At 38.8% G+C, this 144,179-nt stretch overlaps 6 protein-coding genes across 15 annotated transcripts in view; 3 read left to right on the top strand and 3 right to left on the bottom strand.

The window, feature by feature from the left end:
- The first annotated feature begins 2,226 nt into the window (after positions 1-2,226).
- LOC100489791 (capping protein, Arp2/3 and myosin-I linker protein 2) lies at positions 2,227-29,550 on the top strand. 3 transcript variants are annotated; one of them, XM_031900709.1, is made up of 9 exons: positions 2,227-2,460; positions 7,281-7,390; positions 8,379-8,772; positions 14,505-14,624; positions 19,873-19,909; positions 20,895-20,966; positions 22,131-22,427; positions 24,666-24,773; positions 26,270-29,550. In XM_031900709.1, exons 1-9 carry the CDS (start codon positions 2,365-2,367, stop codon positions 26,422-26,424), a joined length of 1,389 nt encoding a protein of 462 aa, XP_031756569.1. In that variant the 5' UTR covers positions 2,227-2,364; the 3' UTR covers positions 26,425-29,550. The 3 variants fall into 3 exon arrangements, with proteins under 3 accessions (XP_031756569.1, XP_002935403.2, XP_004913561.2); XM_002935357.3 differs by having other exon boundaries at positions 2,228-2,460; positions 22,131-22,436; XM_004913504.3 differs by having other exon boundaries at positions 2,228-2,460; positions 22,134-22,436.
- A 5,118-nt stretch (positions 29,551-34,668) lies between these two features.
- Positions 34,669-51,311, top strand: enkd1 (enkurin domain containing 1). Of its 3 annotated transcripts, none has more exons than XM_031900710.1 (8): positions 34,669-34,791; positions 36,605-36,710; positions 37,784-38,008; positions 42,151-42,320; positions 44,119-44,271; positions 46,295-46,458; positions 47,769-47,905; positions 50,506-51,311. In XM_031900710.1, exons 2-8 carry the CDS (start codon positions 36,626-36,628, stop codon positions 50,664-50,666), a joined length of 1,095 nt encoding a protein of 364 aa, XP_031756570.1. In that variant the 5' UTR covers positions 34,669-34,791; positions 36,605-36,625; the 3' UTR covers positions 50,667-51,311. The 3 variants fall into 3 exon arrangements, with proteins under 3 accessions (XP_031756570.1, XP_031756571.1, XP_004913560.2); XM_031900711.1 differs by lacking the exon at positions 34,669-34,791 and adding an exon at positions 34,802-34,874; XM_004913503.4 differs by lacking the exon at positions 34,669-34,791 and adding an exon at positions 34,883-35,083.
- Positions 51,312-53,001: 1,690 nt separating this feature from the next.
- On the bottom strand, positions 53,002-57,223 carry gfod2 (glucose-fructose oxidoreductase domain containing 2). Of its 4 annotated transcripts, none has more exons than XM_012961216.3 (3): positions 56,978-57,127; positions 55,358-55,665; positions 53,002-54,655 (listed from the first exon to the last, which is right to left on the bottom strand). In XM_012961216.3, the coding sequence occupies exons 2-3, from the start codon at positions 55,614-55,616 to the stop codon at positions 53,760-53,762; spliced, it is 1,155 nt and encodes a 384-aa protein (XP_012816670.2). In that variant the 5' UTR covers positions 55,617-55,665; positions 56,978-57,127; the 3' UTR covers positions 53,002-53,759.
- Positions 57,224-61,345: 4,122 nt separating this feature from the next.
- On the bottom strand, positions 61,346-78,326 carry nutf2 (nuclear transport factor 2). The gene is made up of 5 exons (NM_001011126.1): positions 78,301-78,326; positions 70,756-70,879; positions 69,656-69,727; positions 65,627-65,725; positions 61,346-61,913 (listed from the first exon to the last, which is right to left on the bottom strand). The coding sequence occupies exons 2-5, from the start codon at positions 70,852-70,854 to the stop codon at positions 61,800-61,802; spliced, it is 384 nt and encodes a 127-aa protein (NP_001011126.1). The 5' UTR covers positions 70,855-70,879; positions 78,301-78,326; the 3' UTR covers positions 61,346-61,799.
- Positions 78,327-95,589: 17,263 nt separating this feature from the next.
- Positions 95,590-97,418, bottom strand: thap11 (THAP domain containing 11). Its single transcript, XM_002935370.5, has one exon. It carries the CDS (start codon positions 97,291-97,293, stop codon positions 96,403-96,405), a length of 891 nt encoding a protein of 296 aa, XP_002935416.2. The 5' UTR covers positions 97,294-97,418; the 3' UTR covers positions 95,590-96,402.
- Positions 97,419-102,450: 5,032 nt separating this feature from the next.
- The window catches only part of edc4 (enhancer of mRNA decapping 4), a 64,685-nt gene continuing 22,956 nt past the window's right edge, over positions 102,451-144,179 (top strand). The window contains exons 1-15 of one of the 3 annotated variants that reach the window (XM_004913502.3): positions 102,451-102,556; positions 106,169-106,322; positions 109,809-109,920; positions 111,534-111,633; positions 113,856-114,042; positions 116,777-116,927; positions 120,281-120,385; positions 121,643-121,752; positions 123,449-123,532; positions 124,483-124,578; positions 126,817-126,916; positions 132,236-132,416; positions 133,460-133,532; positions 141,515-141,606; positions 143,271-143,452. In XM_004913502.3, the coding sequence (XP_004913559.1) occupies positions 102,493-102,556; positions 106,169-106,322; positions 109,809-109,920; positions 111,534-111,633; positions 113,856-114,042; positions 116,777-116,927; positions 120,281-120,385; positions 121,643-121,752; positions 123,449-123,532; positions 124,483-124,578; positions 126,817-126,916; positions 132,236-132,416; positions 133,460-133,532; positions 141,515-141,606; positions 143,271-143,452 (1,791 nt within the window). In that variant the 5' untranslated portion in view covers positions 102,451-102,492. The other 2 variants (XM_002935371.5, XM_004913501.4) reach the window with 2 other exon arrangements.

Consider the following 144,179-nt stretch of genomic DNA (forward strand, 5'->3'; position numbering starts at 1 on the left):
GCACATACTTCAGATACGTGCCTACCCAATAGTTCCAGGTGGTTGAGGGAGAAACGATCACAGGGGTGGGAACGCTGCTCCCCCACTTCTTACCCATATAACCTCACTGTGGGGAAGGAGCAATCAAGTGCTTGGAATCATCTCACATTTAGCCTGGCTCTATATATATTTGCTTAGTCATCATGAAATTCCACTCTTTGAAGTAAAGAAATATACACTTTCATTCATACATTCCATTGCTTACATTATTTTTCATGCAACCATGTATTACTACAGTGTAGATTGTAAGTTCTATTGATCAAAGCTCTTTGATGCACTCATTAATGATTGTATTTTTGCATGTAACCTCCATGTTCAATGTATACTCCTTTCTGCTGTATATTGCAGCAGAATATAATGTGTTAATATCTTTAATCTTTTAGACAAACTGAGATCACTGTATGTGACTGAATGGTTTCTAACCTGTATACCAAAGCACCACATATTAACATTACACACTGAAATTACATTTTATTTCAAACTGAATAAAATGTTATACACAAGTGAGCGAATATGCTCAATGACAATGTTTTTTCTTCTTCAGTTCAAAAACAAACTTGTAATCACTAATAATAAAGACGGCTTACCTAAAAAGAGAAAAACTTACAACAATTTATTTTTTAAATATATGAACAGTAAAAAAAATATAAGATTAGGGCCCTTGAACCACCTCTTGTCTGTTTCCATCAATGATGAATCCATCGGTTGAAAATGTATTTAAAAAGATCAATTTCAGAAATAGGCAACTGAAGAAACCTCTTAAAAGAAGCTAGATCATTTGAAAATAATCAATGTGCAAGGGTACTAAAGAGTTTAGCACTATACTTTTTAGACCACTTTGATTAATCTTCTGTGATTTGTTGATGTCAGAAATGGTACAAGACTATTAAATTACGCTTTGCATCATCCCAAAATCTTGTTTATTTGCCAGGGGACCTGATGCTCATGCCCAGGCACAGTGCAAAATGGAAAGTGAATGTAACTGTTAAATCTGAAATATATCTTTTGTTATGTCTGAGTGACAGGTCCCCTTTAGCAAAGTAACTGGGCAGAGCTTTCTACAGTATTATTGCCCTCCAGATTTAAGAACTATTTACATTGCTTCAGATGAAATGTCTGCCACCTGGACTTTGGCTTACCAACTTATCCTCTATGAATATTATGTTCCATCACCCCTCATCCATCCACAGCAGTTTATGGAGTTAATTTACAAACATTAGCACTAACCTGCACCAGTATAGTTATTCATAGAAACCAACTGATTAATCTATGGCTAACCTAACCAGTACAGTTTAGTGCCTATATTAATAAATCAGTCTTTATATCCAGAACTGGAACTATGGGTGGGCAGGAGAGGCGCAACAGGAGAAGGGTGCTTGGCACATACTTCAGATACCTGCCTACCCAATAGTTCCAGGTGGTTGAGGGAGAAACGATCACAGGGGTGGGAACACTGCTCCCCCACTTCTTACCATATAACCTCACTGTGGGGAAGGAGCGATCAAGTGCTTGGAATCATCTCACATTTAGCCTGGCTCTATATATATTTGCTTAGTCATCATGAAATTCCACTCTTTGAAGTAAAGAAATATACACTTTCATTCATACTTTCCAATGCTTACATTATTTTCCATGCAACCATGTATTACTACAGTGTAGATTGTAAGTTCTATTGATCAAAGCTCTTTGATGCACTCATTAATGATTGTATTTTTGCATGTAACCTCTATGTTCAATGTATACTCCTTTCTACTGTATATTGCAGCAGAATATAATGTGTTAATATCTTTAATCTTTTAGACAAACTGAGATCACTGTATGTAACTGAATGATTTCTAAACTGTATACCAAAGCACCACATATTAACATCACACACTGAAATTACATTTTATTTCAAACTGAATAAAATGTTATACACAAGTATACATTACAGCAAAAATGCTAATTTAGAGAAAACCAGATAGCCGTGAGAAGGTCTAAATAAGATATTAGTAACCATAGAGCTGCACATAATATTAAATCGGTCGGTAAGAGGTGAGTAGCCGCAAAATGATCGTGTAGTAGTGCAAAGTGCAGGCCCTTGTAAGAAAAAAACGGGTTTGTGAGATGAACAAATCCTCCTCCAACCACCCTCCCTATCTATGGAGATTTTCCCCTAGGAACACGGGAGTCGGATACAGAAGCTGTAGCAGAGGCTAGACATTCGCAAGCCTGATGCTTCTGCCATTCAGGGGCTCTTCCCTGACGCCACTCCCTTTTTCCATAAAGGATGCTGAGGTTTGAGGCTTCCTGCTTCCTTCCATAGTGTCATGCACAGAGCACCTTATGGACCTACCAACTGAGGGTGAGAAACTGCAGCACTATACCCGTCAGAGACCCAGGCCCAAGCGGTCCAGCTGTCACCCTTACAGAAAACCTCATGTAAGCCTTCGCTATTTTCTGCAGTACATGTATGCCATATTGTTAAATCGCAGCCTGCACGATCATTAGATTCCTTAGAATGCAGTATTGCATTATTGTGCGCAATCGCTATGATACATCGTTCAGCCCGCAAATGGCACCTGCACTGTCCTGTTTTTCTGTGGAACGCTGCTGTTATATAGAAGCTGCATTGCCACACTTTCTTACAGCAGGATTAAAATGTATTTTTGGTATGTTTTATTTTTGCTACCTATTATTTTTGATAGAGACTAATCACTAATCACTACCCTAAATGCTAAATACTGCATCCGTAATAAGGTTTGTTTTGAAGTCTGATTAAACCTAAAGCACTGTTAGATAGGAATAATGATTATGATGTGCTATCCATTTATGAGTGTGTAAATAACAGCAATCACAATGTTTTTCATGTCTAGTTATCAATTTACAGATTGCAGAAATTTTAATTTTGTGTTTTGTATTATGTGTGAGTGTGTATATATATATGTGTGTGTGTGTGTGCATACATTTATATATATATATATATATATATATATATATATATATACACACATACACACAGTAATACACACATATATATATATTTACAATCGATGGATATATATTAAAACAATGGTTTAAACTGTTAAATGGATATTGAAACATTCCAGCTTGTTACTGTGCGTATGTGAAGGTGCTCAGCACTAATCCCACACCCCCTGCCTCTCCCCTAGCCCTTTGCTGTTTAGCTGTGTCCAGACCCCAACACAGCTTCAAGAACAGGGAAATTGTAACTGACGTTGGACATAAAGGGGCGGGGAAAAGTACTGATAGGCTAAGGCACTGTTTACATTCATCTGTTTTGGTCTTGAAAAAGGGCCTATACGCATATAAGCGAGACCAAATATTTGTTGAGTAGACAAAAATAAGTAGAGTTTGGACAAAAAGAGAAGCCCTAGGCATTTAACTATTTGTGCATGAGTGTAAGAGTTGTGTGGGTAACACACAGTCTCTCATACACTCTGTGTCATTTGGGTTTTACCCCGGGTCATTTGTGACACATTTTAGCTGTGTCTCCACAGCTCCTGTTTTCATTCTTTTTTCACTTTTCTGCCTTGTATTTGGATATATGAGGTGAAGGATAGGGATAATGGCGGTGTCAGCATATGTAGGACAAGTCACATTGGCAGATCAAGTTGTAGGATGAAGACGTTTGTCTGAATATGGCATAAATATATTGCATAGTTGGCCAATCGAAAAGCTCATTGGTGCCCAACAAGACTGGTCTTACACGGGCTTCCATCCTGGTAAGGAGTTCTGTATCATACGGTACTTTTACAATGTGGTAACTCCAAATAATAAGATGAATGAAATTATATAATCCACCAATTGTGCCCTGAAGGACAAATACTTAAAACAGACCATAATCCCCAGTGAGGACCCTTACACATACTAACCAGAATAACATATATCAGTCTGGTGGAGTTTGTGTGATGCTCCTTGGTCAATCGGGAAATTTTATGCCCTCAGTGCTCACTTTTCCCATCCACACACTTGGTTCTGTGTTACTGTTGCAATAGTTTTTTCTGACATTTATCTTGGTTCCCTTATACCTCTGTAGTATGGAATGATAAATTTATCTGCATTTCTACTTGGCAACAATAGGTCATGTGTGCCACACTAGTTTGTCTCCATGTACGTATATGCGATTAGGGTAAATCATTAGTCACAAAATATAAACACAGGCTCACGATTTTAGGCTTATGGACAAATCTGGGAAATGTAGTATGGGCTTAGTACACAGGTTGCCTTGGCAACAGGATGTTACTAAAGAAGGAATTGTGTGTTTATTTTCTTGCTTTATTGTTTGTTAGTATGTCTGACATTTAATGATTGCACATTCCTTTACTATTCTTCATTATGTTCCCATTTTTGTTTTTCATTTTAGTCTTTTTCTTTTTCTGTAACTTTATTTAACAGATTGTGACTGTGACAAGCTTTTTGACACCTTTTTTGGGCATATTAGTGTGGGGGTGGTGTTTTTCACAGTTTGTTTGTGGAAACAGAGGTCCTTGAGAAAGGTCACACTGTAGTGACCGAAACGTTGGACTGCGCTTATGATTGAATAAATATTTTTGATTTATTTACTCAAGAAAAAAAAATATATATATATATATACTATGTAACATAGTATAGTAACATAGTAAGTTAGGTTAAAAAAGACACAGGTCCATCAAGTTCAACCTTATATGCCTATATATACCCTGCCTAACTGCTAGTTGATCCAAAGTAAGGCAACAAAAACCTCTCTAATCTGCCACAGAGGGGAAAAAGTTCTTCCTGACTCCAAGATGGCAATCGGACCAGTCCCTGGATCAACTTGTACTAAAAGCTATCTTTCATAACCCTGGCAAAAAAGCCATCCAACCCCTTCTTGAAGCTATTTAATGTATCAGCCAGTACAAACTGATCCAGGGAGAGAATTCCACAACTTCTCAGATTTCACTGTAGAAAACCCTTTCCAAATAATCGGAGTGGGTACCTTGTGTCTGCTGGAAGGACTTACTGGTAAATAAAGCATTAGAAAGATAACATAGTTAGCATATAACCCCTTAAGCACCTCTCCTCCAGTGTAAACAATCCCAACTTGGCCAGGCTTTCTTCATAACTGAAACTTTCCATACCCAGCTGGACTCTCTCTAACTCAATAATGTCCCGTTTGAGAACTGGAGACTAAAACTGAATGGCATATTCTAGATGGGGCCTTACCAGCGCTCTGTAAAGGGGAAGAATAACCCCCTCCTCCCGTGAATCTATACCCCTTTTTATACAGCTCAAACCCTTGTTTGCCCTTGCAGCTGATGCCTGACATTGCTTGCTACAGCCAAATTCATTATCTACAAGGACTCCAAGGTCCTTCTCCATTATGGATTTGCCTAGTGCAGTCCCATTAAGTGGCTTGCATATTTTTACATCCCAGGTGCATGACCTTACATTTATCGACATTAAATTTCATCTGCCACTTAGCCGCCCAGATTGCCAGTTTGTCAAGATCCTACTGCAAGGATGCCACATCCTGGATGGAATTAATTGGGATGAATGGGGTTATTCTTCCACATATGGGCTGAGTGTTATGTCATCTGCAAACACTGATCAATTAATTACAATACCTTCCCCTAAGTCATTAATGAACAAGATAAATAAAAGTAGATCCAAAAGAGAACCCTGAGGGACCCCACTGAGAACCTTACTGCAAGCAGAGAATGTACCATTAACAACCGCCCTCTGTACCCAATCCTGTAGCCAGGATTCTTTTGCTGCTGAACCCGAAAAATTCTACCTGCACATATGCAAATGTATTAAACAATGTCACCAAAGGCTTACTGCTGGGGGACGGAAAAACAGGGGGAGAGCCACCAAATTCGGATACCTCCTGAAGAAATAGGGGGAGTTTACAACTCTGAGGTCTCCCAGCATTTAAAATAATTCTTCATGTCTTCCGTTGAATGCTTACTACGCAAGCACAGTAAGGATTCAGTGACATCACTCCACATAGTGCACATGCATGGTAATGTTATAGGGGGACCCCACGCCCAGAAAATTTTGGCGTACTGCACATGCTACATTATATCCCAGCCCCTACTTGTTAAAGGTTGACAGCTCTGATGTTTGGAGTTCCATTTTCCAGTGGTCTTACTGGCATGTCTGGAGTTTACGGAGTGTTCATTGGTCGTTTTTAAGTGATCTTACTTGCTTGTCTGGTATTAATGGAATGCTTAGCCATTTATAGGGGCACAGCTGGCCCATTATCCATTTTACTTAATGATTATATTGGCATGTGTGGGTTTAATATGCTCATCCATTTTCTGTAGTAATTATACTGCCATGTCTGGATTACGTTTTGGTAAAATATGTGGCAAAAAAAGTGGGCATGAATAAAAAAAAATTGCCATTAGGTTGGCAGCCCCGGTGGGCCCCAGGTACCCCTTTCCAACCCTAAATGAGGGACTTCCCTCCTACTGTATTTCTTAACATTCACAATTAGTCTCTGTATATGATATTATCTGTAAATGATTTATAATCATTTATTTATGTATTTTTATTATAATGCTTGTGTTCTTTTGAATCCATATAAGCCAGTAATCTCTATAAATTCTGTGCTCTTTGGAGATTCCAAATCAGTTGTATTTTTTATCATAAAATAAAATATAATTCAGATATATATATATTTTTTTTTGAAGTGCAGTTATCTCATGTATCAGTTACTGGTTGTATGTAAATCTGAATGTTTGGTGTATACACACTGCAGAATATGTTGAAACTTTATAAATACATGTTAATAATAATAAATCATTAATTTATTTTTCCTTTTTTTGTGCAGTAACACAATATTTCAGGCTGATTTTGAAAGCTGTCTGTAAAAAAAAGCCCTGTTTATTCACAAGGGAGCACCCCTTAGTGCTCACTTACCGAGCATGCGTGCCCCAGGGAATGCTGCTCTCTCTCTGCACCAGTGCAGAAAGCAGCGCCAGGGAGTGCAGCAGAGTGCTGCATAACACAGACAGTACTCTTCCCAAGTGGTAAGATGTAGGTCTCTGCTCTCTGAAACAGAGTGCAGTGGCCAACTTACCACAGCGCAAGTACCATTTTGAAAAATGGCCAATTACATCCTTTTTATGCACTTTGCACAGTGTGAAAAAGTGAAAGATAACAAAATATTCAAAATTTGTTAGGGAAAAGCATAATCATCTCTAGTTAAAAACTGTAATTGTCTTTATTCCAAACATCTCACATAACACATATTCTCTGTTATCTAATATAAGGTTCAGACTCCAGAAAAGGAAAAAACAGAAGTCAATGAAAAAGAAGTGTTTGCTAAATTGGACGAGGGGTTAGATGATTTTTTCACCAAGAAGCTTATCCAAGACTATCAGTAAGTAACACAAATCTTTATTTTACTGTGGACATTTGTGTGGGTGCTACATGGCTGAATATGTGAAGTAAAAAATCCAAATAATTCATAGACAGATTGAAAGACAGATACCAATGCTATAGCCATCTTGGCACTGTTACTTCATTTATATATACTTTATCAAAACGATACAGTGAGAAGTTTAGTTATAGCTGACCTTTTGTAGACTTGCAGTTTTATATATATAGAAATACAATCTGCTTACCCATGATCAGAACCCAAAAAAACAATAAACTAGACTAGACAGGCAGTTGAAAAACATAGCTATAAGGTAAGTCTAAATAGATTTTAGAAACAGAAATCTTTAAAAAAAAATGAAGGCCACAGACCATGATGAAGTCTTAAAACAGTCATTCTAACCCCTTTTTCCAGTCCACCACTTGGGGCCCTTTCAGATGGGTGTTTGTTCTTGCATCCCCCTACTATTGATCCTTCATGCATTCCTTCTTAGAGAAACACAGGAAGAAACACATCCCATGCTTACTGGTCAGCTGTATTCATTCACAGGTCATTCATTCATTCACAGGTGGAACACAGCTTGATGCAGCAAAGCTACAGAAGTTACAGAAGTAATCATCTTATAGGAGAAGGAATGGTACAAATGTTAAGCCCCCCAGTGATTGTAATTACTCAACTGATACCCTGCCGGTGCTCCTGTTAGCAGGAAACTGCACCAGCCCCTGCTACATGCGAGTGAGTTATCCTCTTCTCTCTTCTTCTTTCTTCAAAATCTTGGGCTGACACAAGTGCAGTAAAGTTAATAGTTAAATCTGGCTTTTCACTCTACTGCACATGCACCCAATGTGATAAAAGAAGAAATAAGAGGAGCACTCTCTCACATGTAATAGGTGCACCGGCCTGAGGTATTAGGTAAGTGATTACAGTCACTGGGGGGTACCTAACAGTATGTGTTAGTGTATAATAGGAATTCTCTATTTTTTCCAAACAGCGAATATCCACTGCAAGTTTCTTCAGAACCCTCTTCCCTTTCATCATCTGGGTCTAGGACCTTTAAAAAGAAAATAGGAGATTTTTTTGCATTAAGAAAACCAAGAAATTCCAAGGGGTCTAAGCCTGAAAAGGAGCAAGATGGGACTCCAGTAACTGAAAAAGGCAGAAAACCTACTTTATCAGATATATTAAGACCACTAAACAAAAGTGTTGATTCTAATAAAGAAAAAACAGAAGATGCCACATCAGCAGAGGTGGGATCTGTGGTGGATCCTGCATGGACACCTGATGCTGCAAGAAAGATTAAACCAAGATGCTCAAGAGAAGGAAAATCCCAGTCACTGATACTTCTTTCAGAAGATGAGGAGCCATTTAGAATAAAACAAGAAAAGGTAAGCCAATTTTAAGGACACCTATAACCCTAAAATTGCTTCCCCCACTAGAGGTGCGGGCTAATAGGGCCCACACTCCGGTTCTAGACAACAATAAAAAATAGCCTACTGTGCTAGACTGCCTGCACCGGCAGGGAGCCATGTTGTTCATTATGCACATGTGTGTGACGTAGGAAGGTAAGTCTCATCCACCTCTCCTGTGTCACAGGCATGTGCATAATGAGCAAGCAGGGAGCCTCTCGCAATATGTGCTAAATAACATGACCGCCCACACCAGGAGGGAGCGGGCAAACTTGCGCCAGTAGGGCTATTTTTTTCCCCCCAACCGGAGTGGGTCTATTAGCCATTACCTCTGGTGGAGGAAGCAATTTTAACGTAATAGGTGCCTTTTAAATTTAAAAGGAAACTAATACCTCAAACATAATTAGGCTAGCAATGTCGGGGAGACGTGTTGCCCGTGACAAATCTCCCTTGTCGTGGGTGACTAGTCTCCCCGAAATACCATCCCACCGGCGAGTATGTAAATCGCCGGTGGGATGGCATACGCAGCGAAAATCGCAGAAGTTGCCTTGAGAGGAAATAACTTTTATTATGTCACTGATTATAATTACAGAACCTATTTTGAATATGGGAGGTGTAACCTTGACTGCTTCAGACTCTCCCACTGTGCAGCGGCATTTCAGGGGCATCTGAGTGATATAGTTAGCCAGGTGATATTAATGATTTAATATATCTTACTGTTTTCTATTGTAGTCCAATCTTCAGGTTCATAGTCCTTTTTCTTACAGGAACTTTCCTAATTAGATTATATTATCTAGAGTCCAGTTCTGAAAACAAACAATGGGTCAGAATTGTTTCCTAGCTATGCATTTTGCTCCAATTAAAGGAGCTTCATCAGGCAACATAAAACCTTATTTTATCTTACTACAGTGAAATATTTAAAATATTTAAATCACCACCTTTTTTTCACCTTTCAAGACCCCCCGGGGCTGTAAAAATATCTCTTGACCAACAAAGAAGTAGACACAGGTATCAGTTGGAAATGGCAATCAAAAATTAATTGAGTAAATTAAAAATGTTATCAAGAAAATTTCCCAAGTAAGAGCAGAATTAAATGGCTTGCAGTAGACTGCATTATATAGCAGAGGCAGATGGATGCCAAGATAAGCAAAATTACTGTAGGGGCAAGAAAAGAGATGAGTCAGTTCCTTGAAACTGCCTTGTTTAAATGCTATTTCCTTGCAATTGTGAAATATTAGCTCTTATTATCAGCTAATGTCTTATCATTATAAGGGTAAGGGCACACAGTGCATATATCTGCTTCTCCTAGCCCAGTTACTTAATTTTATTTAATGGAAAATCTATTTTAATCCTCGCAACGCACCCGTAGGTGGCTGTAGTAGTTGACAGTTGGTGTGGTAATGGTTATGCAAGTTATGAACTAAGGGCGAGGGCACACGGTACATATATCCGCTTCTTTCAGCCCTGGTTTTCTTTGGCCAGACTGAGAGAAGCGGATCCACTTACTTACACTCCTCTGTGTGCCTGCATTAAAAACTATGGCAACTGCCCGAGTGTGGGCACACAGAGCGGAACAGATTGGAGGTTGACTTGGAAAATCTCTGCTTTCACATTTTTCAGGCCAACCTCCGATCCGCTCGGCCTATGGGTGCACTGCAAGGATAAAAATGTATTTTCCATTACATAAAATTAATAGATTGTATTAACTACAAACATGATTACTTAATCCATTTGATAATTGTAGTAATCCAGAAAGTGTCCAGAAAGCAGCTAAATAATACTCATGAAAGCCTCTAGGAGCCATACTTTATTTTCTATTGACCAATTAATTTTGAGTTCCCAAAAAGGGTTTTATTGCTATGATTCACCTATTGTGAAGAACAAAATAAGCTTTATTCATCTCCCTTAATTGCTGTGTACTTCAGTTTCTTTAATTAGATTTAGTACTAAAAATACTTTTAAAAATTGAAATTTTACATAATACAAAATGCCATAATAATAATAATAGAAATGCCACTAAACTGTCCCAAAATGAAAATAGTGAATATTTTACTTACTGACTGTAAAATAAAAACAATGACTGCATTTTACATGTGGTAAAAGCACACAAATGAAGGGCGCAATCAGCCTTTTTTTGCACTTTGCCCAATGCATAGGGCATTGTCAACTAGTGCAGGCTGCAGACTGCTGTTTGAATCTAGTGTGGTCTGCAATAGGCCATGCTTGCCTCAAAATAGGGGTCCTCCTATCCAGCCCTTACCTGCTGCTAACTTGCACGTCCTTTACATGCGCAAGTAAGGCAGATGGTAAGGACAGGGCTGGGCTGCCTCTTGTGAAGCTGCTCTATGCACAGGGTGCCGGATTTCCAGTCTCTCTCTTTGCAGAGAGTGACAACCTTGGGGGATGCAGGTCCTGTTAAATGAGCACAAATGGGAATGCTCTTGGTTGTAGGAGGGTGCCATTTTGTTTACACTGTTATTAAGACAAGCATTGTTTCACCCAGAAATCTTATGCATTTGCCATCTAGGTGGTATCTGGGAAGTGCTGAATGTAAAGTTCAAATAATTGTAATTAAAAATCTGAGCTGTTAATCATATATTGCCTGCCCCGCCTCTATGCTGCATACATTTAGAACAGGTGTGGATGATTTAACTAAAAAAAGAATTTGGGTTTCATGATTCATTCTTAAAATACTTTTATTATACAGCTTTTTATGTTTGGGTGACAGGTCCCCTTAAAGGACACACAAAAATTTAATCAGTGAACAGCCTCTTTGAAATCTTTCAATACCTGCCACACTGGCTGTCCAGAGGTTAATAGTAAGGCTGCAACATCCCCTTAATCACTTAGATTTGCTTTTCCTCCTGTAACCCACTCAGCCCCCTCCCTCAGGAAGTTGCTTTGGCTGTTGGCTTGTGGGCATGCTCAGTTGTTCTAAGCTCAGATTACTAAACACGCCCTCCAGTCTAACAGCCAGTGAAGAGATGGCATTACTGGTTCCCATAGAAACTCAGCTCTAGCTGTCTGCTTCAATTTTTTTCTCCTGAGCTCTACAGATTTACCATTACAGTGCTCAAACACAGTTCTGCCTGTGTGAGCCTGTATTCTTGATGAAATGTATGCTGAATAAGGGCCTGTGTGTGTATGTTGTTTGCAGAATTAAATGTGTCTGATTATGTATCAGAGGAAAAATGGCCACCGAGTAAAAGCTGCTATTTGGTTTAGGAAAATGTGACGGTGCTAGAAAACAGAGGGGATAAAAGCAGGATAAATGATGCCATTTGGGTGGGGAAGATGTGCCCAACTGATATACATTGTAGGTAAATGTAGGCTTTATATGTCCTTTAAAGGAGTAAATGTAGAAGTGTTAAGAACCACACTATGTGGCTTCATTCTGAAGTAAAAAAAGGGAAAACTATTAAGAACTACAAGTCAGAGGGAACAAAATCTGCATTTAATGAATATGAACACTATAACAAACATTGTAAAACAGCAATTGGAAAGGGAAAAATAGCCTCTGCCGCAATGCGCGCCTCATTTTCTAAGACTAACCGCAAAAGTTTTTTTTATACAAGTATATAATATATAAGTATAGAATATAGTAAAAACATGTGGGTTGAGAGTGTGGCTCCATTGAATTATGGTAACAGTATGGTTAGAACGAAAAGAGAAAAGGCAAATGAGCTAAAGTAGTTCTTTTCTTCAGTGTATTCAGAAGACACAAAACTACAACCCAATTAATTTCATCTTGTAGCAGGATCTTGACAAACTGGCAATATGGGCAATTATGTGGCAGATGAGATTCAATGTAGTCATAAACCTGGGATGTAAAAATATGCAAACCATTCATACCCTTAATGGGACTGCACTAGGCAAATCCATAATGGAGAAGGACCTTGGGATCCTTGTAGATATGAAACTGCTGTACTAAGCAATGCCAGGCAGCAGCTGCAAGGGCAAACAAGAGATTCTCAAGGAGAGGGGTATGGTTATTCTTCCCCTCTACAGAGCGCTGGTAAGAACCCATCTAGAATATGCCATGCAGTTTTGGTCTCCAGTGTAGAAACGGGATATTATTATATTATAGAGGGTCCAAATAAGGGCAACTAAGCTGGTAAAGGGTATGGAGAGTCTCAGTTACAAAGAAAGACTGGCCAAGTTGGGTCTGTTTATGCTGGAGAAGAGATGCTTAAGCAGGGATATGATAACTATGTATAAATATATAAGGGGATCATATAATATTTTTTCTCTTATGCTTTATTTACCAGTTGGTCTTTCCAGCAGACACAAGGGCTCCCATTCTGATTAGAAGAAAAGAGGTTCCATCTTAATATATGGAAAGGGTTTTTTACTGGGAGAGCTGTGAAGTTTTGGAATTCTCTCACTGAATTAGATGTACTGGAAGATACATTAGATAGCTTCAAGAAGGTGTTGGATGGCTTTTTATCAAGTGAGAAAACACAGGGATATGGAAGATAGCCATAGGTGGAAGGTGACTTTTTTGTTTAGGGAGGCTAAAGATGGGCCATACATAGACTGACCTAAAGCTAATGTGAGACTGCTGCTTGTGCAGTTACCTCTTGCGGTTCCCACTGACTTCCAGGGATACTGTCCAAAAGTGCAGGTGGGAGTGCTTTTTTTACTCCAAAATGCTTAGGATGTAAAAGTATTTATACATGCACTTCTGATGGGGGTTCTCCATCCATTTGTGTGTGATCAGTTAGCTTAAATGTGTTTTAGTTAGTTTTATAGAGAGAAAGGCAGTGGGTACTGACATCCCAGGCACATTATATGCAGTTTGTATTTACAAAACAAGCACATTATATGCAGTGAGATGCAGTGGGTACTGATGGCAGATATTTAGGCCCTGGCACTATAACACTGGTACTGAAACACAACATTGGTTTGTGTTCCAGCTATGCACTCATAAGGGTGCCACTGTAACAAGAAATAAATAAAACAATGACAAAAGTGAGAAAAACCACTTGGTTTTAGGTTATCTAGTCAGGTAGACAGGTTAGTCTATGTGAAGGGTAGGTATGTCACTTTGCTGATAAGGCATACTGTGCAGGATCAGTCCAGTCGTGCCTCAATCCACGGGGTCCAAATCTGGTCAAATTTAGTTTGTGTTCCTCTCGCTTCTGAGGTAAGTTTGATCAGTGGGGTTGCCTGGTTTACCAAGTGCTTCCATGTTTTGATGGATAGTGGGCGAGCTCCCATCCAGTGCATAGCAATATTTTTCCTGGCATAAAAAAGGAGAGTTCAGTATCAGTTTCTGGAGTAGCTGCTTGGTATGGTGACCTCTAAGATTCCCAAAAGCAGTTGGTATTTATTAATGAAAAAAATTTATTTTTTATTTTCCCAGTTTGTTAAAAGTTTTTTAGCCTCATTGAAAACAAGTGGAATAATGCGATTATCACCAGTGAGACAAAACACACGGGAATATTCTATTGCGTGTTTTTCTTAAATAAGCTAGCATTCGAGAAGAAATGTTGCATGAGTTTTAAATTCATGGGTTTTTTCACAAACTCAAATTTTTATAAATCTGCCCCATCATATACCAAGTTGCACTTAGAGACAGTATATAGCCATTGAAACTTGTCATATAAAAATGACAGAAGCTATTTGCAATTTCTTGTAATTGTTCATAAATGCTGTAATTATATGAACATTTTTTTTTACATTCTTTTTATATTTATGTTCTGCAATAGAAAAGGCATTGTGAGAAGCTGGATGGGGAAGCCTGCCACACATTTGAACACAGAGTTCACAACATGTTACATCGTATTGGTGTGACACGGGTCTTATCATCAGAAATCAAGAAAAAGCAGGTGAGCATAAACCGGTGGCTGGACTATTTGGGTTCAAGTGCCACTTTTTGTCCATGTTCTCATATTTCATATGAAATATGAAAACATTGTTGTAATACTTTTGCAGTTCCAGTAATATGTAGGACAGTGTTGGACAGTAAGTAATAAGTCACTACCAAAAAAAGTGGCATATCTACAATTTTTTCAGCTCAAATATGGATGTATTTAATTCAGAATAGGGATGCACCAAATTCACTATTTTGGGATCTGGCCAAACTCTAAACCCTTTGTGAAAGATTTGCCCGAGTACCAAACTGAATCCAAATTGCAAATTAGGCCACAGAGGGGGTTAAAGAGAACCCGTGTCGGTGCATCCCTACTTCAGATATGGTTAAAGTTAAACCAGGTTTCCAAATTCCTTGCTTCACTCTTAACATTCCAGAACTTCTTTGTAAGTTCTTTCATATCTGAAATCACTATGGGTGGTGCTAGGCATGTACCTCTTCTGTTGCCTACCCCTAATCTGGGCTCTTGTTCCCCTATCGCCTGCACCATGTTTTCCTCTCCCTGTCAATATGCTTGCGTTTGCATGGAGGAGGATGAGATGGTGGGTCAGGTTGCCTTATGCAGCTGTCAATCTTGGACCATTGCAGCAGCAGCAATATGACAGCAGCTGCAAAGTATAACATGCTAATATATTTATTTTCTGTTTTTATTGTATTAACATTTTTGGCTGTGGTAAAGGGGTAGTGGTCAAAAGTAGGCATGACCTAAATATATATATATAATATATATATGTGTGGCATACTTTATGCCTCAAACTTCTATTGGTATACCCAGATTTTATTATAGATATTCTGGTAACTGTATTCATTCCTAGAGTACAGAAAGTAAGTAGCTCCTGGACACCCAAAAATATAAATTGTAGATATAAATATTTCTAGATATTTTGCCCACGGGAGAACTATCATCAATACTATATTACTAAAATGTCATATATATTTGGAAATACATATAAAGAGTTAAGCTAAAGATTGAGTGCTATGTGTTAGGAGATACTGGAGGAAGGAGGATTGTGTAGTGTTTACAGTCTAAGAAAATAAATAGTTATTCCTTAAAATGGTCTAGTTTTGGTTTTTACTGAATGGTATAAAGTATCAACTCATTTGAATTGTCCCATCCCTGCTATTTTCCAATATCCTTTACTAAACTAGTATTGGTACAGCTTTGCATATTTTTGACCCAATTTTGACTAATCTAAAGCTAATTGCAGGTGCCATTAACTGGTGTCTAATTTTGCAACAGATACATGATGCACAAGATTTTTATTGATTAATAAACTATGTTCTTTTTGGTGCAAAAGTTGCACTTTTAGTGGCATGAATGTATGCCATAAATGTTTCTCTACACATCCCTTAAATTTTTTAAGAGTCTACTGGCACAAAATATACCATAAAGTGACCTCTATACTTAGAATACAAGGTACAGCCCCAACCCTGTGCTTAAGCACACTGCTCTTTCTGCTTCATACACATTAGAAGCAATAACCAGCAAGCTGATGTACAGATAGATGAACACAGTTTTATGTCTTAACTATGCTGCTGTTTTATACACACATTTTTTAGTACTGATAGTCACTTTAGCAACCTTCATTACTCACAGTGACCTCTCCATCCAGAATATTTTTTTAGCTTCAATTTGCTGAAGACTAAAAAATGTGCTCTATTTTAGAAAGGTTTGAATGTACAGGTATGGGATCTATTATTCAGAATGCTTGAGACCTGGGGTTTTCCATTGGTTCACCATTCCATGTTTGACATTTAAACCCATAAGCCCAATAAGATTGTTTCGCCATCAATATGGATTTAAACTAGCAGGTAGAAGGTACTTTTTTTTACTATTAGTCTGCTATCGTTGCTTGAACATTAAGACAAGGCCTCATTTAGTGGGACCAGGCTATGTAGCTGAAGCAGGAGGCTGCGCCACAATATGCACCACCTTCTTGGAGTAGGCACAGGCAGATGCCTGGCTGTCACAAATGTCTCCTGAAAATCTAGCAAGAAAAGTACAGGGTCTGACGTAAGCAACAAGGACCTGTAGTAATATAGATTATTGGCCCAGAAACAAGCCTTGCAACAGGAGCATTATTATTTGAAACACCTGGTCACTGGATATGTCCTGAAACAGTAGTTGAACTTCATCCTAGAATTTTCGAACATTTCAATTCTCAGATGACCTTCAACAAAGGTGGTAAAGCAGAAATGTCCAGGAACCCCTTGACTGTCTTCCAACCCTAATGATTAGGAAAAAGGAGCTTAGAACATGAAAAGACCATGGTTCAAAGCCCAGCAGTGCTTCTAAGAGAAAATTCCACAACTTAACAGTTCCTACTGTTAAAAACCTTTTTTTTGAATTTCCATAACATTTTCTTTTAATTTCTAGTTTTGGCCTTGCGTTATTTAGAAAGACCCATTGGTGAATAAGGCACCAGTTATTTTTTTCTCCTCTTATATCTGTCCATACCGATTATTAGTTATAAACCTTCACAGAAGCATTTCTGTTTGTGCTCCTGTGCCTGCTTCCATTTATTTATTTTTCTTTAATAACCTTTTACCAAGTGTAAGCAATCCCAGCTTTAAAACTAATTGTCTATATAGCCTTAATTAGCTTCTTACCATTTTCTCTCTCTATCTCAATTATATCCTTTTTGTTTTCTGGATAATTAAACTTGTACTGCATACTCTGCCTATTACATTCCCTTTAATGAATGTATACCTCTTTTTATAGACAACATAATGGTCCGTCACCTGTGTTTGAAGGTTCTTTATGGACCACTAACATCAAAATACAAAATTTTCTCCTGTATGCATATAGGGGAAAATAGTCTGTGAAAAATTATGCATCGTATCTAGAAGGCACAATATTTTTCTTTAAAAATATTTTGATTTCTTTTTGTAGGGCTTTCTGACCCAAGTCATGAATATGTATTATATGAACTATCATTCAACGCAATATACTGAGTGAGGCTTTGTTAAGGCAACAGATAAAAGATGACTGCAGACCCCAGAACCTATAGCATACACACTGCAATAAAAAAAAACAGGATTTGTGCTTCTGCTCCAAAGAAAAAAAAGCATGTACAGGATAGATATAAATGGTATGTTAATTCCAATAAATATTTTGTGTGTGTGTGTTACATGCTTTGTGGTGCAAACTTACTCTGACCTGAAATGGCTCCGTGGTAATGTTCCTATCAACTTGGGTACCAGTGTCAGAGGTCTGCACTTGTCAGTATTAGGCTACCTGTAACCAACAACACCTTTTACTATTTATTCTTACCAGTAACTACAGGCATAGGATCCGTTATCCGGAAACCCGTTATCCAGAAAGTTTTGAAATATGTAAAGGCCATCCCCGTATCCATTATAAGCGAATAATTCCAATTTTTAAAAATTATTTCCTTTTTCACTGAAGTAATACAACAGTACCTTGTACTTGATCCCAACTAAGATATCATTAATCTTTGTTGGAGGCAAAACATTGGGTTAATTTAATCTTTAAATTACTTTTTAGTAGATTTAAGGTATGGAGATCCCAATTATAGAAAGATCCCTTATCCAGAAAACCCCAGGTCCTAAGCATTCTGGATAACAGGTCCCATACTAGTGTAGTGTACTAGTGTTCTAGAGTTTTTCTAGTTACACTCTTTTCTTAGCCTGTGTGAATAGCCCTGGTGATCCCAGCTATAGTCAGGTGATCCCAGTGAAGCCAATAAAAGGGCAAACATATGGGCGTTTTAACCTTTAAAGCAAGTAAGTTGCAGGTAAAACTTAGTGCCTTTGCTAAATGTATATTGAAGCAGTAGAATTCTTAATGAATCGCATAAGTCAGTGTAGGACTGTCCAGAAGGGATGACTTTGACATAGTTGGTCAGCTTCAAGTATATGCAATATATGCACAAACAATGCCTGTTTTGCTTATAGGGGAGGGCATTTCTTGGTAGCTTAATGCACAGAATGTCTCTTATATATATTGATAATGAGTGTAAGTGCAGAGGATCTCTTGTTGTTGTCTATATGTATTTTGTGGTTACAGCCTCATTGCACCCCCGCCTAATGGTTTAAAATTTAGTGGTTGAGCACAACTTTCCCTTTTTTGAATAGCCCTGGTGAAGTGTACCCCAGTCTGGAGACAATGTCTATATTTTTATTCCAATTAACAGAAAAACTTTAAACTTTACTGAAAAGTTCCATGGTTATAAAAGTAAAATTAATATAACAAAGAAATAGTGAAAAGGGGAGGAACCATTGTAACACGTCTGTTATGAAGGAATTCTAAAGTGCTTAGTGTATTATTGCACAAGGAGAAAACTCCAGAAAGAAGACCAGAACCCCCCCTACCACTATATTGTATCATAAATTGTACAATATAGTGACACACAATATCAAAAAGGGATTGAACAAACAATTATTGAGAATAGCAAAAGGAAATGCACAAACATATTCTACAGACTCAGATGGCTTGCAGAATGGATAATACACATATACACATATATATTATGATACAGGTTGGGTTCTTTTATCCAGAGGCCCAATAACCAAAAAAAACAAAACATGGAAATCTGGAAAACCCCAGGTCACAAACATTCTAGTTAAAAAATCTCAATCTCTGAATAGGGCCATCTCTTAAAAAAGCATCTAAATCATAAATTAACAGTGTTAACCTTTTGTGGTTGCATTATTTCTGTCCATACAGAATGATGTAATGGCTAGTAGTGCCACTTAGCCTGAGCTATAAAAATTCTACAATTTTTTTTTTTTACATTTGGTTTAATTTTGCAGTGCCTTCTGCCCCAAATAAAGTTACAGACTCAGTTTATTAGATGGGACTTTTATTATAATTATCCTTTATATAGTGCTGACTTGTTACCCACTCTACATCAGTCCCTGCCCTTAATGGATCTTACAATCTCAATTTCCTTTCACAATCATACAAAACACAGACTAGGTTCAATTTTACCCAGAGCCAGTTAAACTTAGAATTTGTTTTTTAAAAAAAAAAATATAAATTCTTTGCAGACAGTGCCCTGGTCAGAATCAAACCACTATGCTTTGTTTACACAAAAGATAATGTCAGCTGAACATACCATAACTAAATGTAAACTCACTAATAAAAAGTATTCTACTTCAAAGAAAATGTTTTATATGTATAGCTCTGTGTTCTATGACTTAACCCGAATTCTGTATTATTTTATTTTTGTCTTTTACAGAACAAAGATGGTGACATCAAAAAGGCTGGTTCAGAAGGTGAGCAAGGGATTTTTTTAACAATATCTTTGTTTAATTTCTTTAAATTGCAGAAAGGGCAGATAAGTTTTCATATAAGTTAAGGTGGCCGTACACGGGCCGCGTTGGCACCTTATTGAAAATCGGGAAGATGAAGAAGTTCGCCAGGTTTAAAAATCCTGTCGGGGGAAGGAGCACCCCATCAAGTTGGGCATGTTGGGGAAAGATCCACTTGTTTGGTGACAATGCCACACAAGCAGATTATCCAGTGTATGGCCAGCTTTAGCCAGCCTCACATTTGCCCATGTGTTTGAGTCCAAAGGCACAATTATCTTTCAGAATCAATCCTACATAGGTAAACTCATTGATCCTTCCAGATTCACCTTCCAGCAGGGCAATGACCCAAAGCATACTGCTAAAGCAACACTCGAGTGGTTTAAGGGGAAACATTTAAATGTGTTGGAATGGCCTAGTCAAAGTCCAGACCTCAATCCAATTGAGAATCTGTGGTCAGACTTGAAGATTGCTGTTCACAAGGGAAAACCATCAAACATGAAGGAGCTGGAGCAGTTTTTCCTGAGGAATGGGCAAAAATCCCAGTGGCAAGATGTGGCAAGCTCATAGAGACTTATCCAAAGCAACTTGCAGTTGTAATTGCCGCAAAAGGTGGTTCTACAAAGTACTAACTTTAGGGGGGGTGAACAGTTATGCACACTGATGTTTTCTGTTACTTTGTCCTATTTGTTGTTTGCTTCATAAAAAAAATACATCTTCAAAGTTGTAGGCATGTTCTGTAAATGAAATGGTGCAAACTCTCAAAACAATCCATTTTAATTCCAGGTTATGAGGCAAGAAAACATGAAAAATGCTAAGGGGTGTGAATATTTAGCAAAGCACTGTATGTTCTATGTACTATTTGATCATAAATTATCTTGATAAAAACATTTGCTGTTGTTAATTGGATAGTGTACTCCTGTGGGTTAATGTCTTATTTTATATTTTTTAGGAGACATTGTGGATAGTTCTGCTGAGTCCCCGCCACCAAGCCTGAAAGCACGAACACACTCTATGTCGACAGGTATGAAAGAAGCTTTTATGCTAAATTAACATTTAAACATATAGTAGTATGGTTAAAAAAATCAGATTACTACATTTTAGTAAGGTAGTAAGTTAATGAAGAGCAGGGAATGTTCGTGGAAAAAAACAGTGCTTAAAGCTCACCATTTCAGTGATAGGTACATCCAGCAAAAGAAGAAAACATAAGAAAACAGATGAATAAAACAGATTATTAGACAAGGAAACTCAAAAACACAGCAGGGTTAACAGATTTTTTTAGGCACAGTGAGTAAAATCACTTATTTTCCTTTTTTTTTTTTTAATTAAATGCATAATGTGACTCTAGTAAGGAATGTAAGCATTAATAATCCAGTGTGTCTACCTCAGTGAAGAAAGACAAGATTTGGGGTTTTTAAATATGGGAGGTGAAGCAAAGTCTTTTTTCAGGGATGCAGGCTTTAGGAGACCAGAAATTACTATGGACAAAGTATGACAGGATAGATGCAACGCAGGCAGAAGGAGGAAGCGCATCGCTCCAGGTACCCCGGGCTGGTGCTGTTTTCTCCTAACAGGGGCACCAGCCCGGAGTGCGAGGTAAGCGATTAAAGTCACTTGGGGGTGCTTAACATTTTAGCACCCCCAAGTGACTTAGACTTTCCTTCTCCTTTAAGGAGTATTCAAGACTAAAGGTGACCATACACGCACCAATATAATCATACAAAACATAGTTTCATACAATTTTCGGTCCGTGTCTGGGCTCTGATTTATCATGCCAACAATTTTTATTGGACAGGTTAGAAAATTTTGGTTGAATAATGATAATATCTGTGTATATATCTGTGTATGTATTGTGTATTTGACAATATCCTTAGGTGACCTACAATGTATTTTCCGTGACCATCATACCATTTTTGTCTGGCAATTATTAATGGTCAGAACATCGTCCAGTTTGTTATTTTTAGGACTTTAATCCTACAATTTGGAGTGAATTATTTCCAATGTAAACAGTATAATTTAGAAATAAAAAGTACACCATAAAAATTATGACAGAAGATTTTTAAAGTTTACTGTAAAATTCTCTAGTGTGTCCAACTTAATTAAATAGGTTCTAGTACAATAGCATTTGTTTTTCACTTGTTGTTTATGTTTATACTATAATATCTTAACTGGTTTTTTTTTTTCAAAGCAGAAAGATCCACTCCAAAACCTGAAATGGTCAGGAATCCAGCAGACCAGAGCATGATTTGGAAAGACATTGGGAAACAATTTAAGGCAGAACTTAAGGGAAGGTGCACACTGGCCCATGGCTCACCAAGAAGATCTCTTGTCATTTTAGAACGCAGAGAAATAGGAGTGGAAAAAAAATCAGAGGACTCTTGGAGTCTCCCAGGCCTAGAAAGAAGCTCTCCTGCTCCTTCTCCTAGCCGAATCATTCATTTGGAGAATACGTCTGATGTAAATGAAATTGTATCAGAAGACTTTGGTAATGAAGGTATTGTATGTAATCATAGATCATTAAAATTCTCACATTTTGCTGTTGAAAGGTGATGGCACATTGGGCTTTTTGTCACACACAGTAAATCATGCTACTTGTGCACAACAATGTGCCTGAAATTGCGATAATTGTTTTACTCTTGGCAATGCCCATTTTCTACCGAGGAAAAGTAATTTCAGATGCTTTGTCATCTTACTAAAGTAAGATTTCCTGTGCAGCATTAATTATTAGAGGTGTAAAGGGTTTTGTAGCAAAATTTGTGACGTAGCCCAAAAAAATTACATTACTTGAGTTACTCTAATTCCCCCAGACTTGAAGACCTGTCAGCTCCCCCAAGATCTCTCCTCTACTGCTTTATTTTGTACAACATGCAGGTTTCTACATGAGAGGGGTAAACAAAACTCGGAAAATCAGTTGAGCAGTTTCCATTTCCCTGCTAGATCAATCAAGCTGCAGGCCTGATGGGCCTTACCAGTGCGTTCTAAAGAAGTACGACTCACTCCTTTTTATTGATACCCCTTTTAATGCAGCTCAAAACCTTGTTTGCTTATGCAACTGCTGCCTGCCATTACTTAACTGCATAGTTTTGTGTCATCTGGAAACACTGATACATTACCCCAAATACCATTCCTTAAGTCATTAATGTACAAATAAAATAAAAGTGGACCCAATACAAAACCCTGTGGGTCCCTACTCCAAGAAAAGAATGTACCATTGGCAACAACCCTGTAAGGAGCACCAGAAGCCTCTGCATAGGCACGCTCTGACGTGTGCTCTCTTTTGGTGTACGCTCATGCACAGTGATGCCCATGTCTCTCAGCTGTGTTGTGAGGCCAGCGGATGCGTTGATGTAACTTTGGCCCAAGCTGGTTTAGTTTATTCTGGCTTAGCTAAAGCCTTTATTGTATTAATTCCTGTTGGTTTTTGAGTCTTGCCTGTCCCTGACTTACGAATCTTCACTGATAAGTCTACCACAGAAAGTTCCGGGGCATTGGTAAAAAATGGGGTTGGCAGGGCTTTCTTGCTACACATAAGAGGTTAGTTCTGGCAGTTGTGCTTTGTTTTTTTGTATTACAAAACAATAACGAATTGGCCTTTAAAAAAAACATTAAATAAACCCAATAGGATTGTTTTGGAATAAGCATTAGTTATATATTAGTTAGAATCAAATACAAGATAATGGTTTATTATTACATGGAATAAAAAGAACTGAATTATTTGAGTAAAATGGAATGTATGGAAGATGGTTGTCCAGTAATTCAGAGCTTTTTGGATAACAGGTTTCTAAATAACAGATCACATACCTGTATTGATTTTATGGAACTAAACGTTTCTTTTCTAAACTTAAAGGAGAAGGAAAGTCATTTTGGCATTTTACTGCCACATTAGTGCCACTTAGAACAATATATTTATTCTGCAAAAAGCTTTACTATACCTGAGTAAACAGCTTTAGAAGCTTTCTCCATTTGATAGCAGCTGCCATTTTAAGTAGCTTCCTACCTGCAGTCTCTAGCTTATAGCTGAGATCACAGATTCTAATGGGAGGGGGAGCAGGAGAGAACTGCACAGACTCTGGCCATGGAAATTAAGGAAGGCAGGAAGGAAGACATTGGAACATCATGTTTACAAAAAAGAGACAAGAAATTCTGTGTTACTTTTGATAGAGGACTCAGTGCAGTATTTCTGTGAGTGCTTATGGCTGTATTTACATAGACCCTTCTGATAAAGCTTACTTAATTTTTACCTTTCCTTCTTCTTTAAGAGTCTTTGTTGCCCCAGTGTTTATCCTTCATGGTCACTTGCACATTTGCAATATATTCTGAGCTGATAGATATCACTACATCCAGTATAGCATGTATTCCAATTGAAAGATGAAATCACTTACCAGCGAGACCAATATGACCACTAAAAGTATTAAAATATAAAACATCTAGACATATGAGTATTATTCATATAAAAAGCATTGTAAGTCTGTATCTTTGTTGAAACCACATGGAGACAGTGTTTTAAGCTTGTGTATACAGTAGGTTTCTGCTTTGCATTGCATCAGTACAATATCACCCACAGATAATAGGACACATTTGATTTAATGAGAAATTATTATTCCCAAGTTTAGTTCTAGATTCATCCATAAAAGTTTTCATAAGATAAACTAGATATTTTTTTAGTACTTTTTAACCTTGCCAACAAATGTAACTGTAACTGATCTCTTCTGTTTTTCTCCAGCAAGCATGTCCAAACCTAGGTTACGTCTCAAGCAATTTCAGAACAGAAGAGCAATCTCAGCTCATGAAGAACAGTTCAGAGACCAGGGGTATATGACTGAACTGGAAAGTAAGTTTCTATACGGCCTATGGGATAAACAGGGTAGTTTGCGTGTGCATTAACTTTTAGTATATTATAGAATGCCCTATTCTTAGCAGCTTTTCTGTTGGTCTTCATTTTGGTGTCACAGACCCTAGCAGCCAAAAAATAATAATTGCTCCCTAGGACTAAAATGTTTTTGTTACTTTTGAATGTCTTCCTTTTTATTCAATCCTTCTTTCTCCTATGTATCTCCTATTAATCTTGCAGTCTGTCATTCAAACCACTGGCTGCATGTTAGGTTAGATTGTAGCCTATCAACTAGATAGCTAGTGAAATTCCAAACTAAAGAACTGCTGAACAAAATGTAAATAATTAAAAAAATTGTAAAAAGTTGCCATTGCAAAATGTCTTGGAAAATCCTGCATCATAAAACAGTTAAATCAAAGGTGAAGCACCCATTTAAATACAGATGATGAGCCTTTCTCACAGTCACTGACTGTGTCTAATAATTACAGGTGAGGAGGTCATGATACAGGGAGTGTAACTATATTTCATAAACTCATTTTGCCCCTTTAACTTATTACACACAAGGGCAATCTTAAAAGGGTTAGTCACTACAGGGTGCCAATTTGTCAGGCACCCCAACGATTATAATCACTAATCTCAGCCCCTGGGCTGCCTCTCCACTGCACTGAAAAATGCCTCAACCTGGGGTACCATCTTCTCTCTGACCCAGCACCCTTGCAGCTTCTCAAGGCCATGTGGATGGCCTTGGAACAATCTAACATTTTCTTACATCATGAGCACTTACTATATACTTATCCAAGAGGCCATATAAATTTGTCCAAGAAGGCATGTAAGTTGGCAGATGTCACCGGAATACCCATTAATACCACCAGTCATCAATACCAGAATATATAGCAGTCTTCCCATAAATAACTGTGTTTTCCTTCATCTCTTATATCTTTCTTCTCTAGATTATATATATAATGGTGTTGAAAGTTTGTAAACCCTTTTAAATGTTCTATATTTTTATATGATGGTGACCTAAAACATCATCTGATTTTCAAACAAGTTCTAAAAGTACATGAGGAAAATCCAGTTGAACAAATAAACAAAAAATATTATATTTGGTCATGTATCCGGTGTGACTCCTTTGTGCAGCAATAACTGCAACTAAACGTTGATCAGTCCTGCACATCAACTCAGAGGAATTTTAGCCCATTCCTCCATGCAGAACAGCTTCAGCTCTTGGTGGGTTTCCTCACATGAACCGCTGTTTTATTATTACAGGGAACAAGGAGATAATTGTACACATTTGAATTATTTCATGCGTTTGTAGATAAGGTGTTGATTTTGTAGAAAGTTATATATAGTGTATATGAGCAGGAATGTGTAGATAAAAGCAGTGGTTTACAACAGAACAGTCAAATGGACAGATCTTTTTTTTCTTGTGTCTTATCTTTCATAATTGCTGTTGAAGCCTCATATCATTTATCATTTCTGTCTGTTGTCTTGAGCAGAAACAGAGACGAGTGTCGAAAAAAAGATTGTGGAACCACTTACTGTGAAAAATGAAGGAAACACCCCACAGACTTCTGTAGAGACTACACCAAGCACAGAAATAGACAAAAGGCCTGAGATCCCATCAAACCACCAAAATAACGAAAACATTTAACGGTGATTGAAAACATCTGCTCTTATTTATGGCTAATGGCTGAAAAAAGGATCTCTGGCTTTAATACCTAATGACAACAATAAGCAATGGGTTCACTGTAATTGCAGATTATCTTTAGTGATCATTTAAAATGTGCAGCCTTGTTAAACCAAGCTGAAAGTGATACTATGAATGCTGAAAAATAAGTTTTGTTTAAGTATGTGATGTTATAAATCTGCTATGTATTACTTTGGCAAAGTTGTCTGCCCAAGGCAAATGACCAATAGCAACAAATAAGGTTTGTCACTATTCTAGGAGGTCTTGGGTTACAAACCAGAGCAAACTACTGTAACATAGCCAGCCTAATACTTTTTATATTGATGTGCACCTACATGAGACTGGATTCTCAGATGACTAGAAGTATTTTTCATTGGGAATGTACAGTATTACTGTTCAGTAAGTGGTCAACCAAAAATTGCATGCTTATGAAAGTCCCGAGATCCTCATTTCTTTCCACAGCTGCATTCCTGTCAGTGCATTTGTTCATGCATCCCACAGTCCAGCTAGAAAAAGATTTTTATGTTTATCCTATGTGATCATAGCAAAAAGGTTTTGCTCTCTGACCAAAAGAAACCTGATTTGGATTTTTGGTGTCAAGTTTTGTGCCAGCTCCAGAAACTAATAAAACAAACCTAGACTGTATGCTCTACAGGGCTGGATCTCATTGTTTATTCCTACACCTATAAATATAATTAGTAGCACAATATTAGAAAAATGTTAATTTCAAGAGATGGGGATACATTTCCACTTGGTGAGAGTGGGGTATACATCTCTGGCTTTGTTAATTACATCTACGTAATCTGTAAATAAAAACATTTATAGTTATATGTTAAGCTCTTTAACATCAGTTTTTTTTTTTTTACAGAAGCCATTCCTAATTCAAATACTTTCTCTGTCATAAGACATAGCACAGTAATTAGAATCAGAATTTTAGTATATGTATGAGATCTGTTATCCAGAATACTTGGGACCTGGGGTTTTCCAGATAAGGGATCTTTCTGTAATAAGGATCATCATACCCTAAGTCTGCTACAAGTCATTTAAACAATTAACCCAATAGTATTGTTTTTATATCAATATTGATTCATGCAGCTTAGATACCATCACGTACAAGGTGCTGTTTTATTATTATAGAGAAAAATTAAAGCATTTTTTTTAATTAGAATTAGAATTATTTGCTTAAAATCTATGGGAGATGGCCTTCCCATAATTTGGAGCTTTTTGAATAATGGGTTTCCGGATAAGGGATCCATACCAGAACTGCCATACCATACCTGGCTCTGATATGCCACTTCACCCTAAACCTCCCCCCAGCAGACTACGTGGGATAGGGTCAAACTTTGCAAAAAATTATTTTACTTTTGGAAGTGGAAGTATGCCCTCTTGTTTATGTTTCTGAATCTTGCATTTCTTGATAAGGACAGAGGAACACAGGTAATTTTGTTGCCAGGGCTCAGCAAAGTGGTTGCAAGTATTCCCTTATAGGATAAGCTTGTAATTGGTCTAGTCCTGCCAAAATAATAGCCTTATCACTAAAAAATGGTCAGTACTGCGGTTTTCACAGGGGTGCACCAAATTCACGATTGAGTTTGAGATTTGGGCAGAATCCAGCCGTATCCAAGTACCTGGCCAAATGAATCCTTAAAATCACGTGACTTTTGGTCATGTGAACACAGAAGCAAAAAGTAATTTAAACACACTCTTCTATTTAAGCCTCTATTGGATTAATTTGCAATTAGGATTTGGATTCAGTTCAGTATTCGGCTCAATCTTTTACAAAGGATTCAGGGTTCAGCCGCAGCCGAAAATAGTGGGATTCGGTGCATCCCTAGTGTATAAAGAAGTGTTTTCAGGCATTTATTTCCCCCCTAACAAATTAGAAATCAGTCAGATGACTATTACTGGAAAACAGATTTTCCATTTGCAGTCATAAGCAGCACCCTTTCTAATTTGCTGACAAATTTTAAATTATTGTGGACAAGCTGAAGGTCCAAAGCATGAAGGTGTCAGCAACCGCTTGAAATGTGTAGGGATGGTTGAGCAGGATTATCTTTGACAAAACAGCAGTTTAGGTACAAAACGTGTCAAATTATTTATTGCTCCTGTTTTGAGTTACGTTTTTAATATGGAAAAAATAAAGATTTTATCATAGAAGCCGTAGTGTCTTGCACAGACTATTATTAATATTTTTCATATCCTGCAAAACAACAGCATCGCTGCAAAAATTTGTGCTCAGGGCTTGGTTTCAATGAAGTGCAATTTACATCATTTTTTTGTTTGCAGATTACCTGTTTTTAAACTGAAAAGAAGCATCTTATGATGTTACCATGCTTAGAACTGACCAAAAAAAATCAGATGACTTTCCAACTTAAGTTTATAAGCTGAGCAACATCACTAGTTTCTTTTCTCAGATTTAATCTTTTTCTCGATTGTCGGCTAAAATGACAGGTGGCTCTGTAGTTACAGATGTTTTATATTAATAGTTAAAAAATGGCTAATATATAAACTTTTAAAAGGGGTTATATTTCATTTAAGGGTAAAAGTAGCAGGTTTGCTCAAACTCCAGAATGATAACTTTAAGTTGTCTAGTGTTAAATGGGACAACACCTGTGACGTAGGTGTGGGGGGGGCTAAACACTTTTTCAGGAGCACTGCCCTCAAGCCCATGCAGCATTCCTCCACTGGCCATCAGCCTCTTTAATTCATAAACTTGCACCTACCCAGAGTACCCCTGATGTCAGAGATGGCTGGGTCGGGTGTGGATATTCAAGTGTTGATGACAGGTCAGGTCTGGATTGGGACAGGGCAGATTAGGGTCACTAATTCAATCCCATCTGCTCTGATACCAAATGTTTCCTGACCTTGTGCAAAAATGACATATTTTGGTAAATGTAGCATGCATTTTCTTTAATATTAAATTGATTCTCATTTGCCCTGATCACCAATGTCTCCAGCCCCTTGCACAAGATATGTTGCATGGGTTATATTTCTCTATATAGTATTTTTGTTATCTGCAAACACAGAGACCTGGTTTTATAACATTATAGATGGCATTATGAGCACAATAAAAGTGTTTTTACCAATTGAGAGTGGTATTGTTAATTCTTAATATTAAACAACATTTTCTGTTTATATGTATTCATTCTCTCCTACACTTTGGCTAACACTTTTTTCCTGTTAACTATCCCAGTTTCAATAGTTGTCATCAATTTAAAAGAACTCTTCAGTATGACATATTATAGCATAAGCCTTTCCATACCTCTTACTTTCATAGTTTACCATTGCTTAATGGCAGGACCGAAAGTATCTTCTACCCTCCAGTCTGTGTTCTCAGCAGGTTTGTGCTAATGAAAAACAGAAGTATGGGGTTTTTAAGCAAAACTGGATCTGTTCATGTTTTACTTACCTGGAACAAAGTATATATAATAAAAATAAATTGTATCCTTTAAAAGATACCAGTAAACCACTTTAGGAACTGTGGAGATAATAAATGCAGCTTTCCAACCCCGCAGTACCTTTTGGCTTACGCCTCCATGATCTTCTCTAATTTCCTCCTTTGTAAAAAGGCGTGTCATGAATGTCTAATCTACTCCCCTCTTTTAGTAGTTGCAAGTGCCCTTGTTCAGTTTAGCATCTTTGTTATTAAAATGTCTGATATATAAAAATCTGATATATTTGCCATGCCAGTCGGCTTCGTTTCCATAAACCGTAAAAAGAAATTCTCAGCCTGCCCCACCTCCTATGACTTATTAACTAGACACACAGTTTTGAGTGTTGCACACACAAAATGAGAACTGATATACTTATCGTACTAAGTAAGCAGATATTTGCAGATATTTGTCCGGATCATGACATTGCAAAAAGCTTATTAAATTAATCACAGGTAACAAGGTAGGCAATGCAGCACCCTTCTCTAGACATGTTCAGCTCCCACCACCTTTTGCAGACACAGCCTTCTTTATTTATGGGCCTTCCCTACCCCACAAATGTGCTACTGAGCAGGTCTATACAACAGTTACAAAAGACAGTAAAAACCTATCTATTCATTAAGCAACTTTGTATTAAGCATAAATGGAAGATTAGGGATCAGTTTAAGGAATAAAATGTTGGAATGGAAGGAAAGCTTAAATTGTGAAGGGTGATGAAATGAAGGAAGGCAGATGGTCAAGGAGCATGAATTAGTAAATGGACTTTCTTTTTTTCTCTAATTCTTGCAGGGGGCTGTAACTCTGCCTGTTTTGAAATGTTTGGGGCCACAGTATGCAAAGAAATTCTGCCTAGGGTGCAATGATGCCAGGGCACCAGGCATGTTCCTCTTCTGTGTACCAAACTATAGTTTTGGCCCTGGGTGAGAAGAAACTTCATGCATCAGCATCTTGCACATAAGTAAAGTTGTGTGTCTCTCCCTGCACTCTGCTCATTGCTGCCATCTGGCATGCACACACAGTGCAATGGTTCTACATATAGCCAAGGCATTTTCCATAGACTTAAACATTCTCCATTATTTTGAATTGTCTACCATGAATAAATGTGAAGAAGAAAGCAATATGGAAGCTCTCAATCATATAAAGCAATGCCAATGTACTGTAAGTGCAGAAAGCTATGCATTCCTGCATTTAGACTTTGGAGTATATTTCTAGAGCAGATGTGTTGTGTTGTGGAAAACACATACAAATAAAATATGTAAAGTAAAATAAAATACTGGAGAGATTATTGATCATTTTATGGATTTTCATCCTCAGTCGCTTTGCTGGGCATAGTGCAGGCAGGTGAGGTGGGGAGCAACAATAAATGTGCCATTGCATGTACAGACCTAAATGTTTGTGCCGTGTTTAGCAGGCACAGCTGTGGTAGCATAGATGGGTGCTGAGCAGGCCTTAGACAGGCACAAGGACAAATTCATGGAGGTGCCAAATAAGGGCTAAGATTGGCTATTAGGGAGCCTATATGCACACTATCAGCTTACAGGGGGCTTTATTTGGTAGTAAATCTTGTTTTTATTCAACCAAAACTTGCCACCAATTTAGGAATTCAAAAATAACTACCTGCTTTGGGGAGCAACATAGGCCACTGGTTGGGGATCACTGCCTTAAGCTAATGCCACACGGGCGTATTCTTGGCAAGCCGAAAAACGCTTGCCGAGAATCCGCCTCACTACTGTAAATTTAACCTACCTTGTGCCTGCACCCGAATGAAGTACACTCAGGTGCAGGCACATGTAGCTGTTATCCGCCGAAAATATGAAGTCTCACGTTTTTTTGCTGTATATCGGCTACATGTGCCTGCACCCGAGTGTATTCCATTCATTCGGGTGCAGGCCCAGAGTAGGCTAAATTTACAGTAGCGGGGTGTATTCTCGGCAAGCATGTTTCACACCATACACCTGTATGGCATTAGCCTCAGGGGGGGTTGGGGGTTAATGAATTTTTAACTCAACCTGTAAGCTACCAGTGTAACCGCCCAACAATCAGGCTTAATGGCACAGCTGTACTTACGGTATCTACTGATATACAGAACCATATAAATATGGTACAATACCCAGCAGTGTTTTAATCCACATAAGAACAGTAAGTTCCTACAGCCCCTCTGGCCCATACCTACATGATATTGGTGTTGTGCATCAATAGTGCTAGTGATAGTTTTAGAAAAGAACAGTGTGCACAGCCATTGATAATTGGTAATAGATATCATGTAGATGACAGCAAAGGTAATGGAGATCATAGATAAATTATTAAGGTAACAGGAACACCAAAAATAAATCTACTATAGTTTATACAGTATAAATAAACTGCTGTGTAGCTGTAAGGGCAGCCATTCAAAGGAGAAAATGCTTAAGGTACATAGCAAATATATTTTAATTACTTTAAAAAACTTTCATTTATTTATGTTCTTTGCTGTTCTTTAAGTGTAAGAGAAACCAGTGATTAGTATTGGTGCTTTGCAGTGCTGGGGTCCAAGGTTCGATTCAACTTAGGGCACTATCTGCAAGGAGCTTATATAGTATACCATTGTACTGTATATTCTTATACTAGTTAGCCCTCACTGTGGGGCACCATTAAGTTGGGTAAAACAAAAATTCACCCAGGTTAACACAGAAGAAAGACTATCAGTACAGAATCCTGTACAAAGTAAGATTAAGTCTAAGGACAGAGGAATCATTGCTCTGACATATAGAGAGCATCAGGTGGCATCTAGCTAGCTTGTTCTACCCTGTCCTCCACTACAAAATGCTATGTTTGCTGTCTAGGGCCCTAAGATGCTACTGACAGTGATTAGGAAGGCAACTACTATTAACCTCTTTCAAGCAGGGCAGCATCTGTACCTGTCGTATTGGGCCCCTCCCAGTGTTAGCAAGGCAGACACTTGCCTCAAGTGACTGAGAAACTGGTAAGAGAACATGAAGAAAAAAAAGTTGATTTCCTCATCTAGCTGAAAAAAAGGTTAATTTAGCTATGTTTTACATAAAGACACAACACAAACAATTCCTGTCCAGTTACTTACAGTCACACAATGCAAAGTAATGAGCCCAAAGGTTGATAGTCAAAGCCTATAGGTAGACCTCTCCATCACTTTATGGACATTTCATTGTGCACACTAGGCCCCTGGTGAAGTATCTGAGAGAGATAAATAAAGTAGCTATGGGATGGTACTATCTACTCACTTCCAACTTATCTAATGTCTCTGGATGTCTCCATCAGGAAGTCCCCAGAACAACACAAATACAGGTAGAGAACCAAAGGATTTTTGTACCACAATGACTTATGCTAGTATTCACTGCAATGCTCATAGGAGCAGCATAAATACAGGCAAAGGGTAACCCATTCAGCTGAATAGTGCTCCCCTTTAATATGTCTTTCACCAAGTGCATTGGTGCTGGTTGATCCCCATTCCCAGGAACTTGCCTGATTCAGTCTGCAGGGAGAAGAATGAGCATCTCACTTGCAGCTTCAGTTATACGGGAGTGTCCTCTGGGGGTTAATTTAGCTCTGCTGCGAGGGGGGGGGGGGTGCAAAAGCTGACAGCTTTGCAAGAAGTCCACACATACTGAAAGAAAAGGGAACAAGTGGCAGGGCCGATAGCAGGGGGCAGAGAAAGTGCATGGGACAGATAAGACAATGGAGAGGTGGAAAGAGCAGGGGGCAAATAACTGTGAGGACGGAGGTACAAGAGGTAGAGGACAATTAACAGCAGGGGACAGGGGTAAAGGCTCAGATAACAGAGGGTATTAAGGTCAGGAGACGTACAACAATAGAACTGAGTACAGGGGGTACATAAGAGCAGGAAGCAGTTTAATGGTAGATGTTTTATAAACTGCACCTGAGTAGAACAAAGGCAGAGATGTCAACCAACCCATGTCATGAGGGAGAAAACGATCCACTCCAGGCTTTTTTGATAGTTTATTTAATGTTATCATTTAGTATGATGATAGTATGATTCAGGCCTAAAAAACAGGCCTTGATCATTATTTCCCTCATGACATGGGGCTGTCATGTGATCACCTAGACCACATGTGTCAAACACAAGGCCCATGGGCCGAATCTGGCTGCCTGGCTGTTATATGTGGCCTGTGGTAACCGTGTCTGACTGTGCAGCACCAATTGCCTGACTGTGCCGCTCCAGTCCCAGTGGTGCTGTGACTGTGCCTGACTGTGAGGGTCTATCCTTCTACTACTAAGTATCTTAATAAAAAATCAGGCCGTGGCTTAGCCTGTGTTTTAGATTTCAGCCCCCTTATGTTTATGAGGGGACTTTAGGTCACTAAAAACAAGTTGCATATATAAATTATGCAACATGGGCTAAAATATGCTATTTTCTAGGGACCTCAAGTCTAGTGATGACAGCATCACAACTGCTATTTTTTAATCACTTACAGTCTAGGTAATAACATTACATCATCACAATGTTCTATACATATATATATATATACACACATATATATTATATATATATATTAGATGATGATAGACAGACACATATATATATATATATATATATATATATATATATAGAAAGTGCTAGTGTGCAATAAGCAAAGTTAAACGACATTTAATTTGCAGAAGAGTGACATGAAGATTCACAGCATTATAAATAGGATAATGGCTGGGATAAAATGTATATTCTTTGATTTGCTTTTGAAGTATGATCGACGGACGAGCTGTGTCCAGCTAGGATCTAAACTCCTAATGCATATCAGGCTGGAGTTTATCCAAACGCCGGATGCGGACAGAACTTCCTTTCCGGATTAGCATCTCCCTTAGAGACCAGTACTGAGGCGGAAGCTGTTGTTGCTATGGAAGAGAGGAGTCGTGTATTTCAAGAGACCGTCAGGTAAAGTGTTTTTGAGAAGCCGTATACCGATAAAAGAAAGAAGGAGGCCTAGCATCGCACGTTACTTATAAACAAATGGGCAGGTGCGGTGCTAAATAAATCGACTATGCGTGGAATTATAGGTTGCTGAGGATTTTTTAAATGGAAGAACTGGCCACATACTACATGGCTTTTGGGATATGTAAGACTACACAGATAAACTTTGGTTACGGCTGCCTGGCTAACTGGGCTTTGCGCGTTCCAACTGGGCTAATGACGTCAGTCGCTGGTCTACCGAGTCTGTTGCGCGAAGGCAAGGTTCCACTTTGGCATTTTATTTGTTAAATGTTTTATGTTTTGAACAGTCTGATGTCTCATGTATGATTATTCACATAATGTACAGTCCCCGAAACACAAACAGTGTATGTGAGCTTTTTTGACAATTTCTCCCTGCGCCGTGACGTCATTCGTGTCGCCTTCTCCCCCCCCCCCCAGGGGTCGAACCAGCAGCACTGGTACAGCTAGTTATGCCCTGGTACAGCTAGTTATGCCCTGGTACAGCTAGTTATGCCCTGGTGCAGCTAGTTATGCCCTGGTGCAGCTAGTTATGCCCTGGTGCAGCTAGTTATGCCCTGGTACAGCTAGTTATGCACTGGTACAGCTAGTTATGCCCTGGTACAGTTAGTTATGCCCTGGTACAGCTAGTTATGCACTGGTACAGCTAGTTATGCCCTGGTGCAGCTAGTTATGCCCTGGTGCAGCTAGTTATGCCCTGGTACAGTTAGTTATGCCATGGCCCCTGCAAAAACGCACTGTTTGCAATTTTGAGCATTACATTAAGCCCCTAATAATAATGTATATATTTTATTGAGGGGTAAATACTAAAAAAAAAATGGATTTTTTTTTTACAATGTTTTTGTATATTGGTAGCATAGTTTTATGGCTGTGTTACTTTTCAGACATACACTGGACACACAAGGACAAACAAATGTTTTTGTTTTGCCATAGTATGACATTAAAACGGGTGCAAGTAAAACATGCTACTCACATTGATCTGACGTAATCATGGGAAGATGTGAAGGGAGGCATTTTTCCACAATTAAACCACAATTAAATTGAGCTGCAAGTAATATATTTTACTTGCGCTTATCTTACCTTATACTATGCCAAGTAATTTTCAGGAGACCCATTGCCCGCAGTAGAGCAGATTTAACCACAGGTGACAAATTTCACCCCATGCCACCACCCTAAGGGCTACATTCATCAAATCACTAGTTTGAATCCTGAAATGGGTAAAATTCGGATTTTATACGATAATTTCTGATGATCACAAATATCACAAAAATGCTTACGATCAGAATAGTCACGATAATATAGTATTTGTGCTCCGAAAGTCACAAAATTTTCATTTCCCCCTGTGATTGTAATCACTGTGATACCCCGTGCCAGTGCTTTTGTTAGCAGTTAACTGTACTGGCCCAGGATACATGCAAGTGAGCAATTCTCTTTTTTCTATGGGCCACATGTGTATGTGCAGAAGAAAGAAAAACAGAACTTTGACAAAAAATGCTGGGTTTTTCACTCTACTGCGTATACGTTGGCCCCAGGATCGCTAAGAAAGAAGACAGAAAGATGAGGATCACTCGCTTGCAGGTACCCTGAGCTGGTGCAGGTTTCTGCTAACAGGAGCACCAGCCCAGGGTATCAGGCAAGTGATTACAATCTCTGGGGGGGCTAATATTTGGCACCCCCCAGTGATTGTACCTTTCCTTCTCTTTTAAGGGAACCCTCTGTTTTGAACTGAAAGTGATTATGTTTTTATCCCCAATTTTAGGCTTTCTGCATAGTCAAGAAAATGTCAGAAGGTGCATCCAAAATTTCTGGGCCAATTCTTCCCCATACAACTCAGTTTTTAGACCTGAACAAACGCCCTTCTTCTGGTAAGAATTTTTTCAGGTGTACAACTCCCCTCTCAGTCTCTTTTACCTTTGAGCTCCCATAAACAATCTTGAATTAAAAAATAATATAAGCACATACCCACATAACAGTTTATATGAAAATTAAACAATGGACTCCAGATTTACTATTTTTGAAGAATCTACATAAATTCACATTTAGCTTGTTCATGGCATTTTAATTTGCTAATATTTATAGAAATTCAAAATTTAGTACAAAATTAAATGATTTTTGCTTCTTAGTAATATGGATATTTACCGTATGCTTACATTATTCTGTTCTAGGGCCCAATACAACAGGTTTAATATTGTATGTCCTCATAGATATATTATCTGCCAAACTATTTATGTAATATATTCATTGATGTAGTCTTGTAAAATGATATACATGGGCAAATAAACGAATCAGCCTGGACTAGAGTGTTAAAACATGAGGAATATACGGTTAGAACATATGAGTAGATTTTAGGGACAACTATATAAGCGTAAAAGCAACAAATACCAGTGGTGCCATTAGTCTAATGCCCAGTATGCATAGTGTATAGGGGGCTGATACAGGTATGGGATTCCTTATCCGGAAACCCGTTATCCAGAGAGCTCCGAATTACAGAAAGGCCATCTCCCAAAAATGATTTCCTTTTTCTCTGTAATAATAAAACAGTACCTTGTACTTGATCCCAGCTAAGATATAATTACCCCTTATTGGGGGCAAATCAATCCTATTGGGATTATTCAATATTAAAATAATTTTTAGCGGACAAAAATTATGGAAAGATCCCTTATCCGGAAAACCCCAGGTCCCAAGCATTCTACATAACAGGTCCCATACCTGTACTATGGCTGCTGCAGAGAGTTGCCTAAGAGTAATCTAACCCCAAACATGGGTAGAATTATTTTTATACACCAACTTGCAAAGTTTTGCTAAAAGTAGTGTATTTATGTAGTTCTGAAAATCTCCTCCAATCAGCATAATATTTCCAAAATATCTTTATGTACAAAATTAAAACAACTTAAAATATCATAAATATAAATTATCTCCCTTTTCTTCTTTTCTGCAGCCCGTGGAAGACTTGAAGGCAGAAGCTTGGAGTTGGAATTATTATTGGGTCCTATAGCTCCCGACCCAATAATATGTCCATCTTTTTACAGTTCCCGCCTTTCACACCCTCCTCCTAGGATCCACTCTAGTGCTCATGACATCCTAAAGCGTGGCCAGAGGGGAACTGTTGGAGATCTCTTGCAGTTAGAAGGAATATCTCTTCATCCCAGCCTGCCTACAAAAAGTTAGTACATTTTTTAACATATCAGTCATGTTGTTTGTTTGTCTGATAATTTTATTGTTAAACTTTTCATCTCTGGTTCACTTTATACACCATAAAATATAAAAATCTGGATATTCCTTCTAATTAGTGATTAGTGAGTTCTAATTAGCTATTGAACTCATACTTATTGCTGGCACAGAGCTATGCACACTTTAGCAACAATTGGCAGTATAATGACTCTACTAAAGAGCTCAATGATGACATACCACATTGAAAATTCTAACTTATGCAGAAATGTCATGCCCATGACCTGACTTCTCACAGAGCACCAGAAGTGTTACAGCAAAAAAGAGGACAAAAGTCATGTTATACTTTTAGTTTCTCAATGACATGTTCAAAAACATGTCCATATAGTTTTAGCTTTTTTTTTTATAATTGAAATTTGTATTGACAAGAAAAAACACACAGGGTGCACGTTCATTCAAAAATTATGAAAGACTGCACATATCACATCCTTGCTAGGTGTCTGGTGTTTGCTGAGTCTGTCTCTTCTTCCATCTTGTATTTTTAGGGGATCATGTTGTGCAGTGAGCACACATGTGGGAGGGGCTGTGTAGTAATCCCCAACATAGAAGAAAAAGGTAATATAGAAAAAAACAACAAAGAATCAAAAGCCATTCCCTAGGTTGGTCAACTTCAGAGTCATTGAGTCATTTTATGACTTTATGACTGTGGCTGATGATCATATTCACGGAGGTAAATAGGAACAGTGGTTTAGGAACCAGAGGTCTTGCACAATTTTTTGAGCCTTCTGATTGATTCAGGGTATTAATACTTGAGTAAATATAGTATAACCTTTTATTATTCAGTATATGTCTGATTTGATATAGCTATGGCAAATCAGTTGTTCCTTTACATTACCTATTACATTACATAAGGTAAGTATAATGATGCATCTATGAATGACTAAGTGGAGGTCATGAAGTTCTTATAATAATCTGTTTCTTTAGAGCTTGTCCAATAAAATAATTTCTGAATATAGTGTTGTGTTTCATGTGATTTTAGTTCTTCAAATTTACTGATTTTCTCAATTTTTTTGCATCCACTTTTCTCTGGGGGACCATTTGGGATCTCCACAGTGGTGGGATGAGAGCTTTAGGTGTATCTAATAATATGAGTACAAGTGACTTTTTATATATTGTAGGTGAAAATGTTGTAGCATCTGTAGGACTACTGGACCATTATTAATATCTTTATCGGTTATTGTCTTATTTATGTCTCTGATTAAGGACCAGTAAGTTGCCAAGGCTAGGCATCCCCAGAAGATGTGAGAAAGAGTCCCCTCCACACCTCCAGCATGTAACGAGGGGAAGAATTCTGTACCACTGTAAAGGAAGTTTATAGTTTTGTTCTTGTAGGAGGCGTAGGAAAGTATTTGCACTATTTCCCCGGTCTCCTCTGGTATCACGCAGCTCAGCTCTCTTTACCATTTACTTTTAAAAAACTGTGTCTGGGTCAGGAGCTAATTTGCTCAAGCATTTGTATATATACAATATTGATTTTGTTGGGGGGTTGCTAGATTCCCAGAGGATCTCTATTTGTGTTGAGGGCTGTTTTGTTATTTCCATTAGTTTTTGTGTTTGTATAAAATGTTTTATACAAATATATGCCCCTTGGTGGGGTTTTATTTTCCGGTCTTTGAAATTATCTAGTGTTAATCCTGGATAAATGGAACAAGTATTTGGAAAAAGTATTGGAATCTAGGGAGAATATTCTTTTTTAATAAGTTTAATACGTTTTTTAATAAGTAGTTAAGTTAAACGTTATTAGTTATATCTGATGTCATTTTTAGTCCTAAATATGTAATGTGTGTGTGTGCTACTGTGAAGATATAATTGCTTGTTATTAAGGTAAATTCTGCTTGGGGATTTGTAATGTTTAAGGCTGTTTATAAAACGTTTTGAATCTCTTAGGCTTGAGATTTTAAATGGGACCTTTAACCCTAATAAATCATTTACATTTCTTTTATATTGTTTTTATCAAGCAAAATAAACTTCACTTACACTATTTAAAGTATTTAAATATTGTTTCTTTCAGTCTTGGAACTCAGCAAGTAAAAAAGTGCCAATTTGTGGACGCTCTTATAAGGAAAAATTTGTATCATCCCAAAATTTTGTTTATTCTCCAGAATCTTACACCTGTTGCCCATGCAATACACAATTATAGATAAGGGAGGAGGGAGGGGGGATTGTGAGGAGTGCAGTGACATCAAGGAAGGTCAGCCTGCCCTGCCTCTATGCCTTAGTACTACTGTGGGGGTAAGATGAAAGGGAGGTCAGACCCTGGCCAGACCAGCTCCAACTCTAAACACTATGGGTATCGTAGCTGGAAATCACTTTTTGCTTTGCTTTTGCTAATCCTGTATTTCATCAGAGGATGTACAGGAGAAGGCCTGAAAAGTTTTAGTTTTAATTAATAACTACATAAAATGTATACCTTGCAGTCAGTTTTTGGAGTTTTCTTTGCTGGGCTTAGTAACCCTGACAACCAACATATAAATATGTTTCCAGTTCAAGGCTGGAAAGAAGCAGAATTGGAAGCTAATAGAAACCAAACAAGCAGAAAATAATAATAATAAATATCTGCTAAGCTTAGATTTTTTTCAATGGGTTTGTTCTTACTCTGCTGCAGGGAAGTGCCAAATGCAGGTGGAATAGATCGGGTTGCATTTCACCTGTATTTGGCACTTCCCTGCGGAAGAGTGAATACAAACAAGGAACTGCATCGCATGAAAAAACACTCATCTGTAAGAGCCTTAATAGAGGGAAGTAATTTCTATGGTTCATGATACCAGCAAACCTATACCTTTGTTCCTGTTAGGCAAATGAATTAGTTTTGTAAGTATAGGTCAGATTGAACACTGGTTGGTGTTGAGGTAAACCAAATTCAACCAGCTCAGTAAGGAACCTTGAGTAATGCTGGCTTCTGTCCAATAAGGGCCTTTTGCAAGTTTGTCAAAATTTACCCAAGTTGGGCAGCCCTTTATTTATTTACAGAGATTTTCACAATTTTTAAAGGATAGCTTACTTGGGTCTTCACAAAATGCATTCATTCACATAGGAGCTGCATCTCAAGCATTGTTCGTGGGTTATATATTTGGACTGTAACCACATAAGAAAAGCTAGAACCTTGATCATGTAAAGGGATTTGGTCAGAGCTCACATGACATTTGCTCTAGCTACAGAAGTCTAATCTGCATCCTAAAGAAAGTACCCAACAAAGTTACATTTTCTATTGCAAAAGTATCGACGTGTAGAAATATATTAATACACAGGTACTTTGAGCTTTAACAGAGGCGATAGAGCATCCAAAACTGACATATAAAGTAAGGGTCTAAAGGATGCATTGGAAAACAAGGAGTCATATGGCCATGGAATAGAGAAGAGTCCTTTGCTAAGGGTATACTCTAGGGTGTAGCATTTAATGTTGTTTTATTACTAAATATTATTACCAGTGTTAAATGAAATGTAGTTAGCTACTACTTCCTTGTATCACTGGGGCAATATGCTCTAATGTGGCAAGGGAGAATGCCAGGCACAAAATATAGGCTACATCCTTATCATATATGCAGCAGTAAGGCAGCGCTGTATTGACTGGGGGAGTGTTGGTCTGTTTGACCAGTGCCCAAGGTGCCCCGCACTTTGTGAGTGAGGACCCATGAATATTAAAGAAGTACAAAAAATGAATTCCACTGTATTCTATTACAGTGCTTGTCTGTTATCTGCTATGTAACATGTGCCTTTTCTCCTTTGCTCACCAAACTCAAATGTGTGCTTATTAAAAAAGCTAAAATCTCTAAAACCTGAATGATTAAAAATAAGAAATCTATTCTACTCATGATTATATATATATATATATTATATATATACTCCCTGACGAAAGTCCGTGTATAGGACTGAAACGTTGGAAAGAATAAACATCACCGTTTGTATTTAAAAGCTGTTTATTTTTTGCCTTTATATGGAAACCCTGTGAGTGCCGACATTTTTCTTTATGTATATATTATATATATATATATGTCAGTGTAAGACAAACACAATAACTAATTTTACTTGTCTTACCCTTAAAACTTAAAACTGCTATAAATTTTGTTTTTATCCTAGGTAAAAGCAAGGACCATGTTAAAGAAAATGTCAAAAGGATGAGGGAAATACAAAGAAAGTGTAGAGAGATAGAACAAGAAAATGGGAAGGGTACTCCCAAACCTGTCAAAGCCCTTTGGAAATCCCAGAAATATGTTAACGTGGAATCCAAAGTTAAGACCAAACTTCAGGTAATCACCTTATTTTACAATAAACTACAGCTGAAGAAAAATGTAATGTACTTTAATTGCTAAAATACCTTTGTTTTATAAGAATTAATGTTAGTAAAGGTAAGCTTTATTATTTTCAAAAAGAAACAAAGATTAGAAAAAAAAAAACAAGGAATGGAGAAGTTGGTCGAATAACATAGCACAGTCTTATATCCTTCACAATTTACGTGACATAAGTGACAGAATATTTGTGTATAGAATTCTCCTCTGGAAGATAGATGACAATTGGTTGTTCTTTAAAACCAACAGCCATAGGTAATTGGTTCATTTTTATGTTGTGCCCTGCAAATCTCTCTCTTCAGGCAAGTTAAAGGGGTAGTTCACATTTAGTATGTTTTGAATGGCATATTGTTAACTTTTATTCTTCATACTTTAAAATGAAGATGAACGATGACTGCTCGGTAAGGCAACAGTTTTATTGTGATTGTTACTTTTTATCCTTTTCTTACTTTTCAAGCTGCAAACAGCTGCCTGGTTGCTAGGGTAAATTGAAACTTAGCAACAAGAATGCTGCTGAAAATTCCAGACTTGAGCACAGTTGAGTAAAAAGCAACATAACTTAAACACAAAAATTGAAAATTAAGACCTTATTCAGTTTTTCCTGGAATGTCACACTCTACATCATACTAGTAAATTCAGAGGTGGAGTACTCCTTAAATTTTAGAATTTTGCTATCCACCCACACATATAAGTGAAGATGAAGAGGCTTGACTGTTGCTAGTTTGGGCGAGTCTGGGTTTAGTTACGCAGATGTTAACTGGAGCAATGGTACTACCAGGGATGCTAATAAAAACATGCTTTAAATCTGCTACATTAGAAGCCACAGATTAAAGGAGAAGGAAAGGCCTTTGGCACCCCCAAGTGACTTCAATCACCTACCTTTTACCCCGGGCTGGTGCCCCTGTTAGGAGATAACCGCACCAGCCCAGGGTACCTGCGAGCGATTCCTCCTTCCTGTCTCGCCGCACGCGCAGTAGAGCGAAGAGCCGAACATCCGGGACATTCGGCAGCAGCGCGAGTAGGAAGGAGGAAGCGCTTGCTAAAGGTACCCCGGGCTGGTGCTGTTTTCTCCTAACAGGGGCACCAGCCCGGAGTACAAGGTAAGCGATTTAAGTCACTTGGGGATGCCTAACATTTTGGCACCCCCAAGTGACTTTGCCTTTCCTTCTCCTTTAAGGACCCAACCTGAAATGATGCCATTCTGTATTTTGTGATTTATATTTTTTGCATTGCTTTTATTTTCCTTCTTGAAAAGGTTTTTTAATTAGACTTAAACCTGGAGGAAAATCCATATTTATATGTTAAGTTAGGAATGGTTGGGTGGGCGTGTCAAGGTATCCAGAGTGTATGAAGTGTGTTGTATTCATCATCACTATTATTTATTTATTTAGTACCAACAAGTTACTCCACACTTTAGGATCAACATAGGGAAGTTATTGGCTTTTCTCCTCCTAGGTTTTCTAAGCACACAAAGCACGTTTCGGCACATAATTACTTTCATGTTTTCATGTGCCATATTCTGCCTGCCTCATGCTGCCCGTGGGAGGTGAACCTGGCAGGGGTTTGTTCTGGAAATTTGTTAGCATTTGAAAATAGTCATTGTATGGTCCCTATGGCCAATTTTATGAAATAAAAAGCTGTTCGGTTTTAGATTAGTTACCAACTAACTATGAGCTACTAAATCATTCCAAAAATATGCATATGATATTTTGTTTATTCCTGTCTGACATGTGCTTTTCGGCTTTTTTTTTTTTTTTAGGAAAACCCATCACCTTCAGAACCAAAGTTTTCAAATTTCTTAAAGGCTTATTCTGGCTGTGGGTCAGGGATGCAACCTATGAGGCGAACATTTTCAGTACCAGGAACGCCTTCTAACATAGATGAACAAGAGAACAAAAATAAAGAAATCAAGGTAATTACTGTTTTTTCCTACATATTTCTAGTAAAATTTGTGATACACTGTGTGTGGATGTTGCATTGCAAACATTTTTTAAAAGACAACGTGTATGAAACATATTTGGATAGAGTATCCAGGTCAATCCTAATTATGATGTTTTCATTACCCTGTTACAAAGTTAAACTGTTAATTTCAGCATCTATCAGGTTCAGCCATTTACTGTAGCCCTAGTTAAGGCTGATGCCACACGAGGTGTAGGGCTGATATTTTCCGCTTGCCAGAAATATCAGCCCTACGCCTCGTGTGACATCAGCCTAAACTGACCACCATTCAACTTGATCTGCATAGCAAACAATCAGAACTTTGCTTACAATTTTTAATTTGAGGTAGATATCTAAGCCAGTTGCTAATTCATTGCTATTACCATCTTCTATTTAACACCTGTGTCAGGAAATGAACCCTAAGGTAAGGCCTTACAGGGATCTCTAAAAAGGAAAAATTATGCTTTCATTCCGCTGTTTTGTATACAACAAAGTATTTTGTAAGCTTTAGTGCTCAATGACTGAGGGTTTATTGTTTCTGCCACTATGGCTTTTAATCAGCACACTAGGGGGCAGATTTATCAAAATTAGAGTTTGTGAAAAAAAAACACTGGTGTGAAAACATTAACTGCGACTGGTGCAACTTACTAGAAAAAAACACGACAGAATATTCCCACACTGTTGAGTATAACATTGTTCCATTCATTTTCAATAAGGCTAAAAAACTTTGTTTTAATAACTGAGAAAATAAATAAAATTGCTAGAGATCATTTTCATTCACTTCTATTGAACCTCACCAGCTTTTACCTTTCAGTTTTTTTCTGCCAACTTTTAAAGGATTTTTTCTTTAATACATACAGACTATTTGTGGTTCTAAAGAATATTCTCAAGTATATTCGCATTTGCCTTTTTTTATTTTTTTATTATAATCCTTTCTATCTGCCCATTCCACCTCTGCTTCCTCTTGTCTGTCAGTTGAACCTCTGTTCTCCTGTGCTGCCACCAACCTGTTGCCCTGCGCTGCTCACCTGTGGCTCTTTCACAGCCCTCTGATCACTTCTGCCCCTTTCCTGCCTGTCGGGTGAACCTTGTGCCACCACTGTTCCTTGGTCTACCTCTTCCCCCTCCCACTGGCTGTTCCTTGCTATTTCCCTTTTGAGTCTTTTTTCCACATTCTGTTTTGGATGCTACAGTGGGTGTCAGATCTCCTTATAATGCCCTCCCCTTGTGAAATTTTAGGATTGCCGCAAGTAAAACACATGATTTGTGGCAATCCATCTTAATCTCAGGAAAAGGCATACCCATACATCTCTTTTCTACACTTATGGTATGTCCTGACATTCCCTGCTTACCTTAAACTTAATGGGTAGGGTGTGTACTGGGGATATAATCACATTTAAAAATACATTTTATAAATACATTGATATAATAAAATGTTATGGGACACCTATAGACTAGTTTTCTATGGGTGCTAAAATGTTATATTGCTTATTAGTTATAAGTTTTGGCTGGCGCTGCTGCGTCTTTTCAGACAAATCTGCACTGGCCTGTTAAAAAAACACTAAGCACTGCGCCAGCATTTTATCCATCGCCCTTACATATTTAGCCTTTTTGTTATTGGCAATTTCACATGCACCATAGAATAAAACTTAACTCTTCTGCACATATGCAAACTAGAATCTGTTGGGAGCACTGACCTAGTGAAAAACTTTGTTTAAGGGTGTCTATCATTTTGACCCCCCCAGTGAAACGAGCTATACGTGTCCTTGAACGTGCTAGTGTTTTCACAAGATGGCACACAATTACTTAATTGTTTGTAGTGTCAGTCACTATAATTCATGTATGGGACCCCATAAATGTTTAGTGTATTAATTTTAAGTTTGATGGTTTTTATATTACTGTGTCTGCTGTTTGCTTCTTAGCTCATCTTTGTATATGTTACATATGTTACATTTGTGTTTTTTATAACAATATGCTGTCTATATTTTACAATACAGGTGAATGGTTCAGGGATTGACTTTGTAACACATAATGCGAAAAATGCAAAAAGAGCACAGCTGAGACCTTCCCGTTCCCTGCAGAATCTGAATAATGTCTTAGAGCAGAAAAAACAAGAGCAGGAAGAATATGATTCCAAGCAAAAGGGGTACATTCCTCAATAGTAAGTTACATTGTGCTATGATAATAGCTACAGTATTACAGAACCAAAATCTAACTTAGCAATTGTATATACTAACTTGTTAAATCTGATCGCCATATCATCAGCTTTATTGTCAGTGAATGAGAAATGAGAAAATGGGGGTGAAGAAAACTGATCAGTTTAACATACACTAGCAAATAAAATTATTAATAAAGCAGGTTGTCCAAATGCCTGATCAAACAGAGACGAGCCAGGGTATAAGTTTACACAGTTGAAGCAGCCACCAGAGACTTCTGCCCCCCTCCCCATGCCCCTTGTATGTACCACACAAAAGATCAACTAGCAGGTAGGTTTTGCTAGGACAAAAGTCTAAACTTTAATTTTATGGAAAAGTAGGGGTGTAACTACTGAGGAAACAGAACCTGCAACTACTGGGGGGGCTAAATAACTATTGGGGCCCAGTGGGGCTTTGATTGATATGCAGCTGCAATATATGTTTTTGGAAAATGTCTTGTCAAAGTTTAGGCGACCAGTGGGCCAGGCTGTGAAGTGGTCATTCCACTACTAAAAAGTTCACATAGGAGATGGCTCCTATAATTTTGTAAATCAACAACAATATAAACATTTTTTATTATTTACATTAATTAATTTGCTAGTAAGTTAATTCGTTTATGGAGAGTGGACATTACCTTAAGTTTTCTCACTACTCTGATGGTGGCCCTGAAAACTGTGTATGGCCAGCTTTTCCTACAGCTTTCACACTTTCACTGAATCCCAAAATAGTGGATTTGGTGCATCCCTTATTTATTATAAGTGTAAAACTGTACAATATACTGTATATTCATGTAGTGCTTTATAAGTTACACATACATATATTTAGAAATTTGTGAACACAATAGGAAGAACTCTGATTTAGAGGCTGTCCTGAGGAGGGGCTGGGGAGGACATACAGAATAACTGCAGTCACTTTAAATGGGTTTTGACATGGTTAAGCAAAACTGGTAAACATTTTTGTTGTGTTTAAAGCAAAGTGCATAATTTAGCTTTTCATTAACAAGTTTTCTACGGTAGTATATTCCATTAGACATAAAGTATGGCAGTGTTCTTCATTAAAAAAGTTAGTGAATATCCACATTTCACTGTTTACCTTTTAGATAGAGAGGCAGATAGAAAGATAGACAGACAGACAGACAGACATCATCTTTGTTTTGCTGGGCCACCATGCAGGCAGTTACGGGCTTTGTTATATGACAGTTATATGCCAATTCTTGAGATGATTTAGACTACTATCAAACAACATTATAATACCTATTTACTTTTTTACCTTTCAGTCTGCTGGATTATAAGGAAATGTGGCTTAAAATGAAAGAAGAAAGCAAAAAAAACACTCCTGATTTTTCCACACCCCCAGGCCACACCTTGATGCCAGAAGCTGAAAAACATGAAACGCTAAATAATCTTAAACAGAGTAAGATTTTTTTCCTCTTTTTTTACCCCTTGCCATGCCATAGCAAACAGTAAGTGCTATGCACATTTCAGCCATACTGTAGCCACATGTCATATGTACATTTATACCTATAGTTCATCAGTTTCCCATTTCCCTTATTTGTCAGTTGTTTCTTATCCTAGTATATCTTCTGTCTATTAAACAGTTGCCAAGTGATCAAAACCATCCTCCTAATTCATAAATTCTTTAGTGGCTCTAGCCCTTTCATCTCAGTTATGTGGCTTGAAACTTCATTATGTTCTGCTATATTAGGGGTCCCCAACCTTTCTAACTCGTGAGCCACAGTCAAATGTAAAAAGACTTGGAGAGCAACACAAGCATCATAAAAGTTCATGGAGGTGCCAAATAAGGGCTAAGATTGGCCTTTAGGTACCTCTATACACACTATCAGCTTACAGGAGGGTTTATTTGGAAGTAAATATTGTTTTTATTCAGCCAAAACTTGCCCCAAGTCAGGAATTAAAAAATAACTAACTGGTTTGAGAGCAACATCCAAGGGGTTGGGGAGCAACATGTTGCTCTCGAGCCACTGGTTAGGGATCACTGTGCTATAGTATAATTAAAAATACTGGGTTTTAATAGACAAGTCAATTAGTGAAATAAAAATTTCTGAGCAGCACCTCGGACAACTGTACATATATGTTGGATACTTTTACAATTGTATATGGAAAATAATACAACTGGATCTAGTGTATCCCTACTTGGGTGGGGTCTTTGTGTGGATTGATAGGAAATATCACCTTAGCAAAAGGAAACTGGCATTTTAGCATGTGTCATCCTTCTTAGGTCTGAAGTGCTAGTGCATGTTTAACCTGTGACATCATAGGTTTGTGAGATCCCAGTGAATAATAGATTTCTAGGAGTAAATGTATTGGTACAGTTTGGTACCTGTGCTAGTCAGTTGGTTACAAATTATTTACCAATTATACTTAATTTTATTTTATCAGGTAGCTCAAAAACATTAGGAGAGCCCCATGCAGCCTTCCTGAGCCTGTTATAGTCCAGATGGTAGATAGATTCATTTTTTTGTACTGTGCTGCAGACTTTGTTGGCTCTTTATAAATACATGTTTGTCACTTTAATGTCTATATTTCCTCTTACAATCTTTTTAAAAATGAACAAAGCCTTAGTCCTCCTAATGCCCCATGGCACTGTCCATTTACTTATTTTATACTGTGCTCCCATGCTCTATACAGCAGTGTGACTCCTAGGGCTTGGCAGATCTCCTTAATCATAATCATGAGAACAGTTTGTTTTGTTAGCACAGCCTAGGCAGTGTTTGCTATTTTACAGGAATGTTTGGCTTGCAAAAACCCAGCCAGCACTCCTAGGCTGTGCCCTGATAACTGCTATTAAAATTACCCCGGATTTACTTGTAAACATTTATTGTCAACATTTGCCTTGAGTTGAATATGCAGCTTAATTAAACTACACCAATGAATTAATTTTAAATTAAATGTAGGCTAATGGCCCACGATATATCCTCTCCACATCGCTTCCTTTTCTGAAGCCGCGCAAGTTGCATGCAGGAGAAAATTTTGCACAACTTTAAAAAAAAACAAAAAACGAAGCAACCAGTTGGAAAGGCATTTTGGAGAGATTTGTCGCCCACGGTAGCAGAGATTTATCCCAGGTGACTAATCTCTCTCTTTCAGGCATTACCCGAAAGTCTGATTTGCTCAGTGGTGTAAGTAAAGTGAGAGGCATCAGCCTGTGTGTGCACATTAAGGGGGGGCATTTACTAAAGCACAATTTTTTGCTGTTTCTCTGCCGTTTCCCTTTCAAAATCTGCTCTGTGTGCACAAACAGGCTGATTTTGGGCACTATAAATTCTGGGGAGTGATTGTTATCACTTACGTGATACCCTGGGCCAGTGCTCCTGTTAGCAGAAACCCACACCGACACTGGTGAATGAGAGATCCTCTTCTTCTCTCCTCAAAATGCTGGAGCCGACGCATACGCAGTAGGTGCAAAGAAAAATGCAGGAAGATCTCTTGCACAGGCCACATGTGACATGTATCAAAGTTATTTCTGACTCTGTCCCAGTGCATTTTCTATAACTGTTACACTTCCCCCAAAAAAGTGCTACTAAAGCACCTGCAACAGGATCTTGTTTTACACTGCCCCTACCCTTTGAAGTAAAAAGTTTTGCAAATACTTTTGATCTAGCCATTAGTGCATCAGGAATTTCCCAAGCATAAGATAAGAAGGGACTTGAAGACCAGATACCTACCTTTCCTTTATGATGACATCAGAGAAGATGCCAGAAGGGGACAGGCTCTTCACCATACTATGCCATCCAATAGGATGAGGAAACCATCTGCCATTTTCATCTTCAGATCATCATTAATTTACCTTCTTAAATAAACCAGAAATAAAAGCATCCACAAATGTTCCAAAGAAGGTGGAAATCTGCACTTTCTTTAGAAACATCCCCTAGTGCTAAGTAGTGCATTTTACTTACAGTAGACCTTATTTACAAATCTTAGGAAAGTCTACTGCTTAGCAAACTTAGTTCATGTGCAATAATGTTTAACTCTTTTTTTTTTATTGATCTTTAGACCAAGAAAAATTGGTAAAGGAACTGCAAATGCTGCCACTTGGATCGGACACACTCAGTATTCAGAAACGGCGCACTGAGCTGGAGAAGAAAATGGTAGAGGTGGAGGAGGCCATCAAAATATTCTCACGAACAAAAGTCTTTATTAAAAAGGACTGTTAAGTTTGTTCTTAAGGCAATGTTCATTGTTCCTCCAGAACATTATCACAGAATGTTCTAGATTCTATGGTCCTTTCAAGGATATCTGCAGCAGTTATAACAGCCTTCCCTGCCAGCAGCTACTTCCAATTCTGCTGCATGAGAATTGACTTTCTTATTCAGCAGAAGTGGAAGATACTGACAACAAGCTGATTGTTTTGATTGACATTTAAATGACTACTATTTAATGTTACTTTGCCTATAACATAACCCATCAGTATAATGAAATCCTGTTGGCACCTTGCTTGAAAATCAGGAAAATTGCCATTTAGTGTATAGTTTCAAGTTTAAGGAATCCCTGTGTTTTGCATCTGCTATGAGTAGGGCGCCTAAGAGCGTTTTATCTACTGGTACTGTTTGCTTGTGCCTGCATGCAGGCCTGGCAGGTATCTGTTAGAACAACTGTTTGCTCTCCATTCAGCAGCAGGCATTGTTCACTGGGAAGGTATGTTTTGGGCAAAACTTGGTGTTTTTCATTTTCCACCTTGTTTCCTGTCCCATAATATGTGAGCCCTATTGTTTGGTTTATATAATATAATTTATTTCTTACCAGATACTGTGATTTAAAGCACATGATTTATTTTTAATTAAAGGACTAGCAAACAGACATTTGTTGATTTAATTCAATAAAGTGTAGACTCAAAATTAACCCTTCAGCCAAGTTTTGTAAAGCCTTAATGAAGTGAAGAAAAAATGAAGAATTGAATATTTTCCTTTCAAAACCTGATCCCCAACATTTTTAAGTATATCATTAGTAAAAATATGCTGGTTGAGAGTGTGGTTTCATTAAGGGTAATGTCCCATGGGGAGATCAGCCGCCCACAATAAATCTCTGCTACTTAGAAAAGACTTTCCACCTACAATAAAGGAAATCGCGGTGGAAACGCCAACGCATCACTTCCGTTTTCTGGCTTATGCTGTGCCCTAAAAGGTCGGAAGTCTGACACAGAATCCCATGTGTACAGAACAGAAGAAAGGTAATGCAGTGCTTCTTTTCACAGAGAACAGCAGTGTTTATGGCTAGGGATGGGCGAAATGATTTGCGCAACAGTAAAATTCGCCATGCGCTGCTTCCTTTGACGTGGGTGTTGTTCTATCCATTTAAAACAAGGAATAGCTTTCTATATTTATTGCCCAGTTATGTGACGCATTCAGCCATGTTTCAGCAGTGCTAGTGACATCATATCTTTCATCAAATGCTTTAATTCCAGATTTTACCAGAAATCAGTTTTATTACCAGAATCAGTTTTTATAAGTTGTATATGTAACTTCTGGTGTTTCCTGTCATATATGATATCCCCAACTGCTTATCACCCCAGAACCTAATTTACCTATCTTAGTTGCACCATTATTACAGAGGTGCAGGCCATCCCTAGCAAACAGCCTGCAGTTGATGTTAATATCAGTCCAGTTTTTTAATTACCCTAATCTCTACACAAACCTTTTAGCCACAAATGAATCCCCTAAGCTACCCCTGCCCCCCTAACATAGCATGAGGCACTCGTAATATATCTGGCATGAGCACCTGGGAAGTCATTGGCTTTAACTTTTTACCTAGTTTTCATTTTAAAGATTTCCATCCTGTCCTTTAAATTTGTCATTTGGTATCAATGTGTACCACCACCTGGGTATTCCCCCTTTCCAATAAATCACTTGCTTGCAAAAAATGTTCTCTGCATGTAGATCCATCTTTTTAATTACTACAACCTATTTTTCCTTCCTGTCATTGCTGCCTCCAGGGGGCCCAGAGCCAGTTTGCTTAGGGGTACTTTTGCAGGCTGCAAATCTGATGGACAGCTGTCCTAAACTATTGCTTCCATGGAGTTCCACCTTTTTATTTAAATTATATTTGCCTGCTGGTTAAAGGAAGGCAAAAGGGGGGTGAAAATATTATTTGCTTTATTTTCATACATGATTATTTGAAAGCCTCATAGGCCTCATCTGACTAACCTGAAAAACCTGGTGCAAATCTGCCAGCAAGTGTCAATGCCAATACATTTTCTTTTTGTGGTCTCTACATACCACATAATTATATAACTATAGACATGTCATACTGTGCAGCTGACCTGTGGCATTCATATTTACTGACAACCAAACTAAGCTTAAAAAGACGTACTTTTGATAGTTGAACCTGCCATGTTATTTTATGCATACAATGTTAACAGGCCCCCTGCTTTGATCCCCTTTACTTAAGCACAATACACTAAATTTAAAGACCATCTTATGCGGCTTCCTGCCAAAATAAGATTTTACCTTTACAATTACATTTTCTGAGAACAGTATCTTATACCAGCTACTATTCTTGTTTCAGGGATGTAATATTTATTTATACCATAATTGTATACATCGTTCACAAAGAAAATATATGAAAAAAAAAATCACTGCTCCTGCTCCTTTCTCTTATCTGATTGACTTTTGGGCCATTGGCACTTTACCTTTATGGTAGGAAATGTGTATCCACACAGGGAGGGGTGGGCAGAGTTGGTAGGCATTTCTTACACTGTCCTGTCTGCTAAGCCTACCAGTAAAAGAAAGCGTTGGACTTATGCTCCGATTGTACACTTTTCTAAATGTAAAGCAACACAACTCAAATCTGCATGTATTCAGAAGAGAGAGGATCTCTAATATAATGATATATAATTATGTTTTGAGGAGTTCAAATGCTTTGTTCTCTGCATCACTGAACATTGTAATGGAGGGGAGATGTTATACTAAAAGATATCACAATATTGTCTTCTTAAAAGAATACAAAAAACTGACATTTGTATTTCGATTATTATTCCTATATATTTCGAGAAGTAGTGTTTTATATTGATCTGAAATTGATTTTAGGAAAAAATAAAAGTTGCCCAGAAATTCTAGACCTACAAATACAGCAAATTAAATGTGTTGGCATAAGACTTTAATACTTTTAGAACAGTTTTATGTCAGTAACTTTCAGTTAACAATTCTACATTTCTGCAAAATGCAATGAAAGTTTAACTCATAGGAAGACTGCATTGTAGTGCTATTATGCCAATAAAAAATATGATGGCCAATAACAGAATAAAATGAAATTCAAAGGTTATGTTGAATAACCTCAGAGAGATTCTGATTTGAGTCTGTCTCGTCATTTGTCAGTTCCACTGATTCCCACTCCCCTGAACGATTTGACCTCTTGATAGCATCAACCACTCTTTGCATATACAAACCATCTTCAAATGTGGCTGCAACTGACAGTGGCTTTTGGTCCCAAGTTCTATGATCCTCTTGGTCCTGGAATGACTGACGTAGTGCTTTCACCATGTGTGCAATTCCCATAAGATATGGAGGAGGCACTTTCTCAAAGTCACTGATATCTGCTATTTCCCTTGTCAGTGGATCTGAAAGTAGTAATTTTTCTTCAGAAGCAGAGTTTTTCTGTCCAAACAATTCTGTCCCACGTACAACCAGCCTCCCAGCTGATCCCACAACCATAACCTCATGTACAAAAGTACCCGGCATATTAAAGTTGAGAGTTACTGTGCTACAAGCACCCCCAGTCATCTGCATCTGGAAGAAGCAAAAGTCATCACTTGTCACATACCGGATGCCAGAAATGGCCTCATTCTGCTTTACAAATGTTTTAAGAAACCCATGGACTTTCTCTGCTCTTTTGTTTGTTAGATGAGTGAGGAGGTCAACCAGGTAGGTCCCCAGGGTGTGCAACCCACCTCCCCCCATAAGGTCATCACAGATCCAGCTGTAATTGCTACTCAGCAAACTCCCCCCATAAACACGTACATCACAAATTCGGATTTCCCCTACATAGTTTTGTTCTAAGATAAGCTGGCGCATTCGGTCAAAGGCAGGAAGAAACCTCAGAGCATTTCCTACTAGGCTCATCAGTTTTGGGTAGTAACGGGCAGCTTTCACCATTGTAAATGCATCTATAGAAGAGGCGGCTTTCTCACAAATTACATTCTTCCCAATCCCTAAAACACAAACAAAAGTAAGATAAAGGATTTGAATTTATTGTATATCGTTGGCTAGCTACAAATTATCAAAAGCAATTTTTAAATCTAAAAACAATGTTATTTTTTTTTTTAAATGAATACTTAATTATAAAGATAATATGACAGCAACATGCTCAGTGCTGCAGACAGAAGTAGGGAAGGGAAGACAGTGGTGGGGTTGCCTTAGTCATGCACAGGTAAGGGTTGGAAGGAGGGAAAGAGTGGTTTTGTAATCACCTTTATAATTTGGGCCTCTATTCATATGCACTTCAAGAGCCAGGTTACAGATGCATCATGATGCTGCCTGAGCCGAATAAAAAACTCTCATACTGGGCTTGTCATACTTTATATTGGGCCTCACCAACACAGTGGTTTATATGTGGCCCAAGAAACACCATAATGCACCTGTAACCTGGCTGTGGAAACAAATATCTGTATTCTGATTTTATTCCTTTATCTTTTTAAATTAAGGTTTGTTGTGCAGTGATGATAATGTATCAATGTGACTTTTTGTATTATTTTAAGATCTTGTTTTTATCTTTTCAATCATCTTTTTTATGCTTGTAACTTTAAAAATGAACTAAATCAGAAAACTCAAAAGATACAAGATATAAATACTATTTGGCATTTAAACAAATGGCAACATTACAAACTAATGTAACATATTTTAAAGTATATTACCTAGAGCCTTTACGGCAATCTGTCGTGTGAGAGGGGGTGGGATACTGATACACACTAAATCTACTTCTTGGTGCAGTAAGACATCATCTGTATGGCAGGTATAGAATGGGATTCCCACTTCTTCTGCAAGTTCTTTGGCTTCTTCATCTGTTTTTCCCCATAATGCTTCAATACTAAAGCCATCTGCTCGCAGAAGTGAAATCAAAACTCTGGCTGTATTTCCAGTTCCAAAAACTCCTATGCCAGGTAAGGTCTTCATCTTTGGCAAGAAAGTTATGAACCGACTCCCCTTTGGAATACTTCAAGACCTACTATAACACAAAAATTTTAAAAAAAATTAAAAGACTAAATTTCTATGGATGATATATGAATACAAGGTGTCACCTACATGAGGTTTCAGCCTACACTGAACACAAAGTCAGTGAATAACATTCAGTTCACAAGAGAAGTTGTTAAAGGCAATAAGCTGCCTTTTTTAACTGTAATATATAAATTAAATAGGGTGGGGGGAACCAAAGAATACAGAAAATATTATTACAGTCATTTGCTGTTTGATACCTACTGCTCACTGAAACTTAAAGTCTACACACCATGGGCTGAAACTGTGACATACATAAGTCAAAGAATAATAAATACAAGCATCTCATGCTTTGAAATCTTGTGAATAAATATTTTTAGGAGATTGCTTCCTTGTAGCAGAACCCAGATTTGAAACTGCAAGATAGAAAAGGACCTTAACAAGAAACAATACCTCAACTAGGACAAAAATGTATTTTTTCCCTAAGATGAAGGTCTAGAACACTTCTGCAAAGAGGAGACAAGCACTCCTGTGTTAGTTCAAAAGTAAGGTGAAATCCATAGAAGTCAAAAAAATCCACAACTGGAAACCCCAAGAGAAAAAAGCATGGAGCCTAGAAAACCTGTCCCGAACTGATAAGGTTTTGATGCAGACTGTAATGAAAAGGCTTTGTATGGCAAGAATCCCCACCGGGGAAAAAACTAATACAGAAGGAGTCATGAATCTAGGTCCCCAGTAGACATAAAATAAAAATCCTATGGAGCAGAAAAAAAAATCCTCCGACCTCTAGAAAAAAAAAATGAAAAGCACAGGATTCTTCAGACCATTAAATGGTGCATTAAGTAAGATCACTGAAACAATTCTATGCAAAGGCAATTAAGCAATAGAGTTGCATTGCTCCCCTTGATAACACTAACTTGCCAAAACAGCAAGATATACAATATGATACAAATGTTTAGGCAGTTTAACAATATTTGCAAAAGTGCAAGGATCAAGGTTTTTCACAGAACCAGAGACAACGTTTCTATATATCTTTTAGTTTCTGCACAGTTTCTGCCAGCCTTTGGGACCTGTCACTGCATTCATCTGAAATGTATAAAGGGTTTTTGCGCCGTGTTTGTAATTAGTCAGATATTCCACATCCAACTCCAATGCCAAACAGCCGAGTTCAAATACCAAAATGGAGATTTATCTGATTTTATCAAATCTGACCGTAAACATAATTCAAATCAATGTTAAAATGGTGATACACCACTCTAACCAAATTACACGGATCTTCGTCTATACCACACAGCTTTTTACTTGTTTCCCAACAATCTTACCATTTGAAATCTATTTTAAGTGGGCAAAATGTTAGTGACTTGCTGCAGAACTTTGTGCACGTTAAGCTGCTATGATTGTCTACACCGTTCTGTGGTAATTAACATAACTTCTCCCTACTGCCCGACAGTCCTGCTCGGCTTTACACAGATCGTTACTTACACATGCCATGAATTGCAAGCTTTTCGGCTCCTGTTCTACAGGAAATCCCGAAGTCACAAGTCTCATCTCGCGAGACTGGGCGTCACAACTAAACGTAACGCGGTGACGCATAACGTAGCGACGCATAACGCAGCCGACTTGGCAGATTGATGGAAATGGACTGTGCATTTCAATGTTATACAGTTAGAAGCTGCTTTGTCAGGGAACACGGAGAAGTGATGCCAGCAGCCACCAGTCTCAGTATGTCTGCATTGTTATTATTTATGTTCAGTGGTGGGGAACATACATTAATAAATAACATGTCATGTTTGCTGTCAGTACCTGTTGCCATGAGAGAGCCTTTTTTCCAATTTGCCGAAAAGGGAAGGAGTGTTTTTTTTTAGGTGAAATTAAGTAATCTTCGTTTTTTTGGTATTGGGAAGGACACAGTATATTTTGTTCAAACAAGGGCCAGAGTTTTGACGCTGGCTAATTTAGGAGAACACTGGTAAAATTCAACTAAAGTAATTTAACATTTTAGGCTTTTTTCAGTGGGTCGCTGGAGGGTGCCAGGATTTATATGCAAAAAGGGGGAGCTTTCTCATAATTAAGGGACAGAACAAAATCTAAATTATGACAAGATAATGGGTAAAATTGAGCAGAAGTCATTTTTTACTCTTCATTTTCTCTGGTCCTAACTAAGTTGTTCTGCCATTGATACAGATCCTTACACTCTGGCCTTGTGAAGCAACAGTCACTTTGGGTAAAAAGAGGGAAAAAATTCCTTCCTGACTCCACGACCAACCACTCACTTACTGAAAAAAGCCATCCAACCCCTTCTTAAAGCTTTTTTTTTTTATGTATCAGCCAGTACAATGCAGGGAGAGATTTCCATAACTGCACAGCTCTCATTGCATACCTCCCAACATTTGAAAAATGAAAAGAGGGACAAAAAGATTTGGTGTGCGCACTTACCACACCCCATTTAAAAAAAAAATACTCCTTTTATATAGATGAAATGGTGGGATCAGACGCAAATGCGCTATACCCACATACTGGACGACCTAAGGAAAACAATATAGCAACTCCTACATTAAAATACAAATATAGAGAGAAAGCAGTCAGTTATAAGTGAGTTATAACTATGTACCAGTTTTGCCCCCCATAGGAGCTCCGCCTTCATCTGCGGCTTCTCTCCTTATGCGGCGGTGCCAGGCCCTTTTATAAGGTTGTGCCCCGTGCGTAATGACGTCACACGTACGCACGGGGCCCAACCCGCAATGCGGGACATTCATGGAACGATCTGGGACAGCGGGATGCGCCATAAAAATCGGGGGGGGGGGGGGGGGGTATGCTCATTGTAACAAACCCTTTCTGAATATTTAGATGGAACCCCCTTTCTTCTAATCGGAATGGATGCCCTTGTGTCTGCTGGAAGGCCCTACTGGTAAATAGAGAGATTATTATATGGCCCCTGCCTATATTTATACATAATTATCATATCCCCCATAAACACCATTTCTCCACCAAAAACAACTCCAACTCACCCAGTCTTTCTTCTTAACTTTCCATACTCTTTACCAGCTTAGTTACCATTCTATGGACTCACTAATTCAATAATATCCCATTTGAGCATTGGAAACCAAAACTGCACACCATATACTGGATTTTTTTTTATGGAAAACGTCAGTGAAATTGTTAACCAAGGGCCTAACAGCAACAAATTTTGTCCCCAGCCAGAGGTCCCAGATAGCCCCTTAAAAAATCATTTTTTTGCTGGCCCATTGCAGACTCACAACTTTGTAACATGGTATTTTCTGGGTTTGGCTACAAAGTGGGTATAGATAGACAATGCAAAACAGTTAATTATGTCCCCCTTTAATTTTTTCAAAAGTTGGAAAATCCCAGTTGTATACTGGGGTACTAGAAACTCTGCATGAGTTTCTATTTCCTTTTGGGTTTTTTTCCTGTCTACAACTAGGGAGGAGTTGTAGGGGATTGAAATCTGCCTGCAGGTGGCCACTTAAAGAATGAAAGTTAACCATATGCTACTTACCTCTAGAGTAGTTCAAATATGGTGCCAGGTTTTTTCCTCAATATATACACTTTTGAAGTTAGATCTGCCTTTCTGAATTGCCCAACCCTGCTGCCACCATCTTACTGCAGTAGATCCAACTTGCTTTTGCTCTAATCCATCTATTGATGCTAATCCAAATGCCTGACTACAGATTAAATATATATTATTGTTTCCTGACTATTTTTTTTAATATATTTATGTATGCACTGAAATAATGAATATTTTATAATTGAGATCCCTATCTTTCATGTATACTTCATGGATGCCCTCAATACAGTTCTTATAGGAGCTCCCTGCACCACCTAATACTGATTTAAATTCTCTTTTCTCAGAGCTCCCCAGCTGGAGCATGCACAGATGAAGCTCAGTGGCAGAAATGTAATAGAAGAGGTCTGAAGCAGTTGTGAAACTACAAAAATAAGACACTTTCTGGTGGAGCTGGGTGGGTTATGTTCTCCTTTAAAGGGCATCTTAGTGAGGAAAATAGTTTCCCTCCTGATGTAGCGCTCACTAGGAGTCTTTTTTTCCCCCACAAAATAGTATTGTTCCCCCTACCCTGGCCAGGCCCATTATCAGTGCAAGAAACTTTTACTACATATTCTGATTGTCATACTAACTAACATCGGTTCAGTGAGTTCTGAATATATTCTGAACATACTTTGCCCTATGTTTTAATCTCAAAAACTCTTTGGTATTTGTTATTTCTTAAGCTAAACAGGGAGATTAAAGCTATTCAGTACAGAGAAAGTAAAGACAACTACCCTCTCTACACAATCCTGCAGCCTTACCAACACACCATGGTAGGATGTATTCAGAAGAATATATGATTTCTTGTTTAGACTCCTGTCAAGTTTTTGGTGAAACTTTTGTTTGTTTTTAGATTAATGTTCTAATTATTCCAGCCTTTGTGCTTTGTTTGTAAGTGAACATATAGTAACTAGTAAATGGTCCCCTTAAGTGTCTAGGCCACAACCTAATGGTTGGATTTTTTTTCCAATTCTTTTAGAGGTTTTTGGATTTTTGACAGTTTTTTTGTGCAACAATTTGAAAAAGTAGAAAAAAAGGTTTCTAAAAAAACAACAGGTTTCAGTCAAAAAATTCAGAGGTTCGTGACTTTTCTGCAACTTTTTCCCACAGACTTTTCAAGTTCAGACTTTCTAGTAAATGTGAGACATTTGAGAAAATTGGTTTATTTGAATTTTAAAAAATGAGAAATGTTAAAGAGTTTTAGTAAATCTGCCCACTAAATGTTTGGAAATACAGTGAAACCTCAATTTTACATCCCCTTATTTTAAGTTTTCCCTCATATTACAGTTCTTTTGTGGTCCCACCAATTTATACTGTATTGCATTTCCCCGATTTTACACCTTTAGTCACCTGAAAAATGTCTGGGCTGGTGCAGTTTTTTCCTAACAGAAGCACCAGCCCTGGCTATAAGGTAACAGATTACAGTCACTGGGGGTGCTTAAAGGAATAGTAACACCAAAAAATGAAAGAGCTTTCAAGTAATAAAAATATAATGCACTGTTGCCCTGCACTGGTAAAACTGGTGTGTTTGCTACAGTAACACTACTATAATTTATATAATAAGCTGCTGTGTAGCCACGGGGGCAGCCATTCAAGCTGGGAAAAAGGAGAAAAGGCACAGGTTACATAGCAGATAACAGATAAGTTCTGTAGAATACAATAGTGTTTTATCGGTTATCTGCTATGTGCCTGTGCCTTTTCTCCTTTGAATGGCTGCCTCCATGGCTACATAGTGGCATATTTATATAAATTATAGTAGACTTTCTGAAGTAAACACACAACTTTTACCAGTGCAGGGCAGCAGCACATTATATTTTAGTTACTTTTATACACTTTCATTTTTTGGTGTTACTGTTCCTTTAACATTTTGGCATCCCTCAGTAATTGTACCTTTCCTTCTCCTTTAATGTGTGCAGATAATGCTCTCTGTCTTTAGCTACTGTTTTAAGACCTAATTAGGTCCCCTAAAATTCATCTGGTTCATTTAAAAAGTACACAAGTGTTTTTTATGAGTGTTCATTTTTGTTCTTTAAATGTAGTTTAGTGGATTGTGTGCATTTTATAAAAACCTGCAAATCTTCAAAGTCCCCCCCCTTTTAAAAAAAAGATCACTATTATCACAATGTAAACTTAAAACTGAAGGAAAATACTTTGTTTTAATTAGAAACATCAGAATCAAAATAAACAAATGGTCTTTAACAATCCAGCTACATTGCCTTTTCTTTTATTTCACATTACTTTGGATTACTTTAGTAAGTGCTTCAAGGTGTTATTTGTACATAGAAAGCAATCTTTTCTCATCGTTTTCCAAAGGCATGCTTTTACAGTTTGTGTTAAAGGCAAATACGTTCCAAAAATCATACACAAGTGTTCATTAGCCAAAAAATATGCAGGACCGCCAAACTTCAGTTCTAAATTAATTTTACAGCAGCCTGGTGTTACTGAACTCTTCAGATGATTTTCTCTGTGTATGATATTTGAAATTCTCTGTTGATATGAAGACTTGTTAGGGACCACCCCCACCCCCACAAAAAAAGAACTGTAGATGAAGAGTTAATCCAGTCTTCAGATGTAGGAATTCAGCCAAAGTTATGCAGTGCTAGCCGGAACATGTCATTTGTACAAACCCATGCGTCTTGGATGTTCTTTAAGAGAAATACCTGATGAAACCCCATAATTGGGTCATCATCAGCCTGCACAAAAAAAGGGAAAGAAATTCAAGTTAGACATGGTAAATTATATATGGTCTCTTTAGCTTTAGAATTTGTATTATATCTGTCTGCTAAAAAAAAACTAGAGACATACAACTGACCTGTAACAAACACATTCTGATTAACAATAGAGAGAAAAAAATAATCTTAAAATTTTGTCCAGAATTCCTATATGCTGAATTAAGAATATTCCAACAGTCTGTACCCTGTTTCAGACAGACACACATACAGACAAATGCTTGGTAACAGCCCAATACCCATTGTAATGTTGACAGTTAAAAAGTACTTGTACTGTGCCCAGGACAAGAGGTTAGGTGAGAAAACCAGCAAAGTGCATAGCTATAGCAGAGTTTCTATGGAAACCAGCAGTGCCACCTCTTCACTGGTTGTTGGAGGGTGTAACCTGAATTGAGAACCTGTGCATGCTCAGTTAGCCAACAGCCAAATTCCTATGGGAGGGGGCCAAGTGGGTTAGAGGAGGAAAAGGAATCCGATTTAGGAGAAGCTGCAGCCTTACTATTAACCTTTAAGCAACAGGAGTGGCAGGCAAGATTTCAAATAGGCTGTTCACTGATTACATTTGTGTGTGTGTGGAGGGGGTTACATGTCCTTTAAATTAACTTAATTTGGCTTAAAAATAAAAACTAAAAATGGATTAAAAGATTAATTGTCCCATGTAAATGTTAATTGAACTGTGTACTTATAACACTATTTTAATCCAGCAATTTTACTGCATGGTTAGTTGTGGACTCCTTGTTTGTGCCCATAAAATGTTCATTGCATAGTGGAACTAGGATTTTGACCACTAATTTCTATTTCAATGTGCAATAACTTTTTTATTTCTTTGATAAGCAGGATGTTTTATCTTATGATAATTTATCTTATCTTCATCTAAAAAAATGTTTAATCCTTGTATCTAAGGGCACGGGGGAGATAAGATATAGTAAATGGAGCCTTTGTGTATATTCTTCATGCACTCCAGTCTATGCCATGTCAGAACTAGATCAGTAGAGCAGAACTTTGGCAGTGATTATTTTAAATAGAGGGCAGTTCTCTTTAATAATATACTATTGTGATGTGAAAAAGTATTTGCTCCCTTCCTCGTTCCCTTATAAATTAATGTTAATAATAATAATTGCATATATCCAATCTTTAAACACAATATATTAGAAAGTATTGGACATTTTTACATCAATGTATATACCCTGTAACATAATGTTGTGGTATAATTTGCATCAGTCCCTGATTTATGGATGTTACCATTAAATTACCCAATACAATAACACATAGTGGTAAATTTTATCAGAACCCAATTAATCTTTCTTTGAGTTTTTGGAGTGTGGGAGTCTGGAGTACCAGGAGAAACACCACACACAAAAAGACAAGTTCAACCTTAATCCCTATATAACCTGCCTAACTGCTAGCTGATGCAGAGAAAGGCCAAAAAAAACCCTCTGAAGACTCTCCAATTTGCCACAGAGGGGAAAAAATTCCTTCCTGACTCCAAGATGGCAATCGGACCAGTCCCTGGATTCACTTGTACTGTGAGCTGTCTTCCATAATGGAAGCCTTCCATAGGACTCAATAGCACTCTGCAGCTCCAACCTGGCCAAAAGAAAGTCACAATACCAAAGCTTGAATGAATTCCAAAACTTTCATAGTCGTTGCACAAATTGATGCAAAGTACAAAAAAAGTTGCGGAATTTAACAAAAATATCGTAGAGTTAACGTAAAGTTCTATAAATTAGAAAAAAATAATTTCTCTTTTGTACTCATTCGGACTTTGATGAGTCTGCCCCTTAGTGTGTATATTCATTAAACGCACTCCAACAACCCCACCAAAGGACAACCAGAAGGTTGAACTGACATGAACTCACCAACAGGACTTCACTACACTGCAAAGAAAGAGAGCAGTTGTACAGTGACCACATATCTAGGAGGCCCGAGCTACCCTCCTCCTTCATGCCCTTTACTGACTCCCAGATTTGGAGTATTGACCTGACATATGGACCGGATAAACTGAACCTTAAAAGCAGTGATAATTTCCATAATCTTATGCTTGACTCCTCCCTCTCAGATTGTGCTGAAGAGGTGGAAGGAATGACAACTGACCGCTGGATTGTTGTGTTTTTTTTATGATAAAGTTAGTGTTTACATTGTTCAGTTATGTATTGGAGTTTGTAATTGTGCTATCTACACCAACTGAAACATACCAACTAGGCTGGGTTATTGGGGAGGAGGCTCTCACAGAATACCAAATCAGGAAACAATAATAAGGGAGACACATACCCAAAAATAATGGTACAAGACCACCATGCTGGTCTGAATAATCTTACTGAATGTAAAATTACTTAACACACCCAAAAAAAGATGGCTAGCCCCACAGGAAACACATCTGCACGCAGACACACTAAAAATCCCAACTATGCCCCCTAGCATATTACACATCTTACAAGAAAAAAAAAAAAAAGTGGCGGTCCTATTTCATAAAAACTCAGCAGTAAATACAACCAAAACAGCTATGGACCCCCAAGGGCGCTATTTAATACTCCACATGCACGTAGAAGGGAAGAAAGTACTCCTAATCAATGTGTACCTGCCAAATTAAGGTCAACTAAATTGCTTTCAAAAATTTTGGACACAATAGTCATGTTTACAGAATTACCCCTGGTACTGGCAGGGGACTTTAATCTAATACACTCAACAAGACAGATCCAGTCCTCCCCAATCCTCTAGGCCAGATCAGCAAACCAAATGGTTCAGACTTATCCTGCAACATGCAGGTCTATACAATGTATGGCAAATAAAACATTCCATGGAAATAGATTTCACATATTACTCCACTGTCCACTCACTGCACACCCAGATAGATTACTTTTTCCTGAATTAAACAGCCATAGAACTTCCCCACCACACAAAAATCCATATCTCACGGCCTGACCATTCCCCGCTTGAGCTGCAGTGCGCATTTTCTTCACATAGTACCAAATTTACTAACTGGAGAATGAAACTTTACTAGCTGACCAAGAGGTGAAAGCTCAGATAGGTAAACACTTAAAGAAGTACTTCTTCCTTAACCTTAATTTAGTTAGCAATGTATCAACTGTATAGGGGCCCATTAGGCCACAATTAGAGGACACTGTATAACAATAGCCACGGCAATGATTGCCGGAAAGATCGAAATTGGTACGTGTATGGCCTCCTTAACACGCACCTCACTTCCTAATCTACATAAAAAAATCTTCAAGAATACATTGTTTTCTCAGGGTACAAAATTAACAAAACAAGGGCAATTCCTTTACATATCCCCATACACCAACATAAGATTTTGAAACTAACTTTCAACTTTATGTGGAAAGATGATTATATTAAATACCTTAGGGTTAAAATAGCCAAGTCTTAAAATATTTTGCATAAAGTAAACTTCCCAGATATTTCTCAACAGATCAGGCAAGACATGCCAACATGGAATTGTATTACACATACACTGTGCCATTACATTTTCTGTTTTATACAACCTATTTGTGAGGTTGCCAATCCCTAACCGTGTATTGAGCGCCAGACAAAAATTAGAAGGGCCAGGGAGTGCTAGAGAGTATTTTTCAATAGAGTGGTTAAAACAGCAATGCTTATCACAATGCAGTTAAACTAATAATATTAGAAAACTTATAATACTGAATATGAAGGGCTCTTACCTTAAGTTGACCAACAACCATACTGATGATGCAACTGTCTGGAGTGGGTTGATGATCTTGTGAGGTAATGCTATGCTGAATTTTCTGAAAAGGAAGCATCTGTAAAACAAACAAAAAGTTTGAGTAGTGGTTTTTATACACACCCAGACAGATTAGAAGCATAGAACATTTCTGAACAGACAAACGTCAGTGGTTACAACTTTACAGTTATCTTTTTGTAAACAGTTTACCCCCAACCTTAAGGGCACCCTAAGCGGATTGTCTGCTTTCCTAAGCAGGCAATTTTTTTTATAGAAGCATAAGTAAGCAGATTCCCTCTTATGCACACATACCCATAGTTTCAATGACTGGCCCAGCGTTGGGCCGTGTGTAGCTACATGGAGCGTATATCGTCACAAAAGTGCAAATGTATGCATTTTCACACTGATATCCACTCTGCGTAGCTCCACACAGGCTGACACCGGGCCAGTTATTTGGAGCTACAGGGTTGTGCACATAAAAGTGTATCTGCTTTCCTCTGCCTCTATAAAAAACAGTGGAGGAAAGTGGACAATCAGGCATTCTAAAGATGGCTGGTAGGCAGAGAAAATGAATACTAATATAAAGATATGCTGTACATTATAGGCATCAGTCTACCATCATGTCGTCTTCTTCTATTTTCCATTATAGCACTGGATTGCCACTTGTGAAGTGGTTTGCATGCAGTGGGTCCAATGTTATTTAAAGGAAAAGTTTTCCAGATTTACAGCGGGCAACAAATGTTCTTGTATGCCACCGACCTTACGCAAAGGCTAGCATACTAAGTTTTTCTTCAAACCTTCTACTCCTCCGATACCCAGTATTTTATTTTACTTGTGTCTGTACATTCTTGGTTGCTCCCTTTGTTCCTGCAGTCCTTTCTAAAAAAAATTCACACAACAAACACTGTATGTAGAAATACTTACTACTCTCCTAGATTTATGTTTTTAGTTGTTCTATTTGGTTCCCTAGGGGCCCTGGGAGGTGGACCCTGGGAGGTGGACCCTGGGAACCAAATAGAATGTATATATATATATATATATATATATATATATATATATATATATACACATATACATATATATATCTGGTAAAGACAGGAACTCACATCTACAATCCGCTTAAAAAATGCCTGGGTGCAGACTAATACTCGCTGTATAGACTTCAAAGGAAGGTACCACACTCACAGGACTTATGAAAAAACAGAAAATGTATTAACACTGTGTATCTAACATTTCAGATGCCTCTGCAGCCTTTCTCAAAGTGGCAATGGGTGGAAGTGACCCCACTGATAAACCCACACTGGCGCGAAAAGCAAAGTGATGTCATAGCTTAACCGTGAAAGCATCAGTTAGTGTGTAATATAATATAATACGGAGTACTGGGGTGTTCTCTGAACAAAAATTTTTAGTGAAGCAGTATTTAGTTGTATGAAATTAAATCAAATGTGAAAAACTGGCTGTGCAAAAATTTGGGTACCCCTTGTAATTTTGCCAATTTCAATGCATGTAACTGCTCAACACGGATTACTGCCAACACCAAATTGGTTGGATTATCTCGTTAAGCCTTGAATGTCATAGGCAGGTGTGTCCAATCGTGAGAAAAGGTATTTAAGGTGGCAAATTGCAATTTGTGCTTCTGTTTGACTCTCCTCTGAAGAGTGACAGCATGGGATCCTCATCATGGTTTAGGGGAAGGCTACAACTGTAAGGAATGTAATCAGGAAATGGACACAGGCACAGTGGCTATAAAACCCAGGTCTGGCAGGCGAAGAAAAATACAGAAACAGCATATGCAGAGGATTATGAGAATGGTTACAGACAACCCAAAGATCACCTCCAAACACCTGCAAGAGCATCTTGCTGCAGATGGTGTATCTGTACAGTCGTGGCCAAAATTTTTGAGAATTACATAAATATTGGAAAAGTTGCTGCTTAAGTTTTTATAATAGCAATTTGCATATACTCCAGAATGTTATGAAGAGTGATCAGATGAATTGCATAGTCCTTCTTTGCCATGAAAATTAACTTTATCCCAAAAAACCTTTCCACTGCATTTCATTGCTGTCATTAAGGACCTGCTGAGATAATTTCAGTAATCGTCTTGTTAACTCAGGTGAGAATGTTGACGAGCACAAGGCTGGAGATCATTATGTCAGGCTGATTGGGTTAGAATGGCAGACTTGACATGTTAAAAGGAGGGTGATGCTTGAAATCATTGTTCTTCCATTGTTAACCATGGTGACCTGCAAAGAAAAGTGTGCAGCCATCATTGCGTTGCATAAAAATGGCTTCACAGGCAAGGATATTGTGGCTACTAAGCCGCTTTTCGATTGTTTGGGGCATCTGGAAAAAGGCTTGTCCGGAGAAGAAAAGGTGAGCGCTACCATCAATCCTGTGTCATGCCAACAGTAAAGCATCCTGAGACCATTCATGTGTGGGGTTGCTTCTCATCCAAGGGAGTGGGCTCACTCACAATTTTGCCCAAAAACACAGCCATGAATAAAGAATGGTACCAAAACACCCTTCAACAGCAACTACTTCCAACAACAGTTTGGTGAAGAACAATGCATTTTCCAGCATGACGGAGCACCGTGCCATAAGGCAAAAGTCATAACTAAGTGGCTCGGGGACCAAACATTGAAATTTTGGGTCCATGGCCTGGAAACTCCCCAGATCTTAATCCCATTGAGAACTTGTGGTCAATCCTCAAGAGGCGGGTGGACAAACGAAAACCCACTAATTCTGACAAACTCCAAGAAGCGATTTATTGCATAAATGTCATGTAATTGTCGATAAAATCCTTTGAAACGTATGAAGTGCTTGTAATTATATTTCAGTACATCACAGAAGCTAATACTTGTGTCATTCTCAAACCTTTTGCCCACGACTGTACATAGTTCTACAATTCAGCTCAATTTTCACAAAGAACATCTGTATGGCAGGGTGATGAGAAAAAGCCCTTTCTGCACTCAGAGTCACTTGTTGTATGCAAAAACTCATTAAGACAAGCCGCAGTCAATTTTGAATAAAGTGCTTTGTACTGATGAGACAAAAATTTAGTTATTTGGTCACAACAAAAAGCGATTTGCATGGCGGAAGAACACCGCATTCCAAGAAAAACACCTGCTACCTAAAGTCAAATTTGGTGGAGGATCTATCATGCTGTGGGGCTGTGTGGCTAGTTCAGGGACTGAGGCCCTTGTTAAAGTCGAGGGTCGGATGAACTCAACCCAATATCAACAAATTATTCAGCATAATGTTCAAGCATCAGTCACAAAGTTGAAGTTATACAGGGGTTGGATATTCCAACAAGACATTGACTCTAAACACAGTTGCAAATCTACAAAGGGATTTATCCAGAGGGAGAAGTACAATATTCTGGAATGGCCCTCACAGCCCCCCGACTTGAATACCATAGAAAATCTATGGGATGATTTGAAGCAGGCTGTCCATGCTCGGCAGTCATAAAATTTAACTGGACTGGAGAGATTTTGTATAGACGAATGGTCAAAAATACCACCATTCAGACACTCATCAAAGGCTATAGGAGGCATCTAGAGGCTGTTACATTTGCAAAAGGAGGCTCAACTGAGTATTGATGTAAAGCAATATTTCTGTTGGGGTGCCCAATTTTATGCACCTGTCTAATTTTGTTATGATGCATATTGCATATTTTCTGTTAATCCAATAAACTTTATGTCACTGCTAAAATACTACTGTTTCCATAAGGCATGTTATATATTAAAAGGAAGTTGTTACTTTGAAAGCTCAGCCAATGATAAACAAAACTCCAAAGAATTAAGAGGGGTTTCCAAACTTTTTCATATGACTGTAGGTTATAATTCATGTTATATGGATCAGTTTTCATAACATGATGTCGGCAATTTTGGTTCGGAATTTGCCAAATTTATGATATATAGGCTGGGTGTAACCAGCTTGAGTGTTAACATAATTACTTTTACAATATTGGTATATTTTGTCCACATACCACATTTTTTAAAATACTTACTGAGAGTTTTTCAACAATTGCAGCTTTACCATGATATTGTTGTCCTTCCCATGTAAGGCATGATGCATCAGTCTTAAATGTAAAATAAAATTAAAAACAAAACAATTTTATTAGATTCATGATTTTTTGCCAACAAAGAAAAGTAAAGTTGCTGCTAAAGCTGTAAAATAAAACACAGTTAGGATTTAATAGCAATTACTTCCAGCACAGTCTAAAACTCTTCAGCAATTACTGCATGTATAACACTGCAATTTGACAACAAACATAATGGATTAACATGGTTATTTCTTTAGGGCCTTATGTAACAGATGTACATGATATTGGGTCCAACAGCAATGTTCCTATTTGCTGTGTAGGCCAAGCATTGTTATATACGTGGAAAGACTCCTGTGTTTTCTCACTAAATCTGTGTTTGGAGAGTGCTTTTTGGCCCTACATTATATTCTATTACCTACCACGAGAAAGCTATGAAAGAGCTATTTCAGGCACAAGAAAGCTTCGTTTGATCGTTTGATTGAGTCTAGCCTGACTCCTTCCTATGCAGAAGGAAGGCTAGGCTTGATCAATTGATTGTCACATAGTGGATGCTGCTCCTTCTGTCGCTGTATCGCTGTAGTTCAATTGACAGGAAGCCAAGTTTTAACAGGTATTTTCAATTAAAGCATTCAAAATACTAAGTGGTTTGCAGGATAGGGCAGTTATTGGTGCAGGGTAGAATAGCTTTTTCACAAATTTTAGTGTTACTTTTCCTTTAACTCAAAGATGTACAACCTCTTTTAGCTGCCCATACGCGCAGTGATATAGATTTTTGGACCACGTGTCAGCTCCAAATTATCATCCCAATATTTTTGTAACGTGGTGATTGCCTGTTTAGCTGATCGGACAGGTTAGAAAAGTTTGGTTGCATAACAATAAAATCTATGCATGTATTGTGTATTTACCATAAATGCAAAAAGAAAAACGGCTTTGTCCGAACAAAAGAGCAAAATGCCTAATCATAGATTAACAGTAAGCATAAATTGCAAAGTAGAAGAAAACACATTTAAAACATTTGGAAATGTAATGTACCAAAGCACTGATATGTATAAATGCAGACTTACATATATTACTGCTAATTGGGTCCTATCAGTGTCAAAGGTCTGGTAATATTGTTGTATAAAGCTTGATCCAATCTGCTCCCAAATTGGCTTTTCTGCCATTCTGATCCTCTTACACAGCTGGAATCTGTAAATGTAGACCATAGAGATGAGACAAAGCGTAAACTATACAAGCAATACAATATCTTACGTCTCCCCAAAAAGTATTTTCTGCCATAAATTTCTCCATAAGTGTCTCACTTCAGCCCTCTCCTGGTCAAGCAAGATAGTACACAATGAATAACTCTAAACCAGATTCTCTCACACAACCCACCCAAGCATCCAGTTAGTCAGTAATTAATCGAGCCTGTTTGCAAAGCAGCAATAGTCCACAGTTTTAGGAGCTCGGAATTACTCCACTGACTCAAGTTCCCAGACAGGGTGTATCTGAAGATTTACAAAAAGTGTGCTGATTTTGTTTCTATACTTTTTTTGTTACTATAAAAATTCTTACTGCCATTGTAGCTGAATGAAATGTGTTGGTTAACATCACATTTCATTCAGCTACAATGGCAGTAAGATCTTTTTAATACTCTCACTAGCAGAAGGGTTGGCAGGTAAACAGTCTACTGACTAGATCAGAAGCAAATGGGGAATAAGTAGGTATGACTTAAGAGCAGTCACGTGTTTCCATATTATATTCCTCTTACTACAACCCGGATTCCAAAAAAGTTGGGACACTAAACAAATTGTGAATAAAAACTGAACGCAATGATGTGGAGGTGCCAACTTCTAATATTTTATTCAGAATAGAACATAAATCACGGAACAAAAGTTTAAACTGAGAAAATGTACCATTTTAAGGGAAAAATATGTTGATTCAGAATTTCATGGTGTCAACAAATCCCAAAAAAGTTGGGACAAGGCCATTTTCACCACTGTGTGGCATCTCCCCTTCTTCTTACAATACTCAACAGACGTCTGGGGACCGAGGAGAGCAGTTTCTCAAGTTTAGGAATAGGAATGCTCTCCCATTCTTGTCTAATACAGGCCTCTAACTGTTCAATCGTCTTGGGCCTTCTTTGTCGCACCTTCCTCTTTATGATGCGCCAAATGTTGAAAAGATCTGGACTGCAGACTGGCCATTTCAGTACCCGGATCCTTCTCCTATGCAGCCATGATGTTGTGATTGATGCAGAATGCGGTCTGGCATTATCTAGTTGAAAAATGCAGGGTCTTCCCTGAAAGAGATGACGTCTGGATGGGAGCATATGTTGTTCTAGAACCTGAATATATTTTTCTGCATTGATGCTGCCTTTCCAGACATGCAAGCTGCCCATGCCACACGCACTCATGCAACCCCATACCATCAGAGATGCAGGCTTCTGAACTGAGCGTTGATAACAACTTGGGTTGTCCTTGTCCTCTTTGGTCCGGATGACATGGCGTCCCAGATTTCCAAAAAGAACTTTGAATCGTGACTCGTCTGACCACAGAACAGTCTTCCATTTTGCCACACTCCATTTTAAATGATCCCTGGCCCAGTGAAAATGCCTGAGCTTGTGGATCTTGCTTAGAAATGGCTTCTTCTTTGCACTGTAGAGTTTCAGCTGGCAACAGCGGATGGCTCGGTGGATTGTGTTCACTGACAATGGTTTCTGGAAGTATTCCTGAGCCCATTCTGTGATTTCCTTTACAGTAGCATTCCTGTTTGTGGTGCAGTGTTGTTTAAGGGCCCGGAGATCACGGGCATCCAGTATGGTTTTACGGCCTTGACCCTTGCGCACAGAGATTGTTCCAGATTCTCTGAACCTTCGGATGATGTTATGCACAGTTGATAGTTACATAGTTACATAGTTACATAGTTACATAGGGTTGAAAAAAGACCTGTGTCCATCAAGTTCAACCCATCCAAGTAAACCCAGCACACCTAACCCACACCTACCAATCTATACTCACATACATAAACTATAAATACAACCACTAGTACTAACTGTAGATATTAGTATCACAATAGCCTTGGATATTCTGATTGATCAAGAACTCATCCAGGCCCCTCTTAAAGGCATTAACAGAATCTGCCATTACCACATCACTAGGAAGGGCATTCCATAACCTCACTGCCCTCACCGTGAAAAACCACCTACGCTGCTTCAAATGGAAGCTCCGTTCCTCTAATCTAAAGTTGATGATGATAGATGCAAAATCTTTGCAATTTTTCGCTGGGTAACACCTTTCTGATATTGCTCCACTATCTTTCTGCGCAACATTGTGGGAATTGGTGATCCTCTACCCATCTTGGCTTCTGAGAGACACTGCCACTCTGAGAAGCTCTTTTTATACCCAATCATGTTGCCAATTTACCTAATTAGTGTTATTTGGTCTTCCAGCTCTTCGTTATGCTCAAATTTACTTTTTCCAGCCTCTTATTGCTACTTGTCCCAACTTTTTTGGGATTTGTTGACACCATGAAATTCTGAATCAACATTTTTCCCTTAAAATGGTACATTTTCTCAGTTTAAACATTTGTTCCGTGATTTATGTTCTATTCTGAATAAAATATTAGAAGTTGGCACCTCCACATCATTGCGTTCAGTTTTTATTCACAATTTGTTTAGTGTCCCAACTTTTTTGGAATCCGGTTTGTACCACTTCAGTCAGAAGACAATAAAACTTGCCTAAACTGTTGCTCTGACAGATTCAAGAATACTTTTAGTAAATATTTGCTAAATTAAGAGTGTGGGAGTTAGTTAATTAAATTCCCATTAGCCTTTGTGTTTTTTGGTTTGATATGCCGGAGATATGCAAGAACAGTGATTTCCAACATATTACATGTAGCGGGTGATTATTTCTGATACAGAATGTTCAAGGGCTGAAATAAATCAGAATGATGATGCCATACAATTAAGTGTACAGAGCATTTGAGAACACCCTGGACCTTACACTTTTGGCTCTAGTTTAGAACTACTGGCAAATAAATAGAAGATGTTATTGGGGGTGATGGCTTGTTAGTTCACAGTTCAACTTAGAAGTATGTTTAATAGGGATACAGTGGTCCAGTGAATTTTTCAGTACAGGCCTAGGATTTAAGGTCAGTGATTTAGTCACTACGGTTGGCAACGCATCTGTATTTTACACTTTCCTTGTCCTCTGTCATAGACAGAGAAAAATAGGATTTGACTGATTTAACACAAACAAAACTAAAAAGGTAGCTGAACATATAAATATGAGTTTATGAGTCTAACAACACAAGCCCAGATCTTTAAATACTGTTGACAATTCTAACCGATCTAGATTCAAGAACTCTAAGGTCAAAGGCACACAGAGTGTTAGCTCCCACTTCCACAGCTTTGTGTATCTGCACTGACAAGTACAGCTTCTGCTTGAGTGCAGGTATTGAGCTGAGATTGGCACGAAAAGGCCTGCCGTTGCATTTTTTAGTCCGATCTCTGCTCGACATACCTGCACTCAGACGGCAGCTGTACTTGTCAGCGCAGATACACGAAGCTGGGAAAGTAAGCGGATTCGCTTCTTTCTGCCTGCCTAAAAAAATGCAGGCTGAGAGCAGCCTTAAAGGTGGCCATACACGCTAAGATCCGCTCGCTTGACGACCTCCCAATATCCCCACCTACAATAAAACCTACCCAATCGAGATCTGGCCGATTTCAGGCCAGATGTTGGTCGGGCAGGCCCATTGTTGGTGTACATACACGGGCCGATAAGTTTCCGAAATGGTCTACAGGAACGTTATTGGATGCTAGAATCGGCCCATATATGTCCACCTTAAGGGCAAGGGCACACATTGCATATCAAACACTTCCCTACGCCTGCGGTTTTTAATCAGGTGGAGAGAAGCAGATCCTAAGTTATCAGCAGCTATATGGAACAGTGATTGGCCCAAAATGGCAAAACAGGCAAATTGTTTGTTAAGCACCAAGCCCTATTGATTAAATTAATGTTAAAAAAGGGAGTTACTGTTCACTTAAATTGTTTCCTCCTTATCTGTAAACACTGGTTCTATAAACTAATGCTTTGGAGACATTTTTAGAGTACATGGCCTTACTTTGCATTTTGTCAGAGAAACAAGCAAAATAAGAAATAATGGTTCCCCAAAGTTGTTTTATTTGTTTAATTATATGTCTTGTTGGGGATGAGGATCCAAAATGGATCCTGGCCATGAGTTCTGAAGTTCTGTTTTGGGGAACAGACCTCAGTGTACAGGTATAGGACTCAAGGTTATTCCAGATTGTTTTGGCGCCAGTAAGGATTAATTATACCTTAGTTGGGATCAAGTACAAGGTACTGTTTTATTATACAGGGAAAAGGGAAATCAATTTTAAAAATCTGAATTATTTGATTAAAATGGAGTCTATGGGAGACAGACATTCCGTAATTCAAAACTTTCTGTATAATGGGTACCTATTACACCAATTCTCTCGGGAACTCTGCTAGTCAAGTCTCTGCCCAATAATCAGTGATTTCTTACCCATGTTCTTTGCCCTTAGTTGTAGTGTTTTAAAAGAACAGTTTGGTGTAAAAATTAAACTAGGTAAAATAGATAGACTGCGCAAAATAAAAAGTGTTTTTAATATAGTTAGGCAAAAATGTTATCTATAAAGGCTGGAGTGACCAGATGTCTTACATTAGACATCTGCTCACTCCAGCCTTTATAGATTACAGTTAATTATATTAGAAATATTTTTTATTTTGTGCAGTCTGTTTTACCCAGCTTCATTTTTACACTGAACTTTGTGTTTTAACCTCTGGTTTCTTAATTTTTCTTATTTTATCAATTATGTTATTATTCAATGTAGCAAAGGTATCCATTGCCTATTAGTAAGGTTTAGCTGTATGGAGATATAGCAGGTCCCTGCAAAATATTTATTTCAACAGCAAGAAATATGGCTTTTATTTTGTAGCAGTACAGCCTGTTTTGCAGCAGACTACACACTTCAGGGCTCTTAAACAATGACAGATCTGCTCGTTTGGCGGGGTCAACAAACAAGTGGATCTTTCCCAAGGCGGGCAATAAACAAGCCAATAAGATGCTAACCCCGTTGGCAGCTTTTATCGAGCTGTGTATGGCCACCTTTAGACAGCTAACTCTAATTAGGCCTGTCAGGAGATGTTGGGGAATTTAATAAGTGATACACAGTTGGTGCACATATTTCCACATAAGAAAAGGCTCCAACTCGCTCATTATGTGGATGTATGCGGGTATGTGCCCTAATCCCTCAACACACACATTGCTGGGGCACTAAATTATTATGTACATTGATGTACATCAAACATGGTTGTCCATACCAGAAGCCCCTCCTGGTGTGGGTGCCTTGTGCTTGCAATACTTTTGTTTTCCCAAACTAGAGTTCAGGCTTTATTAGCCCACATTTCCAGTAGACTAAACTTTTTATTTTTGCAAGATAGAAGTCATTTAACAATCTTAACACCTACAGTCATATACAAATATTTATTAAAAGGACAGATTTTAAAGAAAAAAACGTAGATCACTATTTTTATTTTTTCTGTGGACCATAAAAAATGTTGTAAAATCCAAAATAACATGTAAAAGTAATGGAAATGTGTTCAAGCAACACAAGCCTCAATTATTCAAGAGATATATTCACAGGAGTCATTTTTTTCTTTGAAACAATACTTTACTGTGGTAATGTTAAGGTGTTTACACAGTGCAGCATTAATTTGACTCTGTGGAACTGCATTTCCAAAACCACTCTGAACGTCAGAGGCACAACCTAATACAATAACTGATTTGTTAATAGTCATAGAAGATGCAAGTTAGCTAAAATCCTAATCCTGTAAATACTGAATTCCAAATCAACTAAAACATTTACAGAGGACAAAGGCCTTTTTAGGTAAACAAAATTTTGTGGTAATAAGTGGGGAAAATGTGTAAAAACTAAGAAATGTAGCAATTTAAATATATTTTAAGGTGGTAGGACCACAAAGATAAAATGTGCAAAAACTCAAGATGTGGGTATGTACAATAGAGATTAGACTGCATTTTATGAATTACACTCCAGCTATCAAGACACTGGGTTGATAGAACCAAGCAAAATAAAGAAAGAGATTATATCAAATATTGTGGTGTCCTACAACAAAAATTACTACAAAATGTTATGAGCAAGGTTGCCAAACTGGCTGTATATTACTGGACCAGTAGAACTTAGGCTGATGGCACACTAAAAGATTAGTCTCCTGTGATCTGTTGGTGCTCCCATTAGCCAAAAACTGCACCAGCCCAAGGTACCAGAGAGTGAGACCTGTCCTTTCTTGGTGACACTTGTGCATGCGCAGTAGAGTGAAAAGCCAAACTTTGATAGTTCTTTCACTCTACGCACATGCCTCAGGCCACTGCAGTTTTCTGCTAACAGGAGAACCTGCCTGGGGAATCAGGTGAGTGAATACAATACTGGGGGATGCCTAACATTTTGGCACCCCACAAGTGACTGAGACTTTCCTTCTCCTTTAAAATATACTCTGTGGGAGATGGCCATGCCTATTTTGCTCACATGGGGAAAAATTGTCTACATAGGTGTATACTGCCCCTTTAAAATGAACTTCTAGTATAAAAGTAGACCATTAAATTCTAAAAATTTGTAAAATTCTTAATTTTTTTTTACATTTTTTGTCCAGATTATCATTTTAACTACTGTCTCATTCATAGGGTTTAATTGCCTTGCAAAATGGCACCAGACGGAAAGTTGGAATGGAAGATAAATAGCAGAGGGACCAAATAGAAATAGAAGCCCATGTAATGTAAAAGGCCCCCCAATAGATGCCCTACAGTCTAGTTCTGGTTGCTTGTTGTCCAAAAACTTTAAAAAACAAGTATGTTCAGTTCTAGGCCAGAAATAAACAGAATAGACAAACTATTAGTCAGAAAACCATGAAAAGCTATAAATGATGACCATTTTAAAACTTCATAAGAATATGTCTATAACATACTAAAGTTTACTTGAGCTTCCCCTTTAACTTTCATATAGACGAGTCACATGGCAAATGCAGTCAAAGTGCTATAAATATAACTGAACAGTGAAAGTGCTGAGTATTCTCATTCCACAGTGGGTGGGTGGGGATCCTCCCCAATTATCCTGCTTATTATATATGTATAATATGAATGTATATCTATAACTACGCATACACACGTATATACATATCAGATATACATACTCAGTTATCTATATGTAAGTTATGTTGCGCTTGTTATGCCAGTACTTGAAAAACGAGGGTGGGAGAGCAGGCCCATATATAAGGGGTATAGAAAGATTTATAACCGATATTAAGCACCAAGTAATTCAGTTTACTGTTTTACTGACTGGTACAAATAGCAAATGCCAAATCATACTCTGTGCACGAAACTAGTAGGCAAAATGTATAAGTGCAAGCCTTAGGCCACCACCCACCCCAGTCCAGGCCCACATCTCAGTCATGCCAAGTTTATACGGCCCTTTGCGTCAAATAAGGTCAGATACTAAAAAACACTCATGCACAGCGCTAAACGCTATCAAACTAAAATGCCCCCTAAAACATATATGGAGATTAAAAACTCACCCCACACCAAATGCTGTGTTCTACACTGTACTGTCCCCAAGCTTCCAACAACTCCCGCCGCCACCGCCCTCCCGCGTGACAAGCCCCTCCTACAATGGGCGGGACCGGAACTCCGCGGCTGCTGGGAAATGTAGTTTTACCTGGGAACGTCAGAAGTTCTAGAATCGCCTTATTTATGAGTATAACGTGTTATGTTTCATGTTGCTGTAGTAGGTATGATATACCAACCTGCAGTGTTAATCGGTAATTGTATTAATGTGAACATTTTTTATCTGTGCAGTAAAGTATATGCATTTGTAGGGACCCAAACAAGTGTTACACATTCTTTAGGTATTTACAGTATCGGACTGTGGTAATTAGCCCTTTAGAGATCTTGATTAGCATTTATATTAGAATTAATTAATTGAATGGACCCACTGCTCAAATAATACCTCACAACTGTGTATTAATCTATCTGCCTATCATACACATAAATCCATATACAGAGTTAGATGTAGGTATGTATTATAGGCAGCCCACGTCCTACCTTTATACATGCAAGTCCAGTGTGTAAGCAAGGAGACCTTAAGAAAAGTTATGAAAAATAAATAAGCATTTATTTATATGTTGTAGTTTTGGTTCAAGACATTCAAGCAAACCGATATGCCCAGCCATATATATTGGTTTCCCTGATTAAGGTTTCTGTGTGGAACCAAAACATTGGATTAAATAAACCTTATATTTGCTTGATTTATCCTCTGTGTATATTCCTGTGGAGTGCCATCACTCGGACTTATTATATTTTAATTCTTGCACTGGCACCCAGGTATTAGAATTGACTTTAGGGGGCACATGTATCAAAGTACGCATGGGTCAGAATGGGAAAAATACTATACATAATTTCCACAATATTTTCGTTAAATTACGCAACTTTTTCGTGCTTTGCGTCAATTTGTGCAACAAAATCGTATCGCACATCAGAAATTTTCGTAGTTCCAATCGTACTTTTTAACAATACGAAAATCGTACTTTAATAAATCTGCCCCTAGGTGTGCTTTTCTTTTCCTCTGTGTATTAGGCTAGACCAGGGGTGCCCAACCTTTTTTACCTGTGACCTACTATCAAATATAAAAAGAGTTGGGGAGCAGTGCATGCATGAAAAACGTACCTGGGGGTACCAAATATGGGATGTGCTTGGTTATTTGGTAGCCCCTATGTGGTCTGGCAGCCTACAGGAGGTTCTGTTTCTCAGTACACCTTATTTTTATGCAACTACAACTAAAGTCCAGGCCAGGAATTAAAAATTAAGAACCTGCTTTCAGACCACTGGGAGCAACATTCAAGGGGTTGGGGAGCAACATGTTGCTTACAAGCCACTGGTTGGGGACCACTGGGCTATCCTGAGATTGCACTCAGCATTTATGGTACACCAGGACTGGGGTGGCCTAGCAGCTTTAGTTTTGAGTCTTCATTGTCATGATAATGAGAGTTTGTTAATGGAACTTGGTGGCTTATCAACTGGAGTGCTGAGGATACTTGGTATTCAGCAACTGGGCCAGCAGATGGTGAGGAAAAAGGGTGTGTAGATACAGCGACTGGAGTATGGAGGACAGTGCATCACAATTTACTATTGACGTGGACACATCAGGATTTTGGCTTTTCTACCATAAATGCAGATAGGATTCTATTTACAGAGACTCCTTTGGCCGTGAGTAATCCCATAATTGATGAGTATCATAAACTGATTGATAAGCTGAAATTTAAAAAGAGAGAACTTGATTTACAATTACATGGTATTTTCCTTTCTAATTACCATAGGCAGAGGCTTATGCCTTGGGGATTTAGAATCACCAATATCCCCACGAACGCTCCGAATGCATCTGAACATGTTTTTTTCATATTTATTTTGTATTTATTGCAACAGTTTCGTACCTTGTGCGACTTTTTTGTATTTTTCATGACTTTTTCGTACTTTGCAAAAAAATTTGCACGACAAAATCGTATTGTCACGCCGAGTACGAAAGTTTCGGATTCATTCAAGCTTCGTTATCGTGACTTTCCTTGGACAAGGTTGGAGCTGCAGAGTGCCATTGATTCCTATGGGAGGCTTTCAAAATCATGCACAGAAGGATCAAAGTCGGAAAGGTTTTCCTGCATTTTACGATCATTCAAAACAAAAATTTTGTGATTTTCAGATCGCCAACACGATATTTTCGTGACTAATACGATTTTTTCGTAAACATATTCGTGATATTGGTGATCTTCAGAAATTTTTGGATCCAATCCGAAGTTATCCCATTCAGGATTCGAACTCGCGTTTTCATGAATGTGCCCCCTAGTTTTGGAACAAGTGGGCAAGAACTGGAGTTAGAGGTGAGATTGGGCAACTGGAGGTACAATACCTAGAGTTCCTAAAGGCTGATAATACGACTGATTGGCTGGACAAATTTAAGACTGTAGTGGATAAATACAAACAGGAGTTGACTGCTTTTAAATAAAATAAACTCAAAAAATGTATCTGAGGACTACAAATCAAAATGGGTATACGATTGGCTTTTGGGGCCCAGAGATTGGTCACCCGCGATAAATCTTAATAACCAAGGCCGACTAATCTCCCTGAAATGCCATGCCACTGTCAAGAGTGTATATCGCCGGTGGGATGGCATTCGCATTGCTTCAGTTGGCCGAAGTTGCCCCGCAAGGAAACCTCGGGCGAATTTGGGAAATCGAAGCGAAATGTATGCCATCCCACCGGCGATTTACATTATTGCCGGTGGGATGGCATGTTGGGAAGATTAGTCGCCCGCGGTAGTTAATATTTATCGCGGGCGACTAATCACCCCGTGTGCCACTGCCACCTTAGGGTAAAGACACACGGAGCTACTAGTAGCAGCTACTTTTTGTGGCTACTAAAAAAGACAGTGTTGATCATTTGTTGATAATTGTCTCTACATGTGTTTTAACAGAGGCAATTCTCAGTGTTGTCTGTGGCAGGGTATTTTCTGGCGTTTAGTAGCCACAACAAATAGCTGCTAGTAAGTAGCTCTGTGTCTCTTCACCCTTAGTACACAAAAGAGATCGTTCCCGCACACCCAGGCTCTCCAAAAAACTTCAACGCCCGGTGCTCACTATTAAAGGAACAGTAACACCAAAAAATAAAAGAGCTTTAAAGTAATAAAAATATAATGCACTGTTGCCCTGCACTGGTAAAACTGGTGTGTTTGCTACAGTAACACTATTATAATTTATATAATAACCTGCTGTGTAGCCACGGGGGCAGCCATTCAAGCTGGAAAAAAGGAGAAAAGGCACAGGTTACATAGCAGATAACAGATAAGCTCTGTAGAATACAATAGTGTTTTATCTGTTATCTGCTATGTGCCTGTGCCTTTTCTCCTTTGAATGGCTGCCTCCATGGCTACATAGCAGCTTATTTATATAAATTATAGTAGACTTTCTGAAGTAAACACACAACTTTTACCAGTGCAGGGCAGCAGCGCATTATATTTTAGTTACTTTTATACACTTTCATTTTTTGGTGTTACTGTTCCTTTAAAGGGATCGGCACCCTCTAGAGTCCAGTATACCAACAAAAAACAAGTGACACTCAGGGCTGCAAACAAGGGAACAAGCCCTTAAACTTTTATTGCGGATATGCAACGTTTCGGGGTCAGATAGGGGCTTGAGAAAGCTTGAGAAAGGGGCTATCTGACCCCGAAACATTGCATATCCGCAATAAAAGTTTAAGGGCTTGTTCCCTTGTTTGCAGCCCTGAGTGCCACTTGTTTTTTGTTGGTATCTCTTCACCCTTAGGACAGTGGCAGAAGAGGAGATTAGTCGCCCTGCGACAAATCTTTGTTACCGCGGGTAAATAATCTCCCCGCAATTCCACTGGCAAGAATGTAAATTGCCAGTGGGATGGCATACGCATTGCTACAATTTCCCAAAGTCGCCCAAAGTTGCCTTGAAAGGAAAAGACTGAACAAACAGGGTCGGACTGGGCCGCCGGGAAACCGGGAAAAATCTCGGTGGGCCCCGGCCCTAGTGGCCCAGTCCGACTTTTGCCGGTGCTCCCCCTACTGACTGTTCCTCCCCGACGCGTTCAATTTATACGCGCTCGGGGAGGACGTCAGGCGGGGGCCCAGCGGGGGGTTAGGGGACGCGGCTGGGGCACCTGCAGGGCCCCTGGGGCGGGAGCCCCGGTGGGCCCTGCACCCCCCAGTCCGACCCTGTGAACAAATCTTTACAGACTTGACCAATCTACTAATTTGGACACTGGTACTGATAGCTGTTAAGCTTGCAAGTTTTTTTAGGGATAAAAATCTGTGCAAAGATAGAGAAGGAGAAAACCAAAGGAGGAGAAGGCGCACCAAAGGGAAAACCTCCCAGGTGCAAGAAAATATAATTTTTAATTTAAGCACACATATTCTCACCTCTGGAGAAGTATCTGTGTTATCTAAATTCCTTTTATCTCTAGGTGTCTAGGACAGCAATGGGAAGTGCCTTGGCTCCTCTATGCCGACCTGTACATGCTGGTGTTTGAGACCAATTACATCTATTCTATGGTGGGTCAGTCCATCCTCACCTACTTTTGTTATATTGATGATCTCTTCTTTGTATGGGTGGACTACAGGCTGTAACTCTATCATCCATGTGGCCAGTAACCACCCACTTGCCACCATTAGGGGTATCCCCTTTCAACAATTCTTGAGGGTAGCTGCTAAGGTCCAGCTAAAAGAAATGTTTCATAGATTTTTGGAAAGGGGGAATAGTGAGGAACTGTTATCTGAATAGTTAGAAAGAGCACTGCGTTACAATCAATTGGATCTGCTATCCAGCAGGCACACCCAGGCACAGCATGCTATACCCCTCATTTTCACTACAATGTTTTCAGCAGCCTCTAACCATCTCTAGGGACATATATAAGAACTGGTCTATGTTGAGTATGGTTAAAACATTATCCCTGTATTCTGCTAAACCCATAATGTGCTACAGAAAGGGGAAATAGTCCTAGGGACTTGCTAGTTAAAACATTTCAAGAGAGCCAGGGAATTTCGGCAGAGGTTATAACCAAAACATAGGTGTTGGTTTAAAATAATAAGTTGATAATTGTTAACAAGTGTTCCATTAATTACTCTGGCTCTGCTTAGATACTGAGTGCACTGTTCTTCATGAAGTGATAGATAGATAGATAGATACACATTTAATGATTCACTTACATCTCAAGTTTTTTCTCCTACCTTGGTATTACACTCTATTATCCAGTGCACTATACACACACACTACATTAAATTTAGCCAGTGCATTAAATCTATGCAGCTTTCTGCACTCACTGCCCCAAGCTTTTCATCTATTGCAGTGCAAGTAACCCTGGGTCCTGATAGGGCATATGGGTTGGTAGTCAGCACCTGTCGAATTAGAAACAGAACACCTAATACTGATGTTTAAAGAAGGGTATCAATGCATTGAAAACATCTTCCTCCACAAAAAAACTATTTTCCCCCTAGTAGGTACACTTTAATTATGCTTTTTACGAAGAATCTTTTATGTAAGAGGGAATCTGAATTTTTTTAAGTCATATTTTTGGCTGAATTTACTAAATTGCAAGTATAAAAAAACATAGGCATTATTAACTTCACATTGATGAAGTAGAAATGCATTTTTACCCCAAAAATGATTGTGCAGGCTGGCAAACTAGCATTATAAAAAATTTAGCAGACTCTTATAGCATCTTATTATGTATCTCATACCCTCTTTACCCGCTGCCCCCATAGTAATATGCCACACACTGATTTATAGCATTAATTCACAAATTATTTTCCCCATTACAACTGTAATTACTATCTTAAACGTGTTGTTGCCTTAAAAATGTGCATAAATGAATGGTTTATTTATATGAAGCAGAGTTTTACATATAAGCTGTTTTATGCTATATTCTTTATCAGGCAGGGGTCAGGCAGAGGCAACGTTAGAGTCAGGCAAGGGTCAAGGGCAGGCAGCAAAGATTCAGCATCAAAAACCAGGCAAAAAAAAACAGTGGAACAATCAAAAACAAGGCTTAGCTAAGGTCTGGATGCTCAGAGCCAGCTTGGGCAATAAAAACAAACAAGCGTGCACTACTATGTTTGAATTTGGCGCCAAAGTGACGTCAGCACATCTGCTGACGTCATGACACAGCACCAAACTCACTGCATATGCACGCGGCACGCAAGAAGAGTCTGTGGACTGGCGCACCTGCAAGTAAGAACGCGCTGGTCTCCCGGCACTCATAACATTATTATTACTGAAGAAACTGCCCCTTTCTGACCCACTACACTTTGATTTATATCTTTTAGTTTTGACTTTTGACTAAAGGATACTTGAAGGATTTTGAGAATAAAAATTTTTGGAAATAAAAAACGTTCTAAATTTAATTAGTTCTGTAAATTCTGTATGGCTTCTGAATTAATAAAGTTATTTATCACTATCTCTCTTAGCAATCTGTCCTTACATGAAGTCAATTGTTGAAAGACAGCTGTATTATATTGTCATGGCTAACCTGACTGGCGATCAGAATCTAACTCCTTAATGAACACAGAAAGATTCCTGAAAGGCAATACCAAAGAGTAACTTGATTATTTCAAAAATGGTACAGAAAAGTGTATTATTTCCATGAGCTAAATGAATTTTTTGTTTGCATGACGTGAATGATATGCAATCTCTGTAAAGCACTGTGTATGGGTGTGGCACTACATAAATAAATAACCAATAAACAGTTAAGACAGCGGACATGATTAAGGTCCCCATACACTATAAGATCCGCTCGCTTGGCGATGTCGCCAAGCGAGTGGATCTTCACCCGATATCCCCACCTACGGGTGGGCGATATCGGGTAGCAAGTAGCTATAAAAAAAAATAATCCGATCGTTTGGCCCTGGGGCAAACGATCGAATTACATTTGCGGCCATGGGGCAGTCGGTTCGGGGACCGCATCAACGAGCAGATGCGGTCCCCGATCCGACTGGATTTTCTAACCTGGCTGATCGAGATCTGGCCAATTTCAGGCCAGATATCGGTCGGCCAGGCCACTCGGCTCTTCCCATACACGGGCCGATTAGCTGCCGAATCGGTCCAAGGGACCGATATTGGCAGCTACTATCGGCCCGTGTATGGGGACTTTTAGGGGCACATTTACTAACTCTTTCTCTCTCTCTCTCTCTCTATATATATATATACAGTATACACACAATATATGTATGTATGTATGTGTATATATATATATATATATATATATATATATATATATATATATATATATATATAAAGTCAAGCTGTGTGTCCGCACTCTAAACCAGTTTAACAGATGGGTGCTGAAGTCAAAATATGTAAATTCCTATAAACAGGACCAGCACACCATTTCACAGCAATTCTTCTATTTATTCATTCACCGTGTGTTCCAACGTTTTCTGCCCCTCCTGGGACCTTTATCAAGGACATTGTGCAGGTGAAAAATACAAACTTAAGTAATACAAGAAATCAAGAAATTCAATGCGGCTGATTGTGTTTTTTTCGTAATGATCGGTATTTGGCGATTTTTCGGAAAATTATCGCAACTTTTTCGTTGCCATTCCGAATGTTGCGCAAAATCTGGCGATTTTTTCGTAGCGTTAAAACGTGCGCGAAAATGTCGCACCTTTTTCGTAGCCATTCCGAAAGTTGCGCAAAATGTTGCGATTTTTTCGTAGCGTTCGGATTCATTCAAGCTTCAGTATGGTGACTTTTCTTGGGCCAGGTTGGAGCTGCAGGGTGCCATTGAGTCCTATGGGAGGCTTCCAAAATCATGCTAAGTCTGAAAGTTTCGTATTTCAATACGAAAAAGTCACGACAAGATACGAGCGAATCGTAATGGCCACGAAAAACTCGAGTTTTTTCACGCAAATCGTATTGGTAACGAAAAAGTCGCGACAATTTCCGAAAAGTCGTAAAGGCGCCGAAAAAATCGCAAAAAATACGAAAAAGTCGCAAAATGTTTGTTTACCAATCGGAATTTTTCCAATTCGGATTCGAATTCGTGTCTTAGTAAATCAGCCCCTATGTCTGTTAAAAGACTTTGAGTGAGTGGACCATAGAGGTAGAACAGATCATTCTGTGTTTGACTTCATACTTTTTGCCAGTATGTGGGTGAAGAAAACATGTGCCTAATATTAAACTATTGTGTCATGTGCAATAGTTTAATATTAGGCACATGTTTTCTTCACCCACATACTGGCAAAAAGTATGAAGTCAAACATAGAATGACCTGTACTACCTCTATGGTAATTTATATTATAAAGTGCCCGTGTGGGTTATTGTACTGCGGCAAAACTATAAGGCAGTTGAAAGAACGCATCGGCATGCACAGGGCAAGCATACGGGCAGCTCTAGATCCAGAAAGGGCCTGCAAAAGTAAAGAGAAGGATAAGGATAAAAAGCAGGATATAGCCCAACAGGCCGTAGCTAAACATTGGGCAGATGCCAAACATGATCCAGCAGCATTTAGGTGTATGCCTCTTGAGCATATACCTAGACGGTCAAGAGGTGGTGATTTAAATAAATTGCTATTACAGCGGGAAGCCTTCTGGATCTATGAACTAGATTGTGTGGCCCCTAGGGGCCTCAATGAGCAATTGGTGCTTAGTTGTTTTCTAGGTTAAATATACTGTGTGAATACGTAGTCAAGGTGGCTAACATAAGTTTGAAATGAGAGACATACAAGGGAATTGTATTTTATATATTAAAACAATTTTTATTATTTTTTTGTTATAGATATCTACACCATATGCACATACTATGGATTTCAAACTGGATAAATCACACATGCATATACTGGCACCTATTGGTGAGAGAGAGAAATCACATTGATTTTTTTATGCATTAACACTATATACCACTGGATTGGTTAACTATTTATGATATGCACTGTGATAGCATTGGATAATCAGTCTATGCAACTTATGATGTCACTGGAATTTCTTGATTTCTTGTATTACTTAAGTTTGTATTTTTCACCTGCACAATGTCCTTGATAAAGGTCCCAGGAGGGGCAGAAACGTTGGAACACACGGTGAATGAATAAATAGAAGAATTGCTGTGAAATGGTGTGCTGGTCCTGTTTATAGGAATTTACATATTTTGACTTCAGCACCCATCTGTTAAACTGGTTTAGAGTGCGGACACACAGCTTGACTTTATATATATATATATATATATATATATATATATATATATATATATATACACATACATACATACATATATTGTGTGTATACTGTATATATATATATATAGAGAGAGAGAAAGAGAGAGAGAGAGAAAGAGTACTGCAATCGCTGGGACTTTGTGTAAAAAACATTTTATTGAAAGAAATCCAACATTTTGAGCACAAACAATGCTCTTCTTCAGGGACAAACCAACAGACTAAAAACCCATATACACAATATATATCCTAGCCAGAAAAAATGGCGCCAAAATGGGCCACAGTAACCATAGAAACCAGTGTAAATAAACATAAAAGTAATTATAAGGAGAAGCATGAGTGGAAAACTTCTCCTGCTGGTTTGTCCCTGAAGAAGAGCACTGTTTATGCTCGAAACGCTGGATTTCTTTCAATAAAAACTTGTATTTTTTACACAAAGTCCCAGTGAGTGCGGTACTCTCTCTCTATACTTTTTTTTTCTGTTTTCCAATAAAGACTCTTTATTTGCACATAAGCCCTGCGAGTGCGGATTCCTCTTTATATGATGTTTTTATATATAATACATAATATAACATAAAGTGTATCTAAACCCCCCAAAAAATTACTCACGGTGCTTCTTTGAGCAAGTTTGCAAATGATATTCATTTTCTGTTTAAATGGGGACCTGTCACCCTAAGAAATAATTCCAAATGCTATTTTATTGTGTGATCATGTAGACCCAGTAATCCAATATTTCAAAACCATTTCTGGCCAATGGGTGAGTCTCCCGTTGACTTTGTGGAGCAGATTCAACCTGTTAAAAGTTCTATACTTTCTTAAATTTTTGTACTTACTGCAGCATGCCCCAATATGGATCCCCCCCACAGCTTTTTCAACGAATGGACTCCTCTTCTCCTTCATATGGGTTGTAAGACCTCAAGAGTAATTACTGACAATAATAGCTCCCCAGGAAAAGGGATGGTTGGTGCTCCCACATCTTTAATTGTAATATTATGCATGCCAACTAGCATTTGATCACAACTAACTTAACCCAGACCCTGATAATACCCCCACAGCCTTGCTGGCTACCATAGCAGGCTCACTGGAGAAAATACACAGGGTACCCTTTAGAACAGCCAAGGACAGCCCTGAACTGTTCCCTATTCTAGCATGCCCACAGAAATTATGAGGAATATCCACCAAATTATGGGGAATGTCTAATATGCAAAATTAGTCCCCCCAGTCTTCACCTCATTCAACCCTATGGGAAAACTTACATTAGCAAGACCTATAACACTTGCCAGATTTTCAGTACTAGGGGCCTGACATTGGCCCAATTAATCTAATCTGAACTAACCGAACAATGCATTGTACTGATATCTCTTAATATCAGGGTTTTGCCTTAACTAGGAGTGCAGAGAAAGTGCATAGATAGTTAAGCGCAGATTTCTTAAAATTCAATTTTCAAATTTAAAAAAACTTGAAAATCTCAAATGTGTGCGTATGCAAATAAAAACTTAAAACTCTATAACGTAATTGTTTAAAAACAATAAACCCCCCCCCCAATTTTCAATCAATGTGTAAAATTTTGAGTTAATCTTGAGAAATTAAATTGCAAAAAGGATTTGAATTCAAAAGTCATGATTTTGGCAGCACAAAAAAAAACAAAACAAAGTTGAATTACAGTAAACGTGCAAATTTGAATGTTGATAAGTCTGTGCCTTAGGGTTACTGACCTTCTGAGCCTTCAAACAGAGTTGTATAAAACTGCTAGCATTTTAGAAACCACTTAAAGTAGAAAATGAAAATTGCAAATGTCAGAGGTCCACTCTTTTTTTTTTAAAGATTTTATTTTGCATTTTTAAATCTTAAAAAACATGGAGGGAACAGTCCCTTTAAAGACAAACAAGAAGAGAGGGTCAAGGGAAAGGGGGTCAAAGGAAAGGAGTGAGCTGGGGGGATGCAAAGTCAGAGGATTACATTTCAGAGGTCCACTCTTAATAAGTTTACACCAATTCATTATTTGGAATAGATCCCCTTTAATTTTATAAATAGGTAAAAGTAAAACATTTAAATTTTAAATGAATATTTCAGTGACAACTGGCTAAATCTTTTTTTTATTTTTTTTATTTTGCATTTTTAAATTTTAACAACATATGGGAACAGTCCCATATGAGAAAAAGAATGAGTCGGGAGAAAAGAGAAGAAGAAAGTTTGTACTACCCTTTTTTTTAACAACACAGTATCCTTTTTGCTGACTATTCAGAGTCAGTTAAGGTGGTGTATTTGCCAAGAGCCATGTCCCCCATATGGCCTCCAATTTGTCCGGGCATCCGCGGGCTTGATACACCAGTTTCTCTTTTGGTAAAGAGTCATCAGTAAGCTTTTTCCAGAAGTTCAGCGAAGGTGGTCCTGTAGATTTCCAGTGTAATAATAATGCCTTTTTGGCATGGTATAGCAGTTGTAAGTAGCATAGTTTAGCTGGAGGTCTCAATTGTTGGGTGTCCAGTATGCCTAGTAAACATAGACTGGGTGACAAAATATTGGGAAGTGCCAGTGCCGACTCAGCGTAGCTAAGCACCTCTCGCCAGAATCCCTTTATTACTGGGCATTCCCAAAAGACATGGTAAAAGGTCCCCACCTCATTAAGACATTTAGGGCACAGGTCAGAGGCCCCATGATATATTCTAGCAACTCTTTGTGGGGTAAGATACACTCTATTCAGTAACTTAATCTGTACATATCCATCTCTACTGGAGATGGTAATTTGGGGTACCTGTTTTAAGGCATCTTTCAACATCTCTTCCTCTAGGTCTGGTATGTCTTCACACCATTGTTGTTTAATCGTATGTTGGGCTAAATCTTTAATTCACAAATTTCACATGTTAATATCTTAGACTTTTATCTAGTGGAAATCAGATTGCAACCTTTATACAGGAAAGACTACACTGCAAAAATTGTAATGTCTGCATCTTCTTTCTATGGTACTCAAATAACTGACAATATCAATACAGAACAGTTTCTTACATACATCCAGAATTTTATGTCCACCATGTGAGCTTATAGTAATGTCATGCATGCATTTTGACCACTGCTGCTCTCTTTGGGAACAGTGATCAAAATGACAAATCCTACTAACACTACTAATGAAAATTTCAACATTTTGAGTTTGTTCCTGTCAGGTTCCACCTGACACTGTGCACTTTCATTACAGCACTTTTCATTCATTACTAACAGGAGTCTTGACAGGAGAATTTTGTCTGCCTTTGTTTTCTGAAATCCTATGTGATATAGCCATTAGAGACAGACTCTTGTCATGGGGTTAGAAGAAGACCAGGGAACCAGGATATAAATGTGGAAAAACGGATCGAGTCAGGATAGTGGTCCAGGTGCACTAGCCCCAGACCCTCAGCTCAGGGAAGCAGAAATCTATAACACAGCAAAAAAAGGCAATGTTCACAAAGGCCACAAAAATATAGTAAAAAAAGTTTCTTTATTAATAACATCATTTCGGTAGCCTTATGTGTTACTGCCCAAAAGGCAATAAATCATAGGCTACTCAAAATTTGTAAATTTTCATACTAAGGTCTGTCGGAGTACTGTGCATATTTATTACAGTACCTTTCATTCATTCAGGAGTCATGATATGAGTGTTTTGTCTGCCTTTGTTTTCCAATAGATGGCAGCGGGGGAGCGGGGAGAGAGAGCATGCAGCGGGGAGCTGGGAGAGAGAGGACGGAGCAGGGAGCGGGAAGACGCAGCGTGGAACGGGGCAGTATGGAAAGGGAAGACGCAGGAGCAGGCCGTAGTTTGACCCCGCAGCAGGGATTGGGGAGCAGGCAGAGAGAACGGGACGTAGTTTGAGGACTATAGTCTTGCTTTATAGGAACAAAATAATTATACTAGGCATTACATTTCTGGGTGATATTTTACAGAATAGTTGCCATTTAGTGGCCCACATAGCACCAAATATAGGAAACATACAGTATAATCACAGTAAGCCCCTGGACATTTGACTTAGTTATGCAATATGGGCAGCTTTAGATTCAGGTATTTCCTGTCATTAAAACTGGCAATGCTTTTATCTCCAGCACCAATGGATTTCTATAACTAAACTGTATATTAAATGTTTTACATAATCTTTTGATCTTCTTACTAAGTGTTGTGAGGAATATGTAGGGCAAGAAACAACAATCCTCAAGAAACACGGTAAATGCATATCTGATATTAGCCTAAATAATAATATTGCTAAACACTTCCATCTATGTATAATAAGTCATTTGAAATTCTCCAATGTTATGGGGATAGAAAAAACACTTAGTTTTAGAGGCGGGGACAGAGTGAGTAATCTATGCCAGGAAACAGATATATTTCAGATAGATATTTCTTCTGGCCATGAGAATCTCTTTGGGTCTTGAAGGAGAACTATAGTGTAACAGTGGATTTGGCTAGAAATATTAAACCTAAGGGATCATTTAAAACCACAAGTCCCATGTGCAATTTCGGGTTACAATGTTTTTTTACCCACAATGTGGCATTGTTTCATTTCAGCTTTAGCTTCATTTCAGCAATTGCAGCTGTGAGGTGGCTTTATGCCATAAAGGAATAATGACATGTTCCAATGAAAATCCATAGGAATGAGTCAGTATTACAAACCAGTTATGGCACAAAAAGGTTTTTAAGTAAAAGTGCCCTACAGCCACCCCCTAACCCAGTGGTGGTACCTGCTTGTCCTGTAGAGCAGCGTTTTTCAACCACTGTTCCGCGGCACACTAGTGTGCCGCGAGATGTTGCCTGGTGTGCCGTAGGCAGGGCCGCAATTTTTACTTTAAAAAAAAAAATCCGGGCCCTGTCATTGGTTGCGCCCCGTGTGTACGGGTGACGTCAGTACGCACGGGGCGCAACGTTATAAAAGGGCCTGTGTGCGGTCGCGTGTAGGCAGAAGTGCAGAGGCGGCGCGCGTGAGGGGAAGATGCTGCTGAAGCCGCCGAAGAGTAAAATGCTGCTGGGCACCAATGTATTAGGGGGGGCCACGGGGCACACTGACTTATGGGGGCACTGCTGCTGGGCACCAATGTACTAGCGGGGCTGGCTCTTGGCACCAATGTACTGGGGGGCACTGCTGCTGGGCACCAATGTACTAGGGGGGCACTGCTCTTGGCACCAATGTACTAGGGGGGCACTGCTGCTGGGCACCAATGTACTATGGGGGGCACTGCTCTTGGCACCAATGTACTAGGGGGGCACTGCTGCTGGGCACCAATGTACTAGGGGGGCACTGCTCTTGGCACCAATGTACTAGGGGGGCACTGCTGCTGGGCACCAATGTACTAGGGGGGCACTGCTCTTGGCACCAATGTACTAGGGGGGCACTGCTGCTGGGCACCAATGTACTAGGGGGGCACTGCTGCTGGGCACCAGTGTACTAGGGGGGCACTGCTCTTGGCACCAATGTACTAGGGGGGCACTGCTGCTGGGCACCAATGTACTAGGGGGGCACTGCTCTTGGCACCAATGTACTAGGGGGGCACTGCTCTTGGCACCAATGTACTAGGGGGGCACTGCTGCTGGGCACAGAGTTAAATTTTTTAATATTTTCTAATGGTGGTGTGCCTCGTGATTTTTTTCATGAAACAAGTGTGCCTTTGCCCAAAAAAGGTTGAAAAACACTGCTGTAGAGGACTGAAAGCAGAAAGAACTGCACTTTTTTCCTGGGCACTGGGGGCAGTGTGATCCTTCTATAGGCAAATTACAAATGGAAACAGTGCTCCAGCCTATGGAAGGATCGCGCTGCCCTCTGTCGCTCAGGTAAGTACCGCTCAACAAATTTAGCTAGCAAAATTTTATACTGCAACTTTTTAGTAATATTGACACATTCCCCTGGATTTTCACAGAAAGGTGTCAGTGTCTGTTTAAGTAATTGTGACCAATTCTCTAAATGTGTGGTTACAGTTTAACAAAAATTTGATGTTGGTATATATGGTTTATGTATGTGAGTGTATAGATAGGTCAGTGTGGATTTGTGTGTTAATTAATTACCTGGCAGAACAAAGTAGTTGATTATATATCAGTCCCTTAGGATCAGCTTCTACAGCAGTTGTAACTTCACTTTTTTTTTCTAATATTCTAATGGTAAGTACATAGCACACAAATTCGGCAGGTTATTGCAAATATACTTAACCTGAGTCCTCTTCTTGATTTTCGTTTTTACTGTTTGTCTTTATTTGTTTTATCTGCACCATTTTTCCTTTCAGGTCTTATTAAGATTGTCTCACTTTCTTTTAATGCATTCAGAATTTTCCAAGACCCGTAACCTTAGTGAGCTCCTGTGGACATTGATGGCATGGATTACTACTGTAATAGGGCTGCTGAACCTCTGAGCTCATACAGTAAATTCAGTATTAAATATAGAATTTTTAGCCAAATTCAGAGTTTTGTTGTGCTATAATAGTGAGTGGTCCACCATAGAAAGAACCATGTTGCTTAATGGCGACCTTTCACCCAAAAGAAACATTTATTGCTATGTTACTTGAGTGCTATATACACTATATAAATATTGTTTCCTTCAGTCTTGAAATACCATTTTGTAGACACTGTTAGTAAGGCAAGCTTTGCATTATGACAAAATCTTATGTGATAAAATGGGGGACCAGATGCCCAGGCCCATGTACTGGCTACACAATTAGATGGTGAGAAGGAAGGGGGAAATTGAGTGCTAAATGGAAAGTTAAAGTTATTGTCTGCCCTGCCTCTATGTCTATGTTAGGCAAGAGGCGGGGAAGGCAATATATGATGGACAGCTGTGATTTTTAAATGCCTTTATAATGGGTATGGATGTGTTAATAAAAAAAAAAGGAATTTGGGTTTCATGTTTATTTTGAAAATGGCTTTTGGTATACAGCTTTTTGTGTCTGGGTGACAGGTCCCCTTTAAAGGGAATCTCCACCTAATAAGTGTGAAAAAAATGTAATTCTAATCAACCTATACACTGATTTAATTTTTTTTAGGATATGTAAGTTCAACAGAAAACAATAATCTATGGAGTTCTTAAGCAGGTTTGGGTCAGCTATCTAAGTTAAAGGGGATGTGCACCTAATTTTTTATAATGAAAGAATGTGTCATTCTGAGCAACTTTCCATTATACATGAGTTTAAAAAAAAAAAAAAATCAATATATTTTAAGTTATTTGTAAATGTAATTATTATCAAAAGTAGTAAGAGCTACACTATGGTATCCTGTTCACTGCTTCCCTAACTACCGAAACAATGCAGCAGACATCAAAACAGCTCTATCCAAACTCTATGCTTTGCACATTTCTTTTTCTCATATCTGGTAATTATACAATATGCAAAGCACTGTAAAAGCTGGAGTATCAGCTATGGGAGAGCTGGACACTGATACAGTGTTTCTATAGTGTCAGTAGTCAGAACAAGCAGTGCAGATAATAAAACACACACAAATCACTTTCAATATTCATAACCTTTATAATCTAAATGTTTAATGTATATTTGAAAGTAGATTAGAATTGCAAAATGCTATTTCAGTATATATAGCAGGACAAGACTGAAATATATACTCAGAGGAAGGTTACAGTCAGAAGTAGAAAAAATACAATGCTTTAGCCAAAAACAAGGTTACTTAACTGTTAACATTTTGTGTAAATTAGGGTTGGGGTTTTCCTAATAAATGGTAAGTTTGAATTTTTAGTATGATTTAGACATTCACATTCTTACATTATATGCAATCAGCTTTCATTTGTTTGTTTTTTTTAATTATTTAGCTTTTTGTTCAGCAGCTCTCCAGTGTGAAATTTCAGAAGCTATCTGGTTGCTAGGGTCTAGTTTACTCTAGCAACCAGACACTGGCTTAAATGTGAGACTAAGGAATGAACAGGAAAGAGCCTTAATAGAAAGAGAAATAATGAAAAGTAACAATAACAATGAAACTGTAGCCTCGACTGGAAACAGACTTTTGGATGCTGGGGTCAGTGGCCTTCATATGAAAGCTGCAAACAAGTACAAGAAGATGACAAACTAGTTATCTTAAAGTGAACAACCCTTTTAACATATTGATAACAGTGTCCCTATTATTTAGAAAATTTGACACATCGACCAAAGTAGTAAAATCCATTTTATTACTGGATCAGCATTTTAGTTGGCAGTTCCTATAAAGGATTTTTTTCTATAGTGCCATTTGAGGATTTTATCACTAACAGTATTTTGGATAATGTTTCAATGATCAGTATTGTGTTGGTAATAAAAAGACATGGGTTAGTTGAAATGCAAAATGATTTAATAGACATGTGGATATCTATATATAAAAAATAATCTGCATTCAGCCCTTGATAAACAAAAAAAAAAAAAAAACTCCAGACCCAAAACCATGGGACACTTTTACAGAAACATTTTATTTGAAGAAAAAAAAATTAAATGCAAAGAACCTGTTGCTTTCGACAAATAGGGTTGTTCCCATTATCCATATCGAACATATTCCTTGATATTTTTTCAGTCATTACAGGATGTTCTAATAGCCTACAATACTGTCTATATGAAAGGCTTGTCAAAGTGGTTATTATCGGGTTTTTTTTACTTATCGTCAGAGGTGCAGTTATAATGTCCTCAATAAATCCAGTTTGGAAAAAAAGGCAGTTTAGTATTTTCATAGTTTTCCTATACATGGTCGTGCTCTCTGCAAAATGATCATTAAGTGCCACAAACTGTCTACCTCGGAACCTTTCAAAAAAGTTTCAGCGAAGAGCAGAAAGACAGTCAGATTCAGGGTAAGTTTTCCTGGATCATAGGGAACAACTGTCCAAAAACCTATCATTATAGCACAAAAACAAACCATATCAAGATTAGGGTGCTTGATTTTAGTCCAAACACTTTCCTCTTATGTTGACAAGTGATGAATCTTGACCACTGCAAGATCATTCAGTTACTTTTTATCATTGGCGAGACTTTATCTTTGTCTTTCTGACGAAGCTCCTCCCTTAATTTAACTTCAGTAACTTTTAAATGTTTTATGCTAGATTTCATTTCTTTCATCTTAACTTCCATCAGAGCTATGATGTCCCTTTGCTCATTAAGCTTCCTTAGCAATTCTTCTGTGGTGGTGCCTGATGACATGGAGTAAGAGTGGTCTGAACATAAAGGAGAGGGCCAACAATCTGCAGAGGGGTAGGGCTCATCCCCAACTACCACAACCTGGAGCTGCTGGTGTGAGCCATGGCTTGCATCAGTAGAAAAGTGAGTATTAACTGCGTGTGTTTCCCCCACATCCAACTTAACGGCGATATTGGATGCTGCTGCCGATCCTCCTTCTGCTGCTGTTGCCATTGCATCTATCGTAGCTCCCATAACAGCAGAAGACCCTTCTACATCTGCTATAGCTGCACCCATGCCTGCTGTAGTACCCAGTAGCATCATTTCAGCACCTCCAGCTGTCAGCTCTAGAACCTCCTGCTCCTCCTGTCCTGGCAGCCCAGTCACTAGAACCGTAGTTGCAGCTGGTGTGTAATTTGGCTGCTGTCGCTTCTTTGTGCTGCTCCGACGAGTCCTCTTCTCGTTAACACCTCTGAGTGGAAAGATGGTGGGCACCTTGATGCTGTAAGATTTGCGGCCACCTTGAAAGTGTAAGCTACAGACCCGATGCCCGTTAGTTGGCTGAAAGGTGCTGAAGCATCCCGACACTCCACCCCGGGACACATTCTTCAGCCACAGACACCTTAGCTCCGGATCTTTAGGAAAAGTATAGAAGTGCAAGCCTTTATCGCGATGCGAATTACTGTAGCAGCCAGGAACGCAGCAAGTAAAGCCAGGCATCCTTGCACAACACAACAATTCTTCGACCTCCGAGAAATAGGAATATGGAAAGCGGGCAGCGGAAACTACATATCCCAGAATGCGTGAACTTCCTGCGCTCAAAAAAAATGGCAGCAAGAAAAGCTGAAGACTACGTTGACCGAAATGCTCAGGGGCGACTTCCGCTGTGAAAGAACCTAGTGTATCGCGAGATGTTGGCTGGTTTTTGCGCGCTTGTTTCGTGTTTCCAGGGGAGAATTTCTGTGTTAGTCTCCTGAACGAATCGCCAATTAAGAATAATGCAAATGAATCCTATTGGTGCTTTACGTTTTATCTTTGTCTTTATCAATACTTGTTAGATATTCTATACTGTATGGAGTGTGCACGAAGGTGGGGGAGGTCGAGGAGCAAATACTAATTGAATGTGTATTCTCACGCCAATAGCATATCGTCGTATATATTAGGTCAAATTATTAACCCCTCAATACCACATTATTGAAGGCTGTAATCGATCATAAAGGGACATACTAATATAGTGAAATTCAATTTGGGCTGTGGGAGATTTAAACACAAATACCAGGAATAGGTAGTAGAATGAGCGCCAGTATTTTTCTGGAATGTGTTGGGGTCTTGTCACCCCTTTCTCCCACTTTGCTCTGTCATCTCATGATGGAGGGCTTGCCTTGATACCTTTGGCCTGGCTATGACTGTAACAGCATGTAAACCCTGTTAGACCTGCTTCCTTTTGTCTCTTAAAACAGGATTAAAGCCTAAAGAAAGTAGGGCAGAAATGTTGTACATTACGTTTTGGGTGTCTGTACCAGCCCAAGGCAACCACATGCCTTTTGCAAGGAAGATCTGTCCCTCCAAATATGCCCCAGTGGATTCACTGCGCATGCTCTGTGCTGCTGTCACTGAGCTTAGGGACTGACTCAAACATCACCAGCGATGTTTGCTTTGGTTTTAAAAACTAATCATCTTTTTTTTTCAAATCCCTCCCATGTCTCTATGTGTTCCTGACCCTTCATTGCACCCCCCCACACTACTGATTTTCCTGACTTAAAGAGATTCTGACAGAAATGAAACCTTATTTTTACATCTATTATAACATTGTCTTTCCATGTTATTTATATTTTTGCCTTAAATGTATTTGCCTGATGCTTTACATTCCCTATCTGATCCCCCATGTTCCTCTTTGAGGGGGCTGCTATATTTGTTCAGCAGGAGTCCATTAGCATTAGAAGCTATAACTGACAGGTTGAGAAGGGACAGTCAGTTTGGCAAAACAGTCAGGTTTAGGCACTTCAAGTAAAAATTACTTACAAAAGCAGCCCTATCAGTGAAAAACTATCAACAAGACCTATAGGTAACTTTTAATATACATTAATATTTTGAAGAGTAATTTTTTAGTGTCAGTGTCACTTTAAACCTCTCTGCCTTGCTGCTCCTTATATTTGGAATGCCATTCCTCAGTGTCTTTAGAAATAAAACTCAAAGACTGCCTCTTGGAGCCCTCATAGCACCTGAACTGGCACTTATTTTGCAGTGTCAACTACCTTCAACCCTTCCAAGTAAACCCAGCACACACAATTTATACTTACCAATCTAATACCAACACATGCATAAACTATATATACAAACATCAATACAATACAAAAATTAATACCCAATATGTAAGGTTGTACCTCTACATTTACACATTTCCACCACAAACCAGTTTAGAAATCTGGACATGGCTTAAAATATGGCTGTGCAATTTTCGACTAATGGTTCCATCGGGATGGGTGTAGCCCCTTCTGGAATTTAAAGCCCAAACTTTATGATACTGTCATATATAATATTATCATTTACTTATCCTTTTTCTTTGTTAGGTCTATTTCCCTTGATGTTATTTGTTTTATATTGTTACATTGTTTTTAAATGTATTGATATTTTGTATCTTGGCAAATAGATGGCGCTGTTTACAAATGTTTAAAGGGAATACATGTTACAGGGTAACCCTTTTGAAATTTAAAAATAACAAAAGTGGCATAAAGGTGATACCTTTATTGGCTAACTAACATAACCATAGCAAGCTTTCAGAACATTTTAGTTCCTTGTTCAAGCTGATTACCTTTACACACATGCTGTCTATCAGCCTATGATTAAGGGATCTTCCTGAAAGGAGTTAAGCTAATGCCACACGAGGCGTAGGGCTGAAATTTTCGGCAAGCGGAAAAGCGCTTGCCGAAAATTCAGCCCTACGCCTGCTACTTGTGCCTGCACCCGAATGAATGAGATACGCTCGGGTGCAGGCACATGTAGCCGATATACGCATGAAAACGCGAGACTTTGCATTCTCTCGCGTTTTCATGCGTATATCGGCTACATGTGCCTGCACTTGAGCGTATCCCATTCATTCGGGTGCAGGCACAAGTAGCAGGCGTAGGGCTGAATTTTCAGCCCTACGCCTCGTGTGGCATCAGCCTTAGGCTGTTTGCTTCACAGGAGCCACACTTGTTTTTATATTAAATTAAATAAAGGACTTTTTTCCTCCTTTTTATGGCAATTTTACACTGTCTACCCTAGTCTGGGCTTGTCCTTATGCCCACTGCATGTTCCTCAAGCGATCTTGTACACCTCTTGCAATCTTGCACATATAATTTCACTCACTCTCTTTAAATAAAAAATCAGATGCTACCTTCTGGAGCACTAAAACATTATTTTGTCTAGTCCTGTGCTCAAGGGAAAATGCTCATACCTTGTACACTCTTACTTTCCAATTTGTGTCTGTATGTTACCCGACCACTTAGATTGTAAGCTCTCTGGGGCAGGGACCTCCTTAAAGGGATGATTCTGAGGTGAATATCTCTTTTGCACATTTTATGTTAACTATGTATATGGCAAAGATTGATCTATTAAAATGATCTGTTAGATTTGTGAATGTTGTACAAAGGTAAAGAACCTCTTTAACATGTTTCAATGGTGACACTCTAAGCTTCCAAGATGCAATCTTTCATCAAGCTGCTTTCTTTTGTTATGGTACCTATGGATTGGAGGAAAGCTGATTTAATTCCTATATTTAAATGGAATTACAATCTCAGCCTGACAATTATAGACCAGTAAATTTGATATGTGGTGGGCTAGTTAAAGGATCACATTTAAAATTATGTTCTGGAGAATGGCATTATGAGCAGTAATCAGCATGGATTTATGAAGGATAGGTCATGTCAGATAAAGTTGATTGCTCGTTATGTTGACAGTGGGATTGCAGTAGATCTATTTGGATTTTGCAAAAGAGTTTTTGTACAGTGCCCCACAAACGACTGCTTTCTCAACTAAGGTCTGTTGGTCTTAGTGAAGTCATTTGGATAGGAAACTAGCTACAGGATTGAGTACAGAGGGTGGTTGTTAATGATACATTCTCTACTCAGAGTAAGGTTCTTAAGGGTTATGGGTTAAGGGGTTATGTAATTGTATGTAATAAAATGCACTAAGTTTGCCCAGGAGCAGTAACCCATAGCCAACGAGATGGAAGCATTTACTGGGCACCTGTTTAAAAGCAAACATCTTGTTGGTTGCTATGGGTTACTGCAACTGGGCAAACTTAGTGCTTTTTTTCACATATGGGGGTTAATGGGTACCCTCAGGGTTCTGTATTTGTTACACTTTTATTCAACTTGTTAGGGGAGGGTATTGTGAGTAATGTACCAGTGTTTGGAGATGTATGTATGTATTTATGTATGTATGTATAATTTTAGTTATAAAGCGTTACAAGGATATGAAACGCTGTACAATCTTACACAATTACACACAGGGAGGACAAGTGTTATAATAAAAACAATAAATAAGTATAAATACACAGAAATTAAGTGCCATGTGGTATGAGTCACAGTTGGAAGAAGGTCCCTGCTCTGTAGAGGGACTCTAAGAGGTCAGGTAATAAACAGGCACAAATTGGAAGGTAAAAGTGCACAAGGTATGGGCTCTTAGGCTGATGCCACACAAGGCGTAGGGATGATATTTTCGGCAAGCGGAAAAAACGCTTGGCGAAAATTCAGCCCTACACCTGATTCTTGTGCCTGCACCCGAATGAATGGAATACGCTCGGGTGCAGGCACATGTAGCCGATATACGCATGAAAACGCGTGAGAATACAAAGTCTCATGTTAAAGGAGAACTATACCCCAGGGCACAAAAAGCACCTTAACTATTATTGCCTAGAACCCCCTCACCTCTCCCTTATCACATAGTTGTTACGTTTAAACGCTGTCCCTATCGCTAACCGCTAGCTAAAAATGCAGAGTAGCGCAGCCGCGTAACTGGCTGACATCTTAGCAACTGTAGACTCTGAGTCTCTCTGCCGATATGAACCTGCTTGCGCATGTGCAGTTGGTGGTAGCAGGAAAATCAGCTTCAACTGTGCATGCGCAAGCAGGGTCCGTGTCGGCGGTGAGACCCAAAGAGTCTTCAGTTGCTAACATGATGTCGGCCAGGTTCGCTGCTGCGCTACTCTGCATTTTTAGGTAGCGGTTAGCGATAGGAACAGAGTTTAAATTTAAAAACTATGTGATAAGGAAGAGGTGAGGGGGGTCTAGGCAGTGATAGCTAAGGGGGCTTTTTGCGCCTGGGGGTATAGTTCTCCTTTAAGGGCAGGATGACACAAAACTATGCAGCCCAATTAATTCCATCTGGTATGTGACAAACTGGCATTCGGAGCAGTTAAATGTCAGATCAGATTTAATATAAGCTATACTTTTCAGGGCAGATACAGGAGATGCAGAAGGGAGCAGGAGCCAATGGTGTGTGCCCCAGGCATTATAATAAAAATAATAAACAGAAATACTTTTAATGTGGCAAAAAGCAACAAACCACCATATAAGCTTGTGTAAAAATGAAATTGTTTGATAATAAATGGGGCTAATTGTAGTTAAATAATTTCTGCTGTATGAACGTACTTAAAACATAAAATTATTGGTATACTTAAGCACCCCTATATATTACGTTACATGATTGAGACCAATTTCTAGCGTCGAAATAACATACTCTAGCTAGAGCTAGAATGTACCTAATCTGTGGCGTATTTGCCAAGACTAGATCGGGAGGAATAATGATAAAAAATATATAAACATATTTATTAAAACACGTGCACCCGGAATATAATTAATCCCATATCTATATAAACTATGGTTAGCGTATGCGAAACTTCATTGGTTGTAAATAGTACGCCCAGGAACCTTCATGCAACTGTTCTTGTTTCCGAGAGGAAGATGGGAATTAAGAACGCAACGGAGCGGAAGTAGAGGTAGTTATTTGTGCTTTTGAGTCTGGTGAGAGAGGGGAACGAAATAAGATTTTAGCGTATTATAGAGTATGGCTTCAGTTACCAGTATTGACGTGGACGCGACTCAGCATCTAAGGGATATCTTAAAACTAGACCGACCTGAAGGTAAGCTTGGTAGGAGTATTTTGGCAGAATGACTTGGTACGTCAGTGGAAGGAAAACCAAGTTTAAAGAGCGGGAGGAAGATGCGCAGTGTGGCGAACACTATAATAGTTAACATTTATTAACAGTATGAACGGCCAGTTTTAGGCAGTAATTGGTAGCTACGTGCTAGTGGTTGATTAAATAGATACAAAATCAATGTACTCTGTAATGTTTTTCACTTCGTTACGGAACTGAGACCACTTTTTCGCTCATAGTTTTCCTTCGTGTAAGAGAAATCACAAATGCCTGTATAGCAAAACTTTTGTTCTGAGTAGTACTAATTCATTTTTTCTGCCTAAGGATAAGTTGGAGGAGTTTGATTTTGTAATCAGTGGAAGGGGGAATGGTGGCCATGTCTAACGTTTTGCCACCTGATAATTCTGGAAAAAGCAGAAGTGATTAAAGAACAGTTTTACTGTGAAGAATAGAAACTGAGAAATGTACTTGTCACCCTAATTTGCTAGATGGCTATATCTTGGAATTTGACTTAGGAACAAAAGAGGACCAAACATAAACTTCATGGTTTAACTTTTTTAGTGCCAGCAAATATTTGATAAGTGTGTGCACTAAACAGCCATTCAATTGTTCAACATTTTTGTTTTTAACTTTAGAGGATACCTGAGGGTAAATATTTAATTCTAGTTAGAAAAGCCACATTTTGTTTTTTAGTACATCAGCTTTCTAAGTATACCTGTAACTGTGTGGCTCTGAATACCTGCAAATTGAATAAAGGTCTTATTTTTCATAATACAGGTATGGGATCTGTTATCAGTAAACCCGTAATGCAGAAAGTTTAATTAAAAGAAGCCCATCTCTAGAATGCATTTTAATCAACAAAAAACAAATCACATTTTTAAAAATGGTTTCCTTGTACTCCGTAATAATGTTGCTTGATCCCAACTAAAATATAATCTAGCCTTAGTGGTGGCAAATCAATACCATTGTGTTTATTTAACGTTTAAATGATTTATTGGTAGACTTAAGGTTTGGTGAACCCAATTACAGAAAACCTTGGAAAATTCCAGGTCCCAAGCATTCTGGAGAACCGGTCCCATGACTGTATAGTGTTGTTTATACATAGGAAACTGGCTAAAGCATTGTGTACAGTGAGGGTTTTAGTGGGCTCCCATAGGGTTCTGTAAAAACTATTTTTTTAATTTGTTCATTAATTACTTATGAGGGGGCACAAAACTTTGTAGGTCAATTAATTCCATACAGGATGTGACCTCTTTTTCAGCAGGATCTCTGCAAACTGGGTGGCTAAGTGGCAGATGAGATTCAGTGTTTGCACCTGGGATATAAAATATACAAGCAACTTATACATTCAATGGGACTGTGTTAGACAAATCCATAATGGTGAAGGGCCTAAAGGGATTGTAGAAACTTGGCTGCAGCAAGCAATGCCAGTCAGCAGCTGCAAGGGCAAACAAGGTTTTGAGTTTTATTAAAAGGGCATACATTCATGGGAGGAGTGGATAATTTTTCTTTACAAACAGTTCCTATCTAGAAGAAAATGCAGTGCTGTTTTGGTCTCAAGTGCTAAAGTAGAATATTATTGAATTAGAGAAAGTTAAAAGAAGGACAAATAAGCTGGTAAAGCACGTCTTTATTTGGGAGGCTGATCCCTAATTTCATTCTGTGTCGAAATGAATGATTTGTGGTAACATGAAATAACACACAAGGCAGAGCCCTGAGTTATTCAGGCCACTGTACGCAGAGGCTTGATGTTTTTGAAACAAAAACAAACTGTTTAAGTCCCCGTGCATGAAAAGATCCAGGTGGCTTCAGGATAAAGATTTAATTGAAATCCAAACAGCTATATTGAATTTTCTAGAAACATGGTATGAGAAGAACAGGGGAACTGAGACAGGGTCTCGACATATGCCAATGGAGATAGGGAATGACCAGGGTGGAACCAGAATGGGCAAGTGTAAAAGGCGTTGGGGTAGGGTTTCAGTGGACATGTATGGCAGGTGTTGGTTGTAAAATGTGTCAAGCTGATGAGTAGACATTGTTTCAGTAAATAATTACCAAGAAGGAGTTATTATAGAACAACTTTTAGGAAGCCACATACAGTGTGACCTTATGAACTAATGTACTTCCATACAATTACCAGTGCTACCACTAGCATGTAGGTTACCCAGGGGTGCTGCTGCCATGTGTGACAGCAGCCTGCAAGTTACCAGGGGCAGCAAAAAGCTACAACTGGTAATTTCAAGAGATGTAATTTCCAATTTTTTAATTGGAATTTTGGCTCTGCTAGTGCATAAGTACATAAGCAGCATTTGCTAATTTTTTCAACTGATCAAGCAGACGGCATACATAATGCAGAAATCTATTCAATAGGCGCATTCAGTGGGAAATGTCAAAACAAAGTTGTCACAGTTTTATAAAAAAAAAAAAAAAAGTTGCCAGCTATATCACACTGCACAGATAGTTTACTTAAATAATACTGTATTTTACTTAAATAACTTTTCAAACACAGGCAAAGCCAGAGTGGGTAAAAAAAAATCTTACAACCTTTTGTAACCTTTTGATGAGCTGGATGCAAAAGTCTTGAAAGACAAACAATTTACCCTAACCCTTTAACTTGAGTTTTTGAACAACAATACAAGTATAATCACTGGAAAAAAAAAGTAAAATAACTAAAATGTTTAAAATAGATAAACAAGTTTTATTGATAAGTAGTCCGTGGCCAAAATCGCTGCTCCGGGAGTGGATTCTTTGGAATTATTTGGGTTGGTGAAGAACAAACCTGGAAAGTGCTTTTCAAGCCCTTTTTGTCTGCTGCCTATGTTACCAAAAAAAACAACAAAACTTCTATTTAGTATTCACTGGCTTGAGTATTGTATAAATCTTTTGCACTCCATTTTTGCCCTAGTCATTCTCTAGATTTTTAATTTTTGGGGAGGTTTTTCGGCTATAAAAATGACTTCAAAGTAGTTTTCCCAACACATTACAAATCATGCTGTTTACAGTTTGAGAAATGTAGTTTACATTTATACATCGGCATATCATAAAACAAAGGTGAATATGTGTGTTATCTATTTAGTAAAGTAAAGTGCAGCGATAACTGTGTAGTTTTTAAATCTTTCAGCTGTAAGCCAAATTGAAGCATTTGCTTTATCAATGCTGACCTTGACTGCAACTTCTGACTGAAGTGGAGTTTGTCGTTGAAAAAGTGACCACACCATGCCTGTCTAGTTGTCAGCTTTTTAAACAGTGTTGTCTGGTACTAATAGGTTCATGGGGAACTAGTAGGTTCACTTGGAGGATCAATAACCTATGTGGCCAGATAGGATTTGTTCACAAAAAATCTGGAATGTAGTTGGTCAGCGTTCCACTTTTAAATATTGGGCTGCAATTCTGGAGGTAGATGTGATCAACTTGCAATGCAAAAAACTTTAAAATAAACAAACTTTTTTTCAGATTCAGTTAATGGAAACCAGAGGAAATCTAACTCCTCCTTCAGCAGTGATCTGAATGGTCTTCTTGTTACTGATCAAGTTGCAGCTGTGGGTACCTCCTTGTCTGATACAAACCTCTGCAGTGCTGCAGTGTTGAGTTCAGAAAGACAGATCATGTGAGTGTATCTTTCTCCCAGGTTTACCAAACTCTCATTCTGTACAGCCCTTTTATGTCCTGTCAAATACTGTTACCTGAATGCCAACTTCTCTTGTGTATATGTGTTTAGATAACAGAGGACTCGCAGTTGGTGAAAAAACAAAATGTTCTTTATTGTGCAAAAATCGACATTTCGGTCACAATTTAGGACCTTTCTCAAGATGCGTTATGGTGTCCAAATCCCCATTAAATACCCTGTGATTGAATTTGGGCCAAATCACTGTGATGTCACCCATCCCCCACAGCAGAAATAGTAACGATTAAGCAAAATAGGACTAATATGAAAGGATTCAACAAAAAGGAAACTGTATCAGAAAAAAAATGCAAACCAGTGAACATAAGTATAAGTGGCTGTTTGAAACATATTTTCAAAAAGGAGGAAATGTAGCGATTAGGATGTGTTACATAAAATAGAAGCTTGTGATGGGGTAACCGATACAATCTAGCAAGTATAGGACCATAGCTGTACAGGACTAGAAAGAATTACTTACAAAAGCCATATCCAAATGGCGCACAAGGAGCAGGAGCGAGTCGCGTTGCCATGGCAAAAAGGCACAAGTGTCAGCAGGTAATAGAGACAAGAGGAGCTTGTCCTTAATGGCCATATGAAAAGGCCACGTGTGGCTGGGGGCACATAGAACATGTATATCAATTGGCCCAGTTAGGCTAACGTTTCGGTCCACATTAGGACCTTTATCAAGGATAACAAATAATGACTTTAAGATCAAACGACCTGTTAATTCATGTCAATAGGTCTGTCCACTTGGGGGCACAACTTTTGTGTATTTTCGTTAATTTGCACGACTTTTTCGTACTTTGCAATAATTGGTGCGACAAAATCATATTTGTCGCAGCGAGTACGAAAGTTTCGGAATTCATTCAAGCTTTGGTATCGTGACTTTCCTTGGGCCAGGTTAGAGCTGCAGAGTGCCATTGAGTCCTATGGGAGGCTTCCAAAATCATGCACAAAAGGATCAAAGTCAGACGTTTGTGATTGTTCGGATATGAATATTTCATAACTTTCGGATTGTACCACAATATTTTCGTACAAGCACGGTGCGACTTTTCGCTAAATTAACGCACATGAGAAATTTTCATATTTAATGGGAATTTTCACAAATCGTACTCTTAATTCGAACTTTAATGAATCAGCCCCTTGGTGTCGCTCACTTAATCACCTGAAAAAGTGACTGTGCGTTCTATCATGTTGCCATACCAAACACATCCTAGTAACTGTGCATTTTACCATTCTAAGATACCCAAATTTATATATAATATTAAAACTTTCAATATTAAATGCTGTTAAAAACACATTGCTATATGTTCCAGTGATCAAGTGTAAGATTTAACAATATATACAATAATAGTAGCACGTGATACTCCTTAAACAGCATTATAAGAATTATAAAAAGTATATAGTGTATTTCAATTACAAAAAGTTCCAAAAATACAAAAAAGTCCAATGACCTTTGCATTGGCCATGATTTAAGACCGTCCATCCTGAAAAATATATATAAAAAAAAAACAAAAAAAAAAACAACTTTTATATCTAACCATTGTTTTAAAAATTAAAAACCACACATATATTAGGATGTTAGGATATCACAGAACTCATGTCTGAAAGCAAGCCATACTAAATTGTCCATTCAAGCCCCTTGATGTTGCACGGTTTAACTTGTGTATCCAATATGTCTCTAATTAATTTAAGGAGCTCCTTTGCTAAATCCTCACCTCTTGGGCATCTGCCTATTGCTTCGCTACCGGTTATTTTGCTATATCCTTCTCCTCAATTTTTTTTTCTGCCTTTTAGGATCTAATGCTGCCCTTATGGGATGCCCTGTGCATCCTTTCTTTGAGTTATTTTACTGTCTTTCCACAATATAATAGCCCATATGGGCTTTTAATTATGTAGACAACCTTTGTGGAAGTACAGGTCAATCTCTGCTTGATCATTTTTTACCAGGATGTTCAAAATACACTCCTTGTATGAGGCTGCTGCACATAACCCATCCCTTACATCTATAGGCTCCAGGCCGTGGGCTCAAAAAAATGTCTAGCATGTTGTATAGTGTATCAGAGTGGCTTAATTACTCTTTTAAAGGAGGACTATACCCCCAGGCGATAAAAGCCCCCTTAATTATCACTGCCTTGACCCCCCCCCCACACATCTCCCTTATCGCATAAAACGGCTCTGCTTGCGCTTGTGCAGTTGGTGGAAGGAGGAAAACTGCTTAAACTGTGCATGAGCAAGCAGGGTCCGTGTTGGTGGTGAGACCTGTGGTGCAACTGAAGTGTCTTCAGTTGCTAAGAAGATGTCTGTCGGGTACGCTGCTGTGCTACTTTGCTGTTTTAGCTAGGGGTTAGTGATAGGGACGGTTGTTAAAGGTGAAGGAATGGCTAATAAAGAGTTAATCTCAAGCTGCAGGCATACCTTCAATTCTCTCAATAGTGCCCTTAAGTCTCCTCATATTTCACCTGTGCAAATGATCAGAAGCCAAACAGGAAGAAAAAAACTCTGAGCTGTGTAAATAAAGTTCTCATAATGCCTTGCTCCTGCACAGAGACCCAGACCAGTGTACATGCTTAGTTTGTAAGACTATGAGGAAGCTTCCTGCTGATTGGCTCAGATATACATTCCTAAGGGGGGAGTGAGTTCTTGGTATTCTTGAGGGAGTAGGGAGCAGGAGAGGGGAGAGAGCTGTGTGTCTCTGGCAGAGGAAAACAGACACCACAAATCTTTTGACAGAGAAGTCAGTGCAGCGTTTCTGTGAGTGCTTATGGTTGTATTTACATAGAGCTTTCTGATAAATCTTACTTAGTTTTTACCTTTCCTTCTCCTTTAAGCTTAGAAACTATGCAATAAGGGAGAGGTGATAGGGGTTAATGGGGGCTTTTATCACCTGGGGGTATAGTTCTACTTTAAGTTCCGTGCCCGTTTAAAACTGAACTTAGGCTTTTTTGGAAACAAAGCTTGTAAACTATTCTTATATTATGAAACACAACACTCAACAGGCTTAGTACAGAGAAACTTGTATAATTGGCAAGTTGTAAAGAAAAAAATTGCAATATTTAATTCACATCAATGTGATCTTTCTTCCTGAGTGCAAATAAAGTATAATGCCCAGTGGTCATATTACAGTACAGTACATACCTTCATTAGGGTAATTTACAAATAACTGAGTTGGCCCTGTGGCTCATAGCATTGTTTCATATAAGCCACTCTGCAAAACAATATTAAAAACAACTCCTCAAACTTAGAAACCGTTCATCTTTTTGCCTCTTTTTATTCTGTTATATCACCAGAATGAGATGCAAATTGTTGTATACCACATTATTCACCGTATTGACAGTTTTATACCTTTATATAAGTCCTATATGTTTTCAGTCAAAAATGTTATTGTTTTGTTTTTTGTCCCAGCCTTAATCACTGTTATTATTGTCTTAGTTGCCTATCTGGAGATGACAGCTCTTCTTGCATTGAAATCACTGCTAAAGATGTAGAAATCGTTGCCAGCCATGACTCTAATATATGCAGCAAAGCAAGAGGCAGCAACAAGGTAAATATGTTTTTAGTACTTCAGTTACCTTGTCAGTGTTTCATGGGTAGCATTTTGTACAGTGGTTGGTGAATATTGTGCTAGGAATTGTTTCAGTGAGAATTTAGTTTGTAAATAAAGATGGATAATCTAGATTGTTACTAGCTATTCCAGCAGACTGTATTACATGTAACCTTTTATAGAAAGCCTTTCTTAAAGGTAGCGACCGGTTAAAGGGGGTCTAAGCCCAAAAAATGAATTGATGCAAAGTTACTCTGAGCACTTTTCTGAGCGCTTTTGCAGTATATTTATCCCATATCTGACATTGTATATATCTCATATCTGGCATGTATTTTGTATGTTTAGCCTAATCTTAGGCAGTTCTGTTAACTTGTTAAAAGTAGGGATGCACCAAATCCAGGATTCGGTTCAGGATTTGGCCAAGATTCACTCCTTTTCATGCTCCTGGCTGACCCGAAATCCATAAAATCACTTGACTTGTCACATAAACACGTAAGTAGTAAATTTGTCACAGCGCACAGAGCTCTTTAACCTTTACATATCCTTATTTACCTGTGCAAATTTGGTTTGCTATTCAGCCAAATCTTTTATAAAGCGTTCGGCCAAATCCAAAAATAGTGGATTTGGTGCATCCCTAATTAAAAGTTCTATGCCAGATATAGCTCATACAGCATGTTGGAGGGCCACATTCAATTTAAATGTCATATAGTAAAGTTCATGGCGCTTCAGAGCAGACCGGAGGCCATAAAAATCCTGTGGAGGGCCACATCAGACCTGTGGGCCTCCAGTTGGACAACCCTGATTTATATATAGGCACAAGTACCTGGGTGTAAGTGGAAAATTAAAGGTATGAATTAAAAAGCTCCATACTCATATTTCTTTTTGTTGCAAAAACCATGAATTACATCTGTATCTATCTAGACATCTAAATATTATGTACCCTTGCATAAATGTATTTACCTGGGTGCCTGCGCTTTAAACATTTAAATACACACAGGAACCTTTCAAGAAAACCAGTGCTGTGATACAAACAACTGGTTAAAAGGGCAGCTTTTGCCAGGCAACCCCCCTGTACAACCCCCATCATATGACTTCATCAAAGACCCTGTATATTCACTTAGGGGAGGCACATCATATGACAGATTTTATAACATTTCTTTAATTTCTTACATTTCTCTTAACATTTTGTTTCACTTAAAAAAAAAAAAACGAATTTATGAAAACAAACTGCTTTATACATCATTTTTCATAGATTACACATTTATGTCAGTCCCCGCCCCAGTAGAACTTTTAGTCTAAAGTCCCTATCACTTTCACACAAATTAGGGTTACTATCGGGAGCCAATTGACCTGCCTATGTGTTTTTTAGGGTGTGGGAGTAAGTACCTGGGGGAAACCCACAAAGAATTTGGGAGAGCACGCAAATTCCTTCCAGATAGCACCCAACCCAAAGAACTCATGATTCCAGTGCACCACTGTGCTGCCTTTTTATATATGCATTTTTTTTTTTTAACTTTAATCTGAGGTTTCTGGTAATGTCTAGAAAATTATTCTTTTTTTTTTTTTTAAGCAAATAGAGTTTTTATTAACTGCTTCATTTTTTGTCTTTGAAGGTCAAAATACAGCCGGTAGCTAAATATGATTGGGAACAGAAGTACTACTGTGGCAATCTGATAGCAGTATCAAACGACTACATTGCATATGCTACTAGAGGTATCATATCAATTTCAATTCAAATTTTAAATTGACTCGAGAAATGTAAACTCAATTGATATAGGTATAAATGGGTTAGTGTGTAAAGTAGATATGGTCAGGTAAATGGACATGTTCTTGAAGCACTAGAAAAATGAAATCTGGTTACTCCGAAGAGATGTGTGCAAGTTTCAAATCCGTTTTCAAAAATTTGTAAAAACTGCTAATAGTAAGTAAGTAATAAACCTTTCTATTTTTGCATTTACATTTTGCTCATAATTCTTTAAATCCTAGGAGTGCTGTCCTTGTTCAAGTACATATATTAGTGTGTGTAAATGTGGCCCCAGTATTTATTGCAATAACAGTGATATATTGACACCAGGTAACTGCTAGGCTGGCGAAATTTAAACCTTGACTACATATATATAGATAGATAGATAGATACAGTGGCTTGCAAAAGTATTCGGCCCCCTTGAACTTTTCCACATTTTGTCACATTTTTGTCACAAACATGAATCAATTTTATTGGAATTCCACGTGAAAGACCAATACAAAGTGGTGTACACGTGAGAAGTGGAACGAAAATCATACATGATTCCAAACATTTTTTACAAATAAATAACTGCAAAGTGGGGTGTGCGTAATTATTCAGCCCCCTGAGTCAATACTTTGTAGAACCACCTTTTGCTGCAATTACAGCTGCCAGGCTTTTAGAGTATGTCTCTACCAGCTTTGCACATCTAGAGACTGAAATCCTTGCCCATTCTTCTTTGCAAAACAGCTCCAGCTCAGTCAGATTAGATGGACAGCGTTTGAGAACAGCAGTTTTCAGATCTTGCCACAGATTCTCGATTGGATTTAGATCTGGACTTTGACTGGGCCATTCTAACACATGGATATGTTTTGTTTTAAACCATTCCATTGTTGCCCTGGCTTTATGTTTAGGGTCGTTGTCCTGCTGGAAGGTGAACCTCCGCCCCAGTCTCAAGTCTTTTGCAGACTCCAAGAGGTTTTCTTCCAAGATTGCCCTGTATTTGGCTTCATCCATCTTCCCATCAACTCTGACCAGCTTCCCTGTCCCTGCTGAAGAGAAGCACCCCCAGAGCATGATGCTGCCACCACCATATTTGACAGTGGGGATGGTGTGTTCAGAGTGATGTGCAGTGTTAGTTTTCCCCCACACATAGCGTTTTGCATTTTGGCCAAAAAGTACCATTTTGGTCTCATCTGACCAGAGCACCTTCTTCCACATGTTTGCTGTGTCCCCCACATGGCTTGTGGCAAACTGCACTTCTGGACTTCTTATGGTTTTCTGTTAACAATGGCTTTCTTCTTGCCACTCTTCCATAAAGGCCAACTTTGTGCATTGCACGACTAATAGTTGTCCTATGGACAGATTCCCCCACCTGAGCTGTAGATCTCTGCAGCTCGTCCAGAGTCACCATGGGCCTCTTGGTTGCATTTCTGATCAGCGCTCTCCTTGTTCGGCCTGTGAGTTTAGGTGGACGGCCTTGTCTTGGTAGGTTTACAGTTGTGCCATACTCCTTCCATTTCTGAATGATCGCTTGAACAGTGCTCCGTGGGATGTTCAAGGCTTTGGAAATCTTTTTGTAGCCTAAGCCTGCTTTAAATTTCTCAATAACTTTATCCTTGACCTGTCTGGTGTGTTCTTTGAACTTCATGGTGTTGTTGCTCCCAATATTCTCTTAGACAACCTCTGAGGCCGTCACAGAGCAGCTGTATTTGTACTGACATTAGATTACACACAGGTGCACTCTATTTAGTCATTAGCACTCATCAGGCAATGTCTACGGGCAACTGACTGCACTCAGACCAAAGGGGGCTGAATAATTACGCACACCCCACTTTGCAGTTATTTATTTGTAAAAAATGTTTGGAATCATGTATGATTTTCGTTCCACTTCTCGCGTGTACACCACTTTGTATTGGTCTTTCACGTGGAATTCCAATAAAATTGATTCATGTTTGTGGCTGTAATGTGACAAAATGTGGAAAAGTTCAAGGGGGCCGAATACTTTTGCAAGCCACTGTAGATAGATAGATACTTCCTTAAGTATAATTTATAGGGTGACAAGTCACTCTCTATTCCATTACTGCATGTTGTCTCATTTTCTGCTTGAACTTAATGTCTTTTAACAGATAATTACTCCTAGTAATATTCCTATACACTGTCATTGATGTCTGCTTTTTTTTTTTTTTTTATCCAATTTCTGATGTTTTAGGTGCTAATGGATCCGCCATGGTCAGAGTTCTAAGCCTTACAACCGCTGAGAGGATCTTACTGAAAGGCATTACAGGAAGTGTAACTGACTTGGCATTTGCACATCTCAAATCTAACCATCTAGCATGTTTGGATGAAGCAGGTAGCTTATTTGTGTGGCAGTTGTCAATGACAAATGGAAAAATCCAGTATCCTTTGTTATAAATTGATATAAAATATTACCTGTATAATTTATTTTCATAACTACTTCAACATTTATGTTTTACTTAAATCTTACAGAATGAGACATGGATAGGGTAGTGTTTAATCTTGTTCTTAGTGGTCTAGAGGTTACAACAGATCATACAATACTTTGCACTACTAGTTTTATTAGCATTTTCTCTTGCAAATGTCTCTGGGACACAGGGGGACCATGGAGTTTAGTATCTACCAACAGGAGGCAAGATACTAGAAGAGGAATATGACCCCTCCTTCTTGCTGCTTTACCCCCCCCCCCCCATCACTTCCTGATACTGACCGTTTTTCTTTTTGTGTCCCTCAAGGAGATAGAACCTTCCTGAATTCTTTCACTAATCTGTGGTCAGACTTAAGCTGCCCATACTCAGGCAGACTGGACTTGGCAATGTCGGCAAGCAAGCGGATCTTCACTCGATATCCCCACCTACGGGTGGGCGATATCGGGGAACCTGTAGGCGAATTCAATCGGCGGCAATGGGGCAGTCTGTTCGGGGACCGCATCAACGAACGGATGTGGTCCCCGATCCGACTGAATTTTCTAACCTGGCAGATCGATATCTGCCCAATTTCAGGCCAGATATCGGTCGGCCAGGCCCCTACACCGGCCGATAAGCCAAGGGACCGATATCGGCAGCTACAATCCGCCCGTGTATGGGGACCTGGGGTTGACCTAGCAGCCTCCAACAGCAGTTACCCTATTCAGGCTTCCCCTTACGTGTGGCATTGGAGCGGGCCACACAGCTTCCCTGCCTCTTCTGTAAATGAGAGCAGAAGCTGTCTAGAGCCTTACTCCAGCAGCACCTCAACCTAGGGTCAGTATCTACCCTTGGGAAACTTTTATCACTGTCTGCACTGCCTTCCTTGCTTTTTTCCTTTACACACCATCGCTCTGTGCTCTTTCTCCCCCTCCACTCATGTTCTACCACTTGCATTCTGAGCCTTCAGGAAACCATGCAAGCTTTTTCTACCATCACGCGAGAGTTTGACGGCACAACATCCTCCTTAGTTCGGCCCACATCCCCTGCTTTCCATCCTGAAGCCCCACATCCTCCGCTCTCCATCCTGAAGCCCCGCCCCACATCCTCCGCTCTCCATCCTAAAGGCCCTGCGTCCTCCGCTCTCCATCCTGAACATGGTTGTTTCATCTCTCTCCTCCACAAGAGCTCCAGGTCGGCCCTCGCATCCTTTGGAGAGAGTCTGCGACCTGTTCTGGCTTCTGCTTGGGTTTCCCATGCCACCCAGATTTGGTCAAATTCTATAACTGACGCTATCAACTCTGGCACCTCCATACGGGAAATGGCTTCTCTGACCAAGTCAGGGAAGCAAACGATTATTTTATTGAAGTCTCTATTGATGCAGCTTGAGTGATTAACTGCACCTCAGCCCTCTTGGTGGCAGCTCGTCGTTCCTTATGGCTAAAATTGTGGTTAGCTGACCTCCAAAAAATAGCTTACCTTAGCAAACTCTTGTTTGGAACATACAATTAAAGTCCAGTGAGACAATGCCACTACTGTGGCTTACCTCAATCGTCAGGATAGCACGAGGAGTCAACAGACTCTGAGAGAGCTCAGTCAAATTCTAAACTGGGTGGAGTCAAGGGAAGTAAACATGCCAGTGTTTTGCATACCCGGCCTTGAGAACTGGCCATTGCCTCGGCTAATAGAGTAACTAAGATCAGCACACTCTCATGTCACACTCATGGCAATTCTCAGCATTTTTGGCTAGTGGTTAGCGATAGGAACAGAGTGTAAACTTAAACTATGCGATAAGGGAGTGGTGAGGGGAGTCTAGGCAATGATAGTTAAGGGGGCTTTTTGCGCCCCGGGGGTATAGTTCTCCTTTTAAGCGACCAGGGATTGTGGTGGAGGCGAGAATCCCTTGTATACTTATACGTATAAAGGGCTAACTGTCTCTGCTTGACAGTCAGCTGTCAGTATTATATTATTGGTGTCTGTTTCCCCATTTAAGGTTCATAAAGGATTGTGGCTAAGGAACGAGCAGTGGAGGAGAGGTTGGGGGGGCAAAAAAGGGACTGAGGCTTCTAGCCGTGTAATTGCACTGTAATTTACACCTTTGATACTAACTCAGGACCAAGATAAATATCAGACAGTTTAGGAGTGCTGGAGCATGGTATACTATATTTATTCTAATTAGCGTATTAGTTTGCTTATTTCCACCCCATTTATATAATTTGACAGCTATGGTATGTCCCGATGGTCCCTGTGTCCCATAGACACCTGCAAGAGAGAATGAGATTTTGTGATACTCCATGTAAGATCCTTTTTCTCTCAGGGCTTCTGTGGGACACAGTTTGTTTTACTTTGTTATATTGTTCTGTTGTTGACAAAACGGTCAGTCTCAGGGGGGAGGGGCATAGTAGCAGGGAGGAATGGTACTCTTTCTCTTCTTCCTTTTCTAGTGTCTTGCCTCCTTTTCGTAGATACTATACCCCTTGGTCCCTGTGTCCCATAGACGTCCTAAGAGAAAAGGATTTAACACAGAATATCACAGCGTAAACAGCTTACATATTCACTTTTCACCTAAATATTTAGGAAAACATTTTTTAGTGATCATATGTTTTAAATCCAATCCAAGAGATGTGTAACACAAAGGCTTCAACTGAAACCTGCATTTCTGATATTACAATTTTATTATATCACATTTGATTCTTAACATATTACACAGAGATGACATTGTTGTGCATATACGAAGACCAGAAAACACTGTGTTAAGTAACTTCCGCAGAATTATCTGGTGCCCGTATATCCCAGAAGAAAGCGAAGAGAATGTTGTTGACGATACAAGCCAAACAGTTGCCTTGCTGCATGAGGATAAGGTAGTCACTTGTTGTTTTAACTTGGCTTAAAATGTTTCTCACTGCTCTTGGTAAAAATTCACCAGAATCAGTCATTGTAGTGTTTCATAAAGTCAGCTATTTGTTTAGCTTTAATATTACAGGTCAAGTCAAGAGAACGGATATGTTTAAAGGAGACATATCCTATAAAAATTATGAATGTACCAGTGAATTATACTCTTCTAGATATAGAAGGATTGTGCTTAAAAATGTTGTGTTTCGAACTGATTTTTTGAGAAATTCCACCGAAACCTCACTAGCCCCGCCCATCTGTTCCACTTCCTGCTGACTGAATTCTCTGGATGTGCAGGGGAGCCGGTGGCCCTCATTACAGGCAATGTAGGATAGGAACCAATCAGCAGCTAGGCTGACCTGATAGGGAACTGAAGCCTGTCTGTGCTTGTGTGACTGCAGGGCTGTGATTGGCTCTCCCCCTCCTACTGTGCTTCTGGCAGAGAGGACACGCCCACTCTTCATTTCACACACTGACAGATAAGCGAGAGGATCTATAGGGAGCTCCAATAAAGGGGCCATTGTTACAGATAGGATTAATGTTTAGCCCAAAGGGTAACCAGCACCATATATTATTCATAATTGCCTACAAAATTAGGGTTTTCCCCATTTATCTACTATGGGCCTGATTCACTAAAGTGCGATAAAAATTATCGCACGCTTTTTTGCGTTAAAAAACGCAAAAAAATTTGCGCGCGATTCACCATAGTATTATCGCGTGCGAAAAATCGCCATTTTCGCATGGGTTATTTCTCGCACTAGTTTTACCGCATGCGTTAATTTCCGCGCTGAAAAGAATACGATCGCATGATTCACTATACCTTTTGCGCTCTAAATATCGCATTTAGCTATGCGAAAATTAACACCTACTACAGGCAGGCGAAAAATTATACAAAAGTACAGTAAATGATTTTTTGCAATAAAATATGGACTTACAGTGTTATTTATTCAAGTATGTGTTTCCCCTAGAGTGACGCAGGCGCCAGTTTGCAGCGAAATTTTCATTTTTAATAGTCATTTTCTGCAAGTATTGGCGTGTATGGCTAACATGGCGTGCGTTCATTTGCGCGACTATTTATATTTGGCTATGGATTTGCAGCAAATTTTTGGACGTGCGTTGAATTTTTTGCGGCGGATTTTTTCATGCGTTTCGCAAAACAATCCGCCAATGGCAAAACGCATGAAAAAATTTGCCACACAAATTCACTGCACATACAAAAATTTGTACAAGCGTCAAAAAATAATAGTCACAGCAACAATTTTTTTGCCCGCACAACATTTTTGCCGTTTCGTGGATCTTTCGAAAGATTTGCTAATTTTTCACTAAAGATAACCAGAACACATTTGCTCATCACTAGTGGCTACTATTTATAAGCATCTACTATTTATATGATACTATTTATATGCTACCATTCATATGCGGTGACTATTCGCGGGCGTAATTTAGCACATGTACCAGCAAATACCGCATTGAAATAGTCTTCGTGAGTTAAATAACGCATGCAATATCGCGCGTAAAAAAGTGCGAGTATGCTTATAGTGAATCGCGCGAAAAATCGGCAAAATTAAGCCGCGGTAAAAATTTTAGCGCACAATTAAAATAGCGCACGTTTTATCGCCCTTTAGTGAATCAGGCCCTATGTCTGCTTTAAATAAACCTCTTCAAAGAATTTGTCTAGATATACTAGACTATTGTGCCAGTCCAAGGCTACCACATCATATTAGCAATGGGAATGTATGCTTCAGATGTGACCTTTCATGGGATATTATCGTTATATTAACGTATACATTATATATGCATGTTAAAAATCACATGGAACATCTTTAAAACATTGCTTTGCAGGTGTACACAACAGTATATCCCCCTTGTAAGCAAGGAGAGGCATCGCAAAGCAAAACCTTTATGGCTGAATAAAGGTGTTAGTGTCGAGGTTGGTAAGAAAAGACGTGCTTTTAGGGCATTCAAGTTAGCTGGGACAGCAGAAACTTTCATCAGGTACAAGGAAGCAAATAAAGCATGCAAAAAAGCTATCAAGCAAGCTAAAATAGAGATGGAAAGGGATATTGCAGCTAGGAGTAAAAAGAATCCAAAATTATTTTTTAATTATGTGAATAGTAAAAAAATTAAGCAAGAAGGGGTGGGAACCTTATTATCACGGGGGGGGGGGGGGGGTATGGTTGATGAGAACGGGGAAAAAGCTGAAATTTTGAACTTATTTTTCATCTGTCTATACATCTGAGGAGCCAGATAATGAAGGCTTCCCTTTTAAAGGAACAGTAACACCAAAAATTGAAAGTGTATAAAAGTAATTACAATATAATGTATAATTGCCCTGCATTGCTACAACTGGTGTGTTTGCCTCAGAAAGACTACTATAGTTTATATAAGTAAGCTGCTGTGTAGCCATAGGGGCAGCCATTCAAAGGAGAAAAGGCACAGGTAACTTAGCAGATAACAGATAAAGCCCCATTATATGGGGCTTATCTACTAGTTATCTGCTATGTAACCTGTGCCTTTTCTCCTTTTTTCCTGCTTGAATGGCTGCCCCCATGGCTACACAGCAGCTTATTTATATAGTAGCTTTTCTATAGCAAAAACACAATTTTTTTTTGAAGAGCAACGGCACATTATATTTTAATTACTTTAAAACACTTTAATTTTTTGATGTTACTGTTCCTTTAATATGCCAAGTTCTAGTAATTTAGCTACTGACGCATGGGTCACTCAGGAGGAAATTCAAAAGAGACTTGAACATGTAAAGGTAAACAAAGGTCCAGGGCCGGATGGGATTCATCCCAGGGTATTAAATGAGCATACTGATTATGCACAGTGTTTAGGGCAATACAATGTGCCCTAATAATCAAGATGGGAGCAGCTGTGGGCAACTTTAAAGCCATGGATCATCCATGTGTTTTGAACCTTGGTGTGGGCACAGTAAATTTCCAGTGTAAAAGGCAGTATTTAGTAATTATTTAAGGCTTTATATACATATTGCATTTTCTTGTTTATTGTGTTCAGTATAAATTCCTGTGGCTGCAGACCACTGGTAAAAAGGAGTTCAGTTAAACCAAGTCATAAAGTAAACAAACAGAATTATGCAGCTAACATGCTTACACAGATGAAACATGACCAGAGCCTTTTTATTAATTGGCAAAGGCCCATTTTGCTGGGGAGAGCTACCAGACCTTTCATCTTCTAATTCTCTCCAGAAATGGCAGACCCTCTTATTTTTAGTCCATTTCACAATACTTTATATTGTTTACAAAGAGTGATTATATTAACTTTTTTTTCCCTTCCACACCCGTCCTTTTTTTGTTTCTAGGCTGAAGTGTGGGATTTGGAAATTGTGCGCGCAAACCACAGCACTTGGCCAGTAGATGTCAGTGAAATCAAAGAAGGATTCATAATTGTGAAGGGACATTCTGGGGTAGGTTGTGTGTTTGTGTTTTTTTTTTTTTTTTTTGCATTTATGTTGTTAAACCTGTAAAAAAAAAAAAAAAAAAAAAAAAAGATGGCTGCAGAAAAATGAGAGGATAACGTTCTTGGTATATAAGACATTGTTGTTAAGCAAGTAAAAGGACTCAGCAGTATGGGACATAATAATTTGAGTCAACAAAGAGCAAACAGTGGGGAAGACAACTGACTAAGTGCTAGTTATATATGTAGTAACATTTGCTCAGTATTTTATGATTCCATCAGGCTCTTCCCATGAAAATGTTCCATGCTCACTTAATTACTCCAGGTTGTGTTGTATACACCCATTTTAGGTTTATGCACTACTGTAGTAACTTCAAAGTGATGCTTAAGGAAAGACATTTGTTTAAATATACAGTATGCATGTAGGTTAAATAATTTATCTTCTTTTTATGAAGAGTTGCATTGTCATTTTTTTTCATTTAAATTTGTATTGCCCTGTGGATATTATATCTTATACATGTGGTAAGTCTCACATAAGGTTTTGAGTTTGTCTGAATAATGGTTAGATTACAATCCTGGACATTCACTGGAAGGATTAAGAGGCTAGTGTTACTATATCCCTTATAATTTAGCACACAAGTGTTGCTAATACATATTGTAATGCATAAAAATCATAAATATCCTTAGTAATCAGCATATATAATCTGTGCTTTGTGATGTAATTTCTGTCACGTGACAAACTTATTATATATATATATATATATATATATATATATATATATATATATTATAATAATTTATACTCCTTGTTGTAAAATGAGTACAGGTATGGGATCCGTTACCTGGAAACCCATTATCCAAAAAGCACCAAATTATGGAAAGGCTATCTCCTATAGACTCTATTTTATGCAAATAATTCAGGTTTTTAAAAAGTATTTTTTGTTTTTCTGTAATAATAAAACTGTTTTTTTTTTTTGTTATTTTATTGGAGGCAAAACAACCATATGGGTTTAATTAAGGTTTAAATGATTTTAATAGACTTAACATTTTGAGATCTAAATTATGGACAGAACCCTTTTGCAGAAATCTCTGGGTCCCGAGCATTCTAGGTAACAGGTCCCATACCTGTATATTAAAAGTCCTCTTCGAGTTCCATTACCTACATAAAAGCACAAGGCCTTCATATTTTGTAGGAGCTAGTGCAAGTTTCACATAACACTATTCTACTTTTTCATAGTGAGCAATATCTCTTGTTTTACATATTCAGCGTCTAAGTGAAGGTGCACTTTCTCCTGATGGAACAGTCCTGGCCACAGCTAGCCATGATGGCTATGTGAAGTTCTGGCAAATATACATAGAGGGACAGGATCAACCAAGGTATTTTTATGCATGTGCTGGATTAACCAGGATACATGTTAATGATTTTGAAATTTAAAAAAAAATGTAGTAGTTTGGGGGTTTATGTCACAGATTAAGATTTGTTGTTTTGATTCCGGAAAAAGTTGTCTTTGATTTGGAGCTGTCTGTGAGCCAAGACAGCAAAATATCATATCCAAGCCTTTTCAAAGCATCCTGTGGTGTCACTAGCACTACATATTTAGTGCTTCTACAGGTATTCAGAAAGCTATAAAACCTGATACAGCAGTTTCACCAGATTGAGACTGGACTTTTTAATTTAAATTTATTTTTGCGTTCTTTAATTAGCAGAAAAGGATAAACTCACATTTATACCCCTGGCAACCATGCTAAATTTACTATAGTACCTCATTCCCAGCTCCTCCACTGTCAGTCATTATATAGTAAGTAATCAATTTCCACCATATTTATTCAGATTTGTTTGTATAGCCCCTAATGAGGTAAGTTTTAGCCACCACTAAAGATGGTGTTGCTGGTGAAGGACATAAGGGCATTTTTTTTTTTTTATAAACTTATTAATAAATTACCTTTGCCTTAAAGTTGGCAAGTACTGTATCTGTGTGTGTTGATATTACTAATTTGTACTAAAGATTTCCACGCAGAATTTTTAATAATTTGGGGCAGTTGCCAAATAAATGAAAATGATTCATTAACGTGGTGGATTTTACTTGTGATGGCTACTATATATGTCAGCCTTTAGACACACACAGTGGGCCATAAAGTAAAAGGCATTAACTGAAGGAATGAAAATAATGTTTTCCAGCTAAACCCTGGCATGATTTTACCCTAGTGTATGCATTACAGTTTGGAGGAAAGATGATTAAAGTTAAGTTTATTTCCTTTTGGAAAATAAAACTCCTGGGTGCTAGTTAGAATCATAGATACAGCCCTCAGAAGCTCCTCACAACTGAAGATATTCATGAAGTCCAATAGCATAGTAACTTAGTAAGTTAGGTTTAAAAAAAAAAAGGTACGTCCATCTTTTCAACCATAATGCCTATATAAAACCTGTTTAACTGCTAGTTGATCCAGAGGAAGGCAAAAAACCCCATCTGAAGCCTCTGTAAAATGCAGCAGAGGGGAAAAAATTCCTTCCTGACTCCAAGATGGCAATCGGACCAGTCACTGGATCAACTTGAAAACATGGCCTGTTTGGTTTTTCTTTCTGGGTATACTATAAATTGTTACATGTGTGATGGTGGTTTGTTCAAATAACTGTGTGATATATTCACACAGTTCCCTTAAACCCCAATAGTTTATAAGTATACCCTAAAAGTAACATGTTTATTGGTCTTTCTAAATATTTTCATTTGTTACTTTCCTCTCCCCCCACCCCCCCCCCACACATTTCCACCTAAATTCTCTACTATATATAATATTTTTTTAACCAGTTTGAGGCTCAGTGTTGGGATTGTGGTGGGATTGCTCCTGTGTGATATAAACTGTTAAGGGAAAATAGACTTGTGTTCACTACACTGCATACATGTATTATTACTTATTGTCTTATTTATACATATATGTGAATTTATAAGAGAAAGCTATATGCTCAGATGTGGGGAAAAGTGGGGAATAAGAAAGCTGCACATTTAAAAAAAAAAAATTAAAAAAAATCTCCCCAATTTTTTTTATTTTTAACATCTGTTAATTTCATTTTAAGGTGTCTGCACGAGTGGAAGCCTCATAACGGAAGGCCTCTGTCCTGTCTACTGTTTTGTGACAATCATAAAAAACAAGACCCAGAGTAAGAAGTACATTCATAATTTTATTTGAACGCAATAAAAAAATTGACTTTTGGGTTTTATAAACGTCACCATTCTTTTTGGCAATAACTTCAAATATAGTTCATTATAAATGATCAGAGAATTATGGAATAGTCTTACAATTCCTAATGTTACCTGGATCTTAGTTTGTTTGGTTGAATATAGAGATGAGCGTTTTATGGCATTATGGATGTCATTTTTTTTTTTTTCCATACTTTGAATTTGTCAATGTATGCGACATTATGCACTTTGGCGTTTTTAACATGATATATTTATTTAATATTGGCACATATTTTATAAAATTAGTGGTAAATTTAAGGTTTGTGATTAGGGAAAAATTCTGCTGTGCGACAATAAAAACAATAAAACGCCCGTGTCAAATTACACCGTGAATTATTTCACCCATCCCTATTTGTGATCCCTGGAGGATCAAAATGCTTTGATTTTGCAATGCAATTTTGATATATTAAAATTTGTTCTGCAATAATCCGTCAGTGCTTTCTCTACTTTGATAGATATGGTTTATTAATGTAAAATGTTTAAAGAGCGTATACATCAGCTGCCGGCATTCATGTTTGGATGTTGCTCTACATTTATTCCACTGGATATCTGTAGACTAATTTAACAGCTGGAACTGGTGGTAGGAAACTTCTTGAAATGAAACTAAATCTTTCCAGTCAATTTTCTAAATGTAAGCTTATTATATATGGACCTGTAGACCCCCCCCCCCCCCCCCTTAGAGCAACCACATTAGTGACAACGTGTCTTTTTTTTGGCTGCGAGTTTGGATCTCTGTGATAGACAACCCTAACAATGGCTATGTTGTAATTTAGATGCAATGTGAATGTGTCTTTCCTTCTATTTTTGTTATATGTTTTAAACCTTTTTTTTTTTTTTTTTTATTGTGATATGTATCTTGCTACTTTTCCAGGGTTCCATTTTGGAGGTTTTTGATCACAGGAGCAGATCAAAACAGAGAGCTAAAGGTGTGGTGCACAGTCTCCTGGACAAGTCTGCAAACAATCCAGTAAGACTTTTTAAATATATTAAGCTCACTTTTATGCAGCTGTTGTGATTAATTCATTTGGCATTAGTAATTCATTTTGAAAGCCATTATTAGATGTACATTTTTAGTAGAAAAGTGTGTTTAAGACAAATGGTTCCATTGTACTCCCCTGTTGTGCACTAAATAGAGGGCTTGCCCTTTCCATTATTTGTAATATACTCTGCACAAATATAAATGTTTAAATACAAGCAATTAAAGAACAGGGCACTTGACAATTCTTAAACACACTTCTATCAATTATGCACCATAGAGAACACATACCTGTGGCAAATGTACACAGTGCAGTAATAACTTTTCCATCTCTGTTTTTTTGAGAGGCCTCATTTTAAATATAAACTATTCAACATTTTGTCCATTAAAGATAGTTACAGGAAAAACCATGTGATTATTTGACTGCCCACAGCTCTTCTAATCGCCTTTACAGAGTACCCGCAGACCACCTGTGTGGTTGGGACTGAAGTGGTTTTGCTGGCAGATATATTACATTTTCAAGAGATAGTTTGATACAGTTTTAAAAAGTGGAAAGATTCAAATACTAAACATACTTTTTGCCTAATTTGTTAATAATAACAAATTATCTAAACAAGGAAATTAAAGATGCTCCACCAGTGCACAGATAAATTTCCCTGCATAATAGACCCCTTCTAACAAAATAGTCACAACAAAGGATGAAATGGGGCTACTTGCATACTGGTATTCTAATTATCTAGCTTGCCAGGAGCAAATATGAAGTAGATTTAGTTTCCCAGTTTGCCCTATTTAGCTCAACAAATAAAATAATATATCGTTTTTATCATGATTAAAACAATAGGCGAAAAGTATATGTAGCACAAGTCCTTCACATTGAATGCATGTTGATCAAGGGGGTATACTGGCCCTTTATACTGTGGAATTCATAATTAGGACATTCAAGATCATGTGTATTGAAGTTTTGAGTGTATTTTCAGAAATTTCATTAAACCTCCTAAAGCTTCAAAGTTTGGTGGTTTGCAATAGAAAGATATGTTTTTTGAAAGAAAGTGTTTTTGTCCTGTGCATTCAAGAATTTCTACAAAACTGGGGATTTCAAAATCAATTGTATTTTCAAGCATATAGTAAAATGTTTAACATAATCTATGTGCCTCCTGTCTTTATATTATGAAAATTAGATGTTTTAATTTTTTTAAGTAATCATTTATCCAGATATTTCAGATTTAGAATTGTTAGATTGTCCTGAAAAAAACCCACAAAAGGGCAGATTGACTAAAACTTGTTATTTTTAGATAAAAATTGAATAAAACCATTTTACCTTTTTTCTGATATTTACAAAAGAGTCTGAACTGAAAGTCGCAAAACTGACTTTTGTGTTACAATAAAAAAAAAAAAAAAAAAGTGTCAATAAATAGCTAAAACTTCTAAAGTTTCAAAGCAAAGAAGGATCATCCAGGGATGAGACATCTGCTAGTCACTTCTACATTATCTCGACAAGTTTTAGCTGGCAAATTATCTGATTTGGTCGCACACTGAATGTGGCAACCTTTAGCACAATAAAATCCTTCTAAAAGAAAAAAAAAACAAACGTTTATAAATTGCCCCCATAGTTTTCATAGGTAAACTTAAATGTTTTGCCAAGCAAATACCCATGGCACAAGTGTAAAAACTGTTCAAAAATCGACAGTGAAAGGGTTAAAGATTTGTAATGATTTAACATAGCAAAATAAGTTTTTACCTTTATACTTTTATAATACTACAGTTCCTGTGAGGGTACCATCAGTTGAATTCTGTGGACCCAGTCTACAAGTTTTTTTCAGAAATTAAGAACTTTGTATAAGTGCAAGCAAGGGTTTAGGTGGGCACAATTTAGATAGAAATTTGCATAAAGGAATTTTAGTCACACAAATTGTTTGTTTAGTGAAAGAGATGTGGCCACCTTGTCTGCAAACTAAAGAGATTGACAAACTGGCTGCAGTGTTGGCTCAGGATTGTTATTAGTCTGCGAGTTAGCGTTAAAAGTCAATGGCCACACACTGTATAATATCACAAAATGTAATAAAAATAAAGGTGGCTTAGCCTGCTTATTTAGGGCTGTGGCACACATGGCAATTTCAGGCATTTTGCCTAACACATTATTACCTTACTAAAAAGTTAGAACACCTGAAATTGTCTCCTAAGATTTCCAAACCTGATTGGCTTTTTATCTCAATTCTGTTCCAACTTCAGATTTTCTCCAGATCCATTTAGTTCTGGTATTTTGCCTGGGCTTAAAGCATCATTGGATTTGTCTGCAGAATTCCTGATACTGACTGATGTTCAGCGAAAGGTAGGTTAATGTATATTTTGGCACTGTATATTTAGGGAGGAGCAATTATGACCCTTAACATTTGCACATTTCATTTTTAATAATGTGTTCTTAGTTGCATCTTCCTACAATAGATAAAACATACCATACAGGATAGGGGTATGTGTGTTTATGTTTATAAAATCTTCTGTTCCTAAAGCTAATATCACACAAGGCATTAAAAACTCAGGTTGAGACACAGGCATTTTTGCACTTGTACTGACAGGCACTGTGTTGGCCTATGCACACATGAAGTGGATTTCAACACTGAAATGTTGTGGTATGCATTTTTGTGCCTAAATCTGCTTTATTTGTGCACAGCAGTGCACTTTACGCAGTCTGTGAATCTGCTTGGATCAGTTGGCTGTTCATCTGTGTCTCTGGGCATTCAGAGGAAGTGGCTGATTTGAGTAGATCCTAACCCACTTGATTCCCTGTTGCGTGCACTTACAGGAACTGGCATTTGTTTGTGTGCGCACGGAGCAGATTTCAGCACAGAAACGTAAAGATGTGCATTTTTGCACCAAACTTTGCTGCAGGTGTGCATAGATAGAAGCATATAGATGCGGCTCTGATTTATCATCATTATAATGCTAATTATCATGCTTAGCTGTGTTTGATTAGTAGTTTTTTAGGTGTTTCCATGTATATAATGCTAATTATCATGCTTAGCTGTGTTTTGATTAGTAGTTTTTTAGGTGTTTCCATGTATAAACTGCTCAAGAATAAAACTGAAAACGTCGTACAACTGTTTGTATAGGTAGTGTCAATCTGTGTCACAGCATGCTCTAATGCCTTGTGTTAGTCAGGAAGGAGCAGATCAGCTGTTTTTATATGCATTTATATGAAGATGGAGAAAAAGCCTTCAAATATGTCCTCTCATAAAAGCTTTACTAGTTGGCAACATGTATCTTTTAATATGTTAATATCTTAATTGGGGGAAATGGAAATGTGCTCTGTTTTTGTCTTTAAACCACTTCTTACCTGTTGCCTGTTGTCTACATTACATTTCTTTAGTGGATTATAAAAACTGGATTGATCGCAATGATTAAGTGCTGTTCAAGTAAAGGTGAGCCGGCGGCATCAGGGTCTACCTTGTGTGGCCTGTGGCTATCAGTGGAAAAAGCGATCCTATTATCTTATTTATTAAAGTCTGGCTGCTACCTTGTGAAGAGCAGTGGGACATTGAGAAACAACATGTAACTGGGATTAAAAATAGGCCTTGGAATTTTAAGTACACCGAGGCCCCGAACAGCCCCCTACCACCTCAATAAATAGTGAATGTCTAGGGCATCTTACGGCAGTCGCTCTGGCATGTGCCAGAATCCACAGATTGCCAGTACTGTCCTGATGTGACATCACGTGCCCATGTACTTATCATGTTCCCTAAAACCTGTCCTCCGCTGCCTGTGCCTACCTGTGGGAGGAAGACCGGTGAACCTGATTGGGTTTAATAGTTGACAGGGGGCTCCCTAAGGTATAGCATTACATTCTGGTGGGGTGCTGTGCTTTCCTTTGGGGTTTACTAATACTGGGCATTATGATGTTGAGGCTGTCATCTGATATTAGGGAATTAACATGCCATTTATTCCTGGGGGTGGTCAGTGCCATCTGATATTGGGGATTACTATTTAAAGCTGAAGGAAGGCCAATATCATTAAATGCCAGACATTACTGTGTTAATTTAATGCTGGTGGGTCAGTGCCTTTTGATGCTGAACATTACTGCCATTTTTAATGCTGGACAATAGGTTTCCATTTCATATTTGGTGGTTACCTCCTTTCTTGCAGTTTCAGGTTAATTAACATATGGGTTTGATTATGGAGGTATTAAAAGATTAATGTTTATTTATTTTCTCTTACTTCACCTTTTATTTGTGGCTAAGCAACCACTATCACAGCAGGTTTTCTCATACAGGCTTTTTTTTTTTATAGAAACCTGCCATGTGGTGTATATCAACGCTACTACTATTGTTTGTTGTGTTTATTTATATAGCTGCACAAATGTTTACAATGCTTAACAAGGCATAGGCACAAACAGGGATGTGGTTGTTATAAATTAAGTACTTAGTTATCCAGAAAGCTCCGAATTACAAAAAGGCCATCTCCCATATACTCCATTATAAGCAAATAATTCTAATTTTAAAAAATGATTTCCCTTTTTTTCTTTGTATTAATAAAACAGTACTTTGTACTTGATCCCAACTAAGATATAATGAATCCTTATTGGAGGAAATACAAGCCTATTGGGTTTATTCAATATTTAAATGATTTTTAGCAGACTTAAGTTATGGAAATCCAAATTATGGAAGGATCCCTTGTCCGGAAAACCCCAGGTCCCGAGCATTCTGGATAACAGGTCCCATACCTGTAATTTGTACATACCACATTTGGTAACCATATGCATTACATAAATACATACATTCAGAGTTTGATATTTTTATAGAACATCTGGAAAATAAGATGCAATTTTTGAGCCTCATAAAGCAAAAAATGAAGGGGCAAATTTACTTACCTTTAACCATCTGTCAGGCAACCGAAAAAAAAAAATTTGGAGATAGTGTTCTCACTGTAGCAAAGTGGTGAGCTTTTAATTTTTGTCAAACGCCCCCTCATGAAGAAAAACATTTTTTTAATGTCGTTCTGCAGCAAGCAAGACCAATTGGTTGCTAAGAAACCAATACTATTCGGTTGCCCAACTACGGGTGGTCAAAGGTAAGTAAATCTCCCCCCTAATTGTTAGAAAAAATGTATTAGTTTGTTAGTTTTGAGGAGAAAGTCAAATTAACACACTAGCGATAAATGTATGACTCCATAAGTTGGTTATCTCTATATAATTGAGAAGGCGTTTAAGGCAAACAAAGCTGGTAAATTGTAAAATAAAAAGCTCACAAATCTTGGTCTGTATGAAAAAATGCTTTTCATTAAAGATGAAATAAGAGATTCATTTTATCCTTTAAAATCCTTAATAAAAATTATCTGAGAGTATTACTAATGTGTTTTTTCTTTTAAAATACATTAATTTTTGTTATAAAATTTCTATCATTTATTCAAAGAATTATGGGCAGTTGTGACAAAAAAAGTCATCTTTTTAATGTAAAACAACCACCATAGGGGTATAGGTGATAGAAATGTTGGGGCCCCAATTTGGCAGACATGGGAACAGCCCTCACACAGAGCAGATTTTGTCATGGGAATGCTAATGTATTTTTGCGCCAAAATCTGCTCTGTATGAACTGACAACCATCATCATCTGTGCGCACACATACAGGGGATAAAGGCAGCGGATCAGATGTTCTCTTCTGACATATACTCCGTTACTGAGTTTGCAGGTAACGTTACCTTTTCTGTATTGTTTGGGGCATTATTATTGTCAAATGTGTCTACATTGTATATTTATATAGGATATAAATATACCTTTAGGCTCTCAAGTTTATATATGCCCTGTAACTGTTATTGGTCACACCATTGTGGCTTGTGGAATGACCATACCATGTTGGGCCTCAGAGGAACACTTTGGCAATGATGCTTTCATTTAAATTTTGATACAACACTAATTATCAATGCTAAGGTTCCGTTATACCAAATCTATTTTAATTTTTATTTTGAGCAGTGCCAGCTGTAGTGCTCATGGTTGGAGGACTCACTTTCCATCTATAGCAGAAATTATATCAATGAAATTAATTAGTTACTGATGTGGTCATTGGAATTGGTTCTGTTTCATTCATGGCTCTTTGCATACCTACAGGATAAACATTATTATGTAAAAAAGGACTTTTGCTGCTAGGTAAACTTGTATTTCAGTGGCTGGATATATACAAATAATATAAAAATTAGTTTAAAGGAGAAGGAAAGGTAAAAATTATGTAAATAAATACAGCCAAAAGCACTCACAGAAACGCTGCACTGAGTTCTCTTTCAAAAGAGAGGATTTGTTGTCTTTGTTTTCCTGTGCCAGAGACACACAGCTCTCTCCTGCTCCCCCCTCCCACAAGAATGCTAAGAACTCCCCCCCCCCCTTAGGAATATGTGATCTGAGCCAATCAGCAGGAAGCTTCCTCATAGTCTTACAAACTGCACATGTACAGGGGTCTTGATACAGGAGCGTGGTATTATGGGAATTTTCTTTACAGAGCTCAGGTTTCAGAAGGAAAGGCTAATCCCAAGCTGCAGGCATAGCTTCCGGTCTCTCAATAGTTGCCCTTAAGTCTCCCCATATTTCTCCCATTCAGATGATCAGAATTTCCCATAATGCCTCTCTCCTGCATGAGACCAAGACCCATTCTCATTTTGTATGACTATGAAGAAGCTTCCTGCTGATTGGCTCAGATCCACATTCCTAAGGGTGGAGGTGAGTTCTTATCATTCTTTAGGGAGGGAGGAGAGATCTGCGTGTCTCTGGCACAGGAAAACAGACCACATCTTTTGACAAAGGACTCAGTGCAGCGTTTCTGTGAGGTTTTTATCGCTGTATTTACATAGACCTTTCTGATAAAGCTTACTTAGTTTTTACCTTTCCTTCTCCTTTATTGCAATATGGCACCTACCATCAGTGTGAATTTTAGCATCCTATACCCCATAACCTTTTCAGTGGTTGGCTTTTACTAAACTAGTTGAAAAAAATGTTTGAGTTACCAGAGCAGAGCTAAACTTTGTCCATTTAACTACATTAGATAAGTTGCTAACTCGGTTAAGCGACTCAAGTTATTGCTGGAGCCCAGGCAGGTTGAAAAATTCTACTGGGGCAAGGACTGCATCTGCTTATTGATGTGGCCCGCCCTCCAAAAGCCTGTAGGGCCAAACGATTGAATCAGCATGATATTGCCAATCTTAATCTTTGGCCAGCTTTAGGATGCAACAGGAACTACAATATATAACCAGTGTGAAACAAAGTTCATGCACGCAGTTTTTAAAATGTTGTTTGGTGTATGCTGTTATCCATTTTGTGTATTAATTTAATTATCAGGTTATCACAAGTTTATGGTTTTGTGATGCCCTTGTACTTTATGCATTTTTTTTGTATTTTTAATTAATCTTTACTAATGAAGCATGCTTAATTATTTTTTTAATTATTATTTACTAATTAAGCATTCTTTGCCTTCTAACCTATCATAATTCTTTTTTGAATGTATCCCATGACATAACTAATAATTAAAAAAAAAACCTACTTATGCAAATACATTTACAACCTCTTAAATAAATGTGTTGAAATGAAATGGTACCCAATTTGGTTGTCTATAACAGTTATCTGTATACAGCAGTTGTCTGAATGAAATAAAACTGGTATTACATTTTTACACAGGTTTTGTATGTAATGGAGCTAAAGCAGAATCAGGATGAAGGAAAAGCTACCTTTACATCCATTTCAGAATTCTTGCTCACACACCCAGTCCTCAGTTTTGGTATACAGGATGTGAATCATTGTCGTCTCCGGAACACTGAAGTATTGCCATCAGAAGAAGACAACAACAGTATCAGCCAAGGTAATTAACTGAGCAGCAGTTATACATTCTGGCCATATAATTCATTCAATATACATTTTTTTTTTTTTTTATTGGTTTTCTGGAAAGAGAAGACTTTGCATGGCACACAGTAGGTCACAACAAAATAGGCAGCACCCACTCAGCTATTAAATTGACCGATGGGTGCACAGTCCAACAGGGTCCCTCTACTCCTGCACATGCAAATCCAAGTGATTATAGACAGCACTCCATTTGAATTCATTAAAATGCCTTTATTGTCACAATGTGGCCAGCAGCAACATTTCAAGCCTAATTGGCTCTTTATCAAGCTAACAATCAAGTGTACATGTGCTCCTTATAGCCTGATGGCTGTGTTATACAGGATATAAGGAGCACTTGTACACTTGATTGTTAGCTTGAAAAATAGCCAATTAGGCTCGAAACGTTGCTGCTGCCCGCATTGTGACAATTAAGGCTTTTTTTAATGAATTAAGATTGAGTGCTGCCTATATTTGCTTGGCACACAGTAAGTAAACACATTTTAATTCATAAAAAGGTGTTCAAAATTCTGCCTAAAAATCCCTTTTAATTTCCTTTACAAAGGGGGGTTTTGAAAAAGATCGCTATGTAGTTAGCGCAAGATGGGAGAAACTATAGGTTATCTGAAACAGTTCTTATGTGTAGCGCTGGCTCCTTCTGAAAGCTCAGACTCTGGCACAATGCACTGAGATGGCTGCCTACACACCAATATTACAACCAAAAAAAATAAATTTGTTGGTTCAAGAATAAAATTTTAAATGGCAGTGAATTATTTGCTATGTAAATAGTGTAATTTCTAAATAAAAAATATCCTTTAAAAATCACGACAGAATCCCCTTGAACAAAAATGAAATCCCAGTATATAAAAAGTAGACATCATCTGAGTAAACAGATAGGGCCAATTCATATCACTCATTAACTGCATGCAAAAAGCCCAAAACCTAAAGTGTGTAAATGAACTGTCATGACTGACTTTTTGTGCTACTACTGATTACAGCATTATGATTTTTTTTCTTTCTGTTCAGAAGAGCCCCTGGAGTGTGAATCGGTTGAATCTGCTGCTGGTGTGCTTATAAAACTGTTTTGTGTACATACAAAGTAAGTACCAGTTACTATTACTTTTTTTTTTTTAAATTCAAGATTTTTTTAATTGATTTTTGTATTAACAAGAGGTCCATCTACACACATGGTCGGCACAAGTAAATAGCTGATATTTCCGAGCCATGTCCAAAATGGTATTATGGCGATAGGGTAAAATCAGTCTGATGGTTTTGCAAGATCACTGAAGTGTGTGTCTCGGATATCGTAGTCTGAAGTAGTGTAGCGCAATCCTCTTCTTGGTGCCATATCACGGAGCATCTGGTTATCATGTGGTAGTGGGCCTTCTTTCAAGTAAAATATTCAGTAATAACATGAAATAAAGACAGATGAAAGGAGGAAAGGTCAAATAGGAGGGGTGGGGAAGGGAGAGGTTATGCATATAAAACTGGGTCGGGGGGGGGGGGGGGGGGGAGAGGAGGAAAGAGTCCTGTCAGGGATAGTTATAGAGTTGGGGACAAAGCAATGTTCACATTCTGGTATTAGGGCATAGGAGTAGACCTGGCTCTGCTTCTGTAGTTTCACGAAGTGGGTTATTTAAAGTACAGAGAGCAATAAGAGTACATACCTGGGGTTGGAGGTCCACCCGGGGCCCGCGCCTAGCTCAAGGATGGATGTATTTTCGGGCTATAAGGCGTGATGCATTTATTTGATAAGAATCTTACACGAGACAGAGCCGCCCGTATGAATCTGAGTTTGTAAATTCCCTCCAGTGGAACCATTTAGTGATGAATTTCTGTGAATCTGCCGCAGAACTGAGTTTCAACTCCTCAAATCTGTGGATCGCAGCCACCTTATGCAGCCATTCTCTAACTAAGGGGCTGGCAGTAGTTCTCCACTTAGTTGGTATAGCGGCTTTAGCCTTGTCTAACAATATTGGGACTAAGGAGTTTCTATATGCTTTAATTGGTGTGGAAGTATTGTGAAGGAGAAACAATAGAGGTGTATCCGTAACTTCAATATCCGTGATTGTTTTAATGGTGTCTCGTATTGTGGACCAATATGGAGTAAGAACTGGGCAGCTCCAAAATATGTGTGTAAGAGGGCCTGGGTGGTTTCCGCATCTCCAAAAGTTTGGGGATACGGCACTGTATATTTTGTTTTTTGTGGGATATCTGTACCATTTGGTAAGTATTTTGTAATTAAGTTCTTGTATTTTTGTGCATGATTTTAAGCCATTGGGTTTCATCTATGGCAGTGTTTTTAAACCTTTTTTGGGCAAAGGCACACTTGTTTCATGAAAAAAATCACGAGGCACACCACCATTAGAATATGTTAAAAAATTTAACTCTGTGCCCAGCAGCAGTGCCCCCATAGTACATTGGTGCCAAGAGCAGTGCCCCCTTAGTACATTGGTGCCCAGCAGCAGTGCCCCCCTAGTACATTGGTGCCAAGAGCAGTGCCCCCCTAGTACATTGGTGCCAAGAGCAGTGCCCCCCTAGTACATTGGTGCCAAGAGCCAGCCCCCCTAGTACATTGGTGCACAGCAGCAGTGCCCCCCTAGTACATGGGTGCCAAGAGCAGTGCCCCCCTAGTACATTGGTGCCAAGAGCAGTGCCCCCCTAGTACATTGGTGCCAAGAGCCAGCCCCCCTAGTACATTGGTGCCCAGCAGCAGTGCCCCCATAAGTCAGTGTGCCCCGTGGCCCCCCCTAATACATTGGTGCCCAGCAGCATTTTACTTCTGCTCTTCGGCGGCTTCTCTGGTGGCTTCAGCAGCATCTTCGTATCCCTCAGGCGCGCCGCCTCTGCACTTCTGCCTACACGCGACCGCACACAGGCCCTTTTATAACGTTGCGTTCCGTGCGTACTGACTTCACCCGTACACACGGGGCGCAACCAATGACAGGGCCCGGATTTTATTAAAGGGGGCCCGAGCTACTAAGAAAAACTGTAGCATCGCCGGGCCCCCTTTGAAAGTAAAAATTGCGGCCCTGCCTACGGCACACCAGCGGAACAGGGGTTGAAAAACGCTGATCTATGGTGCTATTAAGATCCTTTTCCCATTTTTCTTTGAGGTATGTTGCTGGATATGGTCTTAAGCTAAGGATCTGTTTGTATAAAAGAGAAATTGCTCTTTTGGGGGCCTTATCGCTAGACCATATTTGCTCTATTTCCGTTAGTTCTGGTTTTGGTTTATGCGGAGGGAAAATTGAGTGTATGAAGTGTCTTATCTCTACAGGTCCTTTTCAAAAAATTAGCATATTGTGATAAAGTTCATTATTTTCTGTAATGTACTGATAAACATTAGACTTTCATATATTTTAGATTCATTACACACAACTGAAGTAGTTCAAGCCTTTTCTTGTTTTAATATTGATGATTGTGGCATACAGCTCATGAAAACCCAAAATTCCTATCTCAAAAAATTAGCATATCATGAAAAGGTTCTCTAAATGAGCTATTAACCTAATCATCTGAATCAACAAATTAACTCTAAAAACCTGCAAAAGATTCCTGAGGCTTTTAAAAACTCCCAGCCTGGTTCATTACTCAAAACCGCAATCATGGGTAAGACTGCCGACCTGACTGCTGTCCAGAAGGCCATCATTGACACCCTCAAGCAAGAGGGTAAGACACAAAGAAATTTCTGAACAAATAGGCTGTTCCCAGAGTGCTGTATCAAGGCACCTCAGTGGGAAGTCTGTGGGAAGGAAAAAGTGTGGCAGAAAATGCTGCACAACGAGAAGAGGTGACTGGGCCCTGAGGAAGATTGTGGAGAAGGACCGATTCCTGACCTTGGGGGACCTGCGGAAGCAGTGGACTGAGTCTGGAGTAGAAACATCCAGAGCCACCGTGTACAGGCGCGTGCAGGAAATGGGCTACAGGTGCTGCATTCCCCAGGTCAAGCCACTTTTGAACCAGAAACAGCGGCAGAAGCGCCTGACCTGGGCTACAGAGAAGCAGCACTGGACTGTTGCTCAGTGGTCCAAAGTATGTCATTCGGAAATCAAGGTGCCAGAGTCTGGAGGAAGACTGGGGAGAGGGAAATGCCAAAATGCCTGAAGTCCAGTGTCAAGTACCCACAGTCAGTGATGGTCTGGGGTGCCATGTCAGCTGCTGGTGTTGGTCCACTGTGTTTTATCAAGGGCAGGGTCAATGCAGCTAGCTATCAGGAGATTTTGGAGCACTTCATGCTTCCATCTGCTGAAAAGCTTTATGGAGATGAAGATTTCATTTTTCAGCACGACCTGGCACCTGCTCACAGTGCCAAAACCACTGGTAAATGGTTTACTGACCATGGTATTACTGTGCTCAATTGGCCTGCCAACTCTCCTGACCTGAACCCCATAGAGAATCTGTGGGATATTGTGAAGAGAAAGTTGAGAGACACAAGACCCAACACTCTGGATGAGCTTAAGGCCGCTATTGAAGCATCCTGGGCCTCCATAACACCTGAGCAGTGCCACAGGCTGATTGCCTCCATGCCACGCCACATTGAAGCAGTCATTTCTGCAAAAGGATTCCCGACCAAGTATTGAGTGCATAACTGAACATAATTATTTGAAGGTTGACTTTTTTTGTATTAAAAACACTTTTCTTTTATTGGTCGGATGAAATATGCTAATTTTTTGAGATAGGAATTTTGGGTTTTCATGAGCTGTATGCCACAATCATCAATATTAAAACAAGAAAAGGCTTGAACTACTTCAGTTGTGTGTAATGAATCTAAAATATATGAAAGTCTAATGTTTATCAGTACATTACAGAAAATAATGAACTTTATCATAATATGCTAATTTTTTGAAAAGGACCTGTATATACCCTTTGGGTGGGGGATAGCCATAGGGTTGCCCATAGTGGGGTGACTGATGACTCCTGTTCTATTTGAGTCCATAGTTTAGAGGATCTGTGGAAGGACCAATCTAGACACCTGTTTATGACGGTTGCCTTGTGGTAATCTTCCCAGTCTGGGAGGCTAAGTCCTCCATCTAGTTTTGGAGCGCAGAGAGTCTCTGGTTTTTGTTATTCCATTTGAATGTTTTGGCTAGTGTGTTCAGGGTGCAGAAGGTGTTTTTGGGGGGAGGGTAGGGGATGGCCTGAGAGATGTATAGGAATCGGGGTAGAACGTTCATCTTGAGGGAATTGATGCGTCCAATCCATGATAGGGTTGTCTTAGACCACATTTGTAGGTCGAGTTTGATGGTAATGTTGAGGTCGCCACCTAGGATGTGCTGGGAAAGCGCTGGTAAGGTCTCTGTTAGGGCTGCGTGTTGTTCGGTGGGGGGGAGGTAGATTGAGGCCAATGTGTACATGGTCCCATTTATTTGGCCTTTTATGAAATGAAATTTACCTAGTTTGTCTGAATGCGATGCAATTCGGGTGAAACCTAAAGAGTCTGCGACTAGGATCATGACACCTCTGGATTTATTGCTATATGGTGTACTAATGGCTGCGGTGGCGAAACCCCTGAATCTGAGGAGTGGTGTTTGGTTTTTCTTGAAGTGTGTTTCTTGAATTAACATTATTTGTACCTTAAGGCGTCTCATGTCTTGTGCAAGATTATACCTTTTGATGGGTGTATTTATTCCTTTCGTGTTTATGGATCCGATCCATATGTCTGTCATAGATTAAGCTTTGGCGCGGGTGTTCCTGGTGGTTTCTCAGAGCCCATGCATGCTGGCATTGTATATGTAAACATTCTGTGGAGTTCCTTGACAGTGCAGAAAGATTGCAAGGAGAAGAAAAGATATAACATTATAACCAAGTAACACAATTGTAAATTGTAACTGATTCTGGGGCATGTAGGGGGGACTGACCAAACACTGGGTGTGTCTTGTACCCCTGTCACATCCATGATATTCCCAATGGTCTAGCCTTGGGGGAGTGTGAGGTTGCCGCTGCGAAGCCATGATAACATGACTCCCGCGCTCAGGCAGCGAGAGTGGCAAGGGGCACCTTCCCAGGCGGTAAAACTTGTTAATAACATGGGGGTAGTTGTTAGCTAATATCTAAGGGTAGAGAATGTGGAGTCATGATTGATCCCATGCAGGGGGGGAAGGGGGGTTTATCTTGATGGGGGGGGGTGGGAGCTAATCCGAGGGAGGGAGTTTGGGGGGGGGGGGGAAAACCCAGGAGTAAGTCATTATTGCCAGCTGTTGATGTCTGTATGGCGTATATACTACAGGACACTGCTGGTGGGCTATCCTGATTACACGTCCAGGTGTCGGCCGGTGAGCAGGAAGATAGGTATGACTGGGTGAATTGGAGTCATGTGGGATACAGCAAGTAAAAGCGGAGAGTTCTCTGGTCCGTGATATCCACATTCCACCATATCTACGATATGAGAGCCCGTCTCTAAACGTCTGTGGTCCATGCTAGGTCGGAGGGGCCCTGGATGGAGAGGCAATAACTTTATGTCGTGGTGATGGCAGGCTGTGGTGGTGAAAGCCAAAGTGGCCGGGTAGATAGTACCTTGAGTGGGAGTTGTGGAGGCTGACCAGAGTATGGTTACAGGTGCATTGAGAGAGGGAAAAAAAAGGGGGGGGGGTCTTTGTCGGCTTTCTTTTCTTCCCAGCCATCTTTCATCCCCTCCCGGTGTAGCCCTTTGTATTAATTGCTCCGGCTGTCTCGATAGCAGTAGCGAGTTGTTATTGCCGGTTGTTAGTGTCTGTATGGGGCATATAGGTTAGGTCGCTTGTTGGTAGGCTGTCATGATTGCACGTCCTGGTGTCAGCCGGTGAGCGGGGTATTGGGTAGGGCTGGGTAGGTTAAGCCATGTGGGATGTAGCATATAAAAGCAGAGAGGTAGTGTCCACATTCCGCAAGCGTCTGTGGTCCGTGCTGGGTTGGGGGAGGGAAACCCCCTGGGTGGAGAGTCAGCAGCTTTAAGTCGTAGTGATGGCGGGCTGTAGTTGTGGAAGCCAGAGTGATCGGGTAGGTAGTACCTTGAACCCGGGGGGTATTGCTCTTTATCATTTTTGTCTTATTATTATCCCCTCTCTTCCACCTCACCTTGGTTTGTTGGCTATTCTTCCCTCTTACTTTCTCTTTAGTTTGTTAGGAGGTTTGGATAATTCTTTGAGGGCGGGATAGCAGTATTTCTATCGTATTGGTAGTGGTGAGCGTTATCCCCAGAGTCAGTTGTGTTGTCCATAAGTGTTAGTTAGCAGGTAATTATAATCGCATTTATGAGCAGGGATCTTTTATTCTATGCATTCCGTAGTGTTCAGGTGAGGGATTTTTTGCTTTCTACCTCTGCACTCCCAATGCTGTCTCCAATGCCTCCAATGGGTCCCCATTATAGGCTAAGTCCCTCCACTCTTTGAGGTCAATCGCAGGAAGGCCTAAGAAGTGGCAGAATTCATCTGTTCCTTCAGGCTCCTTTACTGTGTATTGTTTTCCCTCTTTTACTGCAGTCAAGGCAAATGGGAAGCCCCTTCTATAGGCTATGTTTTAAGCTCTCAGGGCATTGGTGAGAGGTCTTAGAGCACGGCGTTGTTATATCGTTAGCCAAGCTAAATCTTGGTACACAGCGATTTCGTAGACCTGATATTTGTAGCGTTCCACATTGCGTAGCGCCCATAGTATATCACACTTGTGTACACAACAGAACAGTCCCGAGTGATCGGTGGACTCTGTCCAATTCTAATGGAGTAGCAGGGTCTTTGCCCAGTATTGTATTGAAAAGTGTGCTCACCGTTTGGCGAAGTTCTGTGGAAGGGACCATTTCGGGGATGCCGCGGATCCTAAGATTGTTGCGCCGTCCCCTATTGTCTAGGTCTTTCATATGTTTTCGTAGCAGGTAGATAAATCTGTGATGGTCGTTGATTCTGTTATTTATTTGGTTGTGCGAGGGCTCTGTTTTCTCCAGCCTGGCGTCAAATTTGCTGTGCGCTTCACCTATGGCCCTTCGGTTTTGATCTCCGCGAAGTCAGCCTTGTGAGATTCTTGTAGTGTTTTGGCCATTGCTCTGAGATCCTCCTTAGTCGGGAGAGCGGCAAGTGTGGACCTTAAGTCTGCAGGGATCCAGTGGGGCTGGGGCTTCGGGCCCTGTCCTCCGCCATCTTGGATTCACGGGCATCTGGTCGGTGAGAGGTCTGTGCAGGTTGCTCTACCTTTTTATGGTGTTTCCCCATCTTTGGAAGGCTGGGTTAGCACTTATATTAACGCTTCAGCTTGCCTGTGGCGGTAGAGTCGAGAACCTGCGTCATGGGTTTGCAGAAATAATTAAATCTATTATCTTTTTGTTACCTTTACCTTTATGTAATAAGAAATATACTTGATACCTGTCCTATCAAGTTTTACTGCACAAGAATGTGTGTAATTAGCAGTGCTGTATTATAAATGAATAAATGTCCCACTTCACAGTTAAGAGAAGTGGTATAATCAGACCCAGATTATTCACAATACAACATACAAAAAAATCCCATCCTGGGATGAAAGGTCCTGCATTCTTGAAACCTTAATCAGAAACAAGGCTTTTAGCAATCACTAACAATACAAAATGTATTATAAATGAGCAGGAAATAGAAGTCCTGGTTAATATTGATGCAAACCAGGTCTGACTATATATTTGGGGGGGGGGGGGGGTGTGAGGCCTTGCCACTACGCCCTGTACAAAAAACAGCTCTGTGTTAAAGTCTAACTTTCTGTTAGACTTTGTAGAACCAGTTTGTTTTGTTAGCACAGTATGGGCAAAATTTGTTCTTGCCTAAATACAGCACAACTAGACCTACTTAAAGGAAAACCATTACTCCAGAATGAATACTTAACCAACCCCAACAGCACATACTACAAAAAAAGTATATTTTTATGAAAATGGTTTATTTAGATGAAGCAGCATTTAACATATAGGCTGTTCTATGTGATATATTTTTATAGACACATACATTGTTTGTGGGTATAGTTTTCCTTTAAATTTAGAAAAGTTTAGAAAAGATGGATGAGAGGGGAAGCCTCCAACTACAGTCCCAGTCAGTTGCTTCTGTGCAGTGCCAGTACATTTTCCCCCCTGATCTTAGATGCCTTCTTATTTTCCAGAGCACTGCAAGATGTTCAGATCTGGTTTCAACCCCGTCAGAATACTGAACCTGCTATATTGGGAACATCTCAACCAACACAGGAAGATTTTGGTACGTGTTTTCATGCTGTGGCAATTTTGAAAAACTGTAATAGCAATGACCAAAAATAAAATTGTTGATGTAACCTGTATGGAACATTTCTCTGAAGTGACGGCGATTGTTCAATTTGAAATGCTTTTTTATAGGACATTTTGTGGGCCAGCCAGATACCCGTGGGACCCGCGGTTTGGGCGGGTTCAGACCGACCTTGGCACATCACCTGTGGGTTGCAGGTGGCTTCGGGCTGAGCTCTTCTGCTCGCCCTCCCCACCCACAACCTTACAGAGAACCTGCCAGCTCTCTTCCGGGTTTTCTATTTAAAGGAGTGTGCCCGGAAACCCCATCCCCCTTCGCAATGTCATTGTGGGGCGTGCACGGGTCTATAAATAGAGGAAGGAGGTCGGTTAGGGTTCAGGTTGGGTGCGGGTCAAGAAAATCTCGACCCGCACATCACGAGAACCTTATAACTCATTTACTGACCCAGCAAAGAAGTAAAACAAAAACACATTTGTTTTTCTTCTGTCCTAATTCAAACTTAAGAAGAAATAACGTCAAGTTGGGGGTACTGTGATGGCTATTCCAGAATATTATACTTCTCCCTCTGCATAAATGCCTTTGTAGATTTGCAACTGTGTTTATGGTCCTTGTCTTGTTGGAATATCCAACCCCTGCATAACTTTAAGGTCCTCTGTACTCACCCATTAACAATATGTATAGGACATTAAGACATTCTCTGCATTAACTACCAAGAAATGCCGTCCCCTTTAAGCAAAACAGGGATTGTTTGTCCATATATTGCAATATACTTCAAGTTGGCCAGCTACATCAGTCATGCCCGATCTGGCCAGTCCTACACTCACTCTTATCTAATTCACTAAGAATTTCACCGCTTCATTATACATGAAACAATGGGACTGAGTTTTACCTGCAACTTAATTGCTTTCAGAATGAAAAGCCCCTAATGGTTGCCCTTTTATTGGTTCCACTGGGATCACCTGATTGCAGTTGGAAAGGGTGGGAGCTACAACATGGAGCTGGCCACTGCTGGCTCCTGTATAAACTATAGCTCACCATAATATAATATAATATGCACTGTTTGACTTCCAATGAAGGTTCCTGTGGGGAACTGAAACATTGAGCAGAGTAAACCTTTGGAAGATTGATTCTGCAAATCCTGCAAGCCTTTCTTCTGCATTGTTTATAGATATATATATAGATCATACAAATATATGCATTTTATAAAGAAATATACCTATAAAACTATATTTTATATAGAGATGTACAGAACAGATTTTTTGTGACCTTTCTATTATGCTGCAGACTGTGTGGATCACTGCATATGGCACTGAAATCCCTTTATATGCTGTCTGTTCCTCTCTTTTATTAACTGGGATTAGCTGTACCCGCAGTTGCAGTTCATTGTCTGTGTTCAACCTTTAAACCACTCATTTAAAAACCACAGTGTGTGCCCTGCTTTAGTTAATGGTACTGAATAAGAATTACGTATGTATATCTGGAGCAACAGTGCTACCAGCAATCATATACAGTCTAGCTAACCTTATAGATTTGATGCATAATCATTTTATGGCACAGTTTGTTAATGAACTGAAATGATGCTATATTGCTATATTATATATGTAGCTGCTTAGGTTAAATTTTTACATATCTGTTTTTAGCCCTTCCTGATCATATCCAAGGCATCAACAAGGAGAGAATGTCTTCCACGCAGGGATCTTTGCATGGCTCCCAGTCAGAATTGTGCAGGATCACTACTGACTTCCTACTCCTTTCTACTGACTCTGCGCCCAAACTAATGACACCTGATGCGTTCATGAGTCCCAGTGTATCACTACAGCAGGTAACTACAAAAATTGATAACACTATTTGTTGACTTTTGGAAGGCTGAGAATTTTTCCCCCACCCCCCTCAGGTACCATCTGTTACAGCTCAACTATTCAGGAGGTGGGTTTAGCTTATGTAGCAGAGTATCATACATCGTTAAAGGGGACCTGTCACCTTAAGAAATAATTCCAAATTGTTTTTTATTGTGGTTGTCAAGCAAAATAAACTTTACTTACTCTATATAAATTATTTTAATCTTGGTTTCTTCAGCCTTGGAATTCACAATTGCAGCAAGAAGGCAGGGGCCATTTTGTGGACACTGTTATCAAAGCAGGCATTGCATCCTGCCAAAATCTTGTTTCTGTGCCAGTATGGGGGGACCTGATACCCATGTCCATGCACTGGTTACATAATTACATGGTGAGGAGGGAGGGGGAATGTGAGGGGTGCAGCAACATCTAAAAAGTCCTGAATTGAAAGTGAAAGTAACTGTCTGCCACACCTCTATGCCTAAGGCATAGAGGTGTGGCAGGCAATATATGACTGACAGCTGGGATTTTTAAATGCTTTTATAATGGGTATGGATGTGGTAATAAAAAAATGATTTTGGGTTTCATGTTTAATTTGAAAAGGGCTTTTATTATACAGCTTTTTATGTCTGGGTGACAGGTCCACTTTAAGGAAAAAAGACTAAATCTGTATGCATCTGTGTATATCGATGGATGAGTACACTAAGCAAATGC

This window comes from Xenopus tropicalis, chromosome 4 (genome assembly GCF_000004195.4).
Source record: "Xenopus tropicalis strain Nigerian chromosome 4, UCB_Xtro_10.0, whole genome shotgun sequence".
Classification (NCBI taxonomy): domain Eukaryota; kingdom Metazoa; phylum Chordata; class Amphibia; order Anura; family Pipidae; genus Xenopus; species Xenopus tropicalis.

Bases quoted from the DNA above. Each gene is read 5' to 3' on its own strand.
- LOC100489791 (XM_002935357.3), top strand. From the start codon at position 2,365: ATGGACCTACCAACTGAGGGTGAGAAACTGCAGCACTATACCCGTCAG. The intron at 2,461-7,280 runs GTAAGCCTTCGC...ATCTAATATAAG, and splicing joins ACCCTTACAGAAAACCTCAT to GTTCAGACTCCAGAAAAGGA. The intron at 20,967-22,130 runs GTATGAAAGAAG...TTTTTTTCAAAG, and splicing joins AACACACTCTATGTCGACAG to CAGAAAGATCCACTCCAAAA.
- enkd1 (XM_031900710.1), top strand. From the start codon at position 36,626: ATGTCAGAAGGTGCATCCAAAATTTCTGGGCCAATTCTTCCCCATACA. The intron at 44,272-46,294 runs GTAATTACTGTT...TTTACAATACAG, and splicing joins ACAAAAATAAAGAAATCAAG to GTGAATGGTTCAGGGATTGA. The intron at 47,906-50,505 runs GTAAGATTTTTT...ATTGATCTTTAG, and splicing joins GCTAAATAATCTTAAACAGA to ACCAAGAAAAATTGGTAAAG.
- gfod2 (XM_012961216.3), bottom strand. From the start codon at position 55,616: ATGAAGACCTTACCTGGCATAGGAGTTTTTGGAACTGGAAATACAGCC. The intron at 54,656-55,357 runs GTAATATACTTT...TTTGTGTTTTAG, and splicing joins GATTGCCGTAAAGGCTCTAG to GGATTGGGAAGAATGTAATT.
- nutf2 (NM_001011126.1), bottom strand. From the start codon at position 70,854: ATGGCAGAAAAGCCAATTTGGGAGCAGATTGGATCAAGCTTTATACAA. The intron at 65,726-69,655 runs GTAAGTATTTTA...TTTGTTTTACAG, and splicing joins CAATTGTTGAAAAACTCTCA to ATGCTTCCTTTTCAGAAAAT. The intron at 61,914-65,626 runs GTAAGAGCCCTT...TTTTTTGTGCAG, and splicing joins TGGTTGTTGGTCAACTTAAG to GCTGATGATGACCCAATTAT.
- thap11 (XM_002935370.5), bottom strand. From the start codon at position 97,293: ATGCCTGGCTTTACTTGCTGCGTTCCTGGCTGCTACAGTAATTCGCAT.